The sequence below is a fragment of the Mytilus galloprovincialis genome, chromosome 1, assembly GCF_965363235.1.
Source record: "Mytilus galloprovincialis chromosome 1, xbMytGall1.hap1.1, whole genome shotgun sequence".
Taxonomy (NCBI): Eukaryota; Metazoa; Mollusca; class Bivalvia; order Mytilida; family Mytilidae; genus Mytilus; species Mytilus galloprovincialis.
Genome location: NC_134838.1, coordinates 37,098,148 through 37,220,043, shown reverse-complemented (window position 1 = coordinate 37,220,043; position 121,896 = coordinate 37,098,148). Strand labels below are relative to the sequence as shown.

Sequence of the window (121,896 nt, the reverse complement as noted above, 5' to 3'; positions counted from 1 at the left end):
ACACCTACACCAATATTAAAGATATAAATTGTTTTATAAAGTGCTTTGAAAAGACAACCTTGTTTGTAGGTGCCATCATTTGTTAAGTTTTCATGATAAGGTTCGTCTCACACATACTATAATCATAGGTCAACAATATCTAGTATATTGAATGAATTTCAGGCGTAAATGTCTGTCTGACAAGGTTCCTCTGACTGACTTCATTTTCATGGTAATGGTTAGTATTAGTATTTTATAAGGTTCATTTTGAGATCCTTAAGGTAACAGGTCAACTATAATGGTTGTCTTTAATGAATGTAAGAGTACATATCGAATTTTGCAGGGTTTATCTAATCTTAACCTTTTTCATGGACCATTTAAGGTTTTTTCCCCCTTAATTGAGACCTTAATCTTAAAGATTTTCCACATAAAGTTCAATCATAATCAGTTATTCAGGCAAGTACACTATTGTTATATCTCATGCTAGGAGGTACTAAAAAATATGTTTTTTAATGTTTCAGAGTTTAGTGTGGATTCCATTTTGCTGAACTAGTATACATTATTGTTTAGGGGCAAGCTAAAACCCTCCTATATATGAGTGTGAGATGTTCTAACTGATCTGAAGGTGTATTGGTGGCCTTGGGATTTTTTTTTTGCTCTTTGCTCGGGTTGTTGTCTCTTTGACACATTCCCTGGTTACACACTCTCTTCTATTTAAAGGTCAAAAGACAGATCTGTCGTGGTTAGTATCACATAGGATTTACTTACATGATAATTTACACATATCTCATATATAAACTTCATAACATATCATCATATATTGTATAATTTTGTCTGGCCTCCAATAAAAATAGTGAACCCTTTATAATTATCACTTTTCAGAAACATCATTGCCAAAGTTAAATGTTAAGTTTTTTTAATCAATAGAATAAGTGCTAATAGAGTCTATCAGGACTTTGAAAGACAACTGTTTATGTGGGTATTGTTTGACAGTTTTCATAAAAACAAGCCTGTCTTTATGGATATTGAATTTTAAAAATATTCCTTGAAGCTTAGCTTGTTTGAAATTCCCTATTCTTAAAGCTATTATTACATGTACGAAGAAATTTTCAATTCTTGAAGCTATTATTACATAGACGAAGAAATTTAGAAATTTCAAATTCTTTAAGTTATTACATGTACAAAGAAATTTCATATTCTAATACATGTAGCTATTATTACATAGTCAAAGAAATACAGAAATTTCATATTCTTAAAGCTATTATTACATTTACAAAGAAATTTCATATTCTTAAGCTATTATTACATCGCCAAAGTATCAAAATATGTGTATGTTAAATGTCATCTGTTATTTTTAAATCTGTTTACTCAATATATACATATAATATTAACTTTTAAATTGCTTTTTGAAATTTTTATTTATATTTCTGTATGTAATAAATGTATGTGAATGTCTTTCGAATATTCTTTATATTTCTACAAGGTTGTATGATACATGGTATTTTGCTTTTTCCAGATGACATCATCTTATTATGCTATTATTTCTATTATGTTATAATTTTTATTTGGGACCATATTTAGCAAATAATCATAATGGCATAGAACCACTAATTTGGGCCTGGTGATGAAGAACATATTAGAATCTAGTACATGTACTTGCATGTATTTCAAACAAACAGTTCTTACACATAGCTTTCAATTTTAAAATATGTAGGAAATGTGGGTAATTTTGGTATGAGATCTGGAATCACAACTGAACCCTTGATGAATGTTCGTTTTGTATGAAATTAGAATACATGGCATTCTTTGTCTGTTTATCAGATCAGAAGCAACTGATTTTGCAACTTCTGAACTTCCAGGAACCATTGGCTCTTTATTAATATAACCGTATGTTGATTTAAACAGCATACACTAGGGGAAGGTATTTTTTAAGACTGCTACTTTATAAAGATTAAAAATACATAGCTATGAGAACTGGAAATTATAGAATTTAGAATAGAAAGTAATGGAGGCCATGAATTAATGGTTTTATTCCCATTAGGAATACACACTTAAATTATCTATGTAGTGGTATTTGTATGTTTGAAATTTATTAGTGCAACAAATTTTTATTTTTATTTTTGCTAAAGTTTGTTAAAAACTTGAGTATATGATAAATCATAGGTCATTTCAGACTATTTGTGAAACAAGTGCTGACAAAAAAATCTTTTTTTGAAACAGGGTCTATATAGCCATTACTTATTTTGACGACTGAATGACATTACAATTTTGTGCAATTTTTATGATAAAATTTGTGCCATTTCTCATGCTTTCATCATTAAAGGAATGATTTGTAGGAGGTAAATTTTAATCATTGAAAACAAAAAAACTAAAGGGAAAATATTAAGTTAATTCATATGTTTTCATATTAATGTACCAGTCAAGGTTTAAGTCAACTGCAGTTTCAGGATTCAAATTTTAATAATAATCATAAAACGTCTTTGGTTGATGCATTAAGTACATGATAAAATTAACAAGAAGAAGTCATTATGATATAAAGAGTTGGTTTTAAATTTTTTAAATATTTATTACTTCCCTACAGTTAAAAGTTAAAAACAATATCCTACACGGTAAAAGTTTACAAAGTTTTAGTGTTAGTATATATTTCAAATCTTCTCTTGTTTTTCAAATAAAATTGCAATGACTCATTTGTTTTTATTACATTTAGGGCATATTTTAAATTAGCTGTGAAACTGCCATGTTGTTCATTTATAGAGACTTTCTTCATCTTTATATATCTATCATAGATTGGACACATTATGGTTATATATATACTATTGGGTTTTTTTTGTCCATGCATCCAACAGAGATCATCTTTTTACAAAAGCTATAAAATGTTTTGATCAAATTACAGGAACATTGAATTGAATATTTGAATCCATGGAAGAAAGTATCCTTTTAATTTTGATTTTTTTTTCTCAAGTTTTTTATTCAAGTTATTGGACTTAATTCAAAACAGTCAGAAATGATTTTAAAATATATTACTCTCTTACACATGTAGACTTTGATAAATTTTACTCAAACTTTTCTCTGTTGTTGCAGGGCTTGATGGCCAATATTTAAAATCTCCAAATTTGATTCCCAAGAGTTATTGGACTTTAATTAAAGAATCTGGACATTTTTTGAGGACTTGAAACAAGTGGTATTTTTTTTTTCAAAATGTCAAACCTGTTTTTAGAACTGGCAGAAGTCATGGCATAAATGATCTTGTATTAACATGTTTATTTTTTTTTAAAGTTGTTTATCATTGTTGTGAAATTGCTTTTGTAGCGATTACTTTTAGTATATGGCATTTTATTCAAGAATTTTACAACAAATGATGAGTAAAAATTAGGTTAAAATTATATTAGAATTGTCTCTGTTGTTAGTATTTTTTTTCATTAAAATTTTATTTATGATATAAAATATTTGTTTGTTTTATTTATAGAAATTGAATTCTAAAGATTTGACATTCTTCTTGGATGTTAAGTGGTTTATCCATTTGTCTTGGATATTGAGTGATGTATAGAGGGATTGTACTTGATTTTTCAATCAGTTCAATTGAGGTCTGGAGCTGGCATGTCAGTAACTGATAGTAGTCCTTTGGTTGTTTAAGTATCATTGTCATTTTACTTAGTTAATTTTGTTTTCTATTCTGATATCAGACTTAGACTTCTTTTAAACAGAGTTTTACTGTGCATATTGCTATATGTTTCTTTATTCTGCATTGGCTAGAGGTATAGGGGAAGGGTTGTGATATCACAAAATATGTTTAACCATTCCGCATTTTTGTAACTGTCCCAAGTCAGGAGCCTCTGGCATTTGTTAGTCTTGTATTTTTAAATTTTAGTTCATTTATATGTATTGGAGTTTATTGTGAGGTCCATTTTCACTGAACTAGTACACAATTTTATTTAGGGGCCCACTGAGGACCATCTCTTGGTGCTGGATTTTCTCGTTGCATTGAAGACCCATCAGTTGCCCTCTGCTGTAGTCTGCTCTTTGGTTTGGTTGATGATCTTTAACATGTTCCCCATTTTCATTCTCATGCATGTGTCAACCATTAAAACACCAGAGGTCAGCCATTAGGGAATGACTATTTGATTTTCTTGCAAGAAAAACTTTGCAAATGAATACCCTAGCCTGGTAAATAATGGAAAAAAATATCGTGTTCAGGAACCGATGGACATACATATTCTACCAGACAGTATGCAGGAAGATGTAAATGTGTACAAAAGGAAATAAATCGGAAAAAAAAATAACCTGGTACTAGCAATAGATGATGAATTGTTTATACAGTGAAACCTGTTTAAACCAAACCTCTTAGGGACTTAAAATTTTGTTCGGTTTCAGCCGATGTTCGGTTTTATCAGGTTCACAATGCACATAATTTGATATGACGGTACTTAAGAACATGTTTGGTTTAGACAGGTTTTTTGGTTTATGCAGGATTCGGTTTAGTCAGATTTCACTGTAGTATGAAAAAAATGAAAAAATTCTCCAGTCTATCACTATAGTTCAAATGTAAGCTATTGTCTGTGAACTTTTAAAATAACTTATTAAATATTTGTTATCTATTATTTCAAGAATGCAAATACCTTATCTCTTAAAGTATTTAAAGCAGGAGATTGAACAGAAAGTGTGACTTTTCACACATAGGAACCATGATGCCATTGAGGTGATTATTTGAAAAATACTGCAATGACTTATTATTATATTAATTTCTATGCCATACAGTACTAGTTCAGTGAAAAATGGACATCCTCACATGAATTTCTAAAACATATAAATGAACTAAAATATAAAAACCTACGAGACTAACAATTAAGGCCAAGTTTTCTGAGGGATCAAAATCTAGTGACACAAAAAACTTAAGCATAAAAATGTAAGTGTAATGTTTTGGCATGTGACTTTCCAGAGCTATTTTTATCAAGGTCATTATACCCAAACCTATCCTGTGTCATGTCATGCCCTCTTAACATATGTTTTGTACATGTTGTGGACTTATAAAAGCATTACACAGTATTTGATCAGCTTTAGAAACAAGGAGTCAGCTGAATTCAGTATATAATAAATTTTGAATAAGAGCTAGATTGCACTTAAGCTACATAGATGATCAATGCTGGGGTGACTCTTTGTGGGGTAGTAAAAATGGAAGTGAAGCATTTTGTTACTTACCATTGTTTTACTATACAGGATTAATTAGGCATAAGAGTATATCTGATTTCACCAAGTATCGTATGTCGTCTTTGACACACTTCTGACCCAATACTGCACTTCCCTATCATGCAGTAAAGCAGATTTTTATCATGAATGAAATTAAGACGAATATGTTAACTTTTGTATAGTCCCATTTTACATGGTTATAAGCTCTGTTTTCAAATAAATCTGTTGTTTTGTTACTTGTAGTGGTGAAATTGTTGTTTTGATCCTTTTTTTGGACAAGTAAGGTCAATGATAAAATTTCTGTTTCGTAATAAATCAATCACTGGTCAATTAGTGTGATAGTTGTATTTGACAAGATATTTTATGGACTGATTTCATTGGATTTTTCAAGTACAAGAATTTTGAGGACATTCACTTACAAATAACATGCACAATATACTGTAAAACATGAAGGGGCTTATATTTATTGTTGTAATGGTCTGATCAGCATCCTTTGCATGACTCCTCAAAATTACATATCTGTTTTCTGTCTTTTGTTCGGTTTGTAGTATCTTTAATACATTCCCCATTTCCATTCTCAATTTTATTTATGAAATTTAACCCAGAGTTATATATCAACATTTAAAACTGGGTTAATTCTGTTTCACAATGAATTCTACAGATATGCACCTTGGGAATTGTTGGAAAGAATTTTCATGTCAACAACACATTAAATTGGCTTACAAACAAAAGATAATGCAGGATTTTGTTTATTTTTCTCACATGTGAGTAGACAAAACTTTTAAATTAAGCATACAGTTCTTCTCTTCGGCCAAAGGTGACATGACAGGCAACTTGTCTATTTTTTCTTTCTCTTTTGTATAAAAAGAAATAATCCTAGAATCTTAAGAAACCAAACATAAACAAAATCCATAAAGAGATAGAGCAGTTAAAAATTACACCCTCAAACATGTAATACAGCTTATTTTAGATTTATATACTTAAATATCCAAGTTTTGACAAATATTATTTATCTAATAAAAGAATGACATCATTCTTATAGATATATAGTTGCTCTGACCTAGAATTGAACTCCAATACTTTATAGACCTATTTACAACTTCTCCTAATGAGATATATACATTTGTGTATCTGGGTTCTGGACTTATATGAAGAAATATACTTTTTTACATAAATAAGGCAGTTTTTTTCTCGTTTGAATTGTTTTACATTGTCTTATCAGGGCCTTTTATAGCTGACTTTGCGGTATGGGCTTTGCTCATTGTTGAAGGCCGTACGGTGACCTATAGTTGTTAATGTCTGTGTCCTTTTGGTCTTTTGTGGATAGTTGTCTCATTGGCAATCATACCACATCTTCTTTTTATATTGAAGACAATGAATACAACCAACAAAATTGTTAACTTATTGTTATATTTTCTGTTGAACTGAAATATTAGGGGACAAGCATATCAATAAAATGTGACCAAAAAACATATATCTTATAAAAGTTTGGCACCACATAGATGAAGATCTACCGATATATCATTTCATATTTCTGTGTCCATAATGTCAGGATGGCCAGTATTGTAATAAGAGTACATGCAAAGCTCTATACAAACACACTGTTAAAACAGAGGTGGGTCTTACCAGTGTAAATTTGTCCCAAAATTTTTCTATTGTTGTCCAGGTCTATCCTGGTAACAGAACATCTATTTTTTCTCTTGAACAAAGTAACATTTTTTAGACAAGACAAAAATGGCTATTAAAACAAAAGACAATATTTTTTCCAAGACCATTTATTGAACAACGATTAACAAATGTTGATACACAGCCTTTATACAGTAAGAAAGAAGTGTTGCACAAGAACAATATAAGGCACTTTGCTGAAGTTTTCTTTGCTGGATTCACAAAAAACTATGCTGTAGAATTTGACAAATATTCCAAATTACAATTATTTGCTGTGAAAGACATTAAACAAATTACTTATATATGATTTACCAGTTATTAAATTGCTAATTTTTTGTGTATAATTTTTGTCAGAAATCATAAAAGATTTGTTTTATTATTTATTCAAATTATTTAAATAAATCTAAAATTTTCTTTTCAAAAAATTATGTAAAATAATTTCGTAGTGGTTTGCTGAAACAATAAAATGTAAACTTTTTTTCTAATTAAAGTTTTTTTTGCTATCTCTAACTGAAAATATACGTATTAGCTCTATTTCATGCAAGCATACTAAAGAAATTGCTGGTGTATTAAATGTTCAAATGAGTGTAAAATGTGTATATACTTATGCTGAATTCAAGAACTGTTATCACAAATAAACAAAGAAGAAAAAAATACTTTTTTTACTTACAACTATAAGCTGTAAATATAGTTCATTCGATGCATGGATCATTCAGTGTCGTTAAAATTTCTAATCTATAATATCAATTAACTATTAAATCAGTTTTCTGTCTAAAACAATTCTAAAAACATCTCCCTGTTTATGGTGTTGTCAAACTGATTGTCAGATGTTTCAATAACTTTTCTTTGCCGTTTTAAACCAGAGATTCTAATATATTTTAAACTGAAAAATGATCCATGCTATTCGAGTACAAATTTCAAACTTATTTACAAAACATCATAAATGGATGAATGCACTCTCTGAATAAGTCAAAATAGTGAAAAAACATTGGTCAACAAAACCAATTTATTTCCAAGGGCATAGTAACTGATAATGGTGCTCAGTATCAAATTTTTAAAATATAAACTGCAAACACAGCATTTAAAATGTAAAACTATGGACTGCCAAAGAGACTTTCCTTTAAAACAAGATAAACAATTAAAAAATGAAACAGGTCAAACTATGATACTCAAAAGGAGATAGATTCATTAATTCAGTTGCCTTAAAAGGTACTTGGGTCTATTTTTTTTGTATGTGTAAAACAGATGATTTCAACAAATGTGTACATAGAATATGATAATGACAATAATAAAACATTTACTGACAAAGATGAAACTACTTGACAACTTGCAATGATGTTACTAAAAGCAATTAGATATATACTTGGCCCTAAGTTTTTAAATTCATGATGATATATAATGTGTGCAAAAACAGACTAAGTGGACGGATTTGTTATACCCAAAAGGGTATTTGTCAAAAATTTCTCCTAAACTGATTACATTTATGAAATGAAATTTTGATCTTTGAATGATGACTGAAGAACATGTAAGACAGAAATTATGAATTAAAAAAAAAATCAAAGATCATGATCCAAAAATCATGGAAAATGAACTATATTGAGGTTGTTAGAAAAGTCTGCCAAATATATCTATGGATCTTTCGTCATGTCGAAATTGTATTTTTTGGTAAGAAAGAGTCCAACTTGGCATATAACCTTTACGGCTAAAAACTTCCTTCCGAAATAAGTTCTAACATAAAACTCATGATAAAAAACTTTAAAAAGAAACAAACAGTGCAGTTATATCAGAACCGACAAGACACTTTATACAGCTCAAGAAGTTTCATCTTTGTCAAAACAAATATTTATTTTAGAATTAAAAAAAATTAAAATATTGAAACAAAAGATAACTATAAACAAAAAACATCCAAAAGCAAAAGGAAAAAGTTTCTGATAGAGACAGCTGGTACGATTATAAATATGTTTATATACAAATGTACAAACAATTGGACGGATATATATAAACAACACTTTAAGCATACAAAATTTAGGACGGGTTTTCAATACTGTTGGAAAATTTGGATTTCATTCTTTTTGTACTGCAGGTGCAATAAATTAAAAATACAATCATATAGCACTATTTTGTTATCCTTACATTTCGTATAATGTTTTTACAAAAAATAACAGAAAAGTAATTGATCCAATTTCAAATTCCATTTTGTTCAAGACTTTGGATAATTGGAATTCTACTTGGTTATATTATTCAAAAATAACTTAATGATATACAAAAATCTCTTAACTGATATAAAAATATATCAGTATTCAAAACTGCACACAATAAAAACATATGTACCTCAATGAAAATGTGACGATGTCAAAGAAACAATGCTTTACATATATCTAAAAATGTGTATCTCATTTTTTAAAACAATGATGATGTTAATATTTGATTGAATATTTCAAGGAACTCTATTTCATAACAAATTACTAAATACTGAAAATTCTTTAAGGTTTTCCATTTCAATGAAGGTACCAGGGTTGTTTATTTTTCTTGAATGGATCAAAACAGAATTCCATATTTATATTTGAAGGGGGAAGCTTCTTACCATGGGGCCTTCATTAAAATGGAACAGCCCTTCAATCACAGGGACCATGAATAACAGATAACATTTCATGATTCTTAAACAAACAAAAAAACAACCTGGAATAGCATAAATATTAATTCACTGTTATCGGCACCAAACAAAAGTACAATATTATGTCAGGATATTCATCACAGAATGAAACATAAGCACTATTTGTACATTCTCTTTTAACAGGACATTTTCAGAAACTGACAAAAAACACATCAAAGAAAACATGTTAGTGAACGTCAGAAATTTTGTTAGTCTTATCAAGACTAAAAAGTTCATTTATAGCATCTCAGTCCTTTTCATAATCATCAGTTAGACTTAAAATTTTAGTTAAAATGAAAACAGACATTTTTTGACTTATAAATCTCAAGTCTTGTTCTAAAGATGGAATGTAAGAAGAGAATGTAAGTGAAGACTTGAAAACTAACAAAAACAGATAGAGCTACGATTTTCAGTGATACATATACCAAAGTATGAACTTTCAGGGGATAAAAACTTATCATTTCAGTGTTCTTATTGTGAAATTTTAGTACATATCTTTGATCTTAGCTGCTTTGAATCTTTCTTAAAACTTTATCAAAATCGTAGCTTATTATTACTTTAATCATGAGTTTTAAGAATAAGACATTTTCAGGATATGATGAGTGTTAGTCATTTCAAATAACAAGATCAATTAATATGTATAAGTAACATAAACTACTTTTAAAATCAACAAGTATTTGGCAATCATTACATTAAATGACAGTAGCACTTAAGGAAAGACATACACATACAAAAGGGGAGCACATGTGTCAAATACAAGGTCAAAATCTAGTCCCTTCTTAAAAAGTCCACAAGCGACTTGCAAAAGCTTATAAAATTTTCAATTTCATTTCAAAATATGCATGAAACCTGAAATATACTAAAATATATAATAATATGCTAAACTTAACATATTTTGATTATTTTTACATGGCACAATGATACATTTTTTCACACAGCAAACCATGATTATAACAAAAATATATTTTAATGATAGAAATTATACATTAGGAATGTCAAACAGGGGCAGATAATCCATAATCACAACCATTATAAACCAAAAAAATAGCTTAACATTTATTAAATAATTAAATAATATAAAACAATTAAATCAAACAAACAATATAATATCTCAGATTATAAAATCAAAACATCAATCTGAGTCTATATACTTTTCACGACTGGCTTACGATTTTGCTCATTATACAATGTTTTTAAATGTGGTAATAAATACATGATAGTGTGTGTTCTACGTAGTGATAATTTTTGTTATGATTCTGTATATAATTTTTATATCACAGTTCAATATTGTACAATCATTACAAATCAAAATATTGTGTTTGTACAGCAACAACAGTTTTGGTGTTGTGTACAATTTCTATCTAAGCTAAAAAGTCTGATTATTTTTAGTTGTATCAAGTAGTACCGTCTGCGTAGATAGCAGCAGACATTCGACTGTTGCAGCGATCAATAGCCGTATGCTGAAGATATTGCTGAGTTATCTGTTGGTGTTGTGTTAATTCCTCAGCAAATTGCATGTTCTCAAAATCTTGATGGATGCCTTCTAAACCTGTAAAAGAAGTATATTTTTTTTAATTTAAAATTGAATGTTAATAAATTGTTGACAATAATGCATACTCATACATTGCATCAAGACAAAAACACCTGTTAAATACCGCAAATTTATTTTTTATTAAGGTCCATGCTTCAGGACCAATTCTAATTTAATTTCAAGAAGAAGTTCTACAGTTACTAAGATAAATTCAAGTGAATTATTCATTTTCAAAATATGTAATTTTTTCAGGTTTGTCAGAGTACTGAATAAGGGAAGCAAGGAGATGTGGTGTATGTTTGATGAGGCAGCAATCCGACTATAAAACATTCATACTTCAGACTCTTTCTGGAATCTTAATTAAGGATATGAAAGAAAAGGCAGGTTATAACACTGAATTTTCATCAAGATTTTCTGTTCAGAATAGCCATTGAAACAAGAAATCATTTTCAATGATATTTGTTCTATTATAAAATTTGTCAGACAGCATTTACTACCAGGTATGAAAAAATATATTCAAAGAATACAAGCTGACATCCACTGCTGACTGTCCAATGAAAAGTCAACACTTTAACTATAAACATTAGTTGATAATTTTTCTTCTTCAAAAAGACTTTTATACCCTTTAATCTTCAGTAGAGAAATAAAATTGATCAAGTAAAATACCTGGATAATTTCTCTGCATAGCCTGCATGTCTGTCACCATAGTTGGATCAAAGGCATTATTGCGAAAATTAAACTGGCCATTTTCTCCATCTAAAAAAATATGTTTTCTATATTTAAAACACAGTTATCTACATTCAATTTGAAGTTTATATTTTATTAATCTATTACACATCTATTAAGGCACTACTTTTTTATTCATACAGTTGATTCATTTAAAATGAGGTTAAGAAAATGCTACAAAGGGTTTTTCTGCAAGACTTAATTTAGTGATTGTTGCATTTTTTTCTTTACTTTTTATCAAACAAAAATTTGTAGTGGTCTGTAGCTGTGTGTTCAAATTTCATGAAATTGGTGAATATAAACGAAAATTTCAATCATGAAAAAAGCTGTGAAACAAAGTGCTTCTGCCAAATATTCTTTTTTTTTAAATTATTATCAAATTACTTCTTCCACTTAATGGCTATTCAATAAAATAATTTTCTTTGTACTTTGTATCCTTATAAATTTACTGGTTACCAAAATATATCTGTTACCCTTACCTGCAAATCCTGGCATCTGGTTCATGCTCTGTAGGTATGTCTCATACCCTTGCTGGTATGGTGCAGTCTGCATATTTGGACGCATTCCTGGTTGCATCCCAGTGCGCATGTTCATTGGGATATTACGTCTGTTGAAATTTTGTGGAAGTGTTGTGTTGAAAGTTCCAAACCTTGATAAAAAGAACAATATTCATTAATATTTCATTCAGTTTTCATTTCCGCTTACAAAAATGTAATGGAGGCAAATAAGAGGGGGTTCGTTTTGCTTTTTCTTTATTTTTCTATGTAGTGTTTTGTGCACTATTTGTGTCTATTTGACTTTGTCTTTTTTAGCCATGATGTTGTCAGTTTATTTTCCTGCGGTATCTTTCACTCCTCATTTAAAAAGTCTGTATAATAAGTCAAGTTCCCCATTCTAATTCTAAACATGCTTTTTGCTCATACATTGTTTTTTCTTACTTCCTACTATTTGTTAAAGATCAATGCATTTTACTAAAAGAAAATAAATTATTGTTTTGAAAAATCAATTTCACTTTCTCAGGTATGGTAAGTGTAAATTAATGAAACATTTACTATTGATTTTTTAATTAGTTTAGTTTCTACCTGTTCTACCACTATTTTGTGCAAGTGTTGAATGTTATTAACAACGGAGAATGGTCTGATACTAGTTGTAGCTTTAATGACGTGATCAGCGCAATGTAAACCTCTTTTCAACTCCCTTTATGTCAATTGGTAAATTTTACTTAAATAACTAACTCATATAAATTTATTTCAAAACCATAATTGCTTCTTGACAACAAGATTTTTTTTAAACGACTTTGACAATCCATAAAGGTCTTGCATGGTCAATATTATGATTAAAAACATGATTTTTTGGGGGGCATGCAATTCAATTTACAGGATATTAAGCAAGTACCAATCAATTACTGTGGACTTGTTTATTTTAGTGGCAACCAATTTTTCGTGTGTGAGAATAATTTCAAAATATTTGTGAATATTTTATTTCATGGATTTGCCAGTCTGTAGACAAGTCATTTGAAAATGTGGTTTATAAATGAAGGCAACAGTAGTATACCGCTGTTTAAAAGTCAGAAATGGATTTAGGGAAAACAAATCAAGGTCTCAAAACCAAAACCAAAGAAAAACCTATACCAACGATATTCACGAAATTTGGTATTCCATCTAAAAATAGTAAATGTCCAGTATTTATCAAACAATACATACTGTTCTTCTTCCATATTTATGTTTGTACTTGGCATTGGACTTCCCTGTTGCATGGTACTTGGTGCTGGGGAAGCTGCAGCGTGCTGATGGCTCTGATAATTTGCTCCAACTGTAAAAGATAAAATAACACTTTACAAATTTGGAGCGTCCTTTGAAAGTGCTCTTCTGGACTTGCCTAATCACCAGGAATATTAACCGAAAATTTTAAAGCCAAGAATAGACAGATATATAAATACAATGTATTAGAATAATTGGTGACCAAAAAGGCCTCAATAGAATAGCCAAATCAACAAAGGTCTACTTTCCAGGAGTTGGAACCCTATTTTGAGGGTATCATTTGAGGTTTTTGAGCTTGGACCCACTTTAAGAATGTTTGATCAGAATCCCATATCCCACTTATCATTGTTATTATAGCGCTTGTAATTTGATGCATTCTGACTTCATTTCCAATTTTAAAGCAAAATAACTTGACTTTCCTGTGTTGCACTTACAGGTATATCACTCTTCAAGGTTTATACTAGGTCTTTGATTTTCAAATATTTGGCCTCAAGAATCACTGAAGTATCAAACAGTTATTATAACTTTTGAAAAATGTATCCGGTTCAAAAAGTAGTTCCACTGACTAATGGTATTATTTCATAATAGAAATGAAAAAAATTACATTTGTTTATTATAAACAATCATAAGGCTCAAGATTTTTACCTGAATGAGTGAAAATGAACTTATGTCGCTATGATTCAGGTAAAAATCTTTAACCTCATGTTTGTTTATAATAAACATTCTGTTTTAACAATGTATGCTTGTTTATTTGTGTGATGAATAACAATAATGTTTCTATTTTGATGTACTTTTACATATAAAACCCATGTTTCATGCAAAAAATATGAAGTGGGCAAGTTCCCAGTACCAGGCCGAGAAAGGTGAATTATCATTAATTAATTACTATGACATCACGGTCGATCAAATCAATTAGATCAGTGTTTCTTTGGCACACAACTACCAAAATCACAATCTATATTTTCCCATTCAGGCGTCAAATTTTGCACAAAATAGTTATATTGTTTTGCTTGTTTAATGTTATCGTGGTTTTTCCTGAACTATTGAAGCAAGAAAATAACATATATCTATTAATTATGATCTGAATTTCATCACGTTATATTTTATGAGGGTATGGATGGAAATTTTTTATGTAAATTTTATGCAAGTTTTAAAAAAACAAATCTACCAATTATAGCGCAGAACTTTGAATAAAAAGAGGGGTTCTAGAGTCAAGACTTTTTTTAAGAAAAGCAAGCATGTATGTATTAAATACAACTTAAATTCAAAATAAGAATACAAATAAGGTATTCTCATGCTTCAAAATTATGCATTTTTAACCAGGAAATTGAATTAGAAATACCTACATGACATTAAAATATTCGCAATCACCAAAAAAAGTTGGACAAGTTTGAAAATATTTGTCTACGTTAAAAACAATATCTTTAAGAAATTTAATAGTTTTGCCATAATAGAAAGGAATAACTTTCCCAATAAAAATCACCCTTATCCAAACCCTCATCTTATCGTTTACAAAACACAAAGATGTTTTTGTATTTTAAGGGTTGAGTCCGGACAGATAGGTACTAACGAAATCTTTTAATTACAGCACAAGTCTGTGTATAAGAATACTGTCAGATCAACTTGATAGTCTCAATCCATTGGTTAAATTTAATCATTTTAAAATTCTTGTATGAATACACAAGTCAGAAAAGTAAATTTCTTTTGTTTTTTATCATTTAAACTTCCGAATAACATCAAGGTTGATTGGTCAGTGACTAAAGGCTATATTGTCAAGTCGTCATATACGTCATTTATTCATGAATCATTTGATAGCTCCGTCTTTTAAAAACTTTGTCAAATGATACCATCACGGTTTTAAGACTTATAACAATAGTTATAATAATAGTTTCCATTTAAACTTGTTATTTTTCAAAAAATATGAACATTTTCTTTGTTCATTTACTTTCATTAAAGGCCATAAATTAAAAAGACAATTAGAAAAACAACACTTTCCTAATAAATTTTAAACAAAAACGAAAACATTTAAATTTAAAGTACTGTAACTGATAACTTAATTACAACGTTAATTTTTTAAATATTTAATCACTGTTTTGACTGACTACAGATTTTAAAAGTTTTCAAAAATCTTACTTATTTTCGACATGTTAGATACATTTTTTTTTAAGTATGTTTAGGAACAAACAAAATGTGAGGAATAGGTCAATGAGACAGGGACCCAACATAACAATAGACATCAATGGGGGTTATCAAAGCTTCTTAATTAATTCGGCATGTATCATAACAAAATATGAAGCTCAAAATAATCTAAAAACGTTTTGAATAATTTAAACAGTAACTATCAAAGGTCTGCCATCAACACCACATTCTGCCATTAACAAAAACATTTAGATGTGACATACAACACAATCTTCTCCCCCTTTTAATCCTGAACAAACAACAGACAAAACTTGCTTATAATATTTTCTTTTCTCTGTAGATATTAGATAATTGTTTATTGTAAAAGCCATATAAGCTCCCTATCTTAAACTGTCAAAGATTTTATCTGAAGATAAAAAATTATCAAATTTAACTTCCTATTATAAGGTAATTTTAAATTTCTAAGGATAAAAAGCTACTCTGTTTTAAAGTTCAATGTACCGGTAAAAGGTTAGTGATGATATCAAAAATAATCAAATCATCATTTTTATGAAATGAGCTTTGAACTTCTACGTTAGTTCATATACACTAGATCTTTTGAATTAATATGGAATGACATTTTTAAAACATCAAAGGACTTTGAAAAAATATTTCCTTAAAAGAATTGAGAATTCAGTGAAAAAGTAGATGTGCACCAGAATAAAGACCAGTAGAATTCATAGGGAATGACATTTTCACAAACATCATAGGGGGATCCAGGGAGGGGGTCCTTTTGTGGGAAAAATTTGGTTGGTTATATAGGGAAACACTGAAGAATAACTGGAGCGGGCGCCCCCCCCCCCTTTAGGTCAGTCAGCAGGCTCCCCCACCCCCCTTACAAAAAAGTTCTGGATCCGCTACAGAACACGAACAGACTTTCAAAGAATATTTCATTAATAGAGAATATGTGGAAAAGTAGATGTGTACCAGAATAAAGATCAGTAGTTGGTCCAGTAACTGGTCCTCGGATCATATTCTCTTGGTTTTCATGGTTCTGTGGTGCAGACTCCATATGTAGCTGTTGTACTGATAGACAATTGTTCAATAAATCACCACCTCCTATACTTTCACCTTCCTTTTTCATCTGAAATACAAAATATTACATTAGGAATTCCATTGAAAAAGTTTAAGAATTATTATTCTGCTTGTTGTATACTATGTATTATCTTTCTGATTCTTTCTAGTATATTTCATTATTTCTTCAATCCTGACTGCATGACTGAAAATTACTTACATACAAAGAATGTTTTATGTCATGTTCATTACCTATATATTAAGGGTTTAAAGGTCAAAGAAACTACCAACCTGTCGTGACCACCATTTTCATAAATAATCATAAATAAATATAACAAACAACCAGTCCTGCTTTAAAGTTAATTGTCGCAGATTAGCAAGTTGGCTAGTTTTAAAATTATTGTTTATGTACAAATCCTTGACCTGATTGATTGGACTAAAACTAATGATCTCCTTCAAATCAACTTGTTGACCTTAAAGTAAACAGATCAAGGTCACCATCCATACTACCCAATACTGTCCTAAGCGCCACACTAATGTGCCACATATCAAAAACCTATTTCAAAGACTGAAAAGGTTATTTCCCAGACATGATTTTTTAATCAAGTATTTTGACCTTGAGGTCAAATGTCAAGATCATATAAAGATCATGATGATATTATCTCCATTCTTTCAAGAAGACATAATTCTAACAAATGAAAGAGGGTTTTGATTAGTTACCCATTTGACTATTAATAGTAAATATTTTTGTTAAAACTTTTTGCCTTATGATAATATTACCTCAAAAATATGATGCATGAATGAATGAGGGCAAAATTTAAAATAAATTTTAAATGCTACCTGCAACCAAAATGATACATATGACATGTGATATGGATTATTCTAACACTTAATTCATAACATGCCCCTTAAGTAGAGTCAAGGCCGTTAAAAGAGCCGAAGTCTTGAGAAGTTTGTGATCAAGCTTGCTTTGGATCTAAATTAGTCCAAATCTGAAAAAAATAGACCAAATAACTGTTGAAGCTAAAAATCTCATTAAATGTACGCTTTCAACTACAAAAATTGGAATCCTGTCTAGTCACGATTTTATTAGGTTAACAATAATTGAAGTATGGAAAGCAATTATAAACATTTATTAAAGATTGTTTACATTGCACAACTCTTTAAAGTTGTCATGTAAGTTTCTTTGTGACAAATTGAAATTCGATCCATCATCTTTAATCTCGGCACCCTTGTAGTAAATACTTCTACTAAATGCTTCGCACTTTAAAAGGAATCTTTTAAAAATTAGCTTCATTCCTACTTCATCATTGACAAAATTTGTCCTGCATTAATTTTCATGGATTCATGTTACCGGTAATTCTTTTTAACAAAAACAACCCAATGAGCTACTTTTCATTAAGGACAAAAATATGTCAGCAGAAGAACACTGTCAGGAAAATATTTTGACTCAAAGTTTAATTGATATTATAATGGTGGAATGAAACTAACCGACCTTCACATGAAAGACAGCAGAACAGATTACAACAGATGGAACAACAGATCATTTTATAATAAATGAAAACAGAATGTGTTTGAGACAGAGCATAAAATTTGGGTTTAACCTTTTTCTGGTTTGGTGATGATGACTATTTGTCAAATGATGGAGAATATGTTTTGTGACCTTGTTCTTGACCTTAGACCGCCTAGTTCAAAAAATTACTGTGGTCTTGCTCTTTATAGTAGCCTTCTCAGGCAAAATAGTAAATGTTAATCTGATGGATAAAAAAAATATAGATAGGAACAAAATGCCCTAACTAGAACTTAAAATATTGAAGGTTAGATTGCATCAAAAACTATAAGATGTACAAGTAAAACTTTCAGTTTCATTTCATACTAAGCATAGGTCAAAATTTTCTTGTTTGGATTTCCCAATTACAACACATTTAATCATACATTTTTATGTGTGCATTCCTAATCACTGATGCACATTTTAACAAATGCCGAAGCCCTAAATAATCATCACTACACTTATTTTGATGGAACAAGTGTCATGTGACATTATACTGATTCTGAAAAAATCTGGTACAAGGTTAACCAAAGGTCCTTGAAATTTTTATTTGACCTGAATAAGTCCCTTTCTTGTACCAAGATTTGTTTACTTATCTACATAATGACTCGAGTCACCAAATTTGAACAATAATCTTAAGCACTTATAAAAATATATTATTGTTAACATCAATTGTTGATTTATCAAATCTTTTCTTTATTCTAAACCTAACATACTCAATACAAAATAGAACCTATTTGCTAAAGCTCATTTGTCGAAAAATGTAATTGTGCAAACAATTTACAATCATTTTTCGCCAGAGTGGCTACATTCTGAAGTAACTTATTTATCTTTCAAATAATTTAATATTTTCATAGCTGTTCCATCAAATTTTTAAAATGGACGTTTTTAAACGGTAATTTCAGTATTAAATAACTTTTAAATTTAGGTATCGTATTTTGTCATTTCGTTCCTACTTATCGAAGATGACAAGTGTAAACCTGAAACTGTTTCTCCGTAAGGAAACAGGATATGTAACTGTTTCATTATATCCTTGTTCAGAAATATAGACTGTTACCCATATTGGGTGACAGGCTGATTTAATAACATAACATACAGGTGGTGAAATTCAAACAATTACCTTAACTGTAGGATATTTATCTTTTATGCATTTGTAATGCACACCAATTTACATGTACATTATCACAAAGTTTAAATATCATATAATTTCCCAATGGAGGATACAGCATTGTAGCACTTCATTATATTACAAATATATGACAAAATGTTTTACTTTAAACTGTAGTACATTTCATTTAAATTTGCAAATGTCTACATATAAAATTAGGTATGAAACTTACTCTTCTCTATAGGAAGTCATAAACATTTTATAATGGCACATTATTAGGCAAAAATATCATTAGAAAGTAAATTGCAATAACATCCAAATTTGACACAGTTATCAGAGAATGTGAGTCAAAACTTTTCAAAGTACCTGGTAACAAATATTTGTGAGGTACACTGATTTGAAAGAGTTCTTAAAGACTTGGAGGATATGAGGATCTTACAACAAAAACTCAAAAAAATCCCTGTATGTCAAAATACTAAAAAATAGATTGATTGGTGTTTAACACCCCTTTCAGCACTTTTGTGCTATTTCATGGCAGTTAGTTTTTATTGATGGAGGATATCAAAGTTCTTGGAGAGAACCACTGACATTCGGTAGGAAAACTGAACATCCTAGTCAATTAAGTTTGGAGTCTAGCCCAGCTGCCACAAATCAATAAAAGAAGAATGGTATACACCTATGAGACAGCAACCCAATGAAAAAAATAACTAAAAGACATCAAGCAGTCATAAAAAGAAGACAGGTATCTTTAAAACAGGTCAAGCTCTTCATTTTCCAGTCTAATGAAATTATGAATAAATGCAACAGAAACTATCTACCGTCTGCCATAAACACCAAATTCACCGTGACATACATTTAACTAGGGAGGAATGTTGAAAAAATGTTCTACAATTCAACCTGGGACCATTAGTGCTATTAAAACACATACCATTGTAAACTGATTATATAATAATAGGACTTGTCAAGAACTCAAACTTTTAAAAATATCTTATTTTTCTGACACTTACCGAACTGTTTACAAACCTAATAAATATATAAGTTTTCAGCTGCCATAAATGATATAAAATAAACACATTGATCAAGGTTTACCTTCTTTTTCTGTTGTGGGTCTTTCTGGTTGTGATTTTTGACATGTTTGCGTAGTGAACTAGGATCTGTGTAACGTTTGTTGCATCCTGGCACTGAACAAGCATAGGGTTTCTGTAACGATAAAAGTAAATACTTCAAAATTTTAAAACCTCATTTAAATAAACAATCATGTTTCGAGTTCATGTGAACTTGGTGTAGTTTTTCTGTAGAGATCCAAAGACTATTTATAGCAAGAGTTACTCAGCTGTAGATTTCGAAAATTATTGAGAAAATTTTATTATCGTGAAAAATGTGATGGAATAGGTTTCACCAAAAAACAAAAATTTGCATTCCAGATTTTAATAGTTATTTAAATAGACCATTTACTGAACTTGCAATACATTTAATTAATCTCTGATTTTCAACAAAATTATCTAAAGTATGAAAGCTTATAAGGTCATAAATTTGTTTTCGTTTCTTTTTGTTTTTACAAATACTTAATGTCCTTGGACCATAATTTCAAAATAATTGAAGTCACATTTAATCACATTTAAAAATTGTACTTCTGACGCCAAAAACATCTTTTATGATGTGCATGTTAGATTATTAAACACAAACAGACCAATCTTCCAGTAGGATTCATTCTTAAACAGCCTTGGGTTAACCATTACAACATAGAATTACCTTAAATGAACTTGTATGCATACATTATATTGTTTACTATATGAAATTATAGTTTTTTATAGAATGTTTGAAATTTGTTCAAGTTATGGTCATAACATCTGAAACAAAAAATGTTTTTTTTAACTGGCTCTAAACCAGTCCCCCTTTTAATTTTTTTTTATAGGAAAGACAGCTGTTTTCACTTCAAGTTTTGAAATCTTGCCAAGTGTTAAATGTTAAAGTTTCTCATTATACTCTATACTAAGTAATTTTTCAAAAACAGTCAATATCTAAATACAAAGTATCAAAGAGAATAAGTTTTTCCGCTTTTTAATAACATTTATTGACTCAAGTTATGTTTTTGGAAATTGACAAATAAGATTTTTTTAACAATACAACACTTTTTCCTTAGATTAAGCTTTTGAGCTTTGTATGTAATACCTTTAACATGAAAAGTAAATATTATCGCCAAGCAACTAGATATCTAAATATAAATTAATGTTTGCTCATTGAAAAAATCAAATAGCACTAAATAAATGTTCGTTATGACCATGCATATATCTTGTAAACTAGGTGACGTAAGATCAAAATCATAATAGAAGTTAGATAAACCTAATACATGTCGGCTTTCATTAAAAGTCTTTTTTAATAAATTCTAACTTCATGCAATGTTAAAACCTAAGGACTTGTGTAAATTTACTTCCAATAGCTTGACAAACAATAAAATTAAACAAATATGTTAAGAAAAATAATTCTATATATACAAATTGAAATGAGAAATTTATATTTTGGTGTCAATAGAGGATTTATTTCATGAACATATTATCTAATTTGATCTGTTCAATATACATGTATGTCAGAATGAAAATTGATATGGGGTAAGGTCAATGAGACAGGGACAGCAATATACAAATCATAACCTTGCACAAAATAGACCATGTCATACCAAGGTCAAACGAATACCTAGGTCATTTGTAAATGTTGTCAACAGTCAACATTGATGTTGACCAGATACTGAACTTTTCGACAAAAAGACCCCCTTTTGTGGAGGTGAAAATATATCTAATCAAAATTTTAAAATTGTCTCCCCTTTTTGCAAGAATATTTGCATTGCATTCTAATCTTCAAAATTGCTGATAACAGCATTACAGTAACTCCTTTATGTTACAAAAATCTTTTTCAGGTTCTGATTACTGAATGGACTCTTTTAAAGACATGTTTGGTAAAACTTAAGTTGAATGACATTATATGCAAAGATGGGGCTAAACAAAAATAACTTGATGAAATAAATCTGGTATTCCAGAGAAAATGAACTCCATGTATGACACAGATCGTTTTTCAATCAACACCATTTGATAATTTCACAATACACAATTCTATTCCAGTGACATATAATATTACACTATACATGAAATATTCTAACAGGTCAAATGCACAAATATTATACAAAGGGCACCCTTAAATATTTTACACCAAACTAATTAGATTTGTCATTTTTTATAGTATAAGGCGTGTTTAGAGTACGGTTTTTCCCTATTCATCTACAAGCGCAGCAATTAACCTTGGGGTACTTTTTTCCATTACGAATCCTTGTTTTCTTTAAATAAAACACTTATTATCTCAAGTCTTTAAAGACTTAGCTACCCTCAATCCTTATTTGTTAGTATATTGTTAGTATTAATAAGTATTTAATAATCATCTCTTAAACAGACAATGATCCCACGTACGGACAAGACGGAACAGGTTTTTTAATTGTTTATTAAAAGAGGATCAAGGGTGAAACCTGTCAAGCTGATATGAAATAGCCAAAATATTGTCCCAGCTTGATTGGTATTGAGGAATACTTAAGATAAAGATTATTATTGAATTTTAATAAAGATATCAGATTCCATTTAGCACTACAATTTAAAAGGTCAAGGACAGAGAGGTTCCACGTGATTCTGTGAAGTTCATTTACCGTTTATATTTAGTACTGAAACTTATTACTTAAACAATTTTTACATGATAATGCATATATAAATTGAACTTTAATGAATAAACAAATTTTTCCTGTATCTTATTTATTTTCTGTTAAGGTAGATGGGGTGTCTAAATTATAATCCATAGAATCTTTTAATAATTTGCCAAAATGTAGTTCATATCCTGCTTGTTGAAAAACATTAATAAAAAGAATGGGTCACCGGACTTATTTTCACACTACAGGTTGTGCAAAATTGTAAAGATTTTGTATAGATTATGCATGGAAAACCCCTTTTTCCACCATAAAACGCAAACCACACCATAGAATTTTGAGATAAAATATGAGAAGATAGCTCCAATATTATGCTTTCAGATAAGAAAAGGAAAAAATGGAGTCACCGGACTCGTTTTCTTGCTACGTGTAAAAATGGGTAAATTCCTAACACATTCTATTGTAAAAGTAACACTATCTGAATTATCTGCCCTTGCATTTGAGTTGCCTCCCCTTATTTGACAAAGTTGGAAAAAAATTAATCAAACAAAAGAATTCTTATTTTTGTAAAATACAATCATAAATATGATCAAACATGGCATTTTCTATATCATAATGAAAATTCTTACACATGAATTACCTACTACTATAAAAATTTGCACATTTCATCAAAGATCAAGACCTTGTTTTCTAGTATTTTAAAATCCAAAATGGAGGAAGACACCCTATCTACCTTAAGTTGCTAAATTAATGTTTTATTTCAAATTTTTTTTGTATTTTTAAAAATATTATTTTTCAGCATTATTCTATTTTTTATTTTTTTTCACAAAATTTAATGATTAAATTTTAATTAAAAATTCTTTGCTTTATCAAGAAACGTTTTCCATCCTTAGTGTTTATTATAATGTTTTATTCACCATGTTCATATATGATGCATCAAAAACAAAATTTTTTCAACTTTCAAAAAAATTCTGCAATTTAGACTTTCAGCATTGACAGTGTCATAATGATTTAATGGATTCAATTCCAGCAACATTTGAATAATTGATAGACAAAATTAACAGCATTGCAGTTAAATTGCTTGTCATAAAACATAAATTGGATTATTATACCTGTTAAATGTAAATAGAATTATATGCTTTAATTTCAAATGACATAATTAAAACTTGCTGTTCTCTAAACACTATCATTTACATGCAAGTTGTCATTTTCTAAAAATCAATCTAAAAATATTTTTATATTTATTGAATTATTGAAACTAGAAACTTTTAAGATTATATGTTTTCACTGAGATGTTTTTGAAGGATTGCACTAGACATGTGATATTTTTGTACATGTTCAGTTCAGCAAAAATAAAAACATTGTTTTTTAAAAGACAACAGAACTACATGAAATTATAAATCTTATACTTGTTTATTTTTTGGACATTGAAGATGTAAATGTTTCAACTTCGCCTACTTATTAACAAAAAAGAGAGAATGTACATCAAAGAAAAGGATGATAGGGTACTCATTGTTTACATTTTTCTTACTACCCAGAAATATTCAGGTGTCTGAGCGTGCATAATTGTAGAAGTGAGATTCAATCTCACAGAATACCACGAGACATGAATCTTTATTAGTTTTATGTCCTTGAATGACATATATAAAATTTGTAAAACTGATCAAGAATTAGTATAAGCCTAGGACAATTCCTTTACCAATTTATAACTATTAAAGAGTACATTTTAGTTCCCTTTTGATTTTGTAATGATAAAATAAGTAACAAGTCTATGCTTTTCTTGTTATCAAAGATTAAAAGACAGATAAAATTTGAAATAAAATGTTTTGAATTTTTTTTTTTCAAATTTCTAATGTTTAAATAAATGTTATTAAGAACATGCCATATCTTATCATGACTCTGCAAAGCAATATTCAATAGCCCCATATGTCAAGGATAAAAAAATTAATGTAAACATTTCTTGTTCTGAGAAAAGGTACTATTAAGGGAGTATTCAGTGTACCACACCGTTTAAAATTACAAAACATCCAATTTATGGAATTTTTCAATTTCTCAAATCAAATGAATTTAAATTGATCAAAAAAAGTTAAAATTCTCGTTATGATCATAATTATCAAGTTATGATGGAAATCATATATGACCCATTACCACAAAATCACAAGGTGTCTGAATCATAACAGTGCAACATTTGATATTGCAAAAAAGTTCCAACCACAAATATTTGATGACACAGGATTATACATCCTCACTTTTGTGTAAATAATGTTTAATGTTAAAGGCGACTTTAAAAAAAAATTAAAAATTGTAACTCTTTTATCTATTTATACATGCAACTTTGATTCAGATCATTTACATAATATTTGTGCATAAAAATCATTATGTTTTTGCATGCAGCTTTTGATTACATTTGCGTGCATTCATTTTACAGGTAAACACAGGTAAATAATACTTATTTATTTATTCAACTATTTACAAGTACTACTCCTGTAAGTCTTAATCCCCTACCCACCAACAAGAAGTTGTAAAGAAATTATGTCATGTATCCTCAAAAATGGATGAATATTTTTATAAACTGAGTCTACTGTATTGCCTGTTTTTAAGAATTTTGTTTTTAGTAAAGGCCAATAACTTACCGTATCCAGATGAGTTCGTTGATGTTTGGCTCTGTCAGAAGAATTACTGAATGCTTTAGTACAGCCTGCATGTGTACATAAATATGGCCTCTCCCCGGTATGAGATCTCAAGTGAATCTTTAGGTTCTCAAGACGTGAAAATGCCTTATCACAACCTTCAAACTGAAAAATAAATTGTATCAATTTAATATAAATTGTACATCTGTTTTAAAGTTTTGCTATTTCTGCTATAACATAACATAAAAGTCCACAATTTTTATCTGGCATACTTAACTTAATACACTTATGACTATGTAGATACCATTGGTTCTATATTGATAGCACTTATGACTATGTAGATACCATGAATTAGTTCTATATTGATGGCACTTATGACTATGTAGATATCATGAATTGGTTCTATATTGATAGCACTTATGACTATGTAGATACCATTGGTTCTATATTGATAGCACTATGACTATGTAGATCCCATTGGTTCTATATTGATAGCACTTATGACTATGTAGATACCATGAATTAGTTCTATATTGATAGCACTTATGACTATGTAGATATCATGAATTGGTTCTTTATTGTTGGCACTTTGACTATATAGATACCATAAATTAGTTCTATATTGATAGCACTTATGACTATGTAGATAACATAAATTAGTTCTATATTGATAGCATTTATGACTATGTAGATACCATGAATTAGTTCTATATTGTTGGCACTTATGACTATGTAGATACCATGAATTGGTTCTATATTGTTGGCACTTATGACTATGTAGATACCATGAATTAGTTCTATATTGTTGGCACTTATGACTATGTAGATACCATGAATTGGTTCTTTATTGTTGGCACTTATGACTATGTCGATACCGTGAATTGGTTCTTTATTGTTGGCACTTATGACTATGTAGATACCATGAATTAGTTCTATATTGATAACACTTATGACTATGTAGATACCATGAATTGGTTCTATATTGATAGCACTTATGACTAAGTAGATAACATTGATTCTAAACAAATAACACTCATGACTAAGTAGATACCATTAATTGTTTCTAACTTAATAGTACTTGTGACGACTTAAAATAAGTTATCAATATTCATCATATTTTTATTAACAGCACTTATGACTGGGAACTAGGAAGGTAACTTTGATATCTGCCTGATGAACATGTACAGCACTAAAAATGAATTTGTGTACATGTATTCTCATACAGCTTTAAGGCTGATACATGTAGTAGTAATTCACAAAACTTAGATCCTATTTGAAATGTTGATTTAATTTATATATAATAAATGGTTGGTGTTGTACTGTCCATTTTTTTTTTCTAAATTCCTGTAACCCTTTTATAGATTATTAAGTTTTTAACTTTTTTAGCCTTGAATAATAATTATAAAAAAAATAAAAAGAATTTCCAGAAAAAATCAAAAGCCCTTTTTTGTTCATGTTACTTCCTACTGTGGAGTTTTTTCCTCAACACGTTACCAAAATGTACTTTTTGAAATTTGTTTCATAACCATCCCATACAATAACATGTATTGACATTAAACATGACTCGAATCATATAAATTCAAGGATTCGGTGAATTTGATATATTGTGTTTACCTCAGTACACCTCCATGATCTTGATTTGATTTAAGTCTTGATACTGGTGTCAGTCAGGGCAATACCAAAGATTTTTTACATCATTATCACAAAATACATGTTATTTAAATGACCAAATCATTTTGAACTAATTGTCGTTAGCGATTAAATTGACAGATTGAAAACTCTATTCATAACTCGTTCATTTTTTAAGATGGCTGATAGGGCTTATTGTTTAAAAATTATTTACGGATTCTCGATAAACAAACAACTATTTAATATCAAGATGACTGCATTTCAGATACCAATTGACAGCTTGCAATTAGTAGTTATTTTATGCCACTGTTTTCAAATTATGCTCTCTTTCATTAGGTTTAAAACATCTATTATACTGAACCTTATAGAGTCATTTGAAAATGATACAGGGACTGATCTAGCCATTTCAAAAAGGGGGTTTCCTAACCAACGACAAAGGGTGGGTTCCAACTACATGTACCCATTCAAATAGATACAGGAAGACGTGGTGTGAGTGCCAATAAGACAACTCTCCATCCAAATAACAATTTATAAAAGTAAACCATTATAGGTCAATGTACGGCCTTCAACACAGAGCCTTGCATTGTTTGTCAAAAAAAAAGGGGGGGAGGGGGTTCCAACCCCCAGAGCCCCCTCCTTGGATCCACCACTGTCATAAATAATATAAAGTGGGTATAATTACTCTTATCAAAAGAGTAAATTTACAAAAAAATATTACATATGTCTCCACAAAAGACAATAATATGGCAACAATTAATGACTTTCTTAAATCGGGCTTTCTTGACGTTTTTTACTTGTATTGAACAATTATAAAATTTGGTAGATATCAATATACAAAATAATAACTAAACAAAAATAAATTTAGTAAAAATGATTTTTTAAAGGTTATTCTACACTAAAACACAGAACTTATAATCTTCTTTTCTTTTCAAATATATATGCCATGTTTCTAATTCTTATAATATCTCAATTATCATGTAATCAATAGAAAAAGAAATCACGCCCAAGTTATTATGACCAATTTTGAAAAAAATTATTTAACCGTTAACAAAAAATATCTATTTAAATCATTGTGCATACTATAGAAATTAACTGTAGCATGGATAAAGCATTTCTTTCATTGAATAAAAGATATATTTTTCCACAATTATGATTCTTTTGAATGTTTTTAATGTCAACATGCCTGTATGGTCGAAAAGTTTCAATTATCTATTTACTTGTTGATCTCTTATTTTTTGTTTAACTGCGTTGCATGATCAGATCTTTAAAATAAAACCAAAAGTAAATTCTCTTAAAATTTTAATTCTGGATTTATAATTCTTCAAAAACCTAGTAAATTCCATATTCATAAAAAAAAAAATACAAAAAAAATTTTAAGCCGTCTCTGATCTGTATCCATCTCTTAATAAATATTACTATTCAATGGTTTTCTTAATAATCAGATCTAAATTATACAATAGGACTAAGTATTATCCAGTTAAACAAAAGATGTAGAAACTGTCCTATAGAATAAATCCTTTGTTCATACAGTTTTCTGAACTTTCATTATCTTTTTTATTAGGAAAAGCTCTGAACAGAAGATTTAACAAATTCTTCTTAAAACAACTTGATAAAGGCATAAAATAAGTCAAATAAGACCACTTCTCAGAAACTCTAAAATGTCCATACATATAGGAAAGTGCTTTTGATGTACAAAACTTACCTTTCTCTTGCTCACATTTTATAAACAGAAACCGAAGTTATGGTACTTAAATAAAACTATTAAAGAAACTCAAAAAGTACTGAAGGAAATATAAATTGATGTTCATTGATTGATTAGTGTGTATAACATCCAGTGGCAAATATTACAGGCATAGCAGGCCAAAATCTTTAGTTTGACCCTGCTGTGGATTGAACCCACAATTTCCTGCACTTGAGGCAAGCATGCCATTATGAAATGAAAATGTAAGGCAGAATGGAAAACTGCATAACTTAATACAAAACAATATTATTATATAGATACAATTTTTCTGACAAGAAAAATACTTACAGTACATTTATTTGGTTTTTCCCCTGAATGTACACGCATGTGTATAAGTAATTTGTATCTGGCATTAAAAGGTTTATATCGCCTTTGACAACCAGCCCAAAAACATGTGAAGTCTTCTCCTTTTCGCTGATCAATATGGGCTTTTTCTAAATGACGTACAAGTTCATCTTGTTCTTTGAAAATTTGATTACAGTCGATCCAGCGACATATATTTTGTTTCTCACCATTTTCGTCAAGATCTCCATCGTCGACATTATTGTTCTGATAGTTTTGATCATTAATCATATTATTATTGTTTATAACATTATTTGTATTATTACTATCAACATGAGGTTGAGGAATGTTCTGAGGGAAATTCTGTTGCTGTTGTAGAGGTAATGATGGCCTCTGATTTTGCGTCTGCATCATTTGCTGTTGTTGTGGCTGCATAGGGTTTTGACCTTGGATAATAGCCTGGTCATAAGATGGAGGGGGTCTCATTGACATATTTCCTCCCATACTTGTTGGAATGTTATGTTGCTGTTGTGGTCCCATGGACATGAAATTGTTGAATTGTGGGGCTCCATATGTTTGCATATCACTGAAAGCCTTCTGTTCAACCATTGGAATATCGCTCTGTTGTACAACTATCTGATTGCTGACAATATCGGAAAACATGTCAGACAAATTCTCATGTAATCCAAATTCTGGTTCTCTCTTGAAAGAACCACCACTATGTAGTGACATTCTCTGTCTAGAATTACCGGAATGACCGGAATGAGTTGTTGATGAGCCACATCTGTGCATCTTGCTTGCAATGGCATGTCCAAAGTTGCCATGGTGATTTATTGGCTGTGGGGAAGCACTTGTTGAAGAGCTACGTGAGCCATTAATATAGGCTACAAGTGATGTTGGTGACGTTCTAATCAAAGAATATAAGTCAACACCATCAGGCCCAATTGGTGAGATTGATAATGCTCTTTTCTGTCCGTGTGTTCTCACAGCTGAGTGCCGTGGACTTGCTGTGTATAATGAATTTGACGGAGACGAATCCATGTTTTGGAATGGGGACAGGGAACAAGTTGCACTTCCTGTAACACCGTGGGAAAATTCACTTCCAGATACAGATCCATTGGAATTGTTACTATGGCCATTAGTGTTGCCATGGTGATTATGTCCATTGTGAACCTGTGGTAGTGGTTTATATGGATTCCACTCTTGCTTGACTGGGAAGGGTTCCAGAAAAACATGTTCTTTTTCATTATTCAATGGTGTCTGTGCTCGATCTGTTTGTCTCGGAGTCTGTGGTCCGTTGCGTGGTGTACAGCTAATACTAGAGATGTCGCTTGGTGTAGGCGTGGCATTTTCCATTCTACTTGTAGGGCGTAGAAGAGTGTTGTTTTGATTGTTTGTTGTGTTGAATGCATTGACATTGTGGCTGAAATTTCCTCCATCTCTGTTTCGGGGATTTAAACTAAAGCACATAGGTCCAAGATTACTGCCATTCAAATCTGTAAATAGATATAGATAGAATGATTAATTTAACTCAAACAATTAAAGAAGAAACATACGGATTAGTAGAATGTTTTTTTTTTTTTGCTGTATATCATCATAACAAAAGTATATTTTTGGACACCTAAACATAAATTATGGCAACTAAAATTTAAGCTTTAATGTTTGTACTTTGTTCTACCTTACCCGTAATTATAAACTTGTTTTATAAACTTGGCAATGAATTATGAGTCAGTATGTTATTGCTGTAAATTCAGAAATTATTGCGTGCATTTATTATTGCGATTATGTCATTATAGAATAATATGCGATTTTAATTTTTGCGATATTGAGAAAAATCCTATTATTGTTATATTCTAAATTTCAAAATGCGAGTTTAAATTATTGCGATTTTAACCCTGTCGCAATTTTCACAATAATAAAAACATCGCAATAATTTTTGAATTTACAGTGAGTCAATATTGTAATGGGTGCATGGACAGGTAGTTCCAACTAAAAATATGCAAGTAAAGCTTGTTGTACACTTCTCTATGGGTGGGTAATAATTTTTTCAAAGCTGTTCCCCACCAAAGCCTTTTGTAGACGGTCTTGTTTATTTTTTTAAACTCCATCTATTCTGAGACTGACAAAATATATATATTTTATTTACTTATAGAGAACGGTGTTAAAACCTTATCTCTACTGACCTGAGACTTCTAAGACCCAAGGTTAATTGTACAAATAAGTTAATTTTGAAACATTCCTAAATAGACACTGTGGTAACTTTGATGTGAAGTTTTATCAGAAATCTCTATTCTATTTTTTACTATGTAAACATTAACCTTATACCATTGAAAATAATTGAATAAATAAGCTTGTTTCAGGAAATCTATATTGATCGGACACCTGATATTAACACATGCACTGATAAAGTGCAGTCATACCTGATACAAAAATTTATACATTTTTTTCTTTTTTTTTCTTCAGGTCTTTACATCGTCAAAGAACAACTTTAAATGGTCTGTGAATAGTTTCACAAAGTTTATTTCAATATAACTTACAATCAATTTTTAGTTGTAAGATTTATAGTGAACAGAGCCACTGATGCAGAATATGAATTTAAAAATAATTCCTTACTAATTGATAACAATTTCAGCATTTCTCTTATCCATTTTGTTTTCGTTAAGCTTTTTTTTTCTTTATTTTTAATACACGGTATATTGTATCACCAACAAGGATGTCTATTCAGGGTCATAATGACATTGAGAAATATTGTTTTCTCTTCCCTTTAAGTACTATTACCATAATAAGCGGAAATACTGTAATTATGTCACTGAACCTTTTTTTTTATAAAGGAAAAGTGACTTGCCTGACAAACGTATAGGATCAATTCTGAGAAAGCTATGACAGGATCACTTTATTTTCAAATAATAGCTTATTGATTAGAAAATTAAGTCTCTTTATGATCTGACAATCCATTAAAAAAATATGTTTAAGATGGATGGCAGTTTTATAGAATACGGCTTTTTATTTAGGTTGTGTTCAGTTTCCCGTTTTTTTTTTGTTTTTTTTAAATTTGTTTCAAAAGTCCTGTTTTTTGTTTTATGTACCTTTTTGTTCCAAAAATTCCAATAGGGAACTTATATAACATTTTTGCAGTAATTAACCATTATTTAAGACTGTTCAGCCACTAGCCTTCTTCAGTTACTTTTATTTCCTTCTTAACTACCAGTGGAAAATCCAGCCATTTTAAAAAGGGGGGTTCCCAACCCAGGACAAAAAGGAGGGGGGGGGTTCCAACTATATGTCCCCATTCAAATGCATTGATGGGCCAAAAAAAAGGGGGTTCCAACCCCCAGAACACCCCCCTCCCCCCCCCCCTTTTGGATCCGCCACTGACTACATGGTAGAGTAAGACATTTTACTTTCCCAATCATTAAGATGTTGTTTGGTTTGGTTGTTGTTGTTGTTGTTGTTGTTTTGATCATGAATCTTATAAATTTATTTAAATGAAAATGCATAGTTGGTATTTCTAGTCACTGAATTGTGATATTGAGTAGTGCCCTAGAACTCAGAGTGTCTCCTTGGACAAGACCAAAAACATTTGTTTTTATTATTGTCACTGTTGCTATTCACATTTTCCGTTTTTTTTATGACGCCATTGTTTGATAAACAATACAAAATAGATATTTATATTGTTTGATTTCCACAATATGGTACAGTTCTAAAGATGAAAGATATTTATTAAAATAATAAAAGTATCTATTACGTGTAAGTTTAATAAACTTTGACACTTTAGTCTCTATCCGCTTAGTACCAAATAATACTGAATAAATAACTTTCAACAGGGAGAGGCTAAATATGACATTTGTTATGAATATCATAAATTTAATTTTAATATTTTGTTTCAAAATCTGTTATTTAATAAATTGTTCATTTCAACGATAATCTAATTGAATTTGACAGTACATGTACTTTATAAAAATTCTTAACAAATCGGAAGAATGACTTGGTACTGATACCCCTTGTGTGCTTTCAGACGTATATATATGCTCTTGAAATAGACCATGAGACCCATTAAATGCCATAACTAATATGTCAACTGGTCAATATTTTCTTTTAAGACATATTTTTGATGATACAAACTGGTTTGAACTTAAAACATGTCCCTCAAATATAATCCTAGCAAACAAAAATAGAATAAACATCAATTTGAACGGCACAGTTTGTTCACTTCTGTCAAAGAATTAAAAGAAGTAAACATTCAATTTCAAATGTGTACACAGAAAAATTCAAATTAATTAACAACAGATTTAAAATTGATAAAAACAACTTGACATGGACTGAATGAAGAAATTTCGCAGGAGTGTTTCTATATAGAACTGGTACTTAAAACACTTATATGATCTAGTTTTGATATTTACACTGACTTTGGAATAAATACATTGAAACAGAAAACTTTGATTAAAGGCTACCTTTTACAGTTGAATCTGAATCTGATTTGCTTTTAATTCATTATCTCCCTTTTAAAATGAAACGGATTTCATCTTAAATGCAAACTATCATGTACTTTTAAATTTACAAAAATAGGAGTTGCACAATGGCTAAATACCATTATAAAATTCCTACTTAAAATGATAAATTGCTAAATTATCTATGATGTATATTTTCCTATTTTCCAATATTAATTCAGATTCATCTAGCAAGTCCTTTTGATAAAGTTTATATTACATAAGATCTTGAATCATTTGATCTTTTTTATCCATTATGCTCGGAAATTAATTTAAAAAATGATCTAACTGATATGATACAAATGTAACAACACAAATGTGAAGTTTGTTAAAGTCTGAACGTGTTTTTCACCGGAGAAAATGTTTTTTTTTAAATGATTTGTAGGAATATTAAACTTCAGTGAGGATTAGCTTATGTAAATATTACAAAAAAAAACTTAAATTTAAATCAAATGTTCAAACAGTATATATATACATAAGCTTTCAGTACATATCCACGCCATAGCACCTTAAAGTTTGAAGGAATGGTAGATGATTACCGTAAGACATATATCATTTGTTTCAAAGTGAAAATAAGTTTTTCTACTTTTTTGAAAACCACCAAATAAAATGTTATTTGCATATATACTCATATTGTCAAAGATCAACTTTTATCAATTCTCGAAGCCAACAAAAGGTTGAATTGTGATTGATAGCATGATTGCTCTGAGCCAATAAGATATGCTACAAATCTATTCATGACACCTCTAAGTCTGTTAGGAATTTTCATCTCTACAAAAAGGTGTTCATTATCTTCAATTATTGAAAGAAGGAAGAAAATAATCTGACCAAGGACAAGAAGTACAGGAGCAATATTATTACACTAGGACAACTTGTCATACACGTACTCAGAAAATCGATATAAAAAAGATTTACGATGGCAGTCTGCTAAAATCAATATAACAAATCAGATTGTTCAAAGCAGAGCCTTTTAACAGGTAATTCACCTTACAAGGCAATTAAACAATGTTCGTCAGAATAATTACAGCTTCCTTAGTTGGTAACTGTTTTAAAATGCAAACCACAACTTCTTTTCTAAATGAGAACATTTTATATTCTGTTAGTCTTCTCTGATTTATAGGTCTACAGTAAAAACAATGAATACTTTACTTAATCTTAACTGGCTATAACTCCCTCACAGGGAAGGTACTAGGCAAGAATTTGTTCCCTTCATTTACAACCAGATGTTAAAGTTTATCACAAAGTTCATCACCAGGGTCATGTTCAATATCGTAGCCGCTACTTCGCGGCTACTTAGCTGCTACTTCGCGGCTACTTAGCTGCTATTAATATCCATGTAGAAACTAGGCTAGCTACACGTTCAATAGTCATAAATCTACATAGCACTATGTAGCGGCTACGATATTGAACACAACCCTGGTTGTTGTAAATGAAGGAAGCAGTCACCTTAAGCCTGCCTCCAGGTGCAGAATTTTCTCAATGTGTTGAAGACCCTTTGGTAGCCTTGAAATGTTTTTACCCTTTGGTCTGGTTGTTGTCTCTTTCTCACATTCCCTTTCATATGGGTATGAAAGGAGAAGGTCCGGTAGGGGCTGATTTTGGCCTCAAATTTCAGGTTCTTCTAATGAAAGATTTTGGACACTTTTTAAACACGTAAGTGTCTATTTCAATTGATTCAGATAGTTTATGTGACAGATTTTAACTGATTGTCATTAAAAACCCTTGATTCAAGCTAAAATACGAAAAATCTACCAAATATGCAATAAAACATCACTTTTCAGATGGTTTTTGTCAAAAATGAAAGTGGCCGCATCCGTGTTCATCCTCAACCTTTATATATGTTATGCATTATCATCAAATGCAACTTAAATTTCAATATTATGAATGAACACGAATGCGGCCACTTTCATTTAAGATGGAAACCGTCTAAAATTTAACTAAAATGCTAAGATTTCAGTAATTTAGCATGACTTTATGATGTTAATACCTAATATATGTGCATTGTATTGTCAAAAACAGCCCATATTTGTGTAGCAGAAACATTCTACTTTCCAATAAATATCTAAAAGATTGCATTTTCACAATTTTGCAAAACTGCTATATTTTGGGGACAAAATAGGGTCTTACTGAACCTACACCTTTGTTTGATTGGGGAAGAATCGTATTTTCATTGATATTTCCCAAAGTCTGCATACATGCCTATAGAAATTTTCACTTTGTTGAACTTTTAAATTTGTGGTTCACCAATGTCAAAGAATTCCACAAAATTTAGTATTCCATGAAAAAATAATTTTATCCACAGTTAAGTTGTATCACCATTTCAATTGCTATTCTGAATGATATTATTTTTTTTACAAAAAATAAAAGGACATACATGAAAAACTTTTAAATGAAGAAGTTAAACTATTTTATCCATTTACAAATATGCCATTAATTTGTTTCATTTCAAAATTCAACAAGTTTTGTATAGGTACAATGTAAACATTTTAATTCTTAAAAACAGATTTTAACCTAGTGAACATTTACACATTTAGCTTCATTTCACAGAGCTGAGATGTTCTAGCACTCAGAAGTCCACATTCTTTATTCAGATTTCATAACTATGATTTAATTAGACTAAGAATTACCTGATTTAAGCTGTCTCTGATTATTAAAGAAGCTGCCTGGTGGACATGATTTGCGAGAGGTGGAAAACATGTGCGTAGTGCCATTTTGAGTAGGTTTTCCAGAGTTGATGACATTTCTGTTGGAAGAAAGTGCTGGTAATGCTATACTAGTTTTGTCTTGCTGTAGATTTAAAGCTGGAACAGGAGTATTACTGTTAGAAGAAGGAACAGGTGTGTCGGCTTGGATAGTTAGTCTAGGTATATTCGTCCCTTTAGGAGGGCCCATCTGACCACTGTTATTCAAACCATTCATTGTTCTGAAAATATACAATTAGTCTATTAATATATATAAATTTGGTTTTTTGCCTTTTTTCATATTGTTTGGGGAAGAGTACTGTTCAAAACTGTAGCTGGATTGGCACCTTGTAGAAGTCATTGCTATTAAAAGTGCTTTGGACTGGTACCTATTCAGGAGTCAGGAAGTACTATCAGCTGAGTATTATTATATTTTATGTCTTGAAATTATTTCTATGTAGTATTTTTGACAATTTCAAAAGTCAGATTAACTATTTAACCCTGTTTCATTCATCTGTGTATTGAGTCTTGACAGTCATTAAAATGATACTAAGATACAGAAAAAGGCTTTTAAGATCCATTCAAACCAATGAGCTAAAAAATCAATATGGAACCTGAAGACAAATTGACTCCTCAAGTCTGTCTGAGTATGAGCATTAAATCACTGAAAACCAACTACTTTGAGATATTTATTTTCATGAGATTCAAAGTAGAAAAATTACATGATCATAAATCTTGGGGAACATGTCAAACTAGCAGAATACAGGTTCCTTAACAAATCGTCAACATAAACTTCAGCATAGTTGGCTAGAAACGGATAAACGTAAAATAAATAGTATAAGTGAAAACATGTTGGATGACAATAGTGAATGAACATGAAAATTTGCACATGCAATCAAATTTTCAATCTATAAACAACAGATTCATACTACTATAAATCCAAAATAACTTAACTTTATATATAGTTTGTAACAACATATATAAGACATAAAACTAGCTTGGGTTTGTCTACACTTATCATCACTATTAATCATTGACAAAGACATCTCTAGGCAGGTTTAATAATAAATTAAATAAATATTTAAAGCGATTTAAGTTTAAAATCAATTTATAACAAAACGTTTCTAATGTGATCTATTTTCACATGATTTCTTACGTCATAGTGCAAATCTTTGTTTACAGCTTTCAAAAATACTTTCATGGAAGAGAAGGCATTTGATATTGTATGTACATTATGAACAGAAATATAAATTAACACCATAATGTACAATGCACCCACATTGATATATTACATTCACTTCATTTAAAGGCTTGTAGACAGTTGTCTCTTTAGCACATCTATTAATTTTGATATCAGCCTGTTTTCCCTTTTATACCAAGTCTTGCATATATCCAATACAGTTTAACATATGAGGTCCTTCTCGCTTAATAATAACACACAATTCATCAAACCTGTTTAAAGCCAGGAATTTGTCAAAGTTTTGCCTTTTTTTACAAATATGGCATTTTTATTTATGTTATCTAGCTTGCACTAAAATGAAAATTTCTCCATTAAAACTTCATTTGTTACAATTAAACTTTTCAGGTTCAAATAGTTCACTTTTATATAAGACATTGTTTCCAATTTCAGATTTGTTTGCAATAGGAAGCAACTGCAAGGAAAGACAACTGTATCCCAGTCTTTCCAAAGCAAGTGGAAAATAGCATGGTGAATTGTGTGGGATTTGAGACTGAGATTGATTTTGACTTCATAAGTACATTACACATTTATGGTGGGGTCCCAAGGGTGGAATCACCCTTGTTTTTTATGACGCTCATTTCATTTGAATGGGAACATTCGGTTGGAACTCCCTCTTTTTCCTGGGTTGGGAACACCCCCCCCCCCCCCCCATTTAAAAATGTCTGATCAGCTTAATCAAGGACTATTTGTCAACATGTGTCTTCACTTTTATTTGGTTTTATATATGTAAAAGTGCAAAAAGGAGAAGTTTTAGTCTGAGGAAATTCAAGTAAATGAAAAATCAACTATTAACAGATACACTACAAAGACCTACAGTGGCAGATCCAGAAAATTGAACAAAGTAGGGCCCACTAACTGCCTAAGAGGAGCCCCTCTCCAAAAATGCTTCAGTAATTCCCTAATTAATCACCAAATTTTTTTAACAAAAAAGGGGGGCTCTGGGCCCCCTGGAAAACCCTCTAAATCCACCTCTGACATACATAATCATTCAAATAATTATATACAATGAATTGTTGGGTTATAAGACAGTTTCATAAAAATATATATGCTTAAACTTGATCGATCTCTGTGTGGGTAGTAGACGTTTCAAGGAATGTGAACTCTTTTGCATATGAGCTCAGTATAAATATCAAGATATTAACTGAGAAAGATTTGTTGTTTGGGGGATTTTTTCTTTTTTGTTTAGTCATGAGATCCATGTATGAAGCAATCATTCATACTTTTATTTACACTGTAGAAAGGCTAAGATAACATCCTATAATCGCAGTACATAGATGGGAAACTATGGAAAAATCATCGATTTTTGTAAGAAACGCTTAATCATTGAATACTTTTAAAGACAATTTACTACAGTTTATTGAAAAAATATCAGCTGACATGTAATTGACATTTATAAACATGAAACTGACACTTGACAGGCCACAGTTTATATATGGTAACATTCACAGTTATTTCCCTTTGTTGTGGGTCAACTCTACAAAAAAATGCCTAAGTTTCCAAGGTTATTGAGTGTTTATATATAATTCAAGGTATCACTTTAATTGATGTAGCTTCCTTTTATTTTTTAGTCAAAATAAACAATCTAATTGTTAAATAAATGGTCGAGTCATCAAAAACAAGAACTATTTTTTATACCGACATTATGTAGATCAGGTCTAAATCAAATTTTAACAGTCTCAAAGCAATTTAGAAGAAAGTTCGGAGTAGAAAAAGCCTTCAATTTGTTGTCAATTTCGTATCAATATCTATGTTGTTGATTTTTTTTAAAATAAAATGTTGACAGTTTTATGAACAGCTAAGTAGGGCAAACATTCACTTCTGGGCGTCATTAAACATTCATTATAACAAAGTGAAAACCTGGTATATAAAGAAAACACCTTCATTTACAATACATTTTATTGTCAAGAAAATCCTACGATTTAAATATAGTATCACTAATACATTTTTGGGTATTTAGTAAGTACTTATTTCTTCGGGATTAGACACTATAAAAGTTTAATCCTTGTATAAATCCGAACTCAGACAATACACAACAGTTGATTTTTTCTCTTGTCTTGACATATATTTTGCACTTTATATTTTAACAATGTAACAATGACTATTTGCCAAAATTTATACTTATTGTAGACTTCGTTATCTATTAAATAGTGCTGATTTAAAGCGTGTGAATCATATGATTTGACACTAAAATTTGCACCATGTTTTAATATTATGCCAATTTAATAAAGTTTCAAAATTTCATGTCATCAACTATGATTAGATTTTTCATATAAAAACTAATTGTAAGCCATGAAATAAAGTTATTAAAATATAAAATGTTTGGATGGCTAGCTATGAATTAAATACTGTCAGTAGGGTATTGTTCTTGTGTGAATGAGACTGCTTCTATACTCCTACATGCAATATAATATTATATAATTCTGCTTAAACAGTTTACATGGTACCAAAAAAGTTACATAAAAGTTACATACAAGTACATATTATATGAGGGTAGGAATGCCCTCTACCGTAAGGTATTAAACAGTCATTTTCGTCTACCCTTAATGTCAAACTGGTTAAATTTTTAGTGATTGGTGAAAATTTGCTTATCATCATTCCTCAGAGGTCTCAAAAAATTATCCTTATACGGTTATTTTGGAAAAAATTTAACATAATTCGTCAAAATCAGTTGATTTTTTTATCAGCTAATAGAAAAAGTACATTTTATGGTCATGCACCAAAAATTACTGTTTATGTCATTGGCAAGAATTTTTACCGTTATTCGTCATGAAGGTTCCCACATTACGACACTTATATATTCCAATCTGATTACAATACTATTCCATGGTGAAATCTTTGCTAACAAGAAACTGTAACAAAACAGAAAGTAGAACAAGTCATGTTAGATCCTTGTAATTGACGCGTGGAAACAGGATATATATATTTTAATTGCTTACTTCCTACTATAATTCCAGGTATGCAAAACAAATCTCAAGGAATTGAAGTTTATTACTAAAGACCCTAAATGACAGCAATTATTAACTTACTACATGTATTTTGAACTGATGAAAATTAGTGATAGGTATGAGGACATGAGTGGTATACTTTCAAGGTTGCAATGGGATATATACCAATGAACAAAAATTTATTACCAAAATGTATTTTAAATCATTGGTTTTTTTTAGATAATAGTGAGTTAAGGTCACAGAGTTTGTTTTAAAGCTACATGGGGTCCAAAGTCGACACATTTTGTAAGGATTATATACATGTATAGAAAAAATATTATGTGAATAGAAAGAAAACTAAATCAGAGAATTTTGAAATAATGATTGATCTTATGTTTTCAGAAAAACAGTAGTATAAATCTTCTTGTTTTTTTTCCTACATGACAAAAGAAACATTCCTTAATAAAACTAAATGTCCAAGTTATCTCCCATTATCAAGCAAAATTTAGAACATTTAGATTTATTCAAAGACTTTCTGAATTTAGAAAAAAATTATCATGATGATATCAAATTGTATACATTTCTTCATAAATGAAAGTCTTTTACATATGACTTGTATTCCTGCATCAAATTTCCTGTTTCATAACAAATCTGGACCAATAACTAATTTATTTGCTGTCATTTGTGATCCAAGACTTTGTTCCATTTAAATAATTTGTAGAAATATCATTCTTGAGGGTGTGCAGCAGAACCAATTACCAGATGTAAACTTCTGTCACAAAGTCTTTACAAGATGGTTATGACTAGGGTTATCAAACTTGGTCAATGACGGAGTCCACTCAAAAAAAGTGACCAAAGGAAATCAAGAAAAAAATTCAAAATCACAAATTGGCACTTACACAGTAAAAGACTTAAACAATTGTATGGCATTGTATGGCATTGTGCTGTTATATACTAAAAGGTTATTTTGTAAAATTGAAAGATATAATTATTTCGACTTTCAAATCAATGTGCTTCATTCTCATTTTTTTTTTTTTTAAATCTCTTATTATTATTATTATTCTGCACTAAATTATCTAATAAACTTAAAGTTATAATTCCAAGAATTCCCAAATCAATCCAACTCTTGCAGAGCATCTTACTTGGATCACCCATAGATTTTGTTGGGGTTTCTTTTATTCAGCTTTAGTAATCTATGTAGCCTGAAGGGTTTCAAGAACTTAATTGTTTGTCTTTTAGGGGATTTTTTTTCCATGGTTGATAGTCCTCCTAGAGTATACTGCCTCTTTTTTGTTTATAATATACAATTATATCAAATTTCACAATCCTTGAAACCAAGTGTCTATAAAAGGGGAGAACATTTCACAATAATGCAGAGTATAAAAGATTTGCATATCAACCACATTTTCAATGTTAAATCAAGTATGTGTAAATATTGACTTTTAGGAGACAATTTATATGACGAACACTTGAAGATGTAAAGATTTCCTCCGCTATCTGATAGTTACATATGTACCATATCTTACGACAATCCAGGAGGTTTGTTTACATTTACGAAGTCACACAAGTAATACACTTGGTCAGACCATGATCTTTATTCTTAGAAAATTCCTTGTGTTATTTTCTTCAATTTCAAGCTTTGGAGCTAAAAACAATGTCATTCTAAAAGCTTTGCCTCAAATAAGGTAAAACTGGATGTTTTTTTAGCATAAAATTCAATTTGCATGAAAACTGTGAAATTTGGTTCAAAAATAAAAAGATATATGAAGGAAGTGAAAAACTCTATGTATGTCAAGGTGACCTTACATGGTCTGTATAATATACATACAGCAACCCCCAAAACTGTTCCTATACATTACACTAGAAATTGTGCCATGAGAAAGAAATCTTTATACTTTAAAGTTTGCTTTTTTAGGGCCCTTTATAGCTTGCTGTTCAGTGTAAGTTAAGGCTCCGTGTTGAAGACCGTACTTTGACCTATAATGGTTTACTTTTATAAATTGTGACTTGGATGGAGAGTTGTCTCATTGGCATTCTTATATCTATTGACCAATGAAAATGGTCTGATACCTCACACTAACTCATTTACTATGGAACATCTAAGGTCATTTTGTCCAAGGACATCAGACAGGGTATGGCTAGAGACAACTAATACAGCATACTTCAGGAAAGTTTTAATCCAAAAGAACTTATCCACAAACTATTGTTAACAAAACTGTACATGGACAACTTTTAACACTTCTTTTAAGTGCAATTTTTTGGCTGTTTGTGGTGGCTAGTTATTCAAGGTGGAGGAAGCCGCTGAGAGCCTGAATATAATCACAGACTTTAGATATGAAAACTGACTATTCTAGTTAATTAAGATTGGAGTCGTGTGCACCTGCAGGAGTAGGGTTCCAAGTTAACTGACTGACTGGCTTGTGAGTACAGTAGGAGAACTACATAGACCAATTGGCCACTGAGGCCCCCTTTTGAAGATACTTAACTGAGCAGACTTGCCTGTTAGCCGACAGCACTTTTTTAAATTTTAAAGCCGACCTAAACACTGATCTATAATGCGACAAATCCTTTATTTCAACCATACACATGTATAAACTTTAAAGAATAACAAATCTAGAAAAAAACTAACATGACTGCACAGCATGTTTTATTATTTACATATCATGACTTTATATCCCATAACATATGAAAGCTTTTATCCCAACTCCTTATACATGCATGTAAATCGGAATAAAATATATCACATAATATTCAAATCATGACAAATTATGAGTGGCAACCGTCAAAAGGCACTTCAGGAAAGAATTTACCCCAAGAAAATGATGATATTCTGAGTCTGATAAGGGCTTTAAATTAAGAAGACAAACAGGAATATTAAAGTACTGGGTAACTATAAAATGGGTCTATTGAAACAATTTGGATCTTAATATAATAATTTTATGAAAAGGAATTTCGCATAAAAAGACATAAAATATGGGAATGTAGTTTTTAATATCTTTATATCGGTTACAGTTATTTTTTTTTTTTGTCAAAATTTAAAAATAAAGAAAATACTGCAAATATCTTATAAAATGGGTGCATGTACACTCCTTTAAATGGTAATTGCACTACAGCGTGGCAACATATTATCAGTTGACATTCCTTTTCAGTAATTCTTAAATCTGTTTGGGAGTGCAAGTATTAAAATATTTTGACTCTTGTGGAACTACATGTATGAATTAATGCATACAGAATCCTAAGTTACCAACATCTTTACTTTACCCATACTTTTTGAGAAGATCATATGACCCTACTTTTTAGTAACCTGCATATTTAACCCTCATAAACCATTTTCCGAATTTTCGACAAACAAGATGAATATATCAGTGCAGGAGATATCGATCTAAAGGCCTATTTTCTGCATTAGTACGAACCATCCAATCATGACTAAATGATACTTACTATTTTATTTATTCGTAAATTAAACTGAAGATGACGTCAAAGCTCTTCTCCCAAAGAGGATGTGATCTTTCAATAACAAAATTTTCATGTATACACTTCAAATTTAATAAATAAAATGATTGATATTCTATTAATTGATTTCTACTAAAGATCAACTTTTCATCCATTTAAAAATTTCTCATTAGGTTGAAACTTTATTCGTATTACAACAACTTAAATACTGGTAGTTCTGTTCCCCAATTTGGACACCAAGGGAGTTCAAAAGTTATAATGAACATCATATGACCGTATTAACCATACAACAGAAATACTGGTCGAAAATTTATATTTGGCTATTAATTGATCAATAACATTGACAGTACTACACGAAAAAATAGTTTATCAAATTAACTGCAAACTTGATATTCTTAATTTTGGATGTAATCATTGAAGAGCTCAAGAAAGCAGCTAGTAAATGTGAAATTGATTTCTTTTAATACCCTTTCATGCATGTTTGCCACTTTCGGGCTATTTTGTGGCAGTCAGTTTTTATGGTTGAGGCAGAGGGTGAGCGCCTGGAGAAAACCACCTACCATTGATAGGATACCTGACTATCCGGGTCAATTATGATTTGAGTCAATGTGCACCAGCACGCACAGGCTTTAAGGATATATATTGCATTTGGAAAGAACATTATTTTTGTGACTTTTCCCTTATATTCCTTTCTACCTAAAACTGACATCCCTTAAACTATTCAAGATAAATTAAGAGATCAAATCAAATTAACAGTAAGCCTGGCTTAAGTTTGTAATATTTTAGCATGCAAAAAAAATACCATTTAACTTCTGAAATGGACTCTGTAGGCATTGATTTAATAAGGTTAATTAGTTTGGCAATTTGTAGGCTAACTATTAAATCTATCACCTGAATAAACCTGTCAAGATGTTCCTTAGATGTTTAATACCTGATTCGATAAATACAATTCTTAATCATTTATCATTAAATCAAAATAAAATGGTGCATGCTCGAGAAAATGTTATTCCTGAATGAGTGGCAATTTTAAGGAACGAAAAAACACTTCTATTGAGAATCAATAAATAATTGCAGCTGATATGTTATTGTTAATATTGACTGAGGTCAATATCACCATTAATAGTACTAAACATTTCACGTACTTCCAACAGACAATGTTATGGGACTTCTATATGTAAAATGTCCAGATTAACACCAATAACATTCAGAATTCATGAATGAAACATTTACTAAAATAAAATAAGCATAATACAGTTAATACAATTAATAACTAGTTATTGACATATAACATCAAAGATTGGTCAATTTTGTGTACAAAATATCCAAAAATAATCCAAACCCATTAGACCAATCCTTTTTAAAATTCCATGTGTTCACATGTGATATTTAGGAGGAGTCAATACAGTCTGTTTCAGGGGAGATAACTGTCAAGTATGATGTTAAATATGTTATCAGCATTGTTTATCATGATGTTGCAATACAGAGAATCAGAATCTACATTCTTACTAGCAGTGAGAAAAGTTTGAGGAATAGAACATTGTATTAGATTCTCTGTTTAAGGTTGAGGAACAGTAAATGGGCTATATGTCACAGATTGCTTTTTTTTTTCTTTTTTCAACACAAATTGTGGTAAAATTCGGCATACAATTTTGGCTGGTTGAATGAATGAAATGTGCATTGACCAACCTGGTATCTAATTGGTTAAAAAAAACACATAAAAATTGATGTTTTACAGTCTAAAACATGCTGATGTTAAGCTTATTTCGAAGTTACGAGGTATTTTTTCACCCAGAATACCACTTTGAATGATGTTTAAAAAGAAACTAAAGTCAGCAATTCTATTATTATTTTACATAATAAAAACAGAAATTTATGCTTCAACCACGTCTGATTTTAAGAAGGAAGGCCCAAAAGGATAATAGAGATTTTGATCAGGATTACAGATTGCCTACATTTGCAATGTATGTGGATTTTTGCAGGAGACATTATTTAGCTTTTTTCTACTTTCATGTACATTGATTTTCAGCACCATGATTTAAGAGGGGAGCAAATTTTATACAAAATAATACCCAACTGTTGGAGTTGTTATCTAAATCAGCATTAAGTAACACCTTCCTTCAATCTATAGGGTCAATTTGCACAATAAGAGCCAACTCATTTTAAACATTAAAAACATATAGATTCAATACTTTAGTATTCATTGTCCTTCAATATTTCTCAACTTCATAAATATGTTAATCCCTGTGGAACATCGCAGACTCCCCTTAATTAGTCCATATATTTTGTATATGTAATCATCAAATATAAAGAATTAACCTAAGGTAAAATAAATGTTTAAAATTGTTTTTCTTAAAAAAAAAAAACAACAGTATAACTTAACTTGATTTTTTCGAAATAGTTTAAGATTACGAGAACTGAAAACCCCAGATCTTTTATTATCTACTTCAACTTGTAAATCCTCACAAAAACTTCAATAATTGACAATTCAAATTCAAATATGATTAATTCTACAAACATAATTTTATTTTCCCCTTCAAACAAAGGTGAAATTCAAGAGATGCTTAGCACTACATTGAAATTTGATATGTACAAAACAGAAACCATATAACAAGTTAAGTATACAAGAAAGTATACTTAGTCCTACACTCTTAAGAATCTCTAAACAACCATTTACTATTACTTATCCCATAAAACTTTTAAATTATCTGATTTTTAATATACTTTAAGGTCAAAAAGCTCCAGGGTTCAAATTAAACTTGGTCCATATTTTTCCTGTAGAATTAAATACCTTCCTGTTTTTCCTATACAACATATTTATTATTAAATATTTGTCATTTCCAAAATATACATGTATTTACAGGATATTTTATATTTTTTTCTTCCAACAAAAAAAAATAATTTCAAACTTGATTTGTGTTTTGTAGTTATAAGCATTGTGTATAAGTTACTTAACAATTTATTGAGGCAAACTAAACTTAAAGAACAGAAACCAACATTGGGACGTTTATTAATCTCTGTTTCAAACCGCATATTTTTCAAATAGACTTTGTTTCAAACCACAAATTTAATCTACTCTGTTTCAAACTTCAAATTTATTAATCTCTGTTTCAAAGCATATATTTTTTCATTGAATCTACAAAAAAATGTACTTTGTTTCAAACCACCAATTTGTACCAAAAGAACTATTCTGAACAGTAACCTTCATGGATGTATAGGTATTCTACTGAAACTATGCCCAATTCTTATAAGTGAACAATTATTACTTTAAAATAACTAAATTGAGGTTAAGAAACGTTTAAACCAGGATATGGAGAGGCAATTTAATCAAAATTTCCTTGCCAAATCAAACACAAAATCTTATCCACCTTAGAAACCGTTATGTTATCGTCCATACTTATATAGTGTCAATAATGAAAAAGATAAGTACGAATTGGCTACATTTAATACATATTTATTCTAACTAAAATCTTCATTAAATTCAAAATAGTATTTTGAGTCTATTCAAACATTAAAACTTTGTATATGAAATATTCACAGCTGGGTGAAGACATTAGAGTGTCTTAATGATGAAGCAATTTGTTTAAATGGGAGATGATTTTAATACTTTGTTAAAAGTATTTTTACCTTAAGATGTGCTTATGCAAATAATTTTAAGTACAATATTTACTAAGGTGAAAAAGTACTGAAAAGTATAAAGTATAGTTTTAAATATATATAGGATAGAAAGTACAAATGTTCTTACCATCATTAGCCTTTAGTCGTAGCTAATAATATGAAAAATATTTCCTTTCAAAAGTTTAAAAGATATCAAATTGCAATAATCATTGACAGAAATACATTTGTTTGATATTATCCTTTAATTGAGCATTTTATAAATTGACCCTCAAGGCTAAATAATTTTACGCAGCTCGTAATAGTTTAACCTTCAATATATGTCTTGTTAGTTCCATATAATTCTAATTCCAAAACTCAAAGATACATTATGTATTACCGGTACAATTCTAAATGAATAACATGCTTTCTAAAATTATAAAATCTTCATTTTTATTCACCATATTTATAGGTAAAAATAAAAGAAATGAATATGAATTCAATCATACAATCTTAAAACTTTTATGTAATTTATCATAATTCAAAAAGAAAAGATCATATACAGCTATTACTTGATCTATTTATTCAAAATGGTCACCTTTGGAATTCAAAATATCGGCCAAGGAAAAACTATCTAAATTGGAATACTTTGTCTGATAATGTCAATAAATAATATTTTTGATTTAGGAGAAGGGTAAATTCATGAAGTTAAATCATTAAAGTGTGTTCAAATACAGGTGTGTTTTATGACCAGGATAAAAGTGAATACCTGGCACTATGACAATGTAAATATTGAATCATTCAGATCCTTTATCTAGGGCAGATTGTTGGAATCAGTATTATTATCTCCCCTTTGCTGCACAATGAAAGGAAATGTCCTTTTTATATTTGTAGGTCAAATGATTTCGAACATATAAAAAGTGTATGATTTTATACCTGTTGTATATCATGCTACCTAAATTAGGCAAAAAGTATGCAAATAAATAAATTCCAAAAGTTTTGTTTCCCAATGCTAGTAAAATGTATCTGGCTATTTGACCAATCCTAAGAACTTTTATTTTCTTGAAATGTAAAAGTTTGTTTTCCCATTTTCACTAAAAAAAAGGGTAAAAATATCAAACTGTCATTTAATTGTTATGAATATTTCAATGGAGACCCCTCTGAAATACCCCAAAAATATATCATTACTTAATATGATCTTAAATTGAATGTATATTGAATTGTTTAATGAACGCAAGAGTTTTTGTCTTTTATGGTGATGTCACCAGGGTACTAGAGATTATTTTGTAGCGTTTTACTATAATGTTTATTTACATAAAAAATATTTATCTGTCCAAAAACACAGTATTCTTCACTTGTATTTCTGTTTTGTAGTTAATAATAAAATGTTTTAAAAAAATCCTTTAACATAAATACACTATTCATCTTCAAAAATAAGGTTACAAGGGTAAATTATGTACAAATTTATCATAAGCTGATAATATTTTGACCTTTATTGAAGTAAAATACATGTAGTTAATACATGCAAATATCCAATTAAGTTTACCTACACCACACACAAGGATTGAAAATGGTGAAATTACTAATACCACAAAAATGTTATCATCATGAAAAATTCCTATATGATCCATTTTTGCTATTTACATTTTTGCACCTCTTAGTACATAAATATGAAATTATAAATGCATGATTTAACATTCCTGTTGACAAACACATTATGAAAACAACCATCAGCGTTTTAATAGGTGTACTCTAAACTCTACCTACTGGTTGATTCATGTTCGGGTTTCTGGAAAACCAAAACATTCAGAAGAGAAGTTCAAAAAAAAAGAAGTAAAAATAAGAGTGGAGCATATACACTGAAGCATTGGAACTTAAAACTTCAAAAAATATCAAAAAAATAATATCCAAAATAAAAATTCAAACCCTAAAGAAATATCAAATTAAAAAGTTTAGTTTCTCAATTTCTGAATAAGTCGTTACCATTTCACATTTCATAACCAAAAACAAAACACAGAAAAACAGCCAGAGTATGTTAAGGATTCAAAATCTAAACTGACAACCATATGACAGTGATTATTGTTAATCAGGTATAGAAAATTGAAAAAAAACAAAACCATTGTCAAAACAGGTGTTTTGGGATATTTTGAAGCTTAATTTTGACACAGTAAAAAATTCCTTTGACCACCTTGTCACAATATGTTTACCTCTTATATACTGCAATGAAAATAGATATTACCCTTTTAATAAACTGTATTGAATAAAACAAAAGTCATTGTTCATGTGTATTTGGTTTTTGATTATATTTGGGAATGCATCCACTGGAACAGAGCATGGCGCCCCGTCTCGAATTATTTTTTCTTTTTCTTTAGAAAATCTTAAAAAGAAACAAATAAAGACCCATGTTGAAATGTAATTCATGTACATGGTTATGATAATTTCATATGAAGCAGTCTTCAGCTCTATGGAAACAGATGTAGCAAGACTTTTTTTTATCTTGATTTGTCAGTTAAATTCTTTTTCTTTTTTTTCATGTGTGTGTTTTTTTGCCAAAAGGAATGCTGTTTTCTCTATGATTTCCTAATTGTACTTTAAATTGATTTTATGATTTTGGTCATGCCAGCATTAAAACTAAGACTGACTTTTACAAATGTACGACAATGTGTAATATTTTAATGAGTGAAAGCTCTATCCAACATTTTCCCCATGAAAAACATTGCCAATAGAAGGACAAGAGTGTGATCTGGACTATGGAAAATGAAAAATGTGTTTGCAAACTCATAAAATAGAATAATTTTATCAAGTATCTAATTTCCCTTAATGCATGGATTTCCACATCAATTTCAAAGTTTTTACACACAGAAAATAGTATCAAAGCTCCAACTAAAAGTCCCCAAAAATGTAATGAAAATTCAAGTCAATAAGGTCCTTTTACAATTAAGTAACTAAAAAAAATTGTCAATATCTATTATATTTAATTTTTAATAAGTATATTACATCACATTATAAAAATACCCACCTCTGATCCTATATTTCCCAAAAGATTTGGTTAGAATTTTCACTTTTTTCACATTTAGCGTCATTTTCATTGTATTCCAAATTAAAAATCACATTTTGAAGTTTTGATAGAAAAATTACATCCTTTCTTATTATATGGAAACACGTTTAAAAATGTAATAGGGTTTAATACAGTTTTAATTAATCCCGAGGAATAAATTTTCACTACACCTTATCAAACTACCGTTAAAATTTTAACCAGACTTAGAGCGGTAATCATGCATAAAAATTTTACCGTTATAACTCCGCCCACTTTCCATTACGTAGACGGCTGACGATTAACAAATGAATATAAGTAAAATTAAAAAAATAAAATATATAAACAAGATGTAGAATTTGAATTGTATAGATTAAAAAAATGTAAAATCGGCTTAAGTTCTTTTCTTGTCAGTATTCAGTTCATTTTTTTTTTCTCTGATTTTATATATATGCATCCACACGTAAGCCAATACACAAAATGACCCAATCTAGCATTAGAGAAAAATCAACTTTCGAGTTTATATTTTAAGGTGTATGACTCTGTGTCGTGTTTACTTACCGTCACAATGTATATTATTGTAAGTCACATATCAAAAATACTCAGAAATCCAGTATAAAAAGTTGAATTTTGTATATTTTTCTCTCAGGACGGAAGTTTGTTAGTTTGTTATCGTTTTTTAGTTGCGCATGTCATTTGGGAATCAAACAGGTAAAATACAGGTTGTCGCCCTCTAGTAATGAATAGTACCTATACTATTTCAGGTAAACTGCTTTCAAATGTACCCTTTTCGATAAATAAGAATATATACGAATTAACCAAAACGCCGGGCAAGCAATTTCGATCAGCCATGCTTTCTAAGGAAGGAGAGGATGATGTATTTTGAAAAGCAAATTTCTTGCAGGTATGTTTTTACAGGTAATGTGTCATGTTGTAAAAATGCGTGAAATTGTGAATTTTAGCATTTTCATCTTTTTGTGTCGTGTTTGGTATCAAAAGTCATTATTTCTTATGAGTAATTAAGTTTCAATATTTTCATTATGCTAGAAGTGCATTTTAGTCGGAAAACAAGATTTTGAATTATTTTTGAAATGATTTTATAAAAGACATGTAATAGTCGTTTTAGCGTTACTAGGAAATATTTATGGATTAAGATTAAGATTATGTCGTGAGAATACTTTTTGACAACAATGGTCATCAATGTAATTTATTTGTCAACACCTAAACTGTATATAAAGTGAATAATGTCAATTAACACTAAGTCTTAATTTAATCTGCTTTTAAAATATTTCATTATTTAGAAACTTTTTGTTTATAAGTACCCTTTTCCGTTTTCATTGGTCAAAACGTTTCTATGATAATGTTTTATAAAGATGACTTTTGAAACGAAAAAGATATAGAAAAAAAAATAGAGAGAACCATGTGACGCACCGGTTCGCCCCGCTCTCGATCAACGAGCAGCGGCGGGTTAATATATGTTGCCATGATTACTGTTTTGTAAATATGCTTTATGAACTGTGATTGTATATATGTTGGATGCAAAAATAAAGTATGTGAACGTTCATGTATCCAGTCTCGTGTATTGATTTACAATAACTTTCCAGTACGGAACCTCTATCATCTATAACGGGCCTAAATCGTTTGGAGTGTAAAATACTGTTATTCATTTCCGACGGACTATAGAGTTAACAAAAACGAAACACACCAACAAAACAACCACATGTATAATCGACAATTCAAATTGCGACAAACTAGGATTTTCTATTCCGTCAAATAATAAGGAAATTCTAAACGTGTCAAATGGCGGAGGACGAGTGCCGATCCTGTGTAACCTTTCGCTGCCAAGCTGAGTGTCCCCATTGAAGAACTTTATTCCAGTTATTCGAAACTTGTTTCCGAAATCATTATTGTGAACATATGGACCTACCCATACCTTTTGATTAAACGACCATGAACAACGAACAGCGACCATGAAGAATACCGAAACGACATGACATTCCTCGACAACGACCATGAACACTGACTTAAGATTTGCCTCTTGTGATTATATGCTAAAGTGGATGTGACCACTTGTATTCGCAGTATGGTGGATTTCTACCATGGATTTGATGTTATGTATGCAGAGAAGACGGTTCGATGCCAATTGTGAACTGAGATACTATTTGCAATTTCTAACTCTTGTATTCAACTTCAGTTTGAATTTATATAACATTTGCTTTATTATTTTCTTGTTGAACATTTACATATTTTATTGCTTTTGATTGACCAATTTCGTATCTAGTTTAAGTCCAATAGCCGGTCTATTGTTTCTTTTTCTTGATGTTTATAGTGCTAAACGTAGTCTGGACAACTACAAGAATTTTGAAAGCTCAGTCAAAATCAACAGAATTGTGAAAGCAACTTATATTTTTTTAATTTTTTAAAATTCATGAAGACGAGCGATTTAAAATCCATGATCACGCACCTTGTAATTTACAAAAACAGAGAACTGGATATCGTTGGTATTTGTCACAAAGCTAATTAGGGCACTTGACAGGTTATCCAAAGCTATGGAGGGCATTCTGATAACTTTGACCAAGATATTGTTCTATTGAAAGTGCAACCGGTATTCTGTCCGGGTTGAAATTTTAAGGAGGTTATAAGGGGCCTGCCTTAAATGAATTTCGAACCTCAACGGACCAGAAACTAGCATTAAATAGACGATGTTTTATTGTTGTATATTACTTGGTTTTTATTTTCGTGTAAATGGTTCTCACTTACGTTTACGAAGTAGAGGTTCGTCCGAATGTACGTTTACGAAGTAGAGGTTCGTCCGAATGATATATATTTTTTTTCAAAATTAATACGCAAAATTCTGAAAATTGAGAAATGTTCATGTCATATGTATAGATATTGATGTCAAAATTTATACAGCTTCGGGGTCCGAAGCTAGAGGGATGTTGGAAGAGTTGTCATGTTGTAAAAATGCGTGAAATTGTGAATTTTAGCATTTTCATCTTTTTGTGTCGTGTTTGGTATCAAAAGTCATTATTTCTTATGAGTAATTAAGTTTCAATATTTTCATTATGCTAGAAGTGCATTTTAGTCGGAAAACAAGATTTTGAATTATTTTTGAAATGATTTTATAAAAGACATGTAATAGTCGTTTTAGCGTTACTAGGAAATATTTATGGATTAAGATTAAGATTATGTCGTGAGAATACTTTTTGACAACAATGGTCATCAATGTAATTTATTTGTCAACACCTAAACTGTATATAAAGTGAATAATGTCAATTAACACTAAGTCTTAATTTAATCTGCTTTTAAAATATTTCATTATTTAGAAACTTTTTGTTTATAAGTACCCTTTTCCGTTTTCATTGGTCAAAACGTTTCTATGATAATGTTTTATAAAGATGACTTTTGAAACGAAAAAGATATAGAAAAAAAAATAGAGAGAACCATGTGACGCACCGGTTCGCCCCGCTCTCGATCAACGAGCAGCGGCGGGTTAATATATGTTGCCATGATTACTGTTTTGTAAATATGCTTTATGAACTGTGATTGTATATATGTTGGATGCAAAAATAAAGTATGTGAACGTTCATGTATCCAGTCTCGTGTATTGATTTACAATAACTTTCCAGTACGGAACCTCTATCATCTATAACGGGCCTAAATCGTTTGGAGTGTAAAATACTGTTATTCATTTCCGACGGACTATAGAGTTAACAAAAACGAAACACACCAACAAAACAACCACATGTATAATCGACAATTCAAATTGCGACAAACTAGGATTTTCTATTCCGTCAAATAATAAGGAAATTCTAAACGTGTCAAATGTCTCTGAAATTTCTGTTATCATATACTTTCATATAGAATGAAAGTATGCAGACAGCTAAAAAGAAATCAGAAAAAAGTCCCTGTGAGGTAAGCATTGGTCGGGAATATTAAAAAAGCACTCGAGACCCGGAACCAGTGACCTTTTTTCATTGTTTGTAGTCAGTCCTTGTCACCGAGTCCAGCTCGCTATCATTATGTATACACTATACGGAATTTCATCTTAACAGAAGTTTTTTTTCAAATTTGATATAATTCCATCCAACCTATCATAATTTCAAATACTCATATTAAAGTATACCCGTATAAATTAATTACTTATCAATCTGACGGTTAAAAAACTTTATATTTATAGATTGAACCGAAAGGACATAATTAAGGCCTTTACTGTTTTAGAGACTTCTTCAAATATTTGTTGCTACCATTTTTTATTTTAAAGAAAACAGTTAATTTTCAATGTCTACAGGCTTTTTAAAATATGAAGAAGCCAAAAAACAAAATAAAAATACATTGAAGGTTTCTTAGGACTATAAGAACCATTTTGCACGCAACACCCCCATGGGCATTTTGAAAAGTTGACAGGTATGCTTATGCTAGAGTGCGGAAACGAATATAAAACGGTCACTTACAAAAAATAAAATTACCTTAATCATATCATCTGATGCAAAAAGTAAATAACAAAAAGGAGGAAAATTCTAAACCGAAATTACCTGAGCAAATGGCAACTTGAATCAAAACCTCAAACACATCAAACGAATGGATAACAACTGTCATATTTCTGACTTGGTACAGACGAGAGCACTGTTAACTTCCTTATCCAAAATTTACCTAGATAGATTCCACTTTCCTGAATAAAGCCATGTTGCATGCAATGCTAGATATGTCTGGAATGTCGACTTAAGATGAAATGTCGTGCTTACATTCGTAGTTGATAGTCACTGTTCTGTTTTAATACTCTATTTACATTGTAGGAGACGCACACAATTTACGACCTTGCAAGTAACAGAATATACTATGTCGTAAATCGTTCTGTATGGCTGTTTAAGACTGCGTGTGCACAATGTGTTGCATGATCATTGCAACAGCTTCATGACGAAGATCCTGGTTTATCCAACAAATACCCCTACACCAGTGACAAAACAAGAGAATTTAGTACAGATCAGTACATCATTCGGATGGTATAAACTATGCATATCTCCCGTTTTTATATATATACTAGATACCTTAACTTCACAAAATCATTATAAAGAACGATATATATAGCCTGGTAGCCTAGATATTTGACTAAACATCTCATTCTTTACAGTAAAAAGATGGCTTCTAGAAATATTGCGACGAAGTGGTGTCAATCACTGCAGACGTGGATTCAAAAATTAGAAAGCCGAACTAGATCGCAATATTTTCAACTAAGCAGTAATCTACATAAACACAGACGTTTTAACGCTCTACACTTCTATTCCCCATGATCAATTGACAGAAAGACTCAAACAACACAGCTTTGTCTACAAAAAATGGGAATCACAGATACCTTTTTATGTCATGAAAAATCTTGCTTTTTTTCGGGCTAAAACCGGAAGATTATTTAATCATACATGCACTTATACAATTCCGTCTTCCTTCGAGAATTTAGAATAATAAAACGTATAAACCCACATTGGGTTCAGGTGGCTTGATCAGAATCAATGTTTTTAATCCTAACAGAACAACTTCTTACAGGTCTTTCTATTATATATGCATATCAGATAACCATCCGCTATCATTATCATAAATGATTACCAAACATGGTTGTCATGTTAAACTTTCCCTGCAGGAGTGAGATTAATTTAGGGGGGGGGGTAGATTTTTCCGAAAAAAATCCAATGGTGAACATGTGTGGAAAAATGTGGCCATTGAAATGCAAAGAAATATACACATCTGAGAATTATTGTTAATTTGTCAAATATACATGGTATTTACATTCCTAAACTTTTGGAGAGAATACCTAGTAAATCTCTCACACAAGACGTCAATATTGGTATCGAGTAGAGAAGATGGAATATGGCTTACTGCTTTTGCTTATATTTTTGGAATACAAGTATGTGTTCTAATAATATAAAATGTTGGTATTCATATTTAAAAATATGGATATACAAAATTTCAGATGTAAATTTTAACGATTTTATCAGTCGGTTAAGCAAAACCTATGTGATGACAGATGAGAAGGTCATGTGTGAAATGAGAACGATTTAAGAATTCATACAGCGGTAACCTTTAAAGTATAGAAAAAAAGGACAATAAAGCTGGATGAAGATGAATAGCATTTAATTATTAGTTGTCAAACATGCATACAATTAAGAAAGGAATATATAGTATATTTAAATAAGTAAACAAAATGTGTCATAATTGTTTCAGCCGTTATACTGAAATTTTTATGTGATATTAATTATGAATGTCTAGATGTTAGACGACACTTAAACATATTGTATAGCCAGTTTCAGTACAAAAAGCCCCGAAAAAAGGAAAAAAGCGAATCAATTCAAAAGCGAACAACAACGAACCGATAATGACCTAATAATTATCGAAAAACAAACACAACAGACAACAAAGACAACCGCATAGTTATATGCTCATTGATCGGCACATCACAATAACATACACATGAACATTATGAACTTATGAACATTTTTATTTTCGTTGTATTACTTAGTTATCAAATCATGTTTCTATGTCTGTAAACGACAATGTCGTGATGCCATTCACGAACTCTTTTGTCAATACACATTCCTTAATAAATATTAATATTAACAGGTCGACATTTTAGAAAGGCCATGTATAACTTAAACCTAGCTAATTACATTTCCATTTACTTATCGCCTATTCTTTAAATATCCAAAAGATGGTTGTAAACTTTTTCCCTAAAATATAACAAACAACATTACCTATTGTGTCGGTTTGTTTTGTTCACACATTGTTGTCATTATATTATTATTTTATGAAACTGTCATATAAGTGAGAGGTTAATCTTGTGATAAAAACAGGTTTAATCCATCATTTTCTACATAAGAAAATGCCTGTATCAAGTCTGGAATATGACAGTAGTTATCCATTCGTATGATGTGTTTGAGCTTTTGATTTTGTCATTTGATAACGAACTTTCCGTTATGAAGTAACTCGGAGTTCGGTATTTTTTGTTATTTCATTTTTTACTTTCGAAAATGCTAGTGATAAAAAGATAGATAGCTCAACCATGAACCGAAATTGATTAATCACAATTCCTTTGCATAATAAAATAATTTCTGCTACTCCTAATTTTTGTTTAAGTGTTCACCACTTTACCTGTCTGTAAATTTTAACCACACCAATGAGATATATTTTAAACTCCGTTTCTGGAAATATTTTCAAACTATTACGACCCTAACATTGACTCACGGTAACGGTCACATATCTAGTTCGTTCGACGAGATCAAAATATGGACATTGATATGCTTTACTGTTGTTCATTTATTTTCAGTCTGACCAGTATTTGAGTGACAGGATGTGTAACTGTGAGTGACAACGCATGCCAAGTGATGGCAATTAGCTCGTACAAGCCTTTTTGGCAAAAAAGTTGACGGAAGATAAGTTATGGTGATAACCTGAGACAAAAAATAGTCCCATTGACAGTTCACGTTTTCTCTATGCACAATTTTGTAGAAGCAGGAAATCAATGTGCATAGTTTGTTCATTGCTGTAGTCTTCTGTTATAAAGAATGCTGACTCTAATTAGCCAGTACTGCTAATGTAAACATGTCACCCTTTAACTCAATATGCCTAGGAGGATTTGTGTCAAGTTTTACCAGGAGATCAAAACACTTTTTGAAGGTTATTCTGGGGTTAAGAGAGATGTTTGTTCGGCCATGATAGTATTTGGAATGACTTCTATATTACCTCCAACTATTTATAGTATTTCCATACGAATAGCATTAATTATTGTCCCAGAATTGAAATTTTGTACTTGGGCCAGACTTGCGTTTCGTCTACAAAAGAATCACCAAAGACGCTCGAATCCAAAAAAAGAAGTTAAAAAGTCCAAATAAAGAATGAAGTTGAGGAGCATTAATTGAAGACCAAAAATTCGTAAAAGTTTTGCCAAATACTGCTAAGGTAATCTATTCTTGAGGTATGAAAGCCTTAGTATTTCAAAATATTTAAAGTTTTCTAAATAGTTGACATATAATTATGACCATATCAATGATATCACAGAAGTGCTGACTACTAAGCTTGTGATACCCTAGAGGTATAAAAACTCCACTGCTGCGGCATTCTCTTTAAAAAAAAACAAATGTCACATTTGAGAGAGTTTTTTTTTTTTAATTCAGATATCTCTAAATTATACCTATTGCCAAGTGCTAGCTGTCGATCGACCATTTTTTACTTAACAAATATAATACCACACGTAATAATAACTTGTAAGCCATATTATTTCGTGTTTGATTGACAGCTGGTTAAAAATTTCTTGAGACGTTTCCTAAAACGTCCAAGCTTTAAATATTTGCAACATCACATTTTTTACTTTTGACATACAATTCAGACTATTTATGGATGGCCGTACGACGGACACAGCTTATTTTCCTTATTGACGAGATGAAGTATATAGACTTTAAAGGTTTAAGACCAACAAATAGATATGCCTATACCTTGACAATCCCAAAAACAACTCTAATAGGTGAAAGGGTACGATTGACACATATATAACATATTTACCTATTCAATCGTGTAAACACCTCATAAGTAAAAACATGAAATATTTCCTTCAGTTCAGTAAATCTGAATACTAATTCTTAAACTGCAATTTTAAACACAAGGCCTCAGTATTTAAATAACGTAAATAATAATAGTAATTTTCCACAAAACAATTAGGTATTGACAATATACTATGATGTTGCAATTTCATGAAGATTTAAATTTGTACAAATCTTTTTGTCATTTACCATGAAGTGGTAGGAACCAATAACATTTATCATCAACCAGTCAATGCATGGTTATAATGGTTTCAACAAGTTCATCTGTCATTACGGAGGTATATTTTGTACAAAGGTTTAATGCAGAAAACTGCATTATCAGTGTATATAAAGTGCGAATCCAGCTAGTTCATTTTTACTGTTATATGCGGGTATGTCTATTGTAGAATAAAGGATCATGGGAAAACTGTATTTGTTTACGTTTTGAAAATATCAAGTTAAGTGATTTGAAGGAAAGTTTTAACATATTTTCATTGTGATATGTCTTTATAATATACAAACATAGCATTAAAGTTCAAATAAATGTTATAGAAGCATCATAATATAGCATATCGATTATTGTTATTGAAAGCGATCCATTTTAACTATAGATGCGATGAATTATCACTGTTAGTGCAGTCATTATTAATGTAGAATTTTCAAAGATGCGAGGAATTTTTATTGTAGAATTATGTGATAAATGCACTTGCAACAAATGAAAAAACTTAGTTGATGACTTTAGGATTTATGATACATGTATTTTCAAATTGAAATACAAGCTCCTCATTCATTCTTCATCAAATATATAGCTTTTCAAACTTGTAACAAAAGCAAAATGAAAAATTCTAGATCCGCGAATGGATACTACCGCAGAGGTAAAACCATACACATTTGGGTTATTGTACACGAAATGCATGCTACAATTCATTTTTGTTGATTTTAGACCCTTTGGAACTCTATGTGGGCTATTTCAGATCCTAGGCAAAAAGTCCCCAAACTAGATAGACGGTTAGATTCAGCATGTCAACGAATCCCAAATATATATTAAAGGACTTTTGTCTATAAATTTGGACCCCACAAAATTGAAAAAGGGACCAAAAATATAAAAAATGCATGCATCGGATACATTTGTTATTGAAGGCATGACTGTAACAATAGGATGAATATACAAAAATATCTTATTCTGGGGTCTCATTGGGGGGTTCTGATCCTGGATCCCGCTTACTGTTTTGGCAGATTCCCGTATTCCGCTTATTGTTTTGTCAGATTCCCGTATCCCGCTTATACAATGTTGTTCTCATTTTTTGTAATTATCCGTGTCCCGCTAGACTTCATTTCTCGTTTTTCACGACACAATCATTTGACTTTCACCTGTCACGCTTGCAAAAAATCGGCAATCCGGCGTCACGCTTATACCCAAATGCGACCCACTATTTTACTCTATTCTGACTCATATTAAGTCCATTATAAATATATTAAAAAAGTAGCGTGGATTTTTTTATCCTTTCTTTATCCCGTCTCGTTTCGTTTTTGAGCCATATATAGATTGAGCCATATATAGATGTCGTACATGTATGTGACAATGAGACAACTCTCCATCCGAGTCACAATTTATAAAAGTAGACCATTATACGTCAAAATACGGTCTTCAACATGGAGTCTTGGCTCACACCGAACAGCAAGTTATAAACGGCTTCAGTGTAAAACCCTTCAAACAGGATAACAGAGGTTCAATCTATATCAAGATATACGTAATTAGTGGTGAAGTGTCATGGAAATGGATAAAAAAAAATAAGGATAAAGATCCATATACGCTTTCAGTGGCGTAGCTTGCATACATATGCTCAGATGCTCAAGCATCCACATCATTTTGACAGGAAAAAAATATAAATAAAGATATGTTCACAGCAGTTCAACTCTGAGGTATCCGTATGAATCAAGGGTTAGGATATGAGGATAACATCCAATTATTTCCGATGAAGTATGCATGGTGTTTTATTAAGGACAATTTAGTTCATGTAATAAAACTAGATGGATAAATCGCAGAAAAGTCTGATTTTTTTTCGTAAAAAGATTACGTTGTCGGCTACAACAAGTGCAGAGGACAATGCACAGATCCTGGGACATGTTTCATCTGAAATTGAGCCTAGTGGAGCGATGGCTTCTACAACTGACTAACAACATAACTGACAACTAAACCACCATATCCTGATATTGTCAAGTTCCGGTGACATGGAAGACGACGTGAAAAAAAACTCATCTATAATAGAGTTTGATCATTCAATTCAAGGTTCTTTCTAGGTCCACATATTAATTTTATTTTCAATAAAAGAACAAAGTTCGTATGTCCCCTGCATTGCTTTTATTATTTTTATAGAGAAATAAAAGCTTCAGAGAAAATGCAATGGGATTACCGTTATAATTTATATTTCAAAAGGTCAAAGCTTTAATAGGACTTATTTTCGAAATTGTCATTGCTGATGATATAAAGATCTGGCAAGAATTGTACATATGAGAGTGCAAACAACACAAGACTGGATGTTTCGATGGTGTCCCCTGCGATGCGTTAATGGGATCACTTCAGTTCCCATATTCCGAAGTGCTGCTGTGATGGGGCCGATTTTTTAGAAATGCTAGGAAAAGGGATCACTTCAGTACCTTTATAAAGAAGTGCTAGTGTGATGGGACTGTTTATGAGATGTCAAATATAAGATTGGTGGGAAACTTTTACATCAAATAAATAAACTTTGAATTACATCGAGAATTTCGAAAAAACATTAAAATTTTGTTTGAAATATAATTATATGGATTGGTGGGTATTTTCAAATTAAACAAAAATCAAACCAGTGTTAGACTCGGGGGGGGGGGGGGGGGGGGGTACATGTGCTTAAAAGAACAATGTTTGAAAAAAAAATATGATTTTCTGCATAAAATAGTCCCAAAAAAAAAATTTCTCGCTCCGCTCTGCGAAGGCATGCACATCATTTAAACCCTGGCTACGCCACTGGCTTTATAAGAAACTAAATGGAATACATTTGAAATAAATGTTATTTCTAGTAAATTTATTAGAGTGTTTTAAAACCAAACTTTCCTCCGTAAGTTAAATTTTATCAAATCTTTCTCTTACTTTATCTATTGTTTGAGCAAGTCGGCTAAATTAAGGCTTTACAGCTAATTTCCTAATGCATGTAAAGCAAAACTTTGGTTGGCTTGCTTGCTTTGTTTGTTTAATTGTTTATACAAACTTTGTAAATAAGATTGACACTTTTAAACAATATGAATAGGCAAAGTTTAACCTGTATTAATATTTGAATTAAATTGGGTGTTATCATAATGATTATCCAATAAAAGAAAAGCAAGCAAGTCAACTAAAGTCTTGCTCTACATGCTTAAAGAAATGAGCTGTAATAGATAAAAAAAAAATGATTATACAGTGAAAATGCACCGCATATACAATAATAATGATTCGCTCCACAGTGGAAATGAAAGAATAGTATCATTATTCGACAGTAAACATGACTAGCATTACGAAATCATCATAGTGGAATTTAGTTAAATATGAAGAAACTGAATGACAAAACATATTCTACGTTATACAACTTTATTAATTGTATTAAAATGAATACTTTTTACTGCAACAACATCTTACCTGTTAGTTATAAAGCACCTGCACGATCTGTTCGTGAAATGTCCTAAATATTCACCTATTTTGGTATATATTTCACAGATGGATGGCTTTAGGCGCGATAAAACCCCGCTCGCATCTCTTTCTTTGTTTTATTAGTATTATGTATTTCTGAACATAAACATTTTAACTCATTTTCTTCATTTTCTTCAAAAATTAAAAAAAGTTCGTCTGTTCATTTATCATTCTACATTAGACATTTATGGCATATACAGTAAAAATGATATTTTAGGATCCGCACTTTACATACACTGATTATAAATAAAATAAACAGTAGTATACCGTTGTTCAAAAGTTACATTTCGATAGAGACAAAAAGAAATTCGGGTTTCAAACCAAACCGAGGAAAACATATCAATTTTAAGAGTATAATAAAGGAACAACAGGAACACCGAAGTTCAACACATATAGAAACAACCTATTTGATAACAACTGCCATATTCATGACTTGGTACAGGACATTCTAAGAAAATTTGGAAACATTCAACAAGTTCATATAATTCTATGCTGAATATCGAAAACAAACAAAAACATGAACTTGGAACAGAACTTGGAACCGGAATTTTTCATTGGAAGGTACCAAGACCTTGTTAATAAATATTCCACATCAACTTCACAAATAATACACGATGGTCTTGATGTATAGATTTTGCGTACTGATGTTGTTTGTCATCTTAACAACGTGTTTTATAGTTCTTTCATTTGTCTTTGTTCTATTATTAATATTACTTTTACTGTTGAATGGTTTTATGTGATATCCGTTTGTTGTGGCTCGGTATTTTCACATCTCGTCAATGTGTTTGTATTGTCTTTCATTTTTTGGTAATGTGTTTTGTATATGCGACTTTTTGTATTTCTTTGGTTCTTATAACGTGACTCTGTACTTTAAAAGATCCCGTCAGTATGATATTGTTCTATTTTATGTCATTATGATATATTTCTATTATGAATTACAATATACGTTGAACCACAAACGTCAAAATCATTCAATCGCGTAGTGGAATTTACTATTTGTGGATTCTTATAAATTCTATATATAACTTATGGACTAGTTTAAATCTCGGTCTATTTCTGAAATTTATTCTTACATACTTTTGATTTTTAACCCTGTATGCTAACATTGCCTAGGTAAATTTTAAAATTGTTTGTATGCACATTGGACGACAAATCTATGTGACGCATAAAATTTTCTGACGTCAGACACACAAATCAATGAATGTGTTTGTAGATAGATGTTTTTGTGTTCTGTTAAATTGTTCCTTTTAAAATTGTTATACGATGATGACTGATGTACCCATATTCTGACTATTTTATTTATTGTGTCTGTTTAGTTAACGCGTCAATGTAAATATAACGGAATTTGGTGAGACTGTCATCAAAGTGAGTGGGTTAGCGCTATAAAACCAGGTTTAATCCACCATTTTCTACATTTGAAAATGCCTGTACCAAGTCAGGAATATGACAGTTCTTGTTCATCTGTTTTTATGCGTTTTGTTATTTGATATTGCCATGTGATTATGGACTTTGCGAATTGATTTTCCTCTAAGTTCAGTATTTTTGTGATTTTACTTTTTGTACATAGTGTCCTATTTTGACTTCTTACGAGTCACTGTGGTAACCTTTGTCGAAATTTGTCTGTCTGTTGTATTGTATTTATTATTCATTTTTTTTTAATAGAGGTCAGCATACACATGCAGAATAACGGCATAATGTGTTGTGTACTTCTTTTCATGTTTTGGCCTTTATAAGCTTTCCTTTGGTTTTATGCATTCTTAACCCATATGTAGCCAATCTGTCATTTGGAAGTCTCATTGAGGATAGGTGTGATCAGTCAGTAATTAGGTGGTAATTCTTTTTGATGTTCATTACATATTTTCAATAATTCATCTCGAGTGTCATTATGTATTGTCTCAGAAAGGTGGCGTTGAAGTCACACAATTGTGTGGGTTCATTGATATTTTAGCGTCATTTCTTTTAATGTTTCCAAAGCGGCTCTATAAGAATCATGTCTTTTATCAGAACCCTCTCTGGTGAATATAAACATTTATGAGGCAGATTGTATTTTTGTTATTGAGATCTCAACTGTATGTACGATTCTGTTAACTTCATCTTGAAGTTTGAGAGATTTTCTGTATAAACTGCAATTCCATCATGTCTTCCTTGACTTTCAAACGGAGACCGTTAAATTATTCGTCATCGTCAACTTGTCTCGTAAAAGCTATACAGTCCAAATGATATCGTTTCAGTAAATCTTTTTCGTAATAAAAAGTAAAATCACAAAAATACTGAACTCCGAGGAAAATTCAAAACAGAAAGCCCCTAATCAAATGGCAAAATCAAATGATAAAACACATCAAACGAATGGACAACAATAATCAATGTTTGTGAGTAAATATGATATCTTGCATTTAAATTACTTCATTCAATTCTTTTATTAGAGTTGAAGCCGTTGATGCTATAAGAGATTGTTCGCAGATGACTAGACTTTTCCAAGAGTATACCATTCTTGTGAGTGGCGGTGCTGTATTTGGGTGAAGTAACACGGTTTGTCGTCCTTGTTCTTAAAAAAGTATTACCATATTTCTGTGTACATTGTGTTTATTGGTTTGGTCGTGGCGATGAATGAAATGGTTTTGAGTTGGTGAGATGAAGTATGAAATACATGTTCAGGCTTTACAATTTGGTCTCTTCTTCTTCTTCTTCTGATATACAGTTACAGCTTCATCTCTATTGAAGATAACGAACTGTTAGTGGAGTAAATGGAGTAAAGTTCTTCTTATTTGAAGTTGAAGAGATCAAATTTAATTCTCAAGTTGCTGTAGTCCACAGCAACTCTAATAACAATTTTGTAGTTATCTTACTAGTTTACATTGTTAACTGGTGAACAGTGACAAGTGAAGAATTGATATAAGTGTTTGGTACATTTGTCTATGAGCAATAACTGCTAGTTCTATTTTGGGTGTAGCCATTAAAACTTAGTTGAGTTAGTTATTATTTCTACTGAATTCTGTCGCTGGTATTCAATATTGTGTTTTCAAAAGCAACAATAGTGCGTTCTAGTTACAGTTAGTTGATACTTGTTATCTTCTTGATTTGTGTTCTTGTTTTTTCTCTGGTATACTTTACTTAGATAATGTCGTTTGAATATTTTGGGTTCGAGAGTTTGGAGCTACATAGTTTCCAGGAATTACTATACTTGTAGACTGTTGGATAGTCGGTGATATTGATCGTGTACGATCTTTTTTTTTGGTTGGAATCAGATACTCAATTCGTGTGTGTCAGATTTTTGTAAACATCTTTTAGGTTCTTGTTCAACTGTTATTATTTGTATAATAGAGTTTGGAGATTCCAGGAAACCTGGAATTAGCATATCGTTCAATGCTTAGAATGAATGGTTTTATTTTATAAGTGAGTAGACACTGTATACATTGAAATTTATCTAAATTGTCACTACTACGATAGCAACTAGCTAATGTCACTAGGATGTAACATTTTGACATTGAAAGTGTAATTTTTCCCACAGATGATAAATCTAATCTTGAGATGTTATTGCTGCTTCGTCGTTTTCTGCATGAATTTTTGCGGATTGAGTTTTAAATGGTTGAAAAGAAATTTAAAATTTGTTAGACATATCAATGAATATAGAGCTCAATCTCTTTTTTGTAGAGCGTTACTGGTAATGTGTGTAGTTTAGAATGAGTTACATGCTTCATGCATTACTGAATTCATTTTATTTGGAATGTTTACAAGTCCATGTATATCTTTGTCTCTATTATTTCACTCTACAGCAAAGATTGTAGATAATAATCCTTCAAACTCTTCTCTAACCAATACCGCTGTAAGTGATTGGATTCATAGTGAGTGATCCATCATTAATTGTGTTGTCTCTTTTGAAATGAAAATATAGCAATTTACTTTGTCGACTGTTCGTAATATATAAGGATAAGTGTATGAATGCAGCAGATATAAATTTTAGAACAAGAGTTCCTTTTATTAATTCAACTTGTGCGTTCAACTGATCAGTAGAGACGATCATTTTCTGGGCGACTTTAGCTGCATTTAGTCTATACATGTTGTACTAGGTATGTGTTGTCATTCCATGATTTGTTCTACTTTGTGTGGATTCACAAAGATATATTGGTCTCTGGTTTTCTAGCGTGCCTTGTTTTGCGACTGCTTTCCAGGATGTATATGTCAGTTGCGTTATCTTCTTGGGAAAGACGTTATTATTTGTTATATTAGGGGACAGCAAAGCAGGTTTTATTTCCTTGTTTTGTTTAATTTACCACAATTAACGACCAACTGTAGACAACAACACTTGTGTTTTCCTGTCCAATGTAATGGTTGAACTAGAAATATACACATGATCAAGCTGAAAATGTTTCTATGAAGGTGTAGTTATTGTTATGTAATACAGTTGACAGCAAAACTGTTTTAACTATCAGATACATGTATAGTTTGTAAGTTTTAGTTGTTCCGTGTTTATGCAGTTAGATGTACAGATTTGCTGATAAAATGCCATCAGGTAAAGTACGAATTGAATTTGTTCCTTTGTTGTTGTTCTTGTCATTTAATATATAAGTCACACACGTTACACACTGGAACAACACAATTGTCTTTACTATCCAGTGTATTGGTTAAAATAAAGTACAAGGTCAAACTGTTAAATTACTTGTCATTAAATATGTTTATCACAAAGGTTACTCATTGGACAGCAACGTTGTTTGTATTATCCAATGCAATAGAAGATACTGTATCTATCTATCTATGATTTTGTGTTTAGTTTTAGATATATTTAATAGCAAAACTGCTTTTCTATTCAATGTTTGGCTTGGACCGACAGTGCATAATTAAAGTATGAAAATGCCTGAGATACAAAAATTCGTCACGTAGTGTTGTCATTTGAACGATACTTTTAAACATTGCAATATAAGCGGAAGCTTTGGTTAGCCATAAAAACCAGGTTTAACCAACCATGTTTTCTTAAACTGTCCTGTACCAAGCCAGGAATATGGCAGTTGTTATCAAACAGTTCGTTTCTATGTATGTTGGCGTTTGTTTTATGTTGCACTTCAGTGTTTCTGTTGTTCCGTTGTTTTCTTCTTATAGTTGATGTGTTTATCTCGGTATTAGTTTACAACCAGGATTTGTTTTCTCTAAATCGATTTATGAATTTTAAACAGCGGTATACTACTGTTGCCTTTCATTATAGCACACACCAGGTCATATGTAATGTTTGAGGTCAAAATACTTGAAAATCCAGACCTTATTTTAAAAGCGCTCCCACACCTGATGACATATTACGACGTCTGATACATTTATATAAGTCTTCCTATTACGATTGCTGTCGCGAACACAGATTATTGTGTTCTGTGTACCCGATTGCATAGATCTGCAGTACATATCGCCGGTAATATGATGGGGTTCCAGTTAAAAAGGGTCTTTTTTATTATTTCATAAACTATCACACAGCCATTAAGAATACGGTTTTTGTGTTTTTGTTAAACGTACTGATTTTTTGTAATCTTTGAACGCAGTATTATTAAGGAAAACTATTCGTTTTGTCATTTGTTAAGGGACTTTCTGTTTTGAATATTCCTTGGAGTTCGATATTTTCGTTTATTAATTTTCGGTTTTTTTTTGTGTCAGACTCACTAGTTTCTTCCTCATTCGTTCTCTTAATAATACAACAGATTATTGCACAGAAGTTGATTTCTATTTAATTGCCCTCACGATCCAACACCAGAAACTTCACGAACCGAACGATACACTTGATGACTGTTAGCCATGATCAAGTGTCTTATAATTGAAACCAAATGACAATGTCAATGAATGAACATCGAACTAACCTAAACAAGTGTATTTTTTTAATTCTATTAGTAACTATATTCAACAACCATGTAATTACTGGTAATTCAACATTAATCTTTCGATATTTATCTTTAAAAGGAGTATTGTAAAACATCAAGATCGTTAAATATTTGGTCTACAACATTCCTTAGACAGGTCACTTTTTTCAATACAAAAATTTTATTCTCACAAACTGAAATATATACATACTACCAGAAGTCCATTACTAGGATTCTTATACTACAAAGTTATGTTGACGTTGCAGAAATGTCATTGTACAGTTGATAAAACCAAACAAGCAACAACAACAAGAAAGCGTATGCAATATTTTCGTAAACATAACAATTTTTGACGAAGACATAAGTCACTATTGCCAAACAAATAAATCATGCGATTTGAAATTCTTATACGCCCCTTATCAAAATCAAAGGTTAGAAAACAACGCTCACAATGGGGATAAGGACGATTTACTACTTTAAAGAACTAGTTATCATTTAGAATTCCTGGTCTATTTCTTCTGTGTATTGCCAGTATACAAATATTGACAGAGGAATCGAGTACACTTCCACATTTTTTTATATTTAACCAACACGTGTCATTATGCCGATAAAAGATACAAATATTTGGTATATAGAGATATGGGAAGGAATGTTTGTTCAATTTGTTCAAACTTTAGACCATTATTTTATATATAAATAGCATGATTAAAACATGAATGACTTGAATTAATGCAAGCGAACATTTAAATTGTTTTTGTTTGTATTGTAACTTGTAACGTATATTTTTATCTTTCATAACATAGAACGATGTTTTTGACTAGTAAAACATTTCAGTATGATAGAAACTGTTAACGTTTACTTCTAAAGCAAGAAGTCCAGTAGCGGATCCAATATGTTTACTATAAAACCTGGTGGGATGGGGATTGGGGAGTGGAGGGACTCGCCAGTAAAACAAATCATTAGGGAGAGAGGCAGCAGTTAAAAAATCCGATTTAATTTGATATAAACAAAAACATATAAATTTCGGTCTTTATGAGGACGGGCAACACCCCCTTCGGATCCGTCCTTAGAAACGGTTGAATTCCGCAAAGTCGACATTTTGTGTGTACTTTTAACGAAAATATTCCAAGTGTCGACATGTTCAACGAAATACAAGAACAACTTCTGTACATTTACTTTTTCTTTTCTCTGCAAGTATAAAAAGGTTCATTCACCCTACGCCCTTGAAGATAATAGTTCAGTTCAAAAAGGCGTCGCCTCAGAATTAGATAATTTATCGGGTGAAATTTATGCATTAAACCATTTGTCTTCTTGTCATTTAACCAATTTTCCCTCCTTGTCATTTGGAAACATTGTGCAATTATACTGTTTAAATCTGACGTCACAATAGTAACAAATAATCAAGAACATTTCTGAATATATCGAATTTCATTTCTTTACCATTCGAGCTGGCTGGTACGATTACAAGAAACGTTTAACAATAGAACGATTAAATATATCGAAAGACCTTAAAATACATAGAAATCAACACGAAAAAGATATAATTAGACATTATATTGGATAACTAATACCGTTTAGAGTGTTTGCTTTCCTCGTGTATTGTTCAAGCTTTGTTTTTCAAACTTATTTAGTATGTAAGTACCGAATGACACACGAAGACCTTGCAACAACATGAATAATACTTGTGATATATGAGGGTCAATAGACAAGGACGTATGTTAGTTATGGATGTTTGCAATGAGAATTTTGAAATTACCAGAGAACGTAGAAAACCACATAGGATATTAAACTTGGAATTGATAGTAAAAAACAAGTACAAGTTATTTCTAGCACGAAAAGTATTCGAAATTAATGTAAAAAAAAACAAAAAAATAACGGACTTTTGGAAAAATGAAAAGTTGGAGGACAAACAAAAATTATCCTGTCCCCAAGTATCTATGAATAAACCAACACTGCTGTTACTATCCAAATTCTTTTCTTACATTTTAGATGACTCAAAACTTGAATACCGTACCATCATTGTCAGGTGACTTTCAAGCTGAAATTATTTACAGCCCCATATTTAAACAGCAGGTGCATTTGGAAGATATCTGTATATTTAACTTTTCATAATGATTTCCTTGAAAGTTTTAATGTTCCAAAACGCAATCCTTCTGAAAATTGTGGCATATCTATAGTTGGTTTTCTTGTCATTACCAATATTTGATGAATACAACTGTGAAAAATTAGTATTATTTTAAGTCAAGTACGTCACTGATTTCACAACACGCTGGGAGATGTTTTTATAAGGTGATATATTTGTATCTTAGCAAAGAAGAATTCAGAGAAAATTTGTGTTTTGAAGGGATTCAAGAGTTTTATGTCAAAATTTGCCTTATTTGAAGTATACAACTCTATTTTTTTTTTTTTTATTGTTTTTCAACATTTCAATTGTTGTTATGCCATTTGTTCAAAAATAACTTCAAAAAATGTTGCTAATAATAATATTGATAAAAACGTTAAGCTTAAACATTGGCAGCACGAATTGTTTTAAATGATCGTTATATTTTGAAATCGTCAACTATACTTTTTGGCGAGCTTCGATTAATGCCACCTCAACAATCATCTAGAATATATAGAATTTTCAAGTACTTTACAAAAAAACTCAAATTCAATTATGAATATTAGGTTAGTTTAGGAAGTTCTGCTAATATGCTTTTTATTCATAAACTAGAACTGAATACTAGAATTACTCTACGCTCCTTATTGGTATCAAGCATTATTTCATGGATCAATTTGTCTGCAAATTTAAAACAGTGTTACACAATTCAATCTGTATAACATGTATATGTTGAAAAAATATTTAACAGCCAAACAGTTAGATATTTTCATAAGAAAAAAGTAAAATCACAAAAATACTGAACTCCGAGGAAAATTCAAAACGGAAAGTCTCTAATCAAATGGCAAAATCAAATAATAACACATCAAACGAATGGACAACAGATGGTATATCCCTGACTTGGTACAGGCATTTTCAAATGTAGAAAATGCTGGATTGAACCTGTTTTTTTTAGCGCTAAACCTGTCACTTGTATGATCTTGTATGACAGTCGCATGCAATACCTATATATTTACAACGATGCCTGAACAAAACAGACAAAACTGTCAAAACAGAGGTTCAACAGTCATCACCGTGTCACAATCTCAATTAGAACAAAAAACAAACAAATATTTAACAAAGAAGCACAAAAAGCAAATACCAAACCCAATAACCACGCCCAATTTTGTTGTTGAGTAGTATACATTAGATTGTAATATATGTGCATGTAATTAATACAGGACCTTATACTTATGGTAAACTAGTCTAAATAATAATTATGTCATGTATGTTATCCTGTTGAAAAAAAACCTCATGTGATTATTATTATATATAAAGACCTCGATTAACATCCTCGACCACAAAACAATATTACTTATCGAGAAAATACTTATTTAGAAGTAGGTCAAACCACATGAACCCCTTAAAAATCTACTTCAACATCAATAAATTACTGTATTTGATAAAATTGTATGCAAAAGATTAACAAGAACTTTTCTCTCTGTGCTCAAAAACTTTAACCTTTTTGCTCTGAAATTTCAATTTACATGCAAAATAAACATGGGCAACATAACTAGTACCGCAAAATTAGAGAAACGTCTTTGCGTTGCAATATCGTTAAATGTCGTCTTCCCATTTTTGTAACTAACAACACGGTAACAAATTGGTTAATATCATATACCTAAAAGTAGTGTTTCACAAAATTATCCCTCGTTACATGTTTCGATGAGCATTGCTAATTGCTAATCGTCGGAAATTGAACTATATAGATAAGAAAAATGTGGAATGATTGCCAATGTGACATTTCTCCATACGAGACCAAATAACTTCATAAGGTCAACATACGGCCTTCAACCATGAGTAAAACCCATACCGCATAGTTAACTTCACAAGGCCCCGAAATGAAAAATGTAAAACAATATAAAAAAAATGCGGTTTTTTTTGGCATTCTTCGTGCGTTGCTTTCGTGACGCTACTTTGAGTCGAATAAATAATTCTTTACTGTAATGTATAAGTATAATCTGTCACTTGTGACAAATACAAATAAACAATTATAGCGTTAGCCACAACAGAGCGTCATATGCGTATGAAACGTGCCAGTGACGCACTAATTGGAATTTTCAAGGACGGGTTCTTGTGAAAATAAATGTTGAGCTTCCAAATGCATCTTGTCACGTAACGTGCAAACTTTGTATGAACTCGCTACGAAACAAGTGAACCTTGAAATCTCGAATGGAATCCTCGCTTTTCGTCCTGTTTGTAAAGCTCAACTCATATATTTTTAAACAATGTACATATATTGTATATGTTACTTCAATTTGTAAATATAGACAACAGAAAGGACTTTAGCTACATCACGAAATTATATAATTGTCATTGAGTGATCAACTCAGTCTTTACAAAAGAAATTAAAGAATATAGAGTTCAGCTCCTCTCGAACAATGAAAGTGAAAAGCATGATAAGTAGTTGTTTTATCACACGTAAACTCATGCAACTTCCACCAAATGTGGCTTACTTCTATAATGCTAAGCATCGATATTGCAAAATTAATCAAATCAAAGTACTGACAGTACTGTTTACTCCGATAAAACCAAAGATATGATGGCCGGTAAACAAATCTTACACATTTCCATCTTCCTTCAACTACAATAGACTTTAAGAGTTTCTTTCCCAAGTTCATTTTTTCTAACGTTTCAGCCATGCACGTTTAATACTGATGTTACTACATACTAGTATTTAACACTTTAAAACATGGATAGGTTCCTTGAGCCAAAATGGGCAACGGAAAAAGGTTAAATGTGTTATGCTCTTTTCTACAGACTGGTTGATTCATTCCATGAATGTTTGCATTTTGATCAGCCGTGATTGTGTGTAAAACATACAAATTCCCAGGAAAACAGTTGACTGGTAAACATGTGTGATCCGGCAAATCAAGAATTCTCCACGCACACGGGTGTTCATTTTCTCTTTACTGATATATGTTTTTCACGACAACGCATATTGATACTAAATAAAGTCCGGCATGATATTTCATAAGAAAATGTTATTTTCCACTCGAAAACGGCAGTGTATTTACGAAGTAAATGATTCCAAAACTGAACTCAGAAGATGGAATTACTAATCAAATTAGAAATTGTCCCATAGCATTACTACGAATTACTCAAGGTCATGCTTGTGAAAATTAAAAAAAAATATATTGTTTAGAAAAGAATTATTTTCCGTTTCTTACTTGTTCAATGATGAAATTATCCTCAATTTCCTCTGTTCTGTAGCTGTTACGCTCCAGGAAAAATTCCAATCCACTGACTCTGCCTTTTTCCTCATCATGAATGGTTTCCTTAACTGAAATGAGAAGAAATTGACAGATATAATGACATTTAAAAGGGTATTAAATTTGCATTTGGACGGATAAAGTCTACATTTTTCCACAACTAAGTTTTTGACCATACTATTGTCACTGAAACTTTCAATATTATATATCATGATGGTGCATTTGGTATTATTATTTTGAGAACATGTCTCGATTTTTTAACATAATCAAAGCCATCATTCTGTCGTAGTTAAAGTTGTGTATTATTTCATTGAAAGATAGAAAATTCATTTTAGGTTGACGATATACTTCGAAGATAAATTTAAAAAAAAAGCATTGTTTCAAAATTGTTTTAAGCAGAAATGTGTACAGTCGCGGAATGCCTTTTTGGCTTTGTGGATAGATGTAAATTAAAAAAAGTATATTATTTTATTGAAATTCTGCTTAGTTTTAACAACTATCTTTTTTGAACCTTTCAGCGAATAAATACATGGGAAATTAGTCCTACCTCTTGAATTGTTTTATTCTAAAATTTAATAACAATTCAATTTTTCACTGATTGCTCGATATTATTAGACCTATAAGCATTAAGAGAGGATTGGGAGCATACATAAACTACTGCTATATATTGCAATAACTTATTGATGAGAGCAAGATCATAGGTCTCCATGCTGCATCTGCCCCGAATATATATATAGTAGGAACAACAATATGTGTCCTGCAACAATTTTAATCTTTTATAAACTTCGAAATTTGGGTAAACAAATCGCATTTTAATTTTAATGGAAATGTGTACTAGGTTTCAGGTAAAATTGACCAAAACTTCGTGATAAGCTTCCTTAAACCAAGTCCAAAATGACCTTGAGATTAGGAAATTGAGAAAATTTAGTGAAAAGTAAAATCACAAAAATACTCGGAGGAAAATTTAAACGGAAAGTCCCCAATGCAAAAACAAAAGCTCAAACACATCAAACGAATGGATAGCACCTGTCATATTCCTCACTTTGTACAGGCGTTTTCTTATGTAGAAAATGGTGGATTAAACCTGGTTTTATAGCTAGTGTAGCCTCTCACTTGTATGACAGTCGCATCAAATTCCGTTTTATTGACACAATGTGTGAAAAAACCACTCAGACAATAGGTAAAATTTTATTTATTGGGGTACAGCAGTTAACAATATGTTATCTTCTTATTCATAAACAAATCTAAACTATGTCTTACATATAAAAAAAATGCTGGTGGCAAAATCAAATGTTTCATAGATTTATTATGATATCTAATTCAAGGATGAATGGGAATAGGGAAGATGAGTGAACCGTTACCGTTCATGAATTTCAACCATGTTCAAATCATACAAATATTAAGATCACTTAAGAATTAACAAACATTTAGGCAGATATAAAAAGTAGGAGACGTGGCATGATTGCCAATCGAAGTAAACTATCCAGAGTCAAAATGAGGGGATTTAAGCAATAATAGGTTACAGAATGGTCTTCAACAATGAGAAATACTCAATCTTTGCGGCATACAGCCAGATTTATAGGACCCGAAATGACAAAATGACAAATAATTCTAACGAGAAAAAAAAAACCAAAGACCTGGGTGACAAAACCAATAAAAGAAACTAGAGGAACTAAAGAGTCAGTGTCTTGCCTTCATCTGCAACAATGGCCACTTTTTAGTTAAAAATAGAAGGGGAATAACACTTTTAACAGTTAACTAATCATTTCAGTCATGTTGATGTATGTGTAGATCTTATTCTGATGTTTTTTTTTTCTTTTAAAATTTCTGTCTAATTATAGTAATTTTATAGATAAAAGTCAATCATGCAATAAATTGGGAACAATCGTCATTAAAGGACAATAAATCGAATGAGGAAACGACTACCTATTTCTGTAAGGCTGACTTATTGCTATATCTTTTCTCTCTGTTAACTTTTATAAATTAAAGTTTACATCTACTTATCTTAGTTTCAAGATAATAAACAAATCTGCAAAAGAATAGAAAATAAAAGGAGACACAATCAGCTGGCAACTGAACAAAAATGTTTACTAGTTCATTAAAATGGACGCCATACTCAAAAACATATAAATGAACTAAAATTAAAAAAAAAAAAAAAAAAATACAAGACTTACGAAAGCCAGAGGCTCCTGACTTGGGACAGGTGCAAAAAAGCGGCGGGGTTTATAATATTTTGTGGAATCTCAAACTTCCACCTATAGCTATACATATAGCCAAATGGAGAATACACATAGTAAAACTAAGATCAACGAAATCCGAGTCCAATTTTAGAATAGGTAACAAACGAAACTAAGCAAAATGACAATGATACGAAAATTAACAAATGAATACTAGCATTAATGACATGCCAGCATCAGACCTCAATTAAACTGATTGAAAGATCAAAACTTCATCATATGAAAATCAAGCACACTCTCTCCTGTTATGGATTAAGTATTATGCTTCTAAATAATTCTAAATAATAAATAATAAATAATTAGGATTGGTTAGCTTTTAGAGTGAACGACAACATTTTTGTGCTTTTGTATAGAATATTACCATAAAAGATTGGCATTGAAATCTGAACATGTAAGATGTCTGTTTTTTCTAGAAGACAATTAGTGACAATCAAATTGACTCTAGGAAGCATACAGTAATATGCTATGCTATGCTTAATCCGTGTTCAACATTTTTCTGAATTTTGTAATCTTGGACGAAAAGCAATAACATTTGTCTCTCAAATGCATATGTAATGTTCATGAATTTTCTCTGAAAACACTATTTAAGAATATAAATAAACCTTACCTTCCACTCCCGGTATAGTTCCTTAAAAAAATGAATTTGGTCATTTCACATTAGTATTCTAAGTTTCCATAGTTATATATTAACACATTTAAACCAAAGTCTTGTTATTGCGTACATCAGTTGAAAAGTGCTAATTAGATCTGGCCATATAACTTAAACAAAAATCTATCATCTATAACAATAGCAATTTCGAGAAGATGCAAATCTCTGAAGTAGATGCAAATAAATTATCGATAAATTTCGCTTTTACCAGTATGTGTCTCAAGTTATGAATTAAATCTTTTGGATATTTATTTATTTGTGGTGTTATGTTGCAGTCTCACGGACGCATACCATACTTCTTCTTTTCATTTTGTTTTGAGAAGTGGTTAAGAGCTAAATTATTCATTTTTTGTTTGTTTGTGTGTATGTATGTTTTTTTATAATTTATAAGGTACGAACAAGCTTACTGTGTTACAGTACTGACATGCATGAACTATTTGCCACCATACGTTATGCAAACAATCATGTAACATATATGGTGTCTGCACCGGTGAATACATGTATCCTGTTCAAAAAACAAAAATGGAGAAATGATCTCAAAATTGAAAAATTCTATTTTTAATGACGTGTCAAAACCAGTATCCAAACTACATTCTTTCTGAATTAGCCTGGATTCAAAGCTATGTACATATAATCACCTCTTCTATTGATATATGAAACATGTACATGAAGTATGAACATTTATCTAGACAGAAGAACCTTCTGAATAAGTCTTAACAAAGGTTTGGTCAGCTTTTGAGGTGAATGACGACATTTTTGTGCTTTGTATAGAATGTTACCATAAAAGATTGGATGTGAAATACCTTAACGTATAAGATGTCTGCACGTTGATTTATATTTACGAATTACATGTATGTCCTTCAACCGATGATAAAATTTAGTAAATGTTTTAACAAGTTTGTGATATGAAAACCCTGGTATAATAAATCTTCAGTAATACAGATTTCTTTCGTCTTAACTGCTTTTACTGGCGGATGATGTTGAAGTTAAAAGTGAATCTCCTAGCTTATTTAACGTTACTGATAAATAAAGGCAACAGTAGTATACCGCTGTTCAAAACTCGTAAATCTATGGACAAAAAACAAAATTGGGGTAACAAACTAAAACTGAGGGAAACTCATTAAATATAAGAGGAGAACAACGACACAACATTAAAATGTAACACACACAGAAACGGACTAAGCATTAGACAAAATTCGATGAGAATAACAAATATAACATCAAAACCAAATACATGAATTTGGGATAGAAAAGTACCGTGACACGTCTTATAGTAATGTGAATTCACACTCACATTTAAGAGAAAACAAACGATACAACGGAAACACAACGTTAAAATGTTACACACACAGAAACTAACTATGATATAACAATGGCCATTTTCCTGACTTGGTACAGGACATTTTTAAAGATAAAAATCATCATTAAATAAACTTTTGAACATTTCAAACATTTGACCTTGCCAAAAGAGTACAAAAATAAGTATCTGTGGCATGATTGCCAATGCAACAGTTATTCACCAACGACCAACAGACAAGTATGTACATACAACCTTCAACAATGAGCAAAAACACCATATACCCGACTAAAAAATGTGAAACAATACTACAGAGAAAACTAACGGCCTGGGTAACATATGTCAACACAATAATGACAAACAGGTACATCTTTTCATTTACGTACATAAATAATGTGGTGGGTTTGCGCTCGCCCTTCCCAAAGCATATAGTCCTTTGTAACAACACATTAATCGAACACAGTGTAATACGTCAGATATTCTTTGAACATTTTTTTTTCTGAGATAATAGAGATAATAAATCATTTGACTTTAGATTTTTTTCAAACAGTGGGAGATCTAGTGACACAAAATTATCGCCTCTGCAAACACTGACAAACGGAACATGTGGTTGACACATTCGCAAGGACGTCGTTGATTATTTACAAATTCGTAATAAAGGGTAAAATATGACAATAATGAGAAAAAAAATTAAAATAGAAACAGTTATCACATAAAAATAACATTTCCATCTAAATACAGCTAATGGCGAGAACTACATGTCATTGGTGTTTTGTTTTAAAATATGTTTTAAAATGTTGCTAAGTGAATAAATTCCTCGAATATCAACCTAAAAAATATTTGTTCAGCTGCTAATATTCCTGCATATGTATGAAGTTAGCCCTGTGAGGTTTAAAGCGAAAATTTCATCAAAATCGCAGTATAGGCAGCAAAGTTTAGAACTCATTAATCTGAGTAGCTAGGCAAATTGTAACGAACAAATTCCGATATACACACAAATGCGAATACACCAACAGAAAATAACAAAAATACCGTGGAAATTTAAAAAAGAAATTCCATAATCAAATGGCAAAATCAAAAGCTCTAACACATAAAACGAATGGATGAAAACTGACATTTTCCCGACTTGGTACAGGCATTTTCTGATGTAAAAAATGGTGGATTAAACCTGTTTTTATAGCTAGCTAAATCTCTCAATTGTACCATAAGACCGTATATGCATAACGTGTTCCTGTGTCGTATAAAATTATATTACTAGGAGAAAAATAATGCATTTGTAGATATGTGTTGTAGAAATATGTTCCTTTATCCTTTATTTCAAAACCAACCAATAACTTTTATTTCGTCATATTAAAGGGGCACTAGCTACGAGATACATAAACATTTAAATTACGATTTTTCAGTTTTGTTCAATCATTAAAGAAAGTGAAATAATGAAATAATATTTCGCTTTTAGCAGCCAATATGGTTCAATTTTGTCAAAATAAGTTATGAAATATCGATGATAACCGCTTACAATCTTAGATAAAGATAGTTGAAGCATGATTTATGTGTGTTCGGTTGTTAAAAGAAAAGAATGTCAACATTAAAAGTGAAACAAATGTAAATCATTTGATTGACTGATTCGATCCACAAAAAATCATTCATATTCAGGTAAAATCGTAAATTTACTCATTTTTTAATATATAACATGAAATCAAACAGACATAGACAGATCCATTTACACGAGGTCCATATCTATTTATATTTATGTTTATGTTTTAAATTATATCGTGTTATGTGACCATCGGTAGTTTTCGGGGTCATCTCAATGGCGTTTAGACTAAAATACACACGAAATTCTGATATATATATATTATCTAGCATATGCCTTGTTACCTGTTTATTAAAGACTTATTATAATTTGGATACGTGTTTTAGTATGTTATAAATCAAATATGAGAATTTGAGTCAAATCCGTGAACATGATTTTGACAGATATTGCCCCCTATCACACAGACAAAATGTTTGCATTGAAAGTCCTCTTGATGTCACATGAGTAGTTAGTTTTAGGAAATGGTTTTATAGCAAGGACTTTTGGAGCAATCTGAAAAATGTGCTTATAAAAAAAGCTTCAACTGCATGATTTGGCCTTTTCGTTTATCACTATGCACTTCGGATTAAGATTTTTTTATTTTATCGGTTTCTAATACATTTTTCAAGATAAATAATGAAAATAAGACAAGAGGCTTTTGCATGTTTATTCCAAATGACATAATCGAACAGACAATCAAACAAAAAAAAGTATAATTGTATTGTCAAAATATTATATAATCCGTGTGGTTACCGACGTGAACGATCGACGGAAATGTATTGATTTGTCACTCCAATCGCTCGAAGGGTTGCTTTTCTATTGTTCTCGGCTCACCAGTTTTCCCACTGTTAAGGTTTAGGGTCACCATGTTCATTTTATGGCCTGAAATTTAAACTAAGTTACAAAAATCAATCTATTATCCGATGATATTTTTTTTTTCACTTTTGAAAACATTTTTGACAGACGTACAATTGAAACCAAAACAGCTTAGTTGTAGAAAGATCACTAATTAATTCATTTCGGATTACTGCAAATTGTTTTACGGTCGCCGATTTGACTTATTCTTTACAACCATAAACATTATATTGAGGGACCTAAAAGGGTTCATGTTCTAATGCCCTTTTTTTATATATAATTTTACAATTTTCGAATGTTGCAAGTATAATCTTTAAAAAACTCATATATGCAATTCAGATATACCCAGCCAGGTTATATATTGAAACAGCTTCGATAAACATGTAAAGATGTGGTATGATTGCCAATGAGATAACTATTCATAAGAGACCAAATAACACAGAAATTAAGAACTATATGTCCCCGTAGGGCCTTCAACATTGATCATAGTCAGCTATCAAAGTTCTTTAGTGTACCTTACGATGTCCTCTGAAAATATAACAGGGTAAATGCAAATAATTGTCTAATGTCTTGAAAATGGAAAAGATATAATTTTAATCCCCAATGTTTAAAATTATAAACAACATAGCTCCTGTGTGCTTACAAAATTTGGTAAATGTCAAAAAATCTAAATATTCTTTCAGGTATGTAAATATTCTTGAAATTCCACAGGTAAAGTCAACCCGTTACGGTAAAAAATCGTTCAAATTTGCTGCTGCTACTTTATGGAACAGCCTTCCAAACCATTTCAGGACTGAAAACAGTTTTTCACATTTTAAAAGTCTTGTTCAGTCCTGGAACGGTTTGGAATGTCGCTGTTCTGCTTGCAGATAATTCTTGAGCTGTTATTATTTATGCTGCTTTGGGTTGCTCTGGTCAAGCATGGTTTTACTTCATTTTAAAATTTGTTGCTTATTTTTATTGCATGCTATGTACGTGAGAATTTTTACTTTCTATTACAGGTTGTTTTTAATGTCAAAATGCACTGTTTTTACGTTATTTATTTGTTTTTATATTCGGTCAAAAGCTCCTTAGAGCTTGTGTTGCCTTTTTGAAATTATGCCGAATCAAAATAAAGTTTTCTTATCTTATCTTATCTTATGAGACACAAGGCTACTACTTGCTTCTGTACTCTTCTTAATCCATTGCCACATAATGAAATTCTAAACAAGTACAATCAAACTGTTGTTTATCGGCCGAAACAGTTCTCTAGGTGGTGCGTACTTTGTGAATTGTGAAGAGACAATTGTCTGTTCACTCAATCTAATTGAAATTAAATCTCTGCATTCGCTCATTTTTTATGCTAGGTCGCTGTGTGGTCCAACATTATTTTATTCAGTCAACCGAAAGACTTAGACTTCGCAGAAATGGCAACAATTAAAAAAACTGCAGGGACCAAGCATATAATATGAGCGAGTGCGGGGATGTTACTTTGCTTTCTATACGTGTACGTCATTTTCTTTAATTCGCCAGCATTCTGATACAGCAGGACTAATTTTTACATTGCTTTTAAATAGTTTTAATTTCAGGGTTGGCAAAGTATTACCCGCCCGGGAATTCCCGGGTGGGAATACCCGGGTTTTCCCGGGCTGGGCAATACTCCCAGAAATGGGTAATACTGGGCATTACTGGGCAATATGATTTTTATAAGCTTATTTTAACACATAATAGTTAAGACTTGGTGTAATTTTATAGTATCACAGCTAAATATATACTTTTTATACAGATAACCATTGAATCATTGCTAGTAGAATGAAAATTTCAATTTCATTCTGTTCTTCATTTATTCTATATATGTAAGCAGAATACAAAATTTGCACATTTAAGGATACCTTGTTTATATATAATTTCCAAGCATTGTTTCAATAATCCAAACTTTGATAAAAATGCATTTTTTAAGTGAATTGTAATTTTAATTGTTATTCATTCATATTGCTAAATAAACACCCTAAGTGGTCATGCCATTAACATTTATAGAATTGAAAGGGTTGATTATTGTTACATAAACAAATCTGTGTTCTAATCTGAATAATTACTTATTAATTAGTGACAGTACATATACATTATTTAAATGTAGTTTTTTTCTTACTTCTTAATAAGAGTTATACTTATTTGAAAAAAAAATTTTTTTGCTTTATATTTACAGTTTGACCAATCTAGAAGTTATATATATCTCAAATGTATTACATTTGTGTTTGATCACTGAATCCTCTATAAATTTTAGACCAGTATTTTATATTACCCAGTATTGCCGAGTATTACCCACTAAAACCCAGTAAAACCCGGATTTTCCGAGTTTTTGCCAACCCTGTTTAGTTTGATGTTATAGTTGATGTTTTTAAGACTTCCAGATGAGTTATAGTCTTTCAAATGAACAAGCTTTTGAAAGTCTAGATTGAATGTCTATCGTAGCTCTAGTTTCGGTATTTATTTCCAGCTATCAAGGTATGGAATATAGTTTGCTATTGATCGTGATTGGATCTTGTAACGAGGCGTTGAAGGATATATAAACATTTATTTTTTGTGTTGATATTTGGGCTTGTTTTCTCTGATACCATGTTCAAAATCAACGGTTGAGTTTTCTCTTGCAACAGTTTTTTAATTGTTGATATTTCTGCATAATGTAAGTTTTTCAGTTGACTGAAAAGGATCCATTGCATACCATTCTATTTAGATCGAAGCGGTATACTAGTAAGCATATCGAGAAATAGATTATAGTGACAGGACATGTCTTACGCCAAATCCTACCTTGAATGTTTCGGCTGTTAATTGTTAGTTAACCTGGGCTAAAAGGTTTGCTGCCCCTAAATTAGTAATATTAAGAAAATTTTGCAGTTTTTAGTTTTTATCTTGAATATTATTATAGATAGAGATAAACTTTCAACAGCAATCAGGCGCGGATCCAGCCAATTTAAAAAGGGGGGATGGTCCCAATCCAGGACAAAAGGGGTTCCAACTATATGCCCCCCCCCAATGATCCGCCTCTGGCAATATTGTTCAGCAATGTAAGATATACAACTAAATCAACATGACTAAAATTGTCAGTATTGACCCCTGAAGGAGTAATGGAGCTTTATAGTTAATGTTTACCACTTTTTTCGTACAATTTGGTAATCTTTTACAGAAATCTTCTCCGCTGAAACTGCTCAGACAAATTTTGCCAAACCTGGCCACAATCATCATTAGGGTATCTAGTTTAAAAAATGTGTCTGATGACCCCGCCTGCCAACCAACATGGCTCACAGGGCTTAAAATAGAACATACGGATAAAATGCAGTTTTTGGCTTATATCTCTGAAACCAGAGACATGTTTCTGCTGAAACTAAAGCATTTAGAGCAAATCTGACATGATGTTAAAATGTTCATTAGGTTGAGATTTATCTGTCCTGAAATTTTCAGACGAATCAGACAACCCGTTGTTGGGTTGCTGCCCTTGGAATTAGTAATATAAAGGAAATTTTGCTGTTTTTTTTTTTTTTTTTGTTATTTTCTTTAATACATGTATTATTAAAGAGAAAGATTATTCTCGAAAAACGTAAAAATATTTTCTGGCTTCAGAATTGATAATTTGAAAAAAATGAGATTTGCAAATCGTTTCATTTGTTGTCAATATGCTTCTTTTAAATCATGCAACATAATGTGTATAGTAAACTGTGTTACAAGAAACATACAATTTGTAATTATTAATTTAATAATGATTTTGGCCTCAGTTAAAAAATCCTGGTGTAAGTGCTCTAAGAACGATAACCCCAGAGTGTCACGTGATTTATTCCATGGAGACGTTTACATCATGGCTGCCATGCAGAGTGCCGTTGAGGATTTGAAAGATGAAAAAGTACCTGCGTGTTTATATTGGACTGTCGAGCAAGTATCAGACTGGATAGAAGAACTGGGCTTCCCAAATTATAAAGTAAGCAAGCTGATGTGACCAAGGATTTGTATAGTAAGAAGCATAAATGTCGATTATTTGAAGTTTCTCACTTTCTGAGAAAAAGAACACAAAACCTAAAACTAAAGAAAGTCACTCTCTCAAGTGTGTATCATATAATTGCACAACTTCAGAAGAGAATTGGACTTGTTGTGTAACTAATATTTAAAAATACATTGTCATGTAAGTGTATATTTTTCTTAATTCTAAGTGTATCTTTATACCCTAAAGTCACTGACATATATGAAATTATGAAGCATAGGAAATTAAGACTGTGTTGATGAATAATGTTGTTTTTTACAACACATGAGTGTCAACTGTAATTGTCATCTGAGACTACTATAACACAATAGTAGTCTCAGTTGTCATATATATTTTTTATGCCCCACCTACGATAGTAGAGGGGCATTATGTTTTCTGGTCTGTGGCTCCGTTCGTTCGTCCGTCCATCCGTCTGTCCGTTCGTTCATCCTGATTCAGGTTAAAGTTTTTGGTCGATGTAGTTTTTGATGAAGTTGAAGTCCAATCAACTTGAAACTTAGTATATATGTTCCTTATTATATGATCTTTCTAATTTTAATGTCAAATTAGAGTTCTGACCCCAATTTCACAGTCCACTGAACATAGAAAATGATAGTGCGAGTGGGGCATCCGTGTACTGGGGACACATTCTTGTTTAACCATAGAATTTGATCTGAACAAAACGGGTAACCTAAAGTAAATGTCTAAACAATACAATGTATATCATGACAGCATAAAAATGAAAACAATTTGAGGATAATAAATTTTAGCTATCTTTTCTTTTATACACCTTATCGCTATTTAGTCCAATCCTGGAAAAACAGTCATTTATACAACTAAAACAACTCTGAAAAAGAGGTCATCAGTAGTGAGCTTAGGGAGGAAAAACTTTAGAAAGCGATCATTAGTAAACTTTGATAAATTATGATCCACTTTTTTAAAATTAAAATTGAAATAAAAATATTTTGTTTGAAGTATTTACGGTAGTTTAAACAGGTCTCATGAAAAAGTATCATGCATGGTGCATTGTTTGAACAGGGTCCAAGATAGCTTCAACTGGATGAAAAAGTTGTGTAATTTTAGAACTTACCTGGAATGGAATAAAAAGCGATAAGGTGTATTATACACCTTATTGCTATTCCCAGCTGACCTGGCCGCTTGAACTTTTGACATCATACAACAATCACTTTTCAGTTGTGGTGTCAGATATTTTATTTTATGAAGTCAAAATTTTACGGGAACCTGTGTGATATTCAGTAATGGTGGACAAATAGCGATAAGGTGTATTGGATTTGTGGTGTTTGTGTATTGCATAAAAATGATGTCTAATTATCATTTTACGCATCATTTATTATTTGCAGGAATGTTTTCTACAGAATATGATAAATGGAAGGAAATTAATACTTATTGAAGCATCAGCCTTTCCTAATATAGGCATTACTGATTTTGAACATATAAAGGTAAACAGACAATAAATATAGAATGCTGTGATAAATGATAATTGATCATTAGTTTCAAAACATGTACAAATATGTAGTAAATATTTTATAACAAAAAAAATGTATATTCAATGAAAGTTTGTACATGTAAAATACTACATTACATGTAATATAATTTTATAATTTTTAAACATAAAACAATTAAAATTGATTATAATTGAGGTGAATTCACGATATTCAACTTAGTAAAAGTTGGAATATTATGAGTACCGGTAACAACAAGCAACACGAGTCCAGGGTTGGCAAAAACCCGGGTTTTATGAGTATTGCCCAGCCCAGTGGGAAATACTGGGAAAACCCGGGTTTTACTGGGTAATACTGCCTGGTAATATACGTTTCTGGCCTGAATTTCAAAGAAGATTCAGTAATCAAACACCAATGCAATACATTTAAGATATATGTAAACCTATTTTTATTTATAGATAAGTTTACTTTTTTGAGAGTCTTATGATACATACATGTACAAAAGTACAAGAGTATACATCTGAGAAAGAATTATTCTAACAACTCTGATAAAAAAAATATTTTTTCAAATATATAACTAGTATAAAGAATTTAAGGATTACATGTACATGTAAGAAAAATTACTTTAAAATAATTTATATATGTACAAATGTACAAAACTAATTAATAAGTAATTATTCAGATTAGAACACAGATATGTTTATACATGTATAACAATAATCAGTCTTTTCATTTCTATAAGAGTTAATGACAAGAGGCAAGACCCTGTAGGGTGTTTATTTAGCAATCATGATTGTGTATACATGTATAGCAATTTACTTTACAATTCACTTAAACACTGCAATAAAGTGTTAAGATTATTAAAACAATGCTTGGAAATTAATGAGGAATCCTAAATTGTGCAAATATTGTATTTTGCCTACATAAAATTTATGTGGAGAAGAGAATGAAATGGAATTTTTGATGACTCTCAATGGTTATCTGTATAAAATGTATATATTTAGCTACAATACTATGAAACTACATGTACAACAAGTCTTTACTATTTTGTGTTGAAATAAGCTTAAAAAATCATATTGCCCAGTATTACCCAGTATTCCCCGTTTCAGGGAGTATTGCCCAGCCCGGGAAAACCTGGGTTTTCCCGCCCAGTAAAACCCGGGCGGGTAATACTTTGCCAACCCTGCACGAATCTGATGTAAAATTAACAAGTAATGCACTGTCCAAACCTTGAAAACACATACAACTATGCATGCTAAGATATTTTTCTTATTGGAGAATCAGAGTTCTCAAAAAGTGGTGGTTTCGAGGGATTTGACCACCAAAATTTGCAAAGGACCGACACAATTTTGATATTTTGTAAAAGAAATAGTAGTGATCATGAGGACCAGCAGTTTTTTTTCAGGGACCACAAGATATAAAATGATTTTGAGAATTCTGGAAAATTCGATAAATTATATGAAAATAGTTGCACAAACCTCAAGACTTTTATAAGTATATAATTTCAGTTTTACATTTAAAGGATAAGTTGATGATTAGAACGTCAGTATAAAATAAAATAAATATACAACTTGGTATCTTTATGGAAAATATGTTTTCTTGAAGAATTTACCTTGCATTATGGTAACAGTCTTAAAAAACTATATCAATTTCAGATGATTGCCAAAAGTATAAGAGATTTATTAGAGATTGAAGAACCAGACTGGACACGTAGTATATCTCTACCTCCAAGAAGTGATTTAGGTAAGACAACCTCATCCAAGTATGGTTTTGTGTTTTATTGAGTTTGTAGACACCAAATCTTAAGTCCTTCAGCGATAGACTTGGGCAACATGGACATGGTCTATTTCAGAAAAAAATGTATCATTATGATATACATGTACCATCATTAATTTGATATACATGTACATGTGTAGTTGCAGTAACATTTCTGCGTGCAGTAAATGTTAAACACACACTTATTCATGCAACAGATCAAATGTGTGTTTACTAACAACAGATGAGTATTTTTATTTTATATATACATGTATAATATGATATGACAATGTTCATCAAAAATTTATCAGGTGTGGGTATGGGATGCACTGGAATAAATTAAAGGATGGGATCTAAAAAAAAGTGTCCCATGCCACCAGCATTTTCATTTGATAACGATCCTAAATATAGTAGACTGTTCATTTTAGATTTAGGCAGTAAGATTTCCCTTAGTAATAGACATTGGAATTTTTACATTGTTAAAATGTTTTACTTTCTGATAAGAATTGCTTTTGGATTAAATTACATCCAATCACTGATCTAGATAATAAAAATATTATAAAACTTCTATTTTTCAGGAATGTACCTGGAGGTTAAAGGAAACAATGGAAAAAATAAGGACTCACTGACATTTAAGAATTTTTGCCTGAACAATAACAATGCCAAATGGAGACCACCTTTAGCTAATCACTGCCTTATTCTCCCTAGCTATTAGAACATGAATTTATTGACTGAAATTAATTTGATATTTATACATCATGTGTACATGTATGTCTGTCAAGTGTCAAGCACATAAAAGAATGCAATTACACTGAAAATATACACAAGTGTTGGAGTTACCAATACATGTCTGAGTATGGCTTGACAAATGACTTGATATTCAGTGGTCTTACCCATTGATTAAATAAGCATTTTAGAATTTTATGGACCAATTATACTATTTTAGTGAATTCTTTTGAAAATTTCATCAAGAATGCTTAATACAGTGATCAATATTACTGAACTTTGTTAGACACTTTGAGTTATTACATGTACTTTACATATGCATAAATCAATGGTTGATCCTGAATCACTTCATACACACAAAGGTGTGAAATGATAACATTGTGATATTTTATTTTTATTTCTAAAGTCAATGTGGTTTATTTTTTTAATTCCTATATTATTTTTTTGTTTGTTGAAAAGCTTCAACCCAACTGAAATATACATTTATTTTCTGATGCTGAACACAAAGTGCCAAATATCATCAATTCATTTACTTTTGCCTTTTGGGAAGGGATAAATAACAGATGTTTCTTATGCGTGCTAACTTTGCATATCAGGTTCTCTTTTAATACATATGTGATTCTGATAATGAATTTTCTTATACAGCTTTTAAGATAAAAAGTTAAAAAGGATTTTGAACTTGGAAATCTTAAATAACTTTAAAAATTCTTCTTGTTTTGCCTCATTTCTTATAAGTTTAAGCCTTTTGATTGGAAACTACTTTCTCATTGACTTCTATGTAGCAATACAATATGCATAAATAAGCAGAATGAAACAGTCTGATTTTGATGCTGATATATATTTAGCTTCCAACTTTATCATACTCTTTATTTTTGTTACTTTGAATAATTGTTTGTACCTTTTAATTTTGAGAAACTTTGTTTTATTTTCAATAAAAATATTTACTATTCTTTATTTGTACTTGTTTGTTGTGAGAGGAGTTATGGTCAATGTCACTTTTGGTCAAATATTTTCAGCTGCAACTGAACATTAAATTAGAATATAAATGAATTAAAGTAAAATTAAAGCTTTGTTGAATGTTAAAAATTGAATCTTGAATTGTAAAATTTAACAAAGGCCCAGAGAAATGACACAAAGGGTGTCATTTTAACTTCACAATGTTGCATATAGTACGTTTCTCCTAGATGGGTTCATATGCATATCAAAATTGGCAAATTACTTTCTGAGAACTGACTGAATCTTCAATAGTTCCGTTTTACTTTGTAAATATAGATGCATATGGTCTTAAAATAAAAGCAATAGAAATAATAGCCATACGAAATACTTTCTATTTACATTTAAGCAGGAGTAAATTGTCAACTTAACTAAGTCCGTGTGATATGGTTTAATGTGCATGAAATGTATATAAACATGTAGGAAAGATTAGTTTATAAAACTGTTTAGACCAAAACTAGAAATGTAGCTGAATTCAAAAAAAGAGACCCACATCTAGCAATACTACAGTATTAGTATATTTATTATCTCCCCTTTATTGTGAAAGATGAAATTTTGTGATGCACATCCCAAAAATGTGTTCAATAATATCTATCTAGCTTCACTTTAATATGAGAGACCATTTCCACATAATTCAATATTGTGATTAAGTAAATTTGAATATCTCCCTTAAACAAGTGGGATTGGAAATATATTCTATTAAGCACATGATGATCCTGAGGTAGTGTTCTTCAACTGTGTACAGTTCCACCAATATCCTTCCAGCTGTTTAGCCAATAGGAGTTACACTTACAACACATTGCAATATTGAAGACAGTGAACGATTATCTCCCCTTGAAAATGAAGGACCATGATTGTATCCTTTATGCACATTTTCCTGTAGTACTGTACAACTGTATAATTTGTCATTAATATCTGTCTAGCTGCTAAGGAGATGTAGTTTTAAAAAGGCACATGGATAGACAGATGAAAACTGACAGGTTTAATCCTTCATGCACATACTTTTGTTTTGAAGCGAGTAAAACATTAAGAGAAATTTAAAAGGGCAAATGTTCTAGAAACCAGCATATCAACACAGTTTTCGACTTAACTATTTGTGTGTAAACACAAAATTCACGAACAAGAGACAAAAGAACCAGACAGACAGGGGCCAAACAGTATATAATAAGACTCTCCTTTAGAGCAGTGGTATTACTGTGAAAGTACTTTTATTCATGGGGTACCAATTCTCATGGTTTTCGTGGATGACTTTATCCGAATTTATGTATCCAACGAAATAAAACAACCATTGTCCAAATCAAGACATTGAAAGATCCCCTTGTAGGTTTCACTACTGATATGATCTAGAGAATATTGTGAATAAAGCCAAATCGCAAGAATACTTTAATAGCAGTCACAGAACTACAACTGCATGCAGGATTATACCCATTTAATCTTAAATAACCTAAAATGTACAAATTTTGATATTTTAATTCTCATAAAAAATATTTGTCAACGATGAATGTCAGATTTCCAGTATTGATAGGCTAGTATGATATAAAGTGTTCATTTTATATCTTCATAGTTCTTGTACATATGGGAAATAATAATTTCATGCTGGGCTTGATTTTGATAAGAATTATGTGACAATTCAAGATACGTTTATAGCATTTGTTTATGTTACAGATTTCTTCAGGTGACATGTTTATGGCCTAATTAACACCTTTGATGGGTTTTAATCTGTTGGTCACTTTACCTTGGGTTAATTAGTGTTGTTACTACGATCTACACGGGTCAATGTTTACTTTGCAATTTCCTTCAATCCAGACTATATGTAAACTTCATTTCTAAAGACCATATATAACACATGTTTACACAAACACTGGTTTAAGCCAAGAAAACCACTTAGAAAATTAAAAATAAAAATCATGATCATATAGTTTATTATCTATGCACAAATTAACGATAGAGTTTAAACCATCCAAGGAAATTACCCATCACACCTTTCTCATTTCATTCACCATATAAAGGTGAAATCTAATGTTGAATTTATTGAATAGTGTAATGCATTTAGTCTTCCTTTCATTGAAAATTATTCTCACAGCACTAAAAATAATGGTTTATTGATGTTGAGATATTTCTTATAATTCTAAATAGTTCAGGCATTGTCTTCTGAAACAGCTTTACATACTTAAATCACACAGGAAATAATCTTCCATTTCATGCATTGCTTAGGTAAGGAAAGATTTCACTTTGCAATTTGATTTTATTATACTTGTAAAGTGTACATCACTATATCTCCAACATTTTGTCTATATCTACCAGCTGATATCTACTATTGCTTCATTTGTAAATTGACCTGAAAAAAAAACAAGAAAGAAAGGCCTTTTAATATTTTATAAGAATCTTGGGTCAAATATTTGAAGAGAAACGCTGCTTTTATTGAATGATAACTAAATATAAAAAAATCATTAGTAAAACTGAAATGGGCTTTTAAATAGAAACGTCTTAACTACTCATGTTACCAAATAGCTAAAACTATTATGTAAAGTCAGAAACTATCACATATTTGACATGACCAACCATATTATGACATTAATTATTGCAGATATTAGAATGACAGTTCTTGCTATTGGGACAAATGAATTATTTGCATTTATAAAGACCTCACAATGCTTTCTGAATTTACAGCACTTGTATCTGAATTTCTTCTGTGTACTTTTGTACAGTTTTCACTATGACAGTGATGTTTTAACACCTCAACAAAAAAGATATCTTAACCACTTACCCATGGCATTTAATGACTGTCCTGCTCCAACAATACAGTCTTTAATCTCACATTTCTCATGTATGTGTACATTAGATCCTACAATACTGCCAGTCACAGAACACCTTAAAAATAAAATGTGAACTGGAAAATTTGAGTGTTAATAGGGGGTCACAACCAGTTTAACCTTTCTAAAAAGATACAGAGTGCTTTGCAAAATCATAAATTATGTCAACATGAAGCAATAGTTACTGATCCTGTTTGAAATACCAATACTGTTTTTATACGTTTAATCTATTACATTGTATTTGATATTTTCGTCTGTCCTGGACATGTTCCAAATCTTATTTATTAAACTTCATGTCAAAATTCTAGATTTTGATTGGAAAATGCAAGGGACATAATTTACTCTCCAATGGGCCAGAGGGAAACAATATTTTTAATATCACTCTCCTGTAGGCTAATCAAAAATTGATAATTTAAAAAAATGAATTTACATCAATAAATTATAAAGACAATGCTCATGGACCTGGTTTTGGCCTCAGAAGAACCTTTCTCATTGACTATCAAAATAAAAAGAAGTTGTCTTGCCTTCATTCTGTTGTGTTTCTAATGACTGTTACAAAGTTATCATGGTTATATGTGTAACTTCATAGATAACGTTCAATTTAAAATCTATAAGTAAAAGACAATTTAATGATAGAACATTCAGTACATGTATAATAAATGAAATATCAGAATTAAAAAATTGACATTTTCCACGGGGGTTTAATGGTACTACGTGACACAAATATTGTCATGATCGCCACTTGACAAAAAGAATATTTGATGAAAGTGATTGTAATCCTTACCCATCTAATATATTGACATAATCCATGATGACTGAGTTAGCTATTTTACATTTGTCTCCAATTTTACAATGCTTTCCTACAATGGCCCTCTTCACAGAAGACTTCTCTCCCAATGTTGTACCTTCAGCTACTAAACATTCACTTCCAACCTATATAATTACAAACATTGTTTATCATATATAACATAAAAATCATTGTCATATTGCAACATTTGCTTAAGGTGGTACCTAACACGGTGTGGTCACGTTTCTCCAACATTTGGTAATTAGACTAAAACAACATTAGGGATTATGGGGTCCTCTTCAGGACTGGATCTTGATATCTACCTGTAATTCACCTGTTCTTGACCAAAATATTCTTAAAAAGGTATATATTTTTTAAAGATATATATATATTTTTTAATAGTCTCCCAAAATTGTAAAAGTCCATATAGTCTAACACAGTGATGTATTTTTTTATTTTATATAAAAAAAAAGATGTGCATGGTATGATAGACAATGAGACAACTCTCTACAAGAGACAAAATGAAACAGAAGTTAACAATTATACATAAAAAAGAAGATGTGGTATGATTGCCAATGAGACAACTATTCACAAGAGACCAAATGACACAAACATTAACAAATATAGATCACCGTACGGCCTTCAACAATGATCAAAGTCATACCGCATAGTCAGCCTTAAAAGGACCCGAGAAAACAAATGTTTAACAATTCAAACGAGAAAACTAACGGCCTAATTTATGTACAATATAATGAACGAAAAACGAATATATTACACAGCAACGACAACCACCGAATTACAGGCTCCAACACTCCCCCTTATCTTGAGACTTTATTCAAAATTCTTAGTCAACTTGCATTAATTGTCCACAGCTCAAGTAACAAATCGAAAATACTAGTAGTGCACAATATTCACCAAGCCAGTTCCCACAGTTAAACACTATATAGATCACGACGCGACGTGATGTACCCAATTTGTATCAGCTCCGTTTTCGTAGAAAAAGTGGACAGATATACGACTGACTATTTCATCTGCTAAGACAGCATACCACGTAAACTGGCTTCGGCTCTAGTGATATACAGACAGAACGACTAGGTAGATATACGGTTCTTCGCACTAGAAGACAATCGCTTTTGGTGACTTTTTACATAAATAAAACTTGGCTGTTTTGCATCGGTTTAGATTTTAACATCTACATGTAACACAAATACAAAAATATATCAAGTAATAGAATACATTACTAATTTCGATTTTTCGTGTTACTTTTAATAAAAAAAATATTTAAAAAAAAATAATTTTGAGATTATTTCTTCATAATTTTTTATGAAATTTTCAGTTTGATTAGAATTTCCCTTGTTTATTTAAAGATTTTTTTTGTTGAATAACCTTTTAAATTTTGTAAATCAAATACGGCGGATGAAAATAATTACGTAACCGTTTCTTGTTATACTCGACCAAAAATATATGGTTTGTTAATGTTTTGATATAAATATTTTTAAACAATATCCCTTTTTACAATATTTTAGTTAAGACCTGATATAGTTGAATTACAAGTATCACAATGCCAGTCCTTATGAGGACCCCCTTATCCCTTATGTTGTTTTAGTCTAATTATCAAATGTTGGAGAAACGTGACTAAACCCCTAACACTACAGGGAGATAACTCTGTAAAATCAGCTAAACGTTTTAATAACGTTGTGTTGTTAAAGGGATATTAAGCTTCTCAATGATCAAAATGAGTGTTTGTCAAACTGCTATATAACCAGTGTAATTTTTCTGATAAAACGGTTGGTTCTAAATTTTTAAAATTTTTATATTTTTGTCAAGGCGTCAAAGTAAATACTTTGTCAAAATTTTAAGAAAATTAAACGAGCCAATTAATTTTAGTCAAAGTGTTGGGTACCACCTTAAGTTAAAGTTTTATGATTTACTGTAGAGCTATTCTGTATTGTAATTTTTGTATTTTAAAGACTGTCAAACCATAGGTGTGAACATTTGATCATACATCTACATGATAATAGTAATAGTCAGATTCTGAGTTATTTCCCTTTAGGCCAAGAATGAAAAGTAATGAATTAACAAGTTGCTAACTCTACTTCAGGCACTTAATAAACCGTTTGGAAGTTTTAAGAAGTAATGATAACAAATTACAACTTGATATATTTTTTTTCAAATCTAAGTAATTATCTTATTTAGGTACCCATATCTGTTGTTTTATATTGTAATAATACCTTAGATCTAAAATAGAAATTTGTTTGGACGCACATTAATGAGAAGACTTTATTTTCCATAAATCTACCCAGTGTTTGCATATACATGTATACATATCTCTCATAAGAACAACTGTTTAATAGAAACAGTTCTCTAAAGATAAATTGGAGAAGATGTTACTAAGTTGAAAAACTTGTGTCTAATCCATTTGTCATTTTTGAACAATAAAATATGTTAACTAAAGATCATTTGACAATTTCATACCAGAATAGTTTGGTTCATGTTTGTCCTAACAGTTTTTACTGTGAAATTGCAGTTATTTTTTATTTAATTGTTTTCATGAATGTGAATATTAAAACACATCAAACAAGATTTTTATATCACCTGAGATTTATTTTTTACTGTTGCTGCTGGATGGATATTTGTTATTTCCAGTTTTGGTGCAATATTCGGTAATATTTTAGGAATCTGCAATAAAAAAAATAATCTAAGATAATATAGATTTAATGAAAATCCAAAATTTCATGAATTTTCATTGAAAGAAGATACTGCAACAACTACCATGTTTGAAACTTCCCCTAAAAGGTAGAGACTCCTAAGAAAAAAATGAAGCTGATAAAACTTTAGAATGTTCTTAGGTGAAATTAAAAACAACTAGAATTTAGAATTGGTATGATAAGTTGAACATTTGCATTGGTATTATTTGGGTCTCATATCAATAGAAAAAGAAATCGAGAACCTGATTAAATTTTAGTAAATGACCTATCAGGACTGGTTGAAGTCTGATATGAAAGCAAAAAAGGGTGTTATGGGGCAAAATATTTTAACTGTTTCCAAGGAAAAAAAACAAGGAGTCCGAAAACAAAAGACACAGATTCTTTAACCACACCTAAGTACATCCTTAAATCACTTTGTGTACCTGTTTGTTAGATTCACTGTAAGCTGACAGTGTGTTTGCTCTGACACAAAATCCTCCATCTTGTACATAAGCATAACAACGAATTTTGTTGTCATGGTACAAATCTTCCATATCACCTTGGTGATCAATCCATGTTGACATTTCCTGAACATCCTTAGTTAAAGGGTCTTCTGATGAAAAACTGAATATATCTAAAATGACAGATAGATTCAACATAAACAAATTTCAAAAGGCTTTAAATAGCTTCAGACATTGCAGATAATCAACTTTCTTTTCCAAGCAACAAAATTTTCAAACACATGTAATACAGTTTTTCGGTTTTTTATTTGTTTGAAATTAATCTGTTTATATTCCATCAATAATACATTGTAACAGCTCTAAGGTTTAGAGTTATTTATAAATATTCTGTTTTTTTTTTTAAATCATCATTGATTAATGTCAAGGTTGTGAATGTTATCCCTTACAAAGTTTTATAAAATTTCAAGAATAGGCCTTGTCCTATGATTGTTAATGATTTCATGCTGATCTCGTAATGACTATTGGTATTTTGTGAGGTTTGGGAATGTTATTCCTTTCAAATCTATCCCTTTCAAAGTATTTTAAAATGTCCATGAGAGGTCCTTTTCTAAGATTGTTGAAGACTACATGTTGTCTATATATTTTTTTGTCAGTGGGCACTAGATAATTGACATTTACCCAACATATATCATTCATATATCTTATTCTTGAATGGCATTATATACATTTATATATAAACATAATTATTGAGAATTTGAACATATTTTCCTGAAATTTGCTGTTAATAATACTCTCTGGTTTAGCCAGGGGAAACCTTTAAATTAAAGAGAAAGAGCCAAGTCATTTTTACTTTGTCATAGCTACTTTCCATATCAATTTATCACTATACCTGGTTTAGTATCTTCTGATATCACAGACTGGTTGGTGTTAGGCATTTCTTGTTTTGGTTTACTAAACTGTTTCTTTACTAAATATGGTATAAGTTCACTTTTTATGGATGATATTGATCTGAAGTTTAATCATAAAATCATGGAATTGTTCCAGTTGTTTTAAATTGATGAGCAAAATTGTTTAAAGTTATTTGATGACTTTGACAATAAAAATGATTAGGTTGTGTGTTAAAAGCTCAATTGTGACAGTTGCGCTCAACTCCAATTTTCATTGACAAGGATTATCAGTTTTTTACCAAAGGTGGATGGTTTTCTCTGAGCACTATGACTTCCTTTATCAGTAAAAAAACTGACCACAACAAAATGAATCAATATTGATGAAAGTGGCATTTAAGACTATGAATTCTTGATTTTTTTTTACATAGAATGCAACAGGGTAAAGAATTAGTTGTGTGTCTTCATAAAGCAGGTAAAACACTTACTTTGAGTTGTCACTTCTTTTTTCAGTATAAAAATAAAATTAGAATACTCACTGTGACGTAGACAGATAATCAATCACCCATTTCTTTATTAAATATAAATGACAATCTGTTAAGCCAGATTTTATATTTATAAAAGGATGTCTGAAAAGTAAATACAAACATGATCATATGTGTTGAAACAAGTTATATGTTTTCATTGTCATAAATACATTTTATATTAAAAGTAAGCAAGAAAATTCCCCACAAATTCTTAATGTTTTTTTTACCCTACTTCAATAGCGTTTGAACTTTAGGGATAAATCATTAAACTTTTCTTTACAGTTAAAAGTTAGGAATACACTAACCTTTTTAAAACAGATTTTCTGAATGTAACTGTGTCTTCTAGATCTGCTTCTGATGCCATAAACAATACCCTGTCTCCTCTCTCATCAAATCCAATAAAATCTTTCTCTGTAATTATATTAATCTTGTATTAATTTGACAATCTGCCATTACTGCAATGAAGTTTAATTAATTAACAAATAATAAATATGCAATTCAAGATGCTGTGTAAGTTATCATATTAAAATGAAAACTTAATTTCTAATACATGTAATTCAAATAGAAATCATATACAAATAGTGTACTTTGACATATAAATTCAGAGTATAATTCATCAGCAATGAAAAAATATATAGCAAACTTATACGAACTTATGCAAAATGATTTCAAAGAAAATGTATTTGCAACAATGACAGCAACACATTTACATTTAAGTATTTTAATATTTTGACATTCAGAAGTTGCAGCAATGCTGTTATCATCTAAGAGTTAAACTATCTGTGTAATCAAGTGTAGTGTAAAAGTTTCACAAAAAAAATGAAAGAACTGCATGTGAATTAAATAATAAGTGAATTCTCTTCAGGCTACATAAGGGAGATCCTCATAAATATCAAATTAAAACTCATCATACATTTGTAGTGTTACATGTTTCTTAACTTTCAAAAAGAACTTTTTTAAGTATATTAAAAAAAACAATATCTGGTGTACCTGAACGTTTCCGTGACTTGACACCAGGTGGAGCTATATCGAGGTATTGTTGAGGCACTGTAGACAATAACATGGTTACTGATGCATTGTATGTTCTGTGTACATTAGCTATGTGATGTAATGAAAGGTCAGTAATCAGGTCACAACTGATGACTAGAACATCTGCCTACAAACAACATATATATTTTATTTGTACTAAAAGAGTTATATAACCATATTTGGATTAGGTCCACTAAAGTGAATGAAGACTGTTAATGTTGCACAAACTTTTGAGTATTTCAGACATGCTTTTCATCCGACAGGAGTAAAAATCACCCATTTTTTAAGCCCTCTTCCAAACCTCCCATAAATAATTAAAATTTTTGTTTTTTTTCAAAATTTCAACCCCCAAAAAATTGTCAACCTCTATTTTTAATATATCTGTGTTACTGATGAAGGTAATTAAAACCTGTAAATCAAAGAACTTGTATAATTATATAGCATTTCCTTAGGACATCTAGTATGTCCAATCCAAAAAACAACTGTAACGGAAGAAAAATGATACTTACCTTAATTTTGCCTTTTAGATTTCTTAATGAGTCAGCAGTACCCAAATCATTATCTGGTATAGGTTCAAATATTAACTTCATCTTAACACCATGAATGTCAACTAAGGTTTTCTGTATTTCATTTAAAGTTGACTGTAACACAATCACAATGGCTTCTACAAGAAAGAGAATTTGGTTAGTTTTTGCATGGAAGTAATATTTAAAAGGAATAACATCGACTAATTAGCATGTATTAACGGCCTGCAGAGCCCTGTACTAAAGTCATATGATTTTATCCAATTATAGTCTCAGCGGTAAGACCCCTTTGGTTATTATCTGTGATACCGCGGTTGTAAAATGGCATCTGGAATTTCTTATCAGTCACGTGAAATCGAGTCCGGTAATTATAAAGTACCTGGGTGAAATCCGAGGTTTATTAATAAGAAGGTGGCGCTGTATCATATAAAACCTGTACCTTCAGAAAGAAGTCGTATGATGTAAAAAACTTGAAAAACGGCCGAGAATTGTTCAAACTACAGCAGTTTAGGATGGAAAATTGTATATAATGTAGCATATTTTTGCTTTTTACCGTTTGTTTTAAACTGTTTTAAAAGTATTTTCCGGTTACAAGCGGATCCCGAGTTAAACAGTTAAATACCGATGAATCGATCAGGTTTCACACGAAGTTTAACAAAATAATGTAGGCAAATGTAGACATATTTTTTTTTACTGTTGAAATGTGCAAAGTTTATCGAGATTGAAAAAAGGATAGTTACTTTCAAGTATTAAATTTGTGTATATGTCATAAATGTCATTACATTATTGAAACTGGACAATTAAAAAGTGGATAAAATTCACTTTTACACAAATTAGTTTATGTATCAAGAACTTAAATTGAAGGATAGAACCGTTTAGAATTGTGAATATTTTAATTGACTAATACACGAAGACTTAGATTTTTCGTATTTAATAAAGGGGTCCAAACGTATTTTTTTAACAATCATCTTCTTAACTTACGGAAATGGTTTTTTAACTGTCTGTAAATATTAAAATTGAAAATGACCCAGCCTTGTTCTCCAATTTCGTATGTGATAGCTGTCGGTTTAAACTATTAAGATCAAACTAACCAAAAATAGGAAAAAAATGAACTAAAATAAAAATTGAACGAATGACTCTATTCGGCAGGGTACATCAACGGAATGTAACGAATGGACTATTCGGGTTACTTCGCACGTATATACGACAAAAACTTGTCTGTTCGTAATTCTCCGTGAACACGAAAATGACCGATAAATGTCAGTGATTTGATCGATCACATGCGGAGAATCAACTTCCATGCCAGATATTGAACCAATTAACGAGTTATCGAAAGATGGGCGGTAACGCAGATGAAACCTTTGAAGTGACGACGATGTTATTCCTTTCAATATTACTTCCATGGTTTTTGTTATGTATTTCTTTGTGACATTTCATCTCGTAAAAATATTTCTAGATCTATTATTTCAATTAATAAAGGTCACATGTGTAGATTTTTTTACTTATTTTTGAACTTTGGCATTTGATCCAGTATTTTGAATAGACATGTTAGAGAATTAATAAATTATATGTCTTCCAGTTAGAAATTTTACCTATTTGTGTTTTTGAGATACCTTACTATCTGTACATGTTTGTGTCCTGTGATTTTTTGTATTCATAATTTGTGGTTGTGAATTATAGTACATTTTGTATTTGTGTAGAACATATATATATATAAATATGTTCAGAAATACAGGAGAGTTCTTTATTAAAGAAGTAATCAAACTATGAGGGATTTCATAATATAATTTCTACAAGCATCTGTGTGAAGTTTCATTTTAAACTGGACAGTTGTGGCACCATCATCTTTAGCATAAACTCAAGAGTTCAATACTGAGCATGTACATGTATGTTTTAAGCTAAAAATTATTATAAACAAATCTCAAACCTTCAAATCCAGCTCTCTCTAGCATATTAACAGGATACCAGATCATTGGCATGTTTCCTACCGGAAGTAAAGCTTTTGGGCACTTTGATGTCAGATCTGTCATCCTTGACCCCTCCCCAGCAGCCATAATTACTGGCATAAACTCCATTTTATTTATATATTTAAGGAAAAATCTGGTAACCTGACAAAAGAAAAAAGAAAAGATGTATTTACCCTAATGGTCCTTTTGCCAATTACCCATTTGATTCTGTAATATCACACTTTTTAAACAAATTACTTCCCTTTAATTTGTCACTCATAGACCAGTTCTATAACCAGTTCTATAACCGATAAAATTGGCTTTTGCCATTGCAAAGCATGATAAGTTGAAAGAGAGGTATCGACGATTCAACTATTTTTCATGAAAAATAACTTCTTGTGACAAAAGTATTTAGCTAAACAACAAATTAATTATTAATGTAATTAAAAGATTTGAAAAACTTAAAGGTTTACTTATATTATGCACAGGTTTATTTGCTCTTTCTGCTAGCTCTATAGTGTAAATAAAAAGTTATGTCCCTCATAAGGGAGACAAAAAAAAGAGATCTCTTATTACAAGGTCAATTATATATTGAAATTGGCAAACAGTCTATTCTGAAAGCAAATATATCTTTGTTTACATTTGTAAAGAAACTCCGATGAAATTTTCAGACATTTATGCAGTTTAACAATTTTTTATGTAACAGGTACGTGTAATTGTGTGAAATAAATTTCCATGGCATTATCAATTCCTAGTCACCCCTCAAGCAAGTATCAAATTTGGTTTTCACCATGCTCCTGAATGCATTGTGGTTTTTCATCATCTTAATACTAAATTGAAGCATGTAATAATATAAAATTTGTTTCTTTCAAATAAAAATGTATTCATGTCATACAATATCAGAAGCAAGGTGCAAATTTTGGGTCATAGCTTTCATTTTATCTCGTCACACCTGAATATATGGCTTCCCTCGTGCCCCCTTTTTCAAACACCTTGTAATTTTGTTGTCTCAGCAACTTGCCTTGGTTGACTTACTTTCAGAGTAAAATACTTGTATATAGGAGTCCTCTGTTTAATCAATTTTGTTTACCCATGTGTTCTTTTGTAATTGATAATGTGACTTCCATACTTTTGTGCTTTAACACAGCGGTCTTTTGTCAATAGTTCAACAGAATATACAACTTTGTTGCAATAATTATTTGATGCACATAGCACTAAGCGCACCCTTTCTACACATAGCAATGAATTTTAGAGTCAAATAAAAAAAAATGGACAGCTGACTGGACTGTGGACATATGGTCTATTTTACATTGTTCATCTGATTCCTCTATCATTGATGACTGCAGTCAGTACTAAGGACTATTTACTTATGTGAAAAAAAGTTTCAAATATAACTTACAAGATTTCTTTCAAAGCATTTACTTTAGAAGTCAACTTGACTTTAATGATGAAATAAAAGCAAGCATTGGTAATTTTTTTATGTTCAATGTCAAAACATTTGTTATTTGCGAATTGATTTTTCCTCTGGTACTAAACAGTTTACTGACCAAGAATTTAAAGTTTATACCGTAGACGGACATGATGAGAATATTTTACGGCTTTGCTTAATTGGTAATGAATAAATGATAGATTCTGATCAAAATCTTTTGTTACCGGACTATTATTTGATATAAAATTAAGCATATATTTAAAAGTTATTAGGTTTACCTTATTATTGATTTACCACGATATTAATTTAAATTTCATGCGTCCGAATCGCTTTTCTGAATTAACCCCAGGGACACTATAAAAGCTGAATAATGTACGATAATGTTCTAATGTACTAAGTTCGAAATGTGCCCAACGATATGCTATGTAGTATTTATTGTTTAATTGCTGCATCATTACTATTAGTATACTAGTTGTATGGGCCGTTGCCAATTATTGTAATTGAGTTTGTGCCAATAAAATATTTGTATTTGTATTTATTTGTAAACGGCCAAGGATGCATTAGGACTGAAACAGTTGAAGAGCTATGTGACAAAAAAGACACAGAAATTAAACTAAATCCATAAAATGTAAACTTTTAATGCAAGACTTATACAACCTATGTTTCTCAGTGATAAATTCTTATTTTCTAAACGGGACCGGCGGGGGACATTTGAGCTCATTGATCGGACATTTTAGCGCAATCATGAATCAGACGATTAAACGCCAAAGTATAACCCTTTTTTAGCGAAAATTGAAATTATCAAGGTTAATTTTAGTGCAATATTTACAACCCAATGTAAAATTAATCCTGCGCTAAAATGGGCTCTAATATCTGCACTAAAATGTTCCCTAGTAGTATAGATGTTTTCGCTTAAATGTCCTACACCCAAACGGAACACAGTTGTTTGCAGATGTTGTTATTAATCATTTCAGTACTGTACAGTTCTGAATACTGAGCGGCTTATACCCTCTGTAGCGGGGTTGCTTCCCCTTAGTACAGGTAGAACATATATAGCCAGTCTTAATCAACTGAGCTAGGGAATCGATTCTTTGGCTCAGTGGGTTAACGCACTGACTGTCACGCAGACGCCCGGGGTTCCAACCTGCTGTTTAGAGTCATATATTAATATATGATGACTCTTGTGGTGGGGGAATAGTAGGGTTGGTTCCCCTTAGTACAGTTAGTACAGGTAGAACATATATATGGCTCAGTGGGTTAACGCACTGACTGTCAAGCAGACGACCGGGGTTCGAATCCCGGAGGTGACTATATGAATTTGTAGAGTAGATACGTGCTCTCCGGTACGTTACACCTCCATGACTGACACGTAAGTGATACTTTTGCACCACAATCTAGACCAGATAAAGAGAAAAAAAAAACAGTTCCTAACTCAATTCTATGAACAGTAAATGTACGAGGGGTATAGCCAGAACCCATTACGTACGTTCTCTACAATATAAATTCCAGACTAAAACGAACTTGTAACATTTGATTCAACCTTTTAGACTTTTAGTGCTGTATTTTGTCTAGGATATGATATGTTTAAAAATTGTACTGTCTTAAGTCTATTAAAGTTTCTTTTTTATTATATATCATTTATTATAACGGATAAAAAATATTTCGCTGAAATGGGCATTGACATTTTAATTTTCGCTAAAATGGGTTAAAAATCAGGTGCTAAAATGGGTTCTACTTTTGCGCTAAAACGTAAGATTTTCTTTCGCCAAAATGTCCTATCAAAGAGCTAAAATGTCCTCCGCCGAACAAATTGTAAATGTTCTGTAAAAATTTCTTGATTTTTGACATGAATGATTTTATGTACCCTCTAACAAGAAACTTAATATTTGGTTATATGCCAAAGATATGAAGTCCCCGGCTTCAGTGAGTTCAATAAATCAAAGAAAAAATTAATTATGAAAATTTATAATTATTTTTTTTGAAGTTAATATTCACCTTTGTAGTTTTTTGAATTATAAGTTTAATCTCCGAATTAGAGAAAAATCATCAACACTAAATCAAATGCAAGTTAATGGCACCAACCGGACTGGCCACATGGCAGCAACATACATTGTATTATCAGGTTTTCTATTCAGAATTTATTCTACCGGTATATAGAAGTAATGGAATGATATCATCTTGGACAGGGGTTTTACATTTTTACTTGACTGAATGATACTGCTTTACCGGCGGCGTCAATTTGATAAATGGCTGTTGTCATAAACTGTATAGGTTTGAATGTGAAACACATTTGTATTTAAAAAGACAACCCTTTCTTGGGGATAGGAAAAGTGGGGCGGGGGGGGGGGGGGGGGGGGATGGATTGCCATCTGTTTCTACACATGTTTTTTCCAGCATTAACCTTTGTACACACCTGTAACAGTGTTTCTTGCATTTTGTGTTTCAGAATATTCATTTTCATCCTGTCGTATGTCATTTCAGCTTTTTCCTTGCTAGAATTTAACATATTAAAATTATCCTGCCCCTTATTATTGCATGTAAAGAGAACTATATTTCATTGAAATTTTGTATTCATTGACACTAAAAATTGTCAAAAATTTCTAGTCAGTGTAGAAAATGATCAGCTTTAAACTTATATTGCGGTTTCTTTGTTATGTAATGTGTTTTAACAATGGAAATGAGGATGTTTTCCGTTTTTATGAATCATGCTCATATCATAATGGTGTATGGCGTCTTTGCATAAATATCTTGTTTAATTCATTCAAGCGATATTTCTCGAATACTGCTTCATTTTTCTTGAGCACGAAGACAATTTATTGGTTTCACAGAAGACATTGGTTTAGAGTCACAACCTTTTCTAAACATTGATTTGTATACCTGGTTTTTTTTAGTTGCTATCTCATTGATATATTACCCAATTACGTCAACGGAGACCTCATTCGGTTAACACACCTGTAGCAGATTTATTTTGCATGTTCACTGCCTTTAGTGAGTTCTATCAATCTCAGCTAAAAATAAATAAACATAAATCAAATTCTTGAAATACCGGTTATTTGCAGTCCGAGTCAGTTGTATTCATCTTTGTGCTGTTTAAACTCATTTTTAAGCTTTTCGTAAATTTGTTAAAAAAATTCCACTAACACTGTACATCAATTTTTAATGAGAGGTAGAATATGTTGTCTTAGGTACATATAAAACTTTTTTTGTAAAAAAAAAAATCACTCTGATTCAACCAAAAAATTCTCTGAAACTGACATTAGTAAGATGCTTAATTTCTCGATGAACAACATATCTGTTACATTAGGAGGACGTGTTTTTCAACAAACAATCGACATTCCAATCGGAACCAACTGTGCTCCTCTTCTTGTCGATTTGTTCCTTTATTCATATGAGGCATACTTCATACAGGAGCTACTTAATAAGGTAGAAAATAATTAAGTGCCCTTTAACTTAAGTTTCCGCTATATAGATGGTGTTCTCTCACTAAATACTTCAAAATTTTGTGACTATGTTGATCGCATCTATCCCATCGAACTTGAGATAGAGGATACAACAGACACAGTTAAGTCTACCTCAGATCTTGACTTATATCTATAAACTGACAATAAGGGTACGATGAAAACAAAACTAAACAACAGAAGAGATGATTTCAGCTTCCCAATAGTGAACTTTCAATTTATATGCAGCAATTTTCCAGCAGCGCCTGCATACGGAGTATATATATCCCAGTGCTTGTATTCCCTATCATGATTTCCTTAATTGAGGATTGCTACTCACAAGTAAGCTTTTAAAGCAAGAGTTCCAAGAGTTGAATTTGAAATCACCTATTCTTTAATTTTTCCATCACGAGCTGGTTGACCGTTATAGAATATCCATAACATGCAATTCCGTCTCATGTTGCTCGAATATGACCTATCGAATTAGACTTACACCGGGTAAGTATTTACACAAGCAAAACGACGTGTGCCATATATGGAACAGGATCTTCTTACCTTTCCGGAGCACTTGAAATCACCCCCATATTTAGATGGGGTTAGTGGTGCTCAGTTTGTAGTTTTCTATGTTGTTTATGCATGTTGTTCTGTTTTTTTTTAGCCATGCTGCTGTCAGTTTATTTTCAACTCAATAGTTTGAATGTGCCTTTAGTATCTTTCGACTCTCTTCTTAAGTTCTCGCACCGTTAGTATCAGTAGTTATCCAAGCAAATTTTTCTTGAAACTTTTAGTCATTTGTGAGATTAGCCCGTACTGATTCGTGTTTGTTTATCAAATGCATCACAGAAGAGTTTTTTTCCAGACTGTAATATCTAGGATTTGTATATTAATCCTTGGTAAAGTTCCATACAGAATGTTTCAGAAAAACTCAAAGCAATATGAAGTCAGTATATGTTTTATCAAAATGCATAATGATATATTTTTTTCATAACATATACATGTATATTACTTAAATTTTATGAACATTTCAATATATGCTTTGGATAATCTTTTCAAATGACAAACTAACATCGCAATGCCAAAAAAAAAAAAACAATAAATGAAAAAGACCATAAAACACACAACTTTATACAAAATACAACACAGAAAACTAAAAACTGAGCAGCATACCCCCCCCCCCCCCCAAAAAAAAAAAAAAAAAAAACCACCAACAACAACAAAAAAACAAAAACAAAACAAAATCAAACAACCCGGGATGATCACATGTTCTCCGGATGTTTAATAATATCCTACTCCACATGTGACACCGTCTTGTTACTCATATGTATTACGATGATACAGAGAGAAGGAAGAAGAGACCATCAATAACAGAGACAAAAAAGATCAGATTCATCAGAGAGGGAGATACTGGTCATACAACATTGTCCCAACAGCACTCCATCTTGGGCAAGGGCAGTGAATGGAACATGAGGGATGACATTGACAAGAAGCTTGTGTTTCCTGAATGCATACAGACAACGCTACACCCAGATGGCAGTCATCAAAGATGAGAGTAGCAATAGAACTGACAGTGTGAAGAGGCATACCAGCGGAAGAAGGAAAATTGAACAGAGCTGATGACAACATTTAGAGAGAGGGATTGAAAAGCGTGACTGTTTCCAGTATAAGTTGGCTGCAGAATCGTTCCTGCACAGTCAGTATGGAGGATGCTACAGGCAATGGGAATAGTCGGAAAGACAAGGAAGACAGCAGTAAAACAGCAGAACGTTCATCTTGCTGGTTATGGCAACGCCGAGATGATCTGAGGTGGAAGCCGATTGTTGATAAGTTGATTTTTGGCCACCTCTACTGAACCGCCCATCGGAGGATGTAATGGTACAGGTTTGAAACATCTGGTGAAGGTTGAAACCATATGAAGACGTAAAAACACCAACAGAGAGGGACGGAGATTCAGAGATGAGGGAAGATGAGCAGTCAAGAGAATATGACTGCAGAATAGCAGAATACACAAAGGGAAACACTATTAAGACTTAAGATAGAACAATATGAACCCCCTTGAAACAAAACTAGGATGATCTCAGGTACCACAGAAGGATACGTAGATCCTAAACCACATGTGACACCCGTCGTATTGTTCAAATAAGTAAAAATCTGTGAGAAGTATAACCTAGTGATGCCACATTCGAGAATAAGAGTACGGGATTGTGGTTTACGTTTCGTTAATTGGAACATATCCGTGTTCATCTTATATTCCATAATAATCAACAAACTCGTGATGGAGTACATACAATTTATTAAGATAGATGTGTACCGTTAACATAAGCAATTTGTTTTGTAGTTTGTATAACATGCATTTCTACTATGTTTTTCGTCATTATCTAATATATATTTTGTGTTTATATTTGTACAGGAAGAGGACGCCACTAATGTTCTAATAACTTGTGTCCCTTTTGCTACTTTTGCATATAAAATGTGTTTAAATTAAAAACAAAAAACAAAATCAAAACATGGGCAATACGAATCTTACTGTTGCTAAATGTCTAATAGTGTATAGTTGCAATTGTAATTCTATTTTAATTTTTATTTTTTATTCGTGTATAAAATTAAAGATAATTAATCACTCAGTTCATTTCTAAGAGTTTAGTTTAAAGCAACTATATATGTAAACGATTTCTTTGTTATACAGTTTTATTCAGAAAAAATAACGACATAGATAGATAATTTATTATCTAATAACTAACACAATTCTATATTAAATTTCTTGTTATTGTTATAAAATACATCAAATTACATAGTTACAAACCTGATCTTGAAATGTGTCAAAATGTTTAGAAAATTACCTGTGACGCCACTTTAGTGGCGTTGATCCAGTCGCGTGAAAGACAGTTCGTGGTTCTGTTGTGCTGTTTTTGCTGTCCTATGTTGTTTTACGTGTTCGTTTTTATCCTGTGATTAACATTTCGAAAAATACTATTGTATAGTTTATTTGTGTATTTCTCTGTCCTGAATGTTTTCGCATTTATTGGTACTGTATTCCTGTCATAAAATGTTGTCATTTTAGTGCTATATTTAACATTGCCGTAAAAGTGCGATGTTTGGCTATCATAAAACCAGGTTTAACCCGCCATTTTTTCATAAAATTCCCTGTACCAAGTCAAGAAAATGGCAGTGTTATCTTATAGTTCGTTTATGTGGATGTTGCATTGTCGTTTGTTTTTTTGTTCATTTCAGTGTTTCTGTATAGTTATTTTGCTCTTATAGTTGATGTGTTTCTCCCTCGGTTTACGTATGTTACCCTGATTTGTTTTCCCTGAATCGATTTATGACTTTCAAACAGCGGTATAATACTGTTGCCTTTATTTACTGCTCCAAATGCGCATTTTTGACAATAATATCACTGCATAGAATAAAACATAAGTACTGTTGATCTAATTCATACTTACTTAGAGTTTAAAAAAGATTCATTTAGAAATGATAACAGTGATAAATCATTACTTAATCATATGACCAATTACCTGCATGGATATATAAAATAAATTCTATGTATTATGCTGGACATGGACGAGTAAATAATTTGATTGTTTTGATCCTAATGGTTGACTGGGGTTATAAAAATATGGTCATCCCTTGGTCTTTTCCTACCAACAGTGAAACCCTTTCCAAGAGTTGGGACGTCTACTGCTGCTATGCGTGATATATGAATTCTCCGTCAATTGATATAGGAAGATGTGGTGTGAGTGCCAATGAGACTCTCCATTCGTCAAGTCCGGTTAGATTTAGGACCGTGTGTCGAATAATGTTACAGAATTTTGCATTTTGTACTGGTATGATTAGCTACTTCAGTGCATGATTTCACGAATGTTTCGAAGCCTTAAAAAGAATCATATGGTACGATCTCGTGCTATTTTACTGGGAAACATGATCTACATGTTAGTAAACATATGACCATTTTGACTTAAATGTACTCTCAGAGGTTTTGATCCTGGGAAAATGGGATTTACGTAAGCAATACTATTTTATGAAAATCATAAATCTTCGGTTTTATCTTATATAATGCTGTCTTGGCAGTTATGTCATACACGAAATTCATTTTATGGTGTAATACTTTTTAATTCAGACATTGTCGTATTTAACATTTTACCTGCTTGTACATTATTCATTTTATATACTATCAGACGCATTCGTGGGAAACAGGGTTAGCGCCGTGGTCTACAAGTGTCTCCTTTGTAAAGGGACTGTTTTTAATGAATTAAAAATATAAACATATAAAAAAAAAAAACAATCAAAGGTACCAGGATTATAATTTAGTACGTCAGACGCGCGTTTCGTCTACATAAGACTCATCAGTGACGCTCATATCAAAATATTTATAAAGCCAAACAAGAACAAAGGTTATCTATGCCTGGGATAAGAAAATCCTTAGTTTTTCGAAAAATTCAAAGTTTTGTTAACAGGAAATTTATAAAAATGACCACATATTAGAAAGAAAATTAAGTTTAGTTATGGATTATTTTCAAAAAGAGAGACTACTTTTTAGTACATCCGAATAAGAATTGAAAACATACAAAAAAAATCTATGAATTAAAATCCTTCAAAGGGGTTCAGAAACATAAGTCTGACTATCAGATATCGAGTACGGTATACTTTTTAATTACTTCTTGTAAATTTAATCCTTAGGTATCAAACTGTGAGAAAATACAACAAAAGCTATACTTTTTCTTCAAATAAACTCATTGTAAAGATACCAGGCTGATAATGTTGCACGCCAGAACCGCGTTTCGTCATATTCATATCTAGCTGGTATTTCTGTAGATGCGAACGACAATATTGTCATAAATAAAGACAGTATGACGACACTAGTCTAAAATATTGGTAGTCAAGACACAAGAGTAAAAACTCAAAGGAAGTGCGACAACGATGAACAAGTTATGCAAACTATGACATTATTGACAGCTAATACAAAATTAATGTATCTGCTAAAATTGTTGTTAAATATATCAATTTATTGGAATATATCTGCAATTAAACGTGCGCACTTCAAGTTCCCATTTGAATACCAATAGTTTGACGACTCAAGATCTCACGTCTGTGGTGAAGTTGCATTGCAAAATAACATCTACATTACATCCAACTAGCTTAAATTAACCTAGGGTCAAACCTCTATTTAATATAGACGGGATTAAAACATTAAAATACATTTTTTGTTTGTTGAGGAAATGATATATTTAAAATCTCCTTTGATACTAATATTTCAAACTATTACTAAGCCTGGTCGTAAACTTACTAGTTCGTTAGTAATTTTCATCTTTTAAAACGTATTTAATTGGAATGTTATAACTGAAGAGACATTATTTGTCGAAATGCGCATCTGGTGCAGAAAAAATGGTACCGTTAATGTTATTACTACCACTGGGTCGATGCCTCTGCTGGTGGACTGTTAGTCCCCGATGGTATTACCAGCCCAGTAGCCAGTACTCCGGTACTGGCATGAAAATACGTTTTTTTTTTTGTGTTATTAAATTTGCTGTTACAAAATGTTAAAAATTATTATAAATAAAGGAATGTATCTCCTTCATGCAAAGCTCTGATTACTTTCACGGATTTGGCTATACTTTTTGGAACTTTTGGATTATAGCTCTACATCTTTTATATAAGCTTTGGATTTTACATATTTTGGCCACGAGCATCACTGAAGAGACATTATTTGTCGAAATGCGCATCTGGTGCAGAAAAAATGGGTACCGTTGATGTTATTATAACAATTTAAACATGGTTCACATTTATTCATTATCCCTTCTATATGCATCTTTCCGGTTTGATTATTTTCGCAATTAATTTGCTTTAACTTGGATCACAAAAATAGGTCACGCTAACTTATAAAAGTTTTTAAACCGGGTCAGCAAAAAATAAATTGAAAATAAAATATTATTTTATTCTTTGTCTCCGAATTCTACTTAATCCTAAAACAATAAAACATTTGACATAAATATGTGTAAAATTATCAGCAAGAAGAAACAATGTTGGATAAACATTATGTGTCTTGTTGGTTTAATGTTTTGTGAAAAATATTAAACTAATCCTAACGAGATGACTTTCCTATGTGAACTACAGTATAATGCAACAATACTCGCAAACAAATCCAAAGGGATCGCTAAAATTCCACTAAAACTTGTAAGTAGCTTACTTTAGCCTGAATTAAGCGTTGATTTGAAAGCGATCAATTTTACAATGATCCATCCTAGTCTTCTGGGAAGCAATACTCGACGTATCGTTTCAATATTGCTGTCAACTGAAGAAAGGAATATAATGAGGGTTTATCTGTTTTATTGGAAAATTTTCATGAAAAATTTAATTTGTACTATTTCGTCCATAACATAAAGGTTGATATGCATTATCAATTTTATTAATTCAGTTATGTAACATTCGTGGTATAACTTGAAACTATATCTGTCATGCCTGTCAACCATACGAAGCAACTGATATATAAAGCTGTACACGCATCTGAAAAACGAATATGTAAATAAGATTTTGTACACATCAATAGATTATCATTTACAGTATTGTTTAGATTCACTATATAAAGGTAGTCATTATAAACATGATAAATGTCTTTATACAAAAATATCGAAGGTCATTAACTACATTTTCATAAATCACGGTGGAAAATAAAAATTATCATTTCACATTCTAACCTCTGACAAAGGAGAAATGTGACAAGGCCATTTGCCTCCTCCTGAATTCGAAAATCAAAACGTATCATTAATCTGCCAAATTATATCCCCAAGATATCCAAAAGGCATACGTAAGTATTTGTATTTGAATTTTTATTATCGTCTTATACATTTGGATTCGATCTTATTGCATTTCGTGCAAAACTGCTATAACAGCAAAAAAAGCCACAGTTTGAAAACTTGTTTTATATGCTACAATATATCTTTTCTTTATGGAAAAACATCGGTGGGGCGAGTCTTAAACTAACGCTGTAGACAATATAATAGACAGTGGTATATACAGATTATATAATTTGAATATAGGAAAGACCGTTCCATTCTCAGTCTGTAAAAAGAAGTCGCTGTTGTTCTATCTCATTGTTTTTAAAATGTTTATGCATGAAATGTTTCCCAGGGTCCAGAATAGCATTTCGTGAAAAATAAACTTGTTTTTTATATGAATAAAATAATAATGATAAACGGAAATGTTGGTTAATTATAGGCTTTGAATGAGATAACAACCATAATCACTCGTCTCTAAAAACTAAAAAAATGCCTATATTTAAGCTTCATATAGGTATTTTTTTTCAGAGACAAGACTAGTGCCTGCGATAACAACCCAACGACAAACTGTACGTTATATTGTTGTATATACTTATAGTCTTCATAACTATGCCATTAGTTGATGAGAATAAATATGTTAACTCATTCACAATAAAACCTCAACCAAAAGACATCTACATGATGTCTCCAACAATACAAATAGTCTGAATACAGTCTGCCAAGTGATGTTCAATTGCATTCATTTCTGTCTTTATAATTAAATTTTAATTCTGGTACCTTTGATAACTTAGTTTAAACATATTTTATTTGCTGAATTAAAGCAAAATGGATTAGACACAAGTAAGTCATACTAATGAAGTCTTCTCCATAATACAATATAAAGTTACAATAATAGTATAATATAATGGACATGCATATAAAACAAACAGTTCATACAATATAATACTAGCTTTCATAGGTGAACAAAGAGGAGAGAAAGTAAAGAGAGAAAAAGAAAGTTTGAAAAGTCGTATAATTCTGTGACGATGACTTGTGATGTGATGACAACGATGACGTTCCGTGTCAGTAATAATAACGCCCTATCAAAGCATAAGAAATCTGTTTGACATTTTTATGAAATTTTGAACATGTTTGAAAATTTGAATATTTAGTTCGTTCGAAAGTTCCAAGTGTCCGCAAATTAATAGTTTTGTATCTAAAAGTTTTCAGATAGCCAGTTAAGGTTATGGAATAAGGTTTTTCTACACAATGTGTATTTTGGGCAAACGAAGAAGTAATGGTAGACATCCTCAATATCGGACCCACAATGGCAAGAAGGATCATCTATAATATTAGCTCTAAATAGTTCATTGTTTAAGAATGAAGCGGAACATCGCAATTGCGTTAAGATAATATTTGATTTCCTTGGGCCGTACAAATAAAACGTTTCAATTTTACATAATAGACTATCGTTTTTTAATTCTTTCTTAAATTTAGAAATAGAGTCGACACTACGAATTTTTGGATCAAGTTTATTCCATTCACGTATAGTAGAGGGAATAAACGATTCATTAGTAAGGGAAAGTCTACAAAATGGAACAAGAATATCATGACCATTTCGCAACGGGTAGTTGGTTGTACTTTGTACACAAGGAGGTATAAGATTACATAGATATTCTGGTGCATGCTTTTGGTTCATGTTATAAAACATATGTAATTTTCTTCTCCTTCTTCTTTCAAAAAGAGACTCCCAACCAACCTCAGAATATAAAGTTTCAGTTTTTGTAAATATTGGTAGACCTGTTACTATTCATGCGGCCTCTAATTGCAAATTTTCTAATTCATGTGAGTAGCCTATTCCACAATTATCCCACACTTCCGTGGCATATTCAAAAATGGGTCGAATAAAAACTAAGTATAGTTTTTCTAAATTATTTCGAGATAATCGGTATTTAAGTTTACGTAAAAAATTTAAGTGTTTCTTTACACTTATAATTATACTTTCAATACGATTGTTCCATTTTGCGTCACTACTGAAATTAACTCCCAGGTGCTTATGAGATGTAGTAAATAACTTTGATAACTATTAACTAGTGGTTGGAAAACATCTATGGTTCAAATGCAATTTGTATTTTTATTTATTTACGATATTCAATATTTTGGAATAAAATGTTTTGTGTAGTCAATTAAAATAAATCTGAAAAATACTGCACACGAATATAGATTGATCGTATCTTAAGATTTATGGAATATCAAAAGGCTAATACACAAAATATCTTTATTTGCTGATGATATAGTCTCTACCGGGAAGTCCGAGTAGGGACTACTTCGTCAGCGAGATCTAATATAGATAAATTTGCATCGAATTGAAATTTTATATTTAAAAATCAAGATAAAAATAATAGGTTAAGCGTTTTGATAAAAAAAAAAAAATAACAAAAATTAAGAATGATAAGAAAAAGATTGATTTGGCGAATCCAGTGAAAATACATATATCTCAATTTATATCTTCACCTTTCGTTGACGTTTTGCTCACCATATTGTTTAAATTATTGTTAGTTAAGAGTTAACTTTGATGACTACAATTGCTGTTTCGGTCTAATATTGGCAAGATTTTTCAAATTTGTCATATTCAGCTCGTGATGTCATTGACAGATGTATAAATTTACGCCGATTTTAATAAATAGATATAGGAAGATGTGGTATGAGTGCCAATGAGACAACTCTCCATCCAAGTAAAAATTTATAAAAGTGACCCTTTATAGGTCAAAGTACGGCCTGTTTAAAAAATTGTCCGGAAAAAAAAAAAAACAAGAGAAAATAATAAGTGTTGTGTGGGGTATACATGGTTTGTCACTATTGAGTTATTTGTAGGCTAAATGAGCGTATGACCTGGTACTGTTATACTACATTGGCTAGAGGTATAGGGGGAGGGTTGAGATCTCATAAACATGTTTAACCCCGCCGCATTTTTGCGCCTGTCCCAAGTCAGGAGCCTCTGGCCTTTGTTAGTCTTGTACGATTTTTAATTTTAGTTTCTTGTGTATAATTCGGAGTTTAGTATGACGTCCATTATCACTGTACTAGTATACATATTTTTTAACGGGCCAGCTGAAGGACGCCTACGGCTGCGGGAGTTTCTCGCTACATTAAAGACCCATTGGTGGCCTTCGGCTGTTGTCTGCTCTATGGTCGGGTTGTTATCGCTTTGACAAATTTCCCATTTCCTTTCTCGATTTTAAGTATAATAGTCCCAGGTCTGATGTTAACAATTTTGAATCTGGAGTTAATCTTTTATAGTGTGAATAAAAATGTTGGTTGAACATTTTTAACTTCAAAGTATATAAAAAAAAGTGTCCACATTTATTATAGTGTCAAATTTTTCGTGTGCTTAGTTTTCTTTAAAATAAAACGCGGTTTATGCTGATTTGTTTAGTTCTATTCCTGTACATAACACATAACAAGTAGATAAAATATTTTCAATAAGTTCTTGATCAAAACTTAATTGCATTCTATACTTCCTAGAGATATGCACTAGATAATTTAAAACAAAAGCGATATTTGCCCGAAAGAAAAGGAGATATAAAGAAATGTCAAAAATGGACACAGCGTCCTTATTGCAGACATCAGAGCTTCAGGAATTGGTCGAAACATCATCAATGGTATTGAAATAATTGATATTATATCATAAAAGAGTTATTGCACTTATATAAAAAGTAATGGATTCGTTTGCTTCGTTGAGAACATTTGAATTCGAGGGTATCACAAGCCCAGTAGTCAGCACTTCTGTGTTGACATGGATATCAATTATATGGTCATTTTCATATTTACTGTATTCAAAAGTATGAATTATTCGAAATACTAAGGATTTCGGGATACCAGGCATAGAGAACCTTAGCCAAATTTGACACAACTTTTGGAATTTTGGGTCATCAATGCTCTTCAACTTTGTACTTGTTTGGCTTTTTTGTGTAAGCGTCACTGATGGGTCTTTTGTAGACGAAACGCGCGTCTGGTGTATTAAAAGAGGGACGAAAGATACCAGAGGGACAGTCAAACTCATAAATCGAAAAAAAAAACTGACAACGCCATGGCTAAAAATGAAAAAGACAAACAGACAAACAATAGTACACATGACACAACACAGAAAAGTAAAGAATAAAAAGTATCAAATTATAAGCCTGGTACATTTGATAACTAATTACCTTTACCTACGAAATGCACGAAAATAGATATACTTTTCTTTTTTAACAATTATCGTTCTAATAATAAGTTATTACTGTCATTATTATAAGGTAGTCCTTTCCCTGTATATTCAACAATGCACTTGGATTTAATGTCCCCAATCGAACCCGGATTTGCTGTATTTATAAACCATAGCATAGCCAACTCAACAAAACATTTTGTAAGGGTTATTGTACCTGACAAATTATCAACAGAAATACCGACTTCAAGGTAGATTCAATAGAAGGTGGAAGTCCATCAACTTGATGAAATTAAACTTTAGATTATATTAAACAATGGAAATAGCATATACATGAGATCATAAAGTTCTTCGCATATAACATAATATGTTATTTGTCATTCCATACAAGTATAGAGGTGACTGTATGTACAAATTTTTAAGGTCAAACGGACAACCCTTAGTCACAGTCACCTCAATCATATTATTTTTTTAATTGAAATTTTAGCAATGGCATATTCATGCTATACAAATAACTATATTTCTCAAGTCTGAATCATTACCAGACCCTGTAAAATTAACAATACACCTGCCGTGTGGTAATTTGACCGTAATAAAACCTGGAGACTAATTATTTGTATTTTTATAGATTACTGGATCAGTTCATCTTGCAAATGATTTAGATGTATTTACATTATAACTCCAATTAGTGTTTTGAGAAACGGATACGGTATAACATATATAATAACTACCTATCTGGTAATCACTTTTATTGTCTTATCGTATTACAAAGATTACCATGATGAAATTATCTGTAATCATTTATGAAATTGTATTCTTGCATCCAAGAAATCATAATGGCTGTCATTGATTTGGCTAAAGATTTTCCATCACATATTTCGACGTAGTGTCACCTGTCAGGTCGAACATATCTGATAATCATCTTCTGCGTGAATTATAATCCCTTGAAATAGCAATCGCCATTTTTTTTTAAATTGTTAAAAGAATTTCTCAAAATCAAAGGCGAAGTTTTCTTTTTTTATAGTTCCCAGAGGTGTGCAGACTATCGATTTACATTTTGTAGTGGTGTCTTTATTAGTTTTCAATGACAAATTGTTGTCTTCTAGGAACTTAAACCTAAGATGTGCCATACTGGCTGACACTTCGTTGTATGGTTAGTAATACTGGTAAAATCCTTTACTAACAAATTAAGTTCTGATGGACTAACTTCTTTTGTACTACTTTGATATAAAATCTGTAATCATATCCACACAATTATGATGACAATGGCGCAGTTTTTATTTTCAAAGAAATACGCCAATCATCTTCTTTCAGATGTACAATTATAGCTAAGGTAATTATAGATATTGTTTTCATAAATTTCTCGTTTTGAGATGTACAAACAATAGGATAAGATGTGGATAAAACAGTTAATGATTTAATTTAGTCATTATGGTTCAAAACAAATACACTCCAGAAAATTTATTTTCTCTCTTAATAGATACAAATAAGCACATCGTAGATACTAGGAGTAATATTTTGTAAGACGTAGACAGAACCATCGGCCCAATATAAAAAAGTCTTCCAATTCTATATCGCATTCTGGAAACTTTGATGATATTCATAATCCGCTAGAGCTACAATATTAGAACTATTTATTTTTTATTATCTATTAATTTTCTAAAATGTTTGAGATTATACACTAAACAAGGAATGCACATATTCTCTAATATACAAGCGGGTCAGTTTAATTTGTGATGTAGTTCTTTCCAGTCTTTTTGCACCAGTAAGACCGGAACCATTACAAGATGAAAGTAGAAAATTCCGCCCACTTCAGTTTCCTAGTAAAGTAATTGATGCTAGAAACACCAGCAGACGTTCTTCATCACAAATGGTAGCACTGAAAATTCCACTTCATTTACAAAATCAGTCTGTTCCCATTGTATCCTACAGTTCCACCAAAAACATTACACCTGAAGTATATACCTATGAACAAGCATTGCAGGACCTTGATTTGAAAGAATACAATAAGAACTATGATATGTGACTATTCTTACTTGCATTATATTTACAGCCTCTCTGGCCATGTCAAAACTGAGGATCTAAACATAATTCTACATGAACAAATCCGAAAGGTGATATCTCACTGTCATAATTTCAGAGAACACCAATTCATTACTTGAAAAAAATAACTTTAAAATAATTATGAAAGCCACCAAGGACTACGCCAAACCATGTACTTCACGAGAAAAAGTTGAACTGGGCACTTTTCAGAATTGGTTTAAACTATCAGGTATCTGATTTAACTATATAAAAACGAGAAACGAGAAACACGTATGAACTGCATAAACAGATGACAACTACTGTACATCAGATTCTGAGTCTGAGTTCCATTAGACACTTGTTTAAAATTAGAAGATCAAAGAAGGAATATAACTTAAGAATTAACCGACACAGATTCCTCCGCCTCATTTTTAGACTTATATCTCAAATTTGACGAAAGCTGTCATCTCAATATCAGAATATATGATGGATGAGAAATTATAAATTTCCCCACTTTAGCAGCAATATACCAGCTTCATCTGCATTTCGAAAATACATCTCCCAACTCATTATACATTCAAGAGTTTGCAGCTGCTACTTTTTATGAAACGTCACCAGTGTCTGAGCAGAAAGTTACTAAACCGGGATAATCACAAAGAAAGCCTTGTCCTTTTTCTTTAAAAAAAAATTCGTCGGTAGATACCTAGTCCTAGAGCTTGTTGGTAAATATTCCGTTGCAACTTCACAAATAATTCATGATGGTCTTGGTGTATAGCTTTTAGGTACTGACGTTGTTTATCATCTTAATTCTGTGTAATAGTGTACTTTTTTTTTAGTATTTTAAACCTTATAACTTTAGTCCATTTTTGTTTTTATCATTTTGGTTTAGCAGGTTAGTTAAACATTCCGCCGGTGTGATACTGTGCTATTGACTTTATTGTATTCTTGTCTTTAATTTTTATTTATATGAGTTTCTACATCCATTTTGTTTTTCTTTGTTGAAATATTTGTTTGTTTAAATAGGGTTTAAGATTGTAACACAATATTGACTACTGTGTCCCTACTTTGAAAATTGTACCCACTATATCTGTTTGTATTGTTCACATATTGTTGTTCACATAATGGAGTTGTATGCGACTGTCAAACAAGTGAGAGCTTTAGCTAGCTAAACAACAAGGTTCAAGCCACCATTTTCTAAATAAGTAAGGAATATAACAGTTGTTTATCCATTTGCTTGCTGTGTTTGAGCTTCTGATTTTGCTTTTTGTTAAGGGACTTTCCATTTTGAATTCCCTTGGACTTCGGTTCTTTTGAAGTATGAATATTTTTCTATCATTGAAAATTGTGCTTTGATTTCTATAGATTTTAATTGTTTATTACATTGTTATGGTGCTGTATATAATTAAAGTTTATCGAACATTCCGGCATGTACGACTTCTTAACAATGAAATTTTGAAATTTGTATGCAAAATTAAATTTCACAAAGTTTATCTATCTCAATGAAAAGTTATTATTTGCGTGGCAAATACCTTATGTCATGGCGGCAATTTAGTCAGTAGATCATAACCTTTGTAACAGTCGCACTGAATGTGCAACTTTCGCGTAGTCATCCTTATGATAATAGTAATAAGTTTTGTCTGTTTTATCACAAACACAAACTCACACTTTTTTAACATATGATGAAGGATATTCAACAATAATCTAGTTAAGGTGGTACCTAACACTACAGGGAGATAACTCTGTAAAATCAGCAGAACGTTTTAATAACGTTGTGTTGGTAAGGGAATATTAAGCTTCTCAATGATCAAAATTAGTGTTTGTCAAACTGCTATATAACCAGTGTAATATTTCTGACAAAACGGTTGGTTCCAAATTTTTGAATTTTTTATATTTTTGTTGAAGGGTCAAAGTAAATACATTGTCAAAATTTTATGAAAATTAAACGAGCCAAATTAATTTTAGGGAAAGTGTTGGGTACCACCTTAAGCTAGTTAAGATTCATGTTATCATATGAAAGAAGTACACAAAAATAGCACACTCTGAGGTAAATTTAAATAGGGGAAGTCAGTAAAAACTGAGAAAAAAACCCGCCATCAATTCGCCTTTTCAGAATCTAAAGGATCTTGGGTAAATTCATTGTTTGTACCCCAAAATGAAAATAACGTCACGTCATTGGTTGAATTTTCATTGTTATTGACATTTCTAACCAATCACGACGTTTTGGTCCACACTTTTGAAAATATTACTCAGAATGCAGTAGATTCTGAAACGGCGAATTAACGGAACAAGTGAAATCAACTGCCATATTCCTGACTCAGTATAGAGATTATCCGAAGAAAATAATGGGCTAAACATTGTTTTATAGCTAACTAAACCTCCCACTGTATGAAAAATAAAGAAAAAAGTGAAATACTATATTTGTTTTATATCGATGTTATTGACAAATTTATAAAATATTGTAAAACGGTTGCCATGTAAACCTAAGCAAATGTCTTTGTCATCAGGTATAAAGATAATATTCTCAATACTAATCATAGACCACAACAGACATATAAAAACAGAATCAAAATAATAACGCAACGGGTATATGTTCATTTGTATTTAATGAAAATAATCCAGCATGAAGTACGCAATAAAAACTACGAGCCTACCTAATTATTTCTCAAAATACTGCATTTATTGCACCTTAAGAA

At 31.0% G+C, this 121,896-nt stretch overlaps 3 protein-coding genes and 1 long non-coding RNA gene across 6 annotated transcripts; 2 read left to right on the top strand and 2 right to left on the bottom strand.

Moving 5' to 3' along the window:
- Positions 1 to 7,849: 7,849 nt before the first annotated feature.
- Positions 7,850 to 74,236, bottom strand: LOC143073309 (zinc finger protein GLIS3-like). 3 transcript variants are annotated; one of them, XM_076248745.1, is made up of 10 exons: positions 74,127 to 74,236; positions 36,426 to 36,721; positions 29,318 to 30,807; positions 25,663 to 25,824; positions 20,437 to 20,547; positions 16,604 to 16,760; positions 13,442 to 13,550; positions 12,218 to 12,387; positions 11,679 to 11,768; positions 7,850 to 11,030 (listed from the first exon to the last, which is right to left on the bottom strand). In XM_076248745.1, exons 1-10 carry the CDS (start codon positions 74,222 to 74,224, stop codon positions 10,876 to 10,878), a joined length of 2,838 nt encoding a protein of 945 aa, XP_076104860.1. In that variant the 5' UTR covers positions 74,225 to 74,236; the 3' UTR covers positions 7,850 to 10,875. The 3 variants fall into 3 exon arrangements, with proteins under 3 accessions (XP_076104860.1, XP_076104875.1, XP_076104867.1); XM_076248760.1 differs by lacking the exon at positions 74,127 to 74,236 and adding an exon at positions 51,283 to 51,430; XM_076248752.1 differs by lacking the exon at positions 74,127 to 74,236 and adding an exon at positions 50,707 to 50,921.
- On the top strand, positions 51,653 to 54,314 carry LOC143073325 (uncharacterized). Its single transcript, XR_012977476.1, has 2 exons — positions 51,653 to 53,496; positions 53,528 to 54,314. It is a non-coding gene; the product is annotated as an uncharacterized LOC143073325 (long non-coding RNA).
- A 10,336-nt stretch (positions 74,237 to 84,572) lies between the features above and the next one.
- LOC143073302 (sterile alpha motif domain-containing protein 15-like) lies at positions 84,573 to 89,092 on the top strand. Its single transcript, XM_076248733.1, has 4 exons — positions 84,573 to 84,728; positions 86,129 to 86,227; positions 87,886 to 87,973; positions 88,564 to 89,092. The coding sequence occupies exons 1-4, from the start codon at positions 84,609 to 84,611 to the stop codon at positions 88,698 to 88,700; spliced, it is 444 nt and encodes a 147-aa protein (XP_076104848.1). The 5' UTR covers positions 84,573 to 84,608; the 3' UTR covers positions 88,701 to 89,092.
- Positions 89,093 to 91,929: 2,837 nt separating this feature from the next.
- Positions 91,930 to 102,892, bottom strand: LOC143073296 (translation initiation factor eIF2B subunit gamma-like). Its single transcript, XM_076248719.1, has 12 exons — positions 102,762 to 102,892; positions 101,344 to 101,524; positions 99,402 to 99,556; positions 98,854 to 99,019; positions 98,169 to 98,274; positions 97,876 to 97,965; positions 97,342 to 97,460; positions 96,435 to 96,625; positions 95,900 to 95,983; positions 93,302 to 93,450; positions 92,472 to 92,575; positions 91,930 to 92,042 (listed from the first exon to the last, which is right to left on the bottom strand). Exons 2-12 carry the CDS (start codon positions 101,489 to 101,491, stop codon positions 92,002 to 92,004), a joined length of 1,353 nt encoding a protein of 450 aa, XP_076104834.1. The 5' UTR covers positions 101,492 to 101,524; positions 102,762 to 102,892; the 3' UTR covers positions 91,930 to 92,001.
- Between the last annotated feature and the right edge of the window lie 19,004 nt (positions 102,893 to 121,896).

Excerpts from the sequence above, each read along its gene's own strand:
- LOC143073309 (XM_076248745.1), bottom strand. The coding sequence starts at position 74,224 with ATGATGAGGAAAAAGGCAGAGTCAGTGGATTGGAATTTTTCCTGGAGC. Across the intron at positions 30,808-36,425 it reads TCAGAGACAGCTTAAATCAG|ATTTGAATGGCAGTAATCTT; the intron begins GTAATTCTTAGT and ends ATCTATTTACAG. Across the intron at positions 13,551-16,603 it reads AACTACTGATCTTTATTCTG|TTGGAGCAAATTATCAGAGC; the intron begins GTACACATCTAC and ends TATCTTTTACAG.
- LOC143073302 (XM_076248733.1), top strand. The coding sequence starts at position 84,609 with ATGGCTGCCATGCAGAGTGCCGTTGAGGATTTGAAAGATGAAAAAGTA. Across the intron at positions 84,729-86,128 it reads TGGGCTTCCCAAATTATAAA|GAATGTTTTCTACAGAATAT; the intron begins GTAAGCAAGCTG and ends TATTATTTGCAG. Across the intron at positions 86,228-87,885 it reads CTGATTTTGAACATATAAAG|ATGATTGCCAAAAGTATAAG; the intron begins GTAAACAGACAA and ends TATCAATTTCAG.
- LOC143073296 (XM_076248719.1), bottom strand. The coding sequence starts at position 101,491 with ATGGAGTTTATGCCAGTAATTATGGCTGCTGGGGAGGGGTCAAGGATG. Across the intron at positions 98,275-98,853 it reads CAAGTCACGGAAACGTTCAG|AGAAAGATTTTATTGGATTT; the intron begins GTACACCAGATA and ends ATATAATTACAG. Across the intron at positions 97,966-98,168 it reads AGAAAATCTGTTTTAAAAAG|ACATCCTTTTATAAATATAA; the intron begins GTTAGTGTATTC and ends TTTACTTTTCAG.